Raw genomic sequence first — 144,179 nt, 5'->3', positions numbered from 1 at the left:
AGGCGGAGCTTCCCAGAACCCAATTGAGGACAAAGCCGTTTGTTCTAGAACGCACACCAACTTTTAATAAAACTAAAACGAGAATAAATAGTCATGAAGTAAACAGTCAAAATGACATTACGGCAACAAACACACTTATGGCTAGTATGGCGTTAATCGCAGAAAAGCTCGGGCAGGAAGCGGGTGTGTGGGCGCGCAACAGTCTCGACGTGGAGAAGCGGAGACGAGACGGTCAAGAAGCGGCGTCGATCTCACCAATGGTCGGGGTGTCTGATCGTTGACCGGGTGACCAGAGCGTGGCAGCTCTGGCTTGGACGGTGAAGGCAGGCAGCTTAGTGGCACGGGCAGACGGCGGCGGCGTTCTGGCCGGGCAGCTGGTTGTGAAATTCGGGCCCGTAGCCCGACAGCTCACGTTCTGCCCACGGGCGCAGACGCTCGCCGGACTTGGGCAGCAGTTGATGGGGCAGAGTGGTGATGCCCAGGAACGGGTTGGCATGAGGCCCCGGTCGGGTGAAGTTCTGGTGGCTCGGGTCTGGAACCCAACGGCCCATCTTCAATTCCCGGTACGATGGCCGACCTTCTTCTGGTGCCGCTTCCTGAAACCCTCCCCCTCTTCTGCCAGCGCGGCTCTCTTTTCTGCCGCTCTGGTCGATCTGTCGCTTGCTCATTGGTCGCTCGAAGCTCCGTGTTTTCTTGGGCTTGGATGATTTTCCTTTTATTTTCTCTTCTTGCGCCGCGCGTTCACGTGCAGGACGCTCTTCGACGTTGTCGCCTTTTAACCAGCACGGAATTCGCCTCGGCACGCGCACTCCTTGTCGTCTGCTTCTTGTTGCCTCATCCACCGCACTGTGTCGCGCCCTTCACACACCACAAAGCCCCTTTTTGGTAAAAGTTTTGCCAGAGGAAAAACTTCCGGTCAGTGCACGGCACATTTCACGCTTTGATCACTGTTTCTCCACCCCCTATCCTTGGTCCAACACACACACAGTGAGTTGGTATCATTACACTGATAGTCAGAAATAAAGTTCAGTGAAACCACAAATCGCAACAATCATGAGCTAACAGGTTCAAGCAAGGGTACCATACTCGCAAAAGAGACCAATTCAACATAAAGTACAAAACACTTGATGGCATTCAATGAACAACACTCAAATTTCGATAACCCATACTCAAACAAAAGTACAATACAATTAAAAGAATTATATTTAGTTCAGGGTCACGTATCCACAAAATCCAAACGGGGATCTATCATCCCCTCAGGTTACCCTCACCCATATAAGGCGAACATCACGTCTCTTTCGTTTTTGAAACGACGGATGTGGTGCCAGTTCCACTGCGTAGTGATTTCGCGACTGCGAACGTCTGTTCTTTTGGACGACTTGATTCATACGCTTTGCTGGCTCACTGGCCTCGATCTGGTCATTGTTACCAGCTGAACGGTCTTAAAGAATACCGAAAGTAGCCCTGACTTTCCCTTGAAATGAGGTCTCCAATTGGTCCTCAAGCAAGACCGGGACACCTGTTCCCGCTATAGATCTATCTGAAGACCTGGCTACTGTTCCGCAGTTCTCATGGTCTCCAAAGACGTCTATGCGACCATTTATTGCTCCTGCACAGGACTCTGGAAAGCTATGATCCCCTCTTTGCAGAGATTGGTTTGCCTCCCAGAGGCTCGAACACCCACTTTATGTTCTCTAGAACTTATCGGTTCTATTATCCCTGAGCTGGACAATGTCCCACTCTTCCACTCTTGATTTGAACCATCTGTGTGGTCCTCAAACTTGATGAGGCCACTTGTTAACCTTTGACCTATTGGGTCTTCATGGACGCAGGCAGACAAGCTCACCTTCCCTGAGGTGAGTCATTTGGGTGGTCTTCGCACCTGACGAGGCTACTTGTCACCATTGCAAGTGGTACACCGGAAGGCTGGGGGAGCATTTCATTGCTCGCCTCGCACTCTTCGAGATCATTGGCTATACGAACCTTTTCCCAGTCCGTCGGGCTTTCTAGAGGCCTTTGTGCCTCTTCATTTGATGTGCTTTTTTCTGCACCGGTTCCCATGCGTACGTTCTTGCTGGTAGTGTCATCTTCGACGTCACTGTCAATGAGCACCGTTGCCCAATCCTTTGGGCATCCTGAAGGCATCTGAGACTCTTTCTCTAATGTGCTTTTACTAGCACCGGTGCGCATGCGTGCCTCACTTTCATTAGCAATTGCCTGCTGCCTGCTCCCCGAGCTATATTCGCTATCCTTGGCCGCCTTGAGGTTAATCTCAGGACCTATGCTGGCCCGTTTTCCTGCCCATTTCTCTGCTGCCCTCTGGTTGCGTGCCTATTTCTAACCAAGGACCGTGACGGCGTTCGGGGCAATCACTAGACAAAGATTTGAAACTGCCGAGTCTGTCAAACGCTGGCTCAATAGAGCTTGTATGCGACTCCAGCTCGCGAATCTTTACCTGTGAATTTCCTTTCCGCCTCTGCGACCTTGAGACGCAAATGCAAAACTCGTGCCTCGCGCTCAAGCTGATCTCTTTTTGCTTCTCGTTCTGCAGCCCGCTCTTTTCGCTCCGCAGCCCGTTCTTCTCGAGCTCGCGCCTGCGGCTATTCTAACCACGCCTTTACTCCGCTCCCTGCAGCCCCAAGCGCTCACCCTACGTAACAAACTCTGCCAAGCTCATATTCATTTTCCGTTAAAGCAACTGTGAACAACAGGCTTTGTCCTGTCGCGGGGACGCCAATTTGTCATGCCAGGTTCTTTTATTTAATGGTTTAGACGGTTCCCAGAACCCAATTGAGGACAAAGCCGTTTGTTGTAGAACGCACACACACTTTTAATAAAACTAAAAACAAGAATAAAGAGCCATAAAGCAAACAGTCAAAAAGACATTACGGCAACAAACACACTTAGGGCTAGTATGGCGTTAATAACAGTAAAGTTCGGGCAGGAAGCGGGCGTGTGGACGCACAACAGTCTCGACGCGGAGAAGCGGAGACGACACGGTTCAAGAAGCGGCGTCGATCTCACCAATGGTCGGGGGGTCTGATCGTTGATCGGGCGACCAGAGCGTGCAGCTCTGGCTTGGAGGGAGAAGGCAGGTGGTTTGGTGGCACGGGCAGACGGCGGCGGCGTTCTGGCCGGGCAGCTGGTTGTGAAACTCGGCCCCGTAGCCCGACAGCTCACGTTCTCCCAACGGGCGCAGACGCTCGCCGGCCTCGGGCAGCAGTTGACGATGGAGCAGAGTGGTGATGCCCAGGAACGGGTTGGCATGAGGCCCCGATTGGGTGAAGTCCTGGTGGCTCGGGTCCGGAACCCAACGGCCCGTCTTCAACACCCGGTCCGGTGGCCGACCTTCTCCTGATGTCACTTCCTGGAACCCTCCCCTTCTCCTGCCAGCGCGGCTGTCTTTTCTGCCGCTCTGGCCGATTCATCGTGTGCTCATTGGCCGCTCGAAGCTCCGTGTTTTCTTGCGATTGGATGATTTTCCTTTTATTTTCTCTTTTATTTTCTCTTGATGTTCACGTGCCGGACGCTCTTCGACGCTGTCGTCTTTCAACCAGCACGGAATTCGCCTCGGCGCGCGCACTTCTCGTCGTCTGCTTCTTGTTGCCTCCATCCACCGCACTGTGTCGCGCACTTCACACACCACAGAGAGTATGTCTTCAATACCCCAGAGTGGCTGCATTGTGGTTCATCCTGTAAAGTGGCACAGACGTCGGAGCGCAGGTGTTTGGGAATAACACGCAACCACTTGCGGCCGCTGCAGTTGTAGTTGCGGCGGTACAGCAGGTTATCCCGAATGATAAAGTGCGTGGCTTGGCGACATAGCGTCCGAGAGATCGGAGCTAGCGACCGGCTAGACAGGAAGTCTAGAAGCGAACAGGTCCATGGGTCCTTGCGCTGCTCTGATGGCATGTCGGAAATGTTGAGGGCGAAGGCACCGCAGGCGGAAATAGACGAGCCGACAGGATCAGGTGACAGGGGTGACCGGGAAAGAGCGTCTGCGTCAGAATGCTTTCAGCCTGAGTGATAAACAACACGGATGTCGTATTCTTGTAGGCGTAATGCCCAGCGAGCGAGCCGACCAGTAGGATGTTTGAGTGAAGACAACCAGCATAGTGCATGATGGTCGGTCACGATGTAAATGGGCGCGCGTACACGTAAGGAGGAAATTTTCCGATAGCTCAAATAATGACCAAACATTCCTTTTCAGTAACGGAGTAGTTGGCCTCAGCTTTGGTAAGGGTGCGACTGGCATACGCTACGACGTACTCGTCGAAGCAACTCTTGCGCTGTGCAGGAACAGCGCCTAGCCCGACACCCCTATCGTCCGTGTGAATCTCAGTTGGAGCAGAGGGATCGAAGTGGCGTGGAACTGGTGGCGAAGTGAGAAGGCGGCGCAGTTCTTGAAATGCGTCGTCACACGCCGGAGACCAGTCCGGTAGGTCAGAAAGGCCGGTAAGAAGCTCGGCCAATAGGGCGATTATGGAGGCAAAATTACGGACGAAGCGTTGGAAATACGAGCATAAGTGATGAAGCTGCGAAGCTCTTTCTTGGTAGTTGGTTTGGGGGATGCTGAAAAGGCACTAAGTTTCGTAGGGTCCGGGAGGATACCGTTTTTTGAGACCACATGACCGATAATAGTAAGCTTGCGGGCGCCGAAGTGGCATTTCTTCAAATTTAGTTGCAGTCCTGCAGCGGTAAGGCACGCAAGGACTTGCTCGAGGCGGCTGACGTGGGATGCAAAGTTGGTAGAAAAAACTACAATGTCATCTAAGTAACAAAGGCACGTGTTCCACTTCAGACCTCGAAGAATGGCGCCCATCATTCGTTCAAAAGTGGCAGGTGCGTTGCAGAGGCCGAAGGGCATTACGGTGAATTCATACAGGCCATCAGGTGTTACAAGGGTTGTCTTTTGGCGATCGGCCTCCGCTATCGGCACTTGCCAGTACCCGGAGCGCAGATCGAGCGAGGAAAACAATTCCGCGCACTGTAGGGTGTGCAAGGCATGGTCGATGCGCGGCAGAGGATAGACAGCTTTGCGCGTTATGCGGTTAAGGCGGCTATAGTCGACGCAGAACCTTATAGAGCTGTCTTTCTTTTTAAAGACAACAATCGGAGATGCCCAGGGACTGTTAAAGGGCTGGATGATGCCGCGTTGCAGCATGTCATGAATCTGCTGTTCGATTATCCGACGTTCAGCCGCCGAAACACGATGCGGACGCTGGCGCAAAGAGTATTGTTGACTGGTGTCGATATACATATATATACACAATGTAACTGTAGGTGGTATGCCCCGGGCTATCGTCACTTGCACTTCACTCCTCAACGAGGCGTAACCGTAATGCTTTTTCGCTCATTTACCGCTAAATCGACGCTCATTTTCCCCTTGGCCAGCTCACCTTTAGCACTGACAAATTTTCATGCTAGAGTACTCTTGCTTTTATCTATTCAATTTCTGGGTATATTCACGCAAAAAACAATATATTTGTGCCGACAAATTAATCAGTGTCTGGGTATGTGAAGAATGGCCACAGCACGCAAAAAACAACAAAAAAAGCAATTTATTCATGCTGACAAATTGAGACAGTATCTGCCATCCATCCCGGAGAGCAGTAAATTATTAAAAAGCTACACTGGAATTACTGCTCTCTGCGCAACCCATTTAAACGAGTGTAATAAAAAAATGTAAATTCCCCAACAACGTCAGATGCTGTAGCTTGCATTGAGATCCACTCGGCCACATATTGGTTAAAAGGCGGTCCCAGCGCAGCGTCTACCCGCAGTAACGTGTCGGACACTCGGTCGGTGCGCAGACAAAACTAATAAGGCTATGACTCGGATTCTGCAGCCGTTAATGGGCTTCCTGTGGATTCTATCTCTGCATTGCTGCGGGTTCGTCCTGCTGCTGCCACTGATTTTTTCTACTCGCATGCGTGAGCTGTACTTCGTGTGTTTTTTTCGTCTAGCTACCATCGTCTGGGCTGACGCATTCGCCAAGACTCGACGGGCAGCATTGAAACCGCTCGAATCACTCGTGTCACACGACCCAGTGCTCAAGAAGCGGGGCGCTCTGAGAGTGCTCGAGATTGGAGCTGGACTCGGGGGCAACTTGCAGTACGTAAGGCGCGATATCGTCTACACGAACGTGGACCCAAACCAAGAATTTGGACCTATCTTCTTGGAGGAAGTCAAGAAAAACCCCAAGGTAGGAAACCAACTGTACCTTCAAATGTAATCTGGAGAAAAAAAGAAAACTCTCGGGCTGAAGCAGAATTTGACCTACAAAAAGTTCTTGGATGGCACTTTATTTCTCCATAACTACGCGACCAGCGTACTTCTGTTGTACAAGTATTGTTGTTACGCTCTAGCAAATTGCATGTTTGGGCTAGTTAATTCCACATTCAGTGGTAGAACAAAACGGAGCACAACATGAATGAACTCTACGCGTAAGGCTACAATACCAGCACAGTAAATATGATAACCCTGCGTACGTTATGAAGCACCTACATTCGAAGTTGACAAATTTCAATTTTTTGGAACAATCAAAGGTGCGCTGACGCATTTGTTGTCGCAACATGTCAGCTCATACGCTTTTAAGATTTCTCATGCTGTTCCATTTATGAGCTTAGTCTTATGTCGCTGGCAGTTCCTTCGTGCGTTGAGCATAGAGCAAGACAGTGCTCTTTATGGCACTTTTGTCAACCTTCATTTGAGCATCTTCGCCGAGGAAGAAAAGCGAATGTTTCGGTTCATGTGCACTGTTTAAAAGATCATTTCTAATCGCATGTTCTGTATGTACTCTCAATTTGAAAGTGTCCAGTTTATATGCGCATGCGGTTAATTATCATAAAAAGGGCGACTCGTTCTGTATCGCACATACTACGCACAGTTACCGGCCATTCCTGAGCGTCACAACCTTTTTCCGTCAAGTGATACGGAAAAGTGATACGGGAAAGTGAAAGCCTATTCATGGTAATGAAACTTAAGTGTCCGGAGATTCTGTGAGTAATGTTTAGCTACAATATTTATTCGAGTTACCTGACATCTTGTGATTTTTAGATGAAGATCCGCCAGCATGTTTTTACGGCCGCTAATTATTCAATCAACTAACCATCGTTCAATACCAAAATATTACGTATAAATAACTTTTTTACTTTTAGCTACCAGCACTGCAAAGAAATAAAATATTAATGTTCTGCGATAAGTGTGTATTTACCTGTGCCCAACCTTTTTTTTTGGTGTTATTTTCCAATAAGAATTTTAATATGGCACAACCATTCCTAACTACCGTCTTGCTATGACAACGGCATTATTTTTAATTACTTTCTTCGTGTTAATATTACACATACTTCCCTTCCAACATTCGCAGTGTCGCCCAAATCGAGAAGCACTGATAGCGATAACAAAGAGTTAGACAATACACGAAGTAGGGTTCGCAGTTTTATCGGTGGTATTATTTGCAATAGACATTCGCATACTAATTAAATAACAAGCTTGGTGCCACTCTCGCACTGGAAACATGAACTTAGGAGGTATTCTGTATGTGTCCACCTAGTGGACAATTACAAGACACAGCGCTTTGCGTTGCCTCTCGCTCCAGCACTTGTCTAAACCTTACACGACTTCCAACATTAGGCGCACAGGAAGACAGCACACAAGAATCCACCATCCACTTCGCCTCCTAACCGTTGCAGCTGCCACTTATTACCTCCAAAATGCGGCTATTACCACCATGTATACGTTGAGTCGCGCAGACACACATCTGCAGCCACGACCGGGCTAGAGAAGAGAGGCGCGTTTTTATGGCCTTGAGTTCGTTTGATCACGTGATCCCCAACATTCACCAACCTTCTCGGCTCACCCTCGCACTCTTTCCCTCCCACCCGCAGCATACGGCACGTGTGGTGTGATCTTAGCACACTTAGACTTTATGTAAAATATCAGGGGGGCGGTGGCGGCCATGATGACCTAAATTTACCTGAAGATCCAATGTAACTGCATCGCAATAAAACTATATTATTTAACTCATGTAATGCTTAGTAAAATCGGTTGCTACTGGCTGTGAATTCGGCTTCGTTCTCTTTCGTTCTCTCAGTACGTCGTTGCGTTGAAATGGCCTAACTTTTAAAATGTTGCACTTTCGTCCTTAATGCGAAGTAGTGACGCGAGAGTGGGCGAAATATAACACGTTGTAAGTATCTCAGTGCTTCGTGCGTGATCCGTTGCAGTAAACATTCGCAGGTGCGCGTGAGCAAGCTGCATTCGAGAATAAAGCTGGGTTCAATGTCGAAGATGGTCCATGTTGCCTTCGTTAGGGCCACTGACGCCCCAAGGCGAAGAATAAGTGATACAGAGCTGCTTCCTTCTGCTTTCCATCCTGCTTATTGCTGTCTATCGCTTGTATTATTCAAAACTATCTTATCTTAGAGCTGTTCGATATACGAAGAGCAGGGCGTGCCGTTAGCCATTGTTAGCGCGTCAGCCAAACATGGCCACCCAAACACATTATTCCATTCTGCGGTGGCATCGATAAACGCGCCATATTATGTGCAGTAAATTTTGCCCTGATCACTGCGATTTTTTAAGTAAATATCTGCAGGTGCGCGTGGAGCAGTCTCTTGCCGAGATGGGGGCGAAATTTTTATTTGTTCCGCAGGTGGCGCTCCCTGGTGTTAAACTGCAGATACACAACTATTTGTTTTTCCTCTTTCCTGTACTGCTTCAGGCATGTTGCCGCTTACATTATTTAGGTTCTTTCACGTACGTTTTGGTTCACATAGGTAAGGTGCAGTGCGCTTTGTCAGCCAATCATGGCATCTATCGGTGTGAGCGCGCTCTCCAGGCACAGCTTTCTGTGCTGCATGATCAGTGCAATGGCTGGAAGGAACTTGTATTATTTCGAGCACAAGGTGGACATAGCCAACGACAACACATTCATCAGTACAAAGCGACCCTCCATCATTCAAAAAAATCAAGAACAGTCCGGAACAACAGTCCCCAATTCAAAAGAGGACGCTCATTCGTCTGTTGATCATTAATTTCTGTAAAATGGAAAGTGATCTAGCTTAAATGCACTTTTTTTTAAGAATCAAGGGTCTAATTCCCAAAGTTTATCGTTCGCAAGTCGTCTCTGCTTTTGGCAGGCCATCTTCGCTAATAATGTGCCCAGCAGCAGGATTGGCGTAAATTTTATCTTGCGAACAATCCTAGCGTAAGACATTTTTACGAACACGCGATCAGATACTTTAGTGAGGCGAGTACTTAAATGCCATAGGACTAAGCGCGATACCCACTGCTACGGTGGCTAGATGGGTAGGTGTGCCGGCCGAGCGTAGTTCACCACTTCTCCGCATCATGACGCAGAAGTGGCGCTGCGGACAGTATAACGGCTGAGCTGCGCTCAACGTCGGCTGCGCTGTGTAGACGAGCCGCGTGTTTGATAGGATTGCTGCCTCTCCTCTAGCTTTGAAGTACGCGCTATACAATGCCGTTTTGAGCAGTGTAGGCAAAGCCAGAATGGGGCATTTGTTACTGTCGTTTAGTCAGAAGACACATACGCTGAAGTCATTTTATAGCTTGGCGATTAGTCACATTTTTTGGTATAGACGCGGCGCTCCAGCCCATTGCATTAAATACGTAGATGCATTTTTTCCATGCATAAAGCAATACTGCAGTGGTTTTCTACGGTACATGGAAACGTGTTTACGTGATATTTAGTGAGTTCTAATGTTTCACTTTCGAGAAATCCAGCTATTGTGTTTATTGCTGCCTCAGTTACAGTATTTAAATTGTTACGAGGCGAATTGTGTTGGTAAGTGCACATGGTTCACTGTTTCGTTGCAATAAAATAAAGCAATACGTCTTGGCCTAGATTCATGAATATATTTAAAATACAAAAAGCGCTCTCATAACTTGAGTCAGCAGACGCACCAACATAAATAGCCTAGCACCAGCAAGGTGGATCGCAACGTTGGTCCACCACATCATAACATTATTCACAGCACACGCCTCAGCTTCAGGTGATTCCTCTTCTCCCCGTTGCTTTCGCGCGCCATGTTCTTGCCCTTGACAAGAAAGTAAAGGCGTGTAATTGAATAGAACTTCACAGCATCGTTTGTGAGCTCTTTCTTGTGCCGCTCACAGCCGATCAAATTCGGTGGATTTAGCTGCAGAAAGGATGAAAGGTCGGTGATACTGTTCCTTCGTAACTCATTTAAACTGAAGCACAGCTTGAAGGCATCTTCGAGAGATGCTACCAGTTTCTTAGTGCTTCAGAAGGGAACAGCAGCCCTGACCTACTCATTCTAGCTGTTGAATTCAGTAATGACCCTGAGCAATCGCAGCACTTGGTTCTTTGCAGGAACTTTCTTGCTACATAGCCTGCTATATAATGAACGAGAAGAACGGGAACCGAGGGGCCCGATTTTTATTAATCATAAGAAGCCAACAAACAATGACACCAAGGACAACATAGGGGAAATTACTTGTACTGACTAATTAAATTTAAGAAATTATAAATTAATGGAAATGAAAACGGATGAAAAAACAACTGTCCGCCGGCGGGGAACGAACCCACGTCTACGCATTACGTGTGGAATACTCTCACCATTGAGCTACCACGGAGCTGTTTTCCCATCCGCTTTCTCGGGTATTTATGTTTTCGCAACTAAACTAACCCTGGGAGTGTTAGCCAGCGCCACCACTCACAAACCTTTTGGCGGATGTGGAACATCCTTTCTGCCGCAGGCGTCAGGCGCACGTGATCTTTTTTGGGTGATGGCAACTGGTCAATAAACTCACCTATGCTACTAGAAGGCATCAATGTTTCCGGGTTCGAGCCTTCGTTATGTAAGGAACGAGAGTGAGTGATGAATAGTGCAGTGTTGTCTTGTCCCAGAGCAGAAGGAACGCAAGAATACGCCGGCTGCCCAAGAAACCTGGATACATAAAAAAAAAAAAAGGATACGGACTGGTCGCCGCGGGCGAGCGCTCAACGCGCGCGCAGCCGCCCTCGCTCGCTTCGCGGGAGTGTCTGGCGGATGACGCATGCATCTGGCGCGCCATTGGCCTGTCGCTAGGCAAGGCAAGAAAAATAAGTCGCAAAGTTTAAGTTCATTTACACGCAAAACATTTTAGTTTTCGCGTCAAAGAATTAAAGAAATAAATCAATGTCTGTTAATTTCACTTTTTTTTCGATGCTCGCGGTAGCTAACGTTCGGCATCAATACTGACACGTATACATGTTTATCTTTCCCCGGTGGCCGCTTTCCACCGGCTAACAAATGTTAAACGTTATCGCTCGGTGCAGGACGCGCCTGTATCGGAAGTTTCTAGAACGTTATCGATGCTTCTTTCCGTTGCCTGTTTTCACCGACGCTTATGTTATCTGATTGTAATACCGACGCGAATTGTCGAGAACTTTCTGGAAGACACTGCGGGTACCAGGCTAACATTCGATGACTCATGTATAAAAGCCGGCGCGTTTCACCGCAGATCAGATTTCGACGATCGCCGACTGTGTTCGTCGCTTTCGTTGTGCTTCGAGTGCAGCTTGCTTTTGTGGGCACAGGTTCGCCCAATAAAGAATCAGTTTCGTCATACACAGCGTCGCTACTACGTGCAATACTATAGCGTGACGTATGGTGACGTGTTTCCTGTTGCCAGTTTTTGCGGAGTGTCCACTCTTGTCGAATTTCTTTCTCTATGCCAGCGCCGCGAAGTGTTGTGCGCTGTTATCGCGGTATGTTTGTGGCGGCTGACGATAGCTGTAGCGCAGCTCGATTTGACTGTTCGACTTGTCTTTCGCTTGGGTCTGACCGGCGGGGAGAGTGCGCTCACTCGACAGGTCCGTTTCGCCACGTTTAGTTCGTGGCTGAGGTCTCGAACGCGCCCAGGAACAGGTTGTCTTGCGCTCTGCGCAAGACGTCTAGTGTTATCATCCACCGCTCGCGGCCGGCTGATCCCGTTGATAACGTGAGCGGACCGTCGCTCTGACTACGGACCAATCGCGAAAAGCGCGAAAAGGCATCGCTACAATATACCGGCCCTTGCCGAACCTTGTAAAATCAGATTGCATGCACCAATTTTGTACTGGATTCAGGAAACCACGCGTGCACCAGCGATAACACTGGAACCTTCGACGAGTGATGTATAAAAGCCGACGCGCTTGACCCGCTGATCAGATTTTCGACGATCGCTGACCGTGTTCGCCACTGTCGTCGTGCTTTGAGCGTAGCCTATTTTTGTGGGCACCGGCAGCACAGGTCCGCCCTATCAAAACTTAGGCCCGGATTCAGAAATGCTCCTAACCTTAGACCATTTCCCTACCTTACGCAAGGAGTCCTTCATGCTACCTAAACGTTAGGCGCCCTCAGAAGGCCATCGCGAATTCTGAAAGCTTCCTTTTACCTTCCCTGCTGAAGGAGCGCCTCACTAAAGTCCATAGATATTTTTTTTTTGCTTAAAATCTAGGGACTTTACGCCTCACCAAAGGAAGTGGAACGTTACACGCTTCTGGTTTTGAGATTACTTACGAAAATATGCAAAATATTTCTAATGAATTGCCAAAGTAAACTTCCGGCGCTGTTAGAATTGAATTTCTACTTCTATATAAGGGCATAAATACCATTTCTTTCGTCAATGACGTAAAAATAGCTGAAAAATGATGCACATGCCAGGAAAGCAAGCTCAGCCTAGCAACTTTGGCAGCATCTGACAGTTCGGTTGGTCAGGCGTCGCTTTCTTTTTCTTTTTGGCCTGCATTTTGTTTCGTGCGTGTGTGTGTGTGTGTATTTGCCATGCCGGGCAAAACTTATTTCATGCAGGAAGAAAAATTGGCTGTGGCTTAACTCAGTTATGCCTGGGTGTGCGTAGCTAGAGGTACGGTTAATCTTATTGTTTAGCTTGGTTCTCTCTATGGTTACGTCTTTTTCATTTAGCTTCATACGTCTGAATGTTTAGGTTTGGTTGTTACCTCTCGTTAAGTTATGGTTATATTAAAGACTAGACATTATTGAATGGTAACGTATTTATTGTGAAAGTCTTCATCTTGTTGTTTCTCAATTGCCACAAAGACGGCCCGATGGTCGGTGAGGCGGGATGATAAGAGGTTGTCGTCCAGTGACTTGAACACGTTTCGGGTGCTATCCTCATCTGAATCCACTCGCCTAGAGCACTTCACGGGCCGATTTTTGCGTTTTCACATTGGGCGGCCCGCCCGAGCCCGATCAAAACTTTTATGGCGAGACCCGGGCCCGGCCCGGGCCCGGAAATAATCTACGTTACCCGCCCGGGCCGGCCCGCCACCCCTTTACCTTAAGCCCGAGCCCGGCCCGAGCCCGACTCGAAACCGGCCCGAACCCGGCCCGAGACCGAAAAATACATGTTTTTCAGAGTTGAGAAGCCCGAGAACAACTCGCAGAAAGCCCGAACCCGGCCCGGGCCCAGGTCAAAAAGCACACGCCGTGCCCGAGCCCGGCCCGAGCCCGTGAAAAAACTCCTCTACCCGGCCCGGCCCGGCCCGGCCCACGGGCCGGGCCGGGCCCGGGCTTTCGGGTAAGCCCGAGCCCGTGCAGTGCTCTACACTCGCCTGGCCACTTCGTACTTACGACGCTTCTCGAGGCGTGCGGCTCGTTCTTCCTCCGTCTCTTCTGCGTCGTCTACACCGGGGCTTTTAATGGGTATATAAGTACAATCTATGCACCCAGTAACCCCGGGGAATCCTCCAATGGCATAGAACCTAGTCATGACTGGCCTCGCTTCACTGGCGTTTGGCAGCCGAACGTACTTGGGATACAGGCGTAGGCATATCAGCTGTGTCTTATCTCAAATGCATCGGCATATAGAGGGTTGGGATACACACACAAGGTCCCCTACAACAGTTTGCCTGGCACCCGTTCCGTAAAAACGCAGTGCGATGAACAGAGCAGGTAGCGGGGCTCCTCTGTTGTCAGTGTTACAAAGCAGTTGCAGCTCTGTCAGTATAGTTGCAACAGCTCGCTTGGAAAAACGATACCGGGCTAGAAACTCCACTTCGTTGTAGTGTTCCAGTGGATAATGCCTGTCAATCACATGCCAGACTGGAGTCAACGGCGGAGGCTTGTACACAGTCCCGTAAAGAAGTTCACTTGCACGCCGAAGAAACCTTGCATAGCTTTTGAAGCTATCGTCTTCGGATAAATATCGCAAGGCCGTCATTCTCGCCGCTCGCTTTTCACAGAAAAACGGAACCACAAAAGAAATGGCACAAAGCGCAGTTTGCGGAGCCAAACCGGACGTCAATACACGGCGGCTGGCTGCCGCGGCGTTGGCTGCGCACGGCACCTATCCAAGCCGAGCGTACCGCGTGCAAAGTCCTGCGGAGAAGCATACGTTCAGGTAGAGGAGCGCGGTTAGGAAGCATGAAGGTAGCATGCCGGCTTCCTAAGCGTGAGGAAGCACCAAGGAGGCCCTAACTTAGTGTCCCTTAGTAAGGGACGCTCCAGAATTGACGCCAGGTCGTGTAAGACGCGTGTAAGACGTCCTTAGTAAGGAAAGGAGCGTTTCAGAATCCGGGCCTTAGTTTTCTCGTTCACAGTTTCGTTACTGTGTTCTTCACCGTCACTACTACGGGACAAGGTGGATGCACAGTGTAGTCTACGCAGCGACGGCACGAGGACAAAGACGATGTAGGACAGTGGTCAAGGGAAGAACGGCGACGACAGGTTCTTACGCATTCGTGTGTGTGTGACAAAAGTTTGCACATAGAAGCGATACAGATGTCTAGCAATTCAACGATTCTGTACTCCCGTGCCACAGTGACGCACACACATTTGAGAGGATTGGCCAGGATGGGTACTCACCCTATCGCATAATATATCCAGTGACAGTCAAACAATGAATACATAAACGAATCCGTTGTATACTCGTATACAGAGCTATTCCATTAGGAGGTCGGTATGTTTTTGAGATATCTATGAGCCGACTTTTGTGGTCTGTTATTATACAGCAATTCTTTTTAACAGCGGAACTATTGTCGGTAGAGGCTGCGCCGTCCGTCCGCCGGTGTCACGCAGGTCACGTGACCAGGAGAGGATCACAGCCGCGCCGGGGGAGGGCAGGTGACGTGACCAGCAGATGAGGAGAGGCGATGGGTGTTTCTGTGCGGCGCGCCCTTTCGGATACAGCATGTTTCACATGCAAGCGAAAACGCTCGCGATTCCTGCCGCCGAGGCACAGAAACATGTTTCGAGCGGCGGCGGCAGCGGCACTAGCGGCTGAGCGGCGAGGTTCGGGACAGTTGCAATTTCATCGCGCGGCCAGGGCTGGCAGCGTGGCAGCACCGTTTCCGAACCAATGACGGCCCGCCTCACCAGGTGACCAGTGGAGGACTAGTGCGGGAAAGTCTGCGCATAGGATGACATTCAAAGCGGTGGAGAATGCATGTGAAACGAAATCTAGCGAAAAGCTTTGCAGTGCCACGCCGCTGTTCGCTCCAGTCGCTCAATCGCTTGCATGTGGCTTAACGGGCATTGTGAAGAGCTGATGCCGTCCGCGTTTGCGCCGAACCCGCGTTGTGTCCGTGACTGCAGCGAATGCATTTGGCGGCGGCTCGGCAGGTTTCACCAGAAAATTGGACACTCGTCGAGGAGCGTCGGCGGTCGCTTTTTTTGTCGCGTCGTAACTGTCGCAACGTTTCAATATAATATAAATTCGTGTTATAGATCTGTGTTTACTTGTGTTTTCGCAATTGTATCACGTGCAACACATGCACATGAACACTCGTAACACTCGGTGTAACTAACACAGCTTCGCTCTTCGAGCGTCTTCGCGGAGTGGAAGGGAGGTATAATTTTTATTACGCAGAACACAGGTGCCCTTACTGGCGCTATATTGTCGGTGAACAGAGGGTATACAGGTGCATGCACATAGTATATACAGATAGTGTTTTTCTGTTTTTTTTAAACATCATACGCGATTTTTAAGATTACCTGTTACAGATAGCGTAATTGTAGCCCTTGAGCATGAATACTCGAAACTGCGTCATTACTCGTTCTTCTTTCTGGTGTCTTAAGTGTCAAAACTTCTGATTATGAGGCACGCCGTAGTGGAGGGCTCCCGATTAATTTTGACCACCTGGGGTTCTTTAACAACGCAAGCACACGGGCGTTTTTGCATTTCGCCGACATCAAAATGCGGCCGGCGGGGCCGGGATTCGATCCCGCGACCTCGCGCTCACAGCGCAACGCCTTAGCTAACTGAGCCACCGCCGCGGGTGCATCATTACTCGTACTAAAAATTGAAAGTCATAATAAATGAATTACTAGAAATTCACCAATAACTCCTTATTTAATTATTTTCCGGCACTTATGGCAATATACAAACTGTAGCCCATGAGTTTGCAATGCATATCCACTTAGAATGACTTCTATGGCTCGCGCTGTTTTCGAGATATGTTCCGTGAGATTTATAAAATAGTTATATTCCACCTTTTTACCAACCTCTATTTTATCCATTGAAATACAAGAATTGCTGGAGCACCCATGTATTTCGTCACACACTTTGGGGATGCATATCTCGAAACTTGTGTCATCCTGAAAGATCGTACCAGGTCAATGAGCCTTGCAAACTCACCGGCAACAATTCGTAAATTGCAATATGTTGCATAAAATAATTAACCATTTGTAGGACAATGGGACCGAAAGGTCAGTCTTTGTGATATACGCGGAAACACTTCGCAGTAGCAAAGCACGCATTTATCTTATGTGTTTGATGGTGCCTTATAACTAGGTTTCAACACTTCCTGGCACAATAGTATTGAGAATAGGAATATGGCGACAAGCGTGCAGAAGCTATAAAAATTGTTTTACTTGTTGGAGCGCTAGAAGAAGTTGGCTCAAATTTGTTTGCGAAAAAAACGATCCCAAGATGCCCGATACCTTTATCCTCTTACCTGCATTGATATTTAAACAATGTAGCTCGCCGTCAGCGCCCATATTATGATCTTGAGACGATAGCAGTGCACCAAACTTATCCCTGTGAATCAGTGGGGTGGCTCACATCGCAGCGCGCCTTTCTCTTTATGGAATTTGTCGATGGATCAAATGCATGAATAATCACTGCAGTGCCACTGCCAATGCCATTGTATTGTTACGCGAAGGACCAGTCAGTAAGACTACCAACTATTTACAGATTGTATTTACAACAGCGGTCGCAGCGCTGACCGGTTAGACTCACAGCGCGAGCCCAGCTCCTTCTTCCTCTTCTTTTCTCGAGTGATGGCGCCAGCGCGCATCGTTCAAACAACCAAATACCACACGCGTGTAGCATAATCCCCCGGCGGCAGAAGCGACGTCCCGGAGCGACTAAATGTCATCACTGGGAGGGTGATCCTGCTTCTGTCGTGTAACATGCACGATATCACTGGACTGGGAAGCAGTTGGGGCGTCAGGGGCGATCTCGTAGGTGACGGGAGTCACGGCACGAAGCACTCGGTAGGGGCCTGTGTAACGAGACAGCAGTTTTGCTGACAGGCCGACCTGACGCGACGGAGACCAGAGAAGCACCAAAGAACCAGGCGGGAAGTGCACGTCTCGGTGTCACTGGTCGTACAAACGCCTTTGACTCGCTTGGGAGTGCAGAAGGCGGTCACGGGCAATTTCCCTTGCGTAGGCAGCGCGGGCGACGGCATCAAGTGCATATTCCCTGGTGGGCGCTGCGTGAACAGGGAGGGTTGTGTCGAGGGGCAGTGCTGGTTCTGGGCCGAACAGAAGGAAAAATGGAGAATAACCGGCTGTGTCGTGGCGCGAGGTATTACACGCAAAGATGACAAACGGTAGAGCGAGGTCCCAGCCAGTGTGGTCGGAAGAGACATCGCGAGCATGTCTGTGAGAGTGCGATTAAGACGCTCCGTGAGGCCATTTGTTTGCGGATGGTATGACGTCGATAGCGTGTGCCTCGTGGCACAGGACTGCAGGATGTCCGCGATAACTTTTGATAGGAATGTCCGGCCACGGTCTGTGAGAAGCTGTCGCGGAGCTCCATGTGTAATGAAGCAGAGGCGCCCCTGGGTATTTGCCGACTGAGGAGGAAGACGAAGGACCGTGCCGTGATCGCGAGAGAACCCCGTGCTACAAACAGCCCTTGCAGTGCCCACCACTACCTAGCGTTCTTACAACGTTATCGACGACAATAAACCTCGTCGCATTTGGTGGAGGTTGCTGAGATCCTTCGCCTCGTCCTGGAGCTCCGCACTCGAACCCTGCCAACACCAACACGATCGCCCTGCACTATGCCTGATCCAGCCACTTCGTTGCCTGCACCACCGGCTGCCACTGTTGTCTGCGCCGGCGTCCCTCTTCATCACGATCCACCCATTTTCAGTGGGACCGCCGAACACGACGTGGAAGCCTGGCTCTCATCTTACGAACGTGTAAGTGCCCATAACAAATGGGACGACCAGTCTAAGCTGTCCTATGTGTCTTTCTACCTCGCCGACGTAGCCAAACTGGTTCTTCAACCACGAATCCGATTTTTCAAGCTCGTCAGCATTTAAGACCCTTTTTGCCGAAGTGTTTGATCGCCCCGCTGTGCGTAAGCTACGCGCTGAAGAGCGTCTGCGCCAGCGCGCACAGCAGCCTGGAGAGACATTCACCAGCTACATCGAGGATGTTCTCGATTTGTGCAAGCGGGTAAATCCCACCATGTCAGAGGATGACAAGATTAAGCATATCCTCAAGGGCATAGAGGACGGCGCATTCCAGATGCTGCTGGCGAAAAGCCCAACGAGCGTTTCAATCCTTACTAACCTATGTCAGAGCTTTGACGAGCTGCGCCGCCAACGTTCCATCGCTCGCCAAAACATTCAGCTCGTCGATTCCGTCTCGAGCATTGCGGTTTCTGCCGACCTTCTGCCCAACTCAACCCTATCGCAACATATAAAAGATTTTATTCGTGAAGAGGTGGCCAGGCAGCTATCGCTGCTGCCTCACAGCGACTCACCTTCGGCAGCTTTGACTCCAACGCTACAGCAAGCCATCCGGAATCAGATATCGGAAGCGCTTCCTGCAGCTCCTACAACCTAGCCACCTATGAGTGTGCCGCTGCCATATTCCGACTTTCCGACTCACCCTACGTCGTTGCCGCTCAGTTACGCAGCCGTGGTTGCACGGCCTCCTCCGCCGCCAGCTTCCTTTTCATCGCCCATGCATCCGGCTTCATTTCCAGTTGCCCGACTGTCGCCGCAGTTTTTTCGTCCTACCTCGACGTGGCGCACTAAAGACAACCGGCCTATCTGCTGCGGCACTGCTGGCCATCTGGCGCGCTTCTGTCGCCGCCGCGCCCCAACAACGCCTACCACCTTTGCAACGCCCACCTACGCACCACAATACGCCGCCGCGTCTCCATTTTCACCGAGACGTCTTGAAACTGATCGCCGATCAGAAACTCGTCGTTCCCCTTCCCCTCGTCGGCGTTCGATTTCGCCGCTGCGTCGTCGAGCTCCCACTGAAGCGGGAAACTGACTGGTGCAGTTCCTCAGGCAAGAACTGCTAATACGTCGACGTTCTCAAGACCTCCATCTTCGCCGCAAAATGTTATTACCGTTTTTGTAGAGGGAGTACCCGCAGTTGCGCTAGTCGATACCGGAGCCGCCGTTTCGGTCATTCACGAGAACCTTCGTCGCAAACTCCGAAAAGTGACTACAGCTCCCTCTGGCCTTGTGCTCGCCACTGCCAGCGCGCAGCGAATTCACCCATCAGCTGTATGCACGGCCCGTGTTGTCATCAACGAAGTTCTGTACATAATCGAGTGTTTCGTGCTACCATCGTGCTCTCACGACCTCATCCTTGGTTGGGATTTTCTGTCACGTCATCATGCTGTCATTGACTGTTCGCGTGCAGAAGTTTCGATTTTACCACTATGTGAATCACTGCTGACCGGCTCTCCTCGCGTTGCCGATAAACTCATTGTTGATGCCGACACAACCATACCCCCTGAGTCGTCGCTGGCTGTTGTCCTGTCGTCTGCTGCCGACTCTGACGCCACTGTAGTGTTCACGCCGTCTGATGTGTTTGCTCAGCCCAAGGGCATCGTTCTTCCGTTTGCCGTGCTCACTGGGTCAACTGTTATGCTGGTCACCAACTACTACCCGTACCCGATCAGCCTACTGCGTGGAGAGACCCTAGGATACTTGCAGGCGGTCGACTACGTTGACGATCTCGATGTTCCTACCGACTCCCACCGTTGTTACGTTGACGCCATCGCTTCTGTCTCAGACTCATCGTCTTTAGTGTGTTTTGACAACGCCATCGACCCTGCTCTTTCCCAATCTCATCGCCGCCAACTTCTCGCTCTCCTTCACAAGTTTCTTTCTTCTTTCGACTGCCATCAGACGTCATTGGGCCGTGCCACCGGTGTTTCTCACACCATCGACACCGGTTCCCACTCCTCCTTGCGACAGCGCCCGTATCGTGCATCTAGCCAAAGAGCGACGAGTCATCACAGAGAAAGTGAACGACATGCTCAAACGGGAAGTCATCCGTCCTTCTCAAAGTCCTTGGTCTTCACCTGTCGTGTTGGTAAGAAAAAAAGATGGCTCCATTCGTTTTTGTGTCGACTACAGACGCCTAAACAAGATAACAAGAAAAGACGTTTATCCACTGCCTCGAATCGATGACGCTCTCGACTACTTGCAAGGCGCAGAATATTTCACTTCCTTGGATCTGCGCTCCGGGTACTGGCACGTTCCAGTGGCCGAACCAGACCGTCCGAAAACCGCATTCGTTACACCCGATGGCCTCTACGAGTTTAACGTCATGCCCTTCGGGTTGTGCGCCTGCTACTTTTGAGCGTGTGATCAAAACCATCCTTCGCGGCCACAAATGGAAGACATGTCTATGTTACCTCGACGACATCATCGTCTTCTCAACCGATTCTCCGACACACCTCGCTCGCCTGCATGACATTCTGACCTGTCTCGCCTCTGCCGGCCTACAGCTCAACCTCAAAAAGTGCCGTTTTGCTGCAAGCAAGTTAACCATATTGGGTCACGTAGTCTCAAAGGACGGCGTCCTCCCGGACCCAGACAAGCTCCGTGCCATTGCAGACTTCCCTACGCCCACGTCTATCAAAACCTTCAGAAGGTTTATTTGCTTATGTTCGTATTTTCATCGCTTCGTACGCAACTTCGCATCCATCATGGCGCCCTTGACAAGTTTACTTTCCTACAGTAACGGCATAGCGAGACTCAAGAACGTCAAACGACACGACATGACAATACTCATCAACCACCACCCAGCTTTGCTCCCGGTTCACTTGTTTGGCTTTGGATACCAGCCCATTTTCCTGGCCTCTCTTCCAAACTCCTGGCGCGTTATCACGGTCCGTACCGTATCATCAATGCCACTTCACTGGTCAACTACATCGTTGAACCACTCACAGTGTCACCAGACCTGCGTCGTCGTGGACGAGAGACAGTACATGTCAACCGCCTGAAACCGTATTACGACCCACTCATCTTCTCTGCGCCCTGAGTCGCCAGGGTGGCTAGGCTTCGCTCCCGGGGCATTGTAATGAAGCAGAGGCGCCCCTGGGTATGTGCCGACTGAGGAGGAAGACGAAGGACCGTGCCGTGATCGCGAGAGAACCCCGTCCTACAAACAGCCCTTGCAGTGCCTACCACTACCTAGCGTTCTTACAACGTTATCGACGACAATAAACCTCCTCGCATTTGGTGGAGGTTGCTGAGATCCTTCGCCTCGTCCTGGAGCTCCGCACTCGAACCCTGCCAAAACCAACACGATCGCCCTGCACTATGCCTGATCCAGCCACTTCGTTGCCTGCACCACCGGCTGCCACTGTTGTCTGCGCCGGCGTCCCTCTTCATCACGATCCACCCATTTTCAGTGGGACCAGGCGGGAAGTGCACGTCTCGGTGTCACTGGTCGTACAAACGCCTTTGACTCGCTTGGGAGTGCAGAAGGCGGTCACGGGCAATTTCCCTTGCGTAGGCAGCGCGGGCGACGGCATCAAGTGCATATTCCCTGGTGGGCGCTGCGTGTCGAGGGGCAGTGCTGGTTCTGGGCCGAACAGAAGGAAAAATGGAGAATAACCGGCTGTGTCGTGGCGCGAGGTATTATACGCAAAGATGACAAACGGTAGAGCGAGGTCCCAGCCAGTGTGGTTGGAAGAGACATCGCGAGCATGTCTGTGAGAGTGCGATTAAGACGCTCCGTGAGGCCATTTGTTTGCGGATGGTATGACGTCGATAGCGTGTGCCTCGTGGCACAAGACTGCAGGATGTCCGCGATAACTTTAGATAGGAATGTCCGGCCACGGTCTGTGAGAAGCTGTCGCGGAGCTCCATGTGTAATGAAGCAGAGGCGCCCCTGGGTATGTGCCGACTGAGTAGGAAGACGAAGGACCGTGCCGTGATCGCGAGAGAACCCCGTGCTAAAAACAGCCCTTGCAGTGCCTACCAGTACCAAGCGTTCTTACAACGTTATCGACGACAATAAACCTCGTCGCACATGTAATAAATCACGTCGTGTAGAAGAAAATCGGCAACATCTGTGGCACAGCTTGTAGGGAGTGCTCGGGTGATGGCGTAGCACGTGGCGTAATCTGTGGCCACAGCGACCCACCTGTTCCCAGAGGTGGAAAGAGGAAAAGGACCAAGAAAATCTAAACCAACCCGAAAGAATAGTTCCGAGGGAATGTCAATTGGTTGAAGGTACCCAGCAGGGAGCATCGACGGTGTCTTGCGTCGCTGGCATTTATCACACGCAGCTACGTATCTTCGAACGGAGCGAGCAAGCGCAGGCCAAAAGAAGCGTCGGCGGATCCGGTCGTAGGTACGTGAAACACCGAGGTGACCGGCAGTGGGGAGGTCGTGAAGTTCGTGGAGAACAGCCGAGCGAAGGTGTTTAGGGATCACAAGGCGTAATGCTGGGCCGTCGGGGTGAACGCTGTGGCGGTAGAGTACGCCATCTTGAAGTGTGAATAAGCGAAGGGAGCTGTCGGCAAGTGACGATTCCAGGCGGTCAATGATGATACGCAGGGATGGGTCACGGCGCTGCTTGTCGGCGACATGTACCAGTGGAAAAACAGAGAGAACGCAGGCGTCGGTGTCAGGCTCAGACGTAGAGGTCGGGTCTTCGACTGGGTAGCGAGAGAGGCAATCTGCGTCCTGGTGTTGGCGTCCCGACTTGTACGTCACTGTGTACGGATATTCTTGTAGTCGGAGAGCCAAACGACCGAGCCTGCCAGTAGGATCCTTGAGCGACGAAAGCCAACACAGCGCATGATGGTCTGTGATTACGGAGAAGGGCTTGCCATATAAATATGGGCGGAAATTTGAAACAGCCCAGACGAGAGCAAGACATTCGCGCTCGGTAATGGAATAGTTGCGCTCTGCAGTGGTCAGGAGCCGGCTAGCGTAGGCTATAACGCGGTCGTGTCCGTGTTGCCGTTGCGCTAAGACTGCGCCCATCCCATAACCACTGACATCGGTTCGGACCTCTGTAGGTGCGGACGGGTCAAAGGGGGCTAAGATCGGTGGATGGGTCAGAATCGTGATAAGGCGTGAAAATGCGGCAGCCTGAGGGGAACCCCATCTAAAAGGCACGTCTTTCTTCAGAAGTTCAGTGAGTGGCCGAGCGATTGCTGCGAAATCTTTCACGAACAGTCTGAAATAAGAGCAGAACCCCACAAAACTCCGGACGTCTTTGACAGACTGAGGTACAGGAAAAGCTGTTACTGCTCGAACCTTCTCCGGGTCGGGTGGTACTCCGGAAGCATCGACGAGATGGCCGAGCACTGTTATCTGTCGGCGCCCGAAGTGGCACTTCGATGAGTTTAATTGGAGCCCAGACTTGCGGAAGATGTCAAGGATAGCTGCGACGCGCTCAAGGTGCGTCTCAAACGTAGGAGAAAACACAAGGACGTCGTTGAGGTAACAAAGGCAAGTTGACCATTTGAAACCTTGAAGCAGAGAGTCCATCATCCGTTCGAACGTGGCTGGGGCATTGCATAATCCAAACGGCATAAACTTAAATTGGTAGAGGCCATCTGGAGTGACGAAAGCGGTCTTTTCCTGGTCTCGCTCATCGACGGAAATCTGCCAATAACCAGATCGAAGGTCTATCGATGAAAAGTGTTTGGCACCATGAAGACAATCAAGAGCGTCGTCAATTCGTGGTAGCGGGTAAACGTCCTTTTTAGTGATTCGGTTTAGGTGGCGGTAATCAACGCAGAAACGCCACGTGCCATCTTTCTTTTTGACGAGCACGACCAGCGACGCCCAAGGGCTTAACGAGGGCTCAACAATGCCTTTGGCGAGCATCTTGTTGACTTCCTGCTGAAAAACTTGCCGCTCTGCCGTGGACACGCGATAAGGTCGGCGATGAATGGGAACAGCATCACCAGTGTTTATCCGATGCTTAACAAGGGACGTCTGACCAAGTGGGCGATTGTCAGTGTCAAATATGTCGCGATAGGAGAGCAAAAGGCGATACAGGGCGGCTGCTTGGCCAGGGGCGAGGTCCGGAGCGACCACGGGACGCAATGGGCCGTCGAGGTTCAAGGCATCCTGCGGGTAATCAGGAGGATCTGCAGATGCGTCGGCTGCAAAAGCAGTGACGTGGTCGTCTGTCACTGACTGGAGCGTGGCCACCGCTATGCCTTCAGGTAACACTTGCTTCGCCAATTCAAAATTGACAACGGGGAGACACATCCGATTAGCGGTAAGGGTAACGACGGAGTGTGGTACAGAGATGTCGCGCGCCAGGAGGACATCACGAATAGGGGCGACGACATAGTCGCCATCAGGCACGGTCGCCGTTGAGGCCATTTCGACGAACGTTAGGGCTTTTGGAAGTAACCGAACAAACGCTGTAGTGCATAGGGTGTTCGGTTGTGCGGGGCGAACGGCGGAAAGAAGAGGAAGCTCGAGGCACAGCGTACAGGTGGAACAGTCGATGAGGGCAGAATGCGTCGTCAGAAAGTCGAGCCCGAAGATTAGATCATGAGGGCAACTGGTCAGCACGGAGAACAGAACAGGAACTTGGCGGCCAGCAATTCCGACACGAGCAGTGCACATACCACAGACGGCAACAGTGGCGCCATTGGCGACGCGTATGGCTCGAGCGACGGCAGGCGTGAGAACTTTTTTGAGGCGAGGACATAGGGTAGCGCTAATTATGGACACTTGGGCTCCAGTATCAATCAATGCCGTCAACGGGACACCATCTACGTCTACTTCAATTAGGTTCGTGTTCGTGAGGAGCGTCAACGGAGGATTTGGACAGGACGAACGGGATGCAGCACTACCTCCAAGAGCTGCATGGCCTAGTTTTCCTCTGGCGGTTTGGCGAGGAAAAGCGGCGAGGTTGGGGTGACGGGGAGCGACGGCGTTGAGGCGACGGCGATCGCCCGGAGGAGCGGCTGTCAGGATCATCAGAAGTAGGGTACGGATGGCGAGGTGAGTAACGGCGAGCGTCGGCGTATGGGCGAGGAGCAAGGAATGAGCTCCAGTACGGTGGCATCCAGGTGGTGCGGCAGTGGCGGGATACGTGACCAACTCGGTGGCAGCGGAAGCAGATCGGTTTGTCGTCAGGTGTTCGCCATTCAGCAGGATTGCGTGGTCTGGGAGCGAAATACTGGCCATTAAAGGTCGAGGACATAGGAATGGTTGCCGAATCAGGTCGGGAGACAGAGCAGGTGGTAGAGATGCCAAGGTTGGCAATTTCTTGCCGCACAACTGCTTCTATAACGGAAATAGCAGAGGCCGCTGGGTCAAAGGTACCGTCGAGTTGTCGAGCATGAAGGGGGGCCGGACTCGCCGCTTCAATCTCACGGCGAACGATACGCTTGACGTTCTCTTGAAATAGTCGTGTGGGAGGAACAGTGGAGCAAGAGGACGTGGCAGGGGTGTTTGGGAGCCGGGAAAACTGTGGGACGACGCGGCGGCTTTTGGCTACCTCGAAGCGGCGGCATTCTTTGGCGATGGCTTCGACAGTAGAAACGTCGTTATAGACGAGCAAATTGAAGGCGTCGTCCGCGATGCCTTTTAGGATATGGCCCACCTTGTCAACCTCGGTCATGTGCTCGTCGACTTTCCGGCAAAGCGCGAGCACTTCCTGTATGCAGGAGACATACGATTCTGTCGACGACTGGACACGGGAAGCAAGCTCTTGTCGCGCAGCGTGTTGGCGACCTGACGGGTTGCCAAATAGGTCGCGAAGCCTCTCTTTGAAAGTGTCCCAGCTGAATATGTCAACCTCATGGGTGCGAAACCAGACACGCGGTGTCCCGTCCAGATAAAATAGCACATTGGCAAGCTTGATGGTAGGGTCCCAGTGGTGGCTTCGGCTAACACGCTCATACATGCTGAGCCAGTCGTCGACATCAACGCCATTTTGAGCGGAGAATAGGAACCGTAACGTACGTGGTGGTTGGCGCCGCAGGTGTAGGTGGCGACGATGTGTTACCATCGGAAGCCATGGCTGCGAAGACGACGGTGCGGCCGCTTCGGAGCTCCGTGGCGAGGACGGGGAACGTTCCACCTCCACCAGAATGTTACGCGAAGGACCAGTCAGTAAGACTACCAACTATTTACAGTATTAGTATTAGTATTTACAACAGCGGTCGCAGCGCTGACCGGTTAGACTCACAGCGCGAGCCCAGCTCCTTCTTCCTCTTCTTTTCTCGAGTGATGGCGCCCGCGCGCATCGTTCAAACAACATAATACCACACGCGTGTAGCAGTATATTACATGCTGCGAACGAATTATGGAGCGCTACGCACTGTCAAGCAAAATATGTATTTTTTCATAAAATAACATATTCGTATGTCCCAAAAAATGTGGCAAAAATAACTGATATTATTGCTTCCGCGTTTCTTTTTTTGTCTATTTAACAAGTAAAGAAAATATCGCACGAACTTTACAACTACATCAGTTCAAGACGGTGGCGCACCGACGGGGGGGGGGGGGGTTGTAATTGGATTCGGAGGTTGTAACCCCCCCCCCCCCCTGAGGGCGACTTTACCCCCCTCCCCCCCCTTTTGTTTAACCCCTTTTCTTTCCTTACGCATTTGCGTACTGCAACTAAGATGTAAGACGCGCAATCGTCTGCACACTCGCAAAAAGCGCGTTTTTTTGCCAATTTCCAGTGAAGAAATAGGAATTAGTGCTGTTTAGGTGGTATTGGCAAACTTTCCACCCCCCCCCCCCCTGGCATAGATTCTGGGTGCGCTACTAGTTCAAGACCACCAAAGCAGTGCATGCAGCTGACTTGAAAAACGTAAAGGCCTTGAAGTGAACAAGTTGAGGACGAATATTTTGATTCATCTTTGTCATTCAAGAACCTTGTTTACATTTTTGACCATATGCAACGGCCAGGAAAAAAACTCAATGACGCTGTCCTTTGTTGCAAAATATTGCGCAGAACTAGCTGTTACCGGTCATGTATTGAAATTACACCGAGATTATAGTTGCAACAGTGAGTACATATAAAAAGCAGGAGTTCCGCAAGATGTACATTAGAAATGCGAAGATGGAATGGAATATACAAATGCGAAGATAGAGCTTGATAAAGGGCAAACAAGTGTCGCTGGAAACAAAGTTTACTGCTTGTATACAGAAAACCTCGCAACAAGATATTTAAATATACGTATAAGTCTGCAATAAATCTATGTATTTAAGCAAACGTCACTGTATATATAATGCGCCAAAAAAGACAAATAAACACGTTACGCAGTCACAGAAAGGAAACTTTACGCACAGAAAGACAATCCAGACAAGTACAAAACTATAATCGCAGAAGTAGTGATATGTGTTTGGGCCATGCGGTGGTCGCGACAGCACCATATGGGTAGAATAATAGAGGAATAATGCACAAATCAGTACGAAAATGTGTAATTTAACTGCCTGCAGAGCGGAAACAAATATTCTGCATCCAAAATTAAGGAAGGGTATTACATAGGCTCAAAATAGAAGTAAAAGCAGGTAGCTAAGAATTAAAGAAAAGGCCAAACGAAAGCCACAGATGATGCGGCAAGTTGAACTACCCAATATCCGAGTGTGTTTGTTAGGAAACGCCGCGTGGGCTGGGCTTTCCATGAGCAAGGTCGGTTAAAACTGGTTATTGATGTCCTCGTAATTTTCGTATTCGCATGATAATTTTGATCATGATGCTAACTGCTAGAATAAACAGCGAAAATATATGCGGTTTTTTAAAAGCTAATAAACAGTCATACGTTATCAAAATTAAGAGCTTATCGACCTGAAGGAACAGAGTTTTTACTTGCATTGATTTTTGCTGCTTCGCTATCTAAAGAGAGAGAAGGGAAACTTTAATGGAGAAAGGCAAAAAAAAGAAGAAAAATGTGGGTGGAGCCCCTAGTCCAGGGCCCCACTGGCTTGAGCGGCTCGCTGGGCTTGGTCCAGGAGAGCCAGCTGACTGTCCTGTTCCTCCTCCGCAAGCCATGGCTCCCACTGCCTTATAAAGTGTTGTTTAGTAAATTTGTGTGTGTTCGCTTGTGGAGGTCTTCTGGCGCATATGAGTGTGATGTGTGCCAATGTAGGCTTTTCGCCACACCACGGACATTTCTCTGCGTACGCTTCGCCATGTATTTGTCTTAGCTGGTGTAGATTAGGATAAGTGTTCGTTTGGAGTCGGCGCCAGTCCGTCGCTTGCCGTCTGGTCAATTTTGGATGGCTCCTGCCCAACTCCCGTCTTTGCTCTCTTTGTTGTTCCAAGATATCTCTCGCAGTCGTTGGAAAGTCCCTACGTGGCTGGTCCGCCGCTCGAATATTTAGTACTCGAGCTATTCGGTCCATCCTCGTATTTCCCTCCATGCCTTTGTGTCCCGGGCACCACGTGAGGCTGTGAAAATTAGATAGCTCATTGCCTATGATCCTAATCACCGCCCGGGGTACCGCCCCTGACAGGAAGAGGTGACACGCCGCCTGTGAGTCGGTGATGACAGCCCCGGATGTCCCTCTGCATTCGGCATCCTTCAAAGCTAAAGCTACCGTGGTCGCCTCAGCCGTTGCCGTGCATGCGGTTTTTACTGATGCCCCTGCTACCCGTTCCTGATACGTGGCGACTGCGATGTGTATGCCACATCCAGAGTAACTTGCGTCCGTGTAGTAGTCGTCCGGCTTGCCTTCGAAACTCCTTCGCAATGCTCGCACTCGAGCCTCTCGTCTTCCCCCGGGGTACTTCGGGCTCATATTTTTTCGGATTGGTGCTACGCATATACGTGCCCGAATTTCCCTATCGAGAAGTGATGTATCGTCTGCACTATAAAACGGACGAGGTGCATACCCCAGTCTGTTTAGAACAGTTCTCCCTTGTTTGGTTTTGCCTAACCTCTCTCTCTGAGACAGGAAAACGGCCGCTGCATGCTCTTCGAAGGTGTTGTACACCTCTAGCTTCTTCATTCGTTCAATACTGGTGCTCTGAGGGAGCCCAAGAGCAGCCTTATATGCTCGTCGTATTATAATGTCCAACTGTTTAATCTCTTGTGCGGAACGAACTTCCCTCGGCGGGGAAGTTCAGCGAAGCGGTCAATTACTTCGGACACGTTGATGCCGACGTCTCTGTGGGCGTATAGAAACGCCAGCCCAACCATGCGTCCCTCAGGCATTATAGAGCGCAAGTAGTTTTTTTAGAAAACTCTTGTTAAAAAATATTCTCTCTGCGCTGGCAGTGGTCACTGGAAGAGTGACTAGAAGCTGCAGTAGTTTGTACACATTTACATAGAACCTGCAGTCGCAATGAGAGAGGGCATCTATTCCGGTGCTAAAACCTAAATACACTCCTTCGATGTCGTTGGCATCCTTGTTCAGGTACCTTGCACATACAGTAGGCTGTTTGATTCCAGCAATATCCGTCGTTTCGTCAGCAAGTATGGAAAAGCAGCCTGCATTTGCATCTAGGCTTTTATTGATTTCACCACAAGTTTCTATAATTTGGTTTTGTACATCTGGGCTTAAATACGAAGCATTAGTGGGGCAACTTTCCAAATGGTTCTTCAGATATGTGTCTCCACAATCAGCTCGCATGCGGAGAAGCCCTCTCAAAATACCAGTATTTTCAGCGGGGGCTATGGTTAAATCAATAGGACCACTGTCCCTGTGGTACTGGAGAGCCAGGCCTTGTCGCCCGCAACAAAGAACTGCCTCAATATTAGGCCGTTAATTTTCTTTTATCTTCTCTTTCTTTACTTTACCTGCCCTGGCCCAGCTAATCGATTACATTAGGTGCGCTTCCTGAAAATGTTGGGAGAAAATTATCATCTGCCAGCTTAGAGTCACGGTGATATTTAGTATTTTCGTGTGTGTGGAATATTGCGAGGAAGATTGCATTTTTGCAACGTTCTTGGACACGAGCCCCCCAGTGCACGCATGTTGGCCCAAGTTTCTAAGAACATTAAACCCATAAAGTTCCAGAATTGAAAATCTAAAGCACACCTTTGAGAATTTTAGTGCACCTTCTCGCGTCAGAAGGTTATGATAAATTTCTACCCATAAAGTTTCGGAATTGAAATCCATGCGCTCCGTAGTTCCGCGGCCGCTGCGAGATGCCACAACGCGCGCACTCGCTATCGAAAGCCCTTGAAAGTTGGTGCGCGGATGGGGCTCCTCGCGTTATATGACTCCAGGTGCAAGGGCGTTGCCGCGAAATCCAGCCCGAGTTCGCAACGTTCGTGCTGAAATGTGTTTTCGAGTGTGAAAAAGACATTGTAGGCCAAATCCAGAATTATTCCCGGCGCCGGTCGTTGTTTTGGTCGGTGGTGCGCGCCAGCACGAAAAAATTTCGGGGGGGGGGGAGGGGCTGAAGCCCCATCAGTCCCCCACCCCCCTGGCTACGCCCCTGCTGTGAATGCGAGTGCAAGAGAATGCACGCCGACAAGGCGCTAATATCAATGATGTTCGAGACCCTGACCAGAAAAAAAAACACACACACACAAGCTTATCGGGTGTGACCTGCTTGGTGCCACTTTGTCCGTGGTGCTTCGGTGCGTTTTGTGAGGGAAATGGTTACCCATATTTTTTCACAGAAACCCTCGAAGGCCATTTGACAAATGAGTCCTAGTACACTTCGAACCTCGCTTTAACGAAACCGGATATAACGAAATGGACATAATGAAGTCCCCTTGAAATCGCCATAGCGATAAATGTATAAAAACCTCGTTTTAACGAAGGGAAATTGTCCTGCCCATACAAATACAGAACAAGATTCGTCTCCGAAACCAAGAAACACCCTGCAGGTGTACGCCGAATACTTCGCTTTACGCGGGGTTCAGCACTCGGCAGCCTGCCGAGCCAAGTTCGCTTGCTTCCTCGATCACACAGCGGAGCGCTGTGTTGTTGGCTACGTGCTCATCGACCGTGCCGAGCCAAGTGGAAAGCGGACGCGCAAGGCCGCCACAACAGAACAGGAGGCAGCCATCTAAATTCAGCCGCGTCAGGGGCTAAGTAGTCACGTGTTGCACACGCAAAAATTCTTTCGTGTTTTTTTTTTCAAATTTCATCGCATGCATGGCCGGGTAGCGCTTCCGCGGGCCGCAATGCCGCCTTATTGCGTGTTTACAATTGTGCTCCCCATTGGTCATATATTGCAGTAAATGCCAATAATTGGCAATAATGTATATAACGAACTAACACATGTAACGAAGTAATGTCGGCGGTCCCTTATACTTGATTATAACGAGGTTCGAGTGTATTCTAAAAAGGCTTTCACTGTCACAGGGGCACACAGGTCCCATTAAAAAATAATAATGAACCGCTCGCTGCGGAGAATTCAAATTTGCTCTACACTACTTCTAAGTGCCGCTTTTACTCATACCAGGGCGCAAATCTCAAGAGTTTCACAAAAAAATAAAAGCCACCCAATAAACGTTGAATAAAAATCCTTTAGTGAATTTTCATTAATCAAACAATTATGCATCAGAATTGTTCATCCAAGTAACTCCACCTCTTTCACTAATCCAGCTCTATGACAAGAATTAAGCTATATCGACCATGGCGATTTTTTTAAAATCATGTATGTTTAAAAAAAACACCCGGTATCAATTTGTTTGCAGGGGCGAATTTCGGGCGCACATTTAGGGTGCTTTTCTGGATATACGTGTTTTATAATATAGCCGTGATTGTAGCGGACCTGGTGATCTTGTAGTATGGCCATTACAGGCCCTTGCTCATTAAAACACCACATATCATCATCTTGTAGTATGGTTCTTAGGTAAGCCAGACATACTTTGTAGCTAATAATGTGAGTCTGAAAAGATTACAATTGGCAATTTTTTTGAATAATTTTCAGTAGTGCCTTGGGGGCAGTTCTTGAAATGGCAACTTTAGAGGCAGTAATATTTTAATGCATGCCCGGTTGATAAAGTTAAAAATTGAAAGATCTCATTTGATTTGAGATAGCCAATATCAAATTACAATGCCCCATCCATGCAATCAATGCGAGTGCGTCCCGCTGCTCGACAGGGTGGAGTACGTGACGGGTGCACGAAATGAATGGGGGTGCATGAAATAAAGTGTGTGAAGAAGTTTGCATGATAAGTTCCCTCAAATACTGATACGGCATGAAATGTATGAAAATGATACGGTAACCGACACGCTTGCCTTGGCAGCAGCATGGAAGATTCTTTTGCAACGTTCCTTGAATGTACTTGCTGCTGAGGACCCGTTCGGCATTGACAGTTCAAACGTAGTGATCGAAGCCTTGAGATTGCGTGTGCTCACAACAAACACGGTCTTTTCCGTGGATATTGAAGTACTGTATTAATCTATCCCACATGAAGAGCTTCTTGCAGCCGTGCCGGAAGCTATTGAATGCCAAGGGGGAGACTTCAACGTAGTTGCTGCCTCTCGACAGAATTTTATGGAAATTTCATCTTTTTACTTGTCGGCAACCTTTGTTAAATTCAATGGCAAGGTGTTTTTACAAAAGAATAGTATATGTATAGGATCCAGGGTTGCACCGGTACTGTGCGGTATTTTCTTAGCGATATTTGACAAGTCTCTTTCTGACGCCATCGATGATTACCGTGTCACCCGTGTTTTTAAGTATGTAGATGATTTCCTTGTTCTCTTAAATATAGGAAGAAGTGATTGTATCACTGACATCATTCGCACTGTCTTTTCCGTTAATCAGGTTTGCTCTCGAGATCTTCGTTTCACCCACGAAGCGCCACAAAGAAATTCCATCTGGTTTTAACTGCGAGGTTGTTTAAACCAGCCGTAATTTGTGCGTGTGCGCAAAGTTATCATCATCAGCATTGGCTCGAGCGTCGTCGTCTTCTTCCACAGTTTAAGCCAGCCATAATTTGTGCGTTACTCTTAAGTAACGCACAAACGTTAAGAGACAGGAAGAGAGCGGTGTGGATCAGAGAACGGGGATGCCGATGTTCTAGTTGACATTAAGCGGAAGAAATGGAGCTGGGCAGGCCATGTAATGCGTAGGATGGATAACCGGTGGACCATTAGGGTTACGTAATGGATACCAAGAGAAGGGAAGCGCAGTCGAGGATGGCAGAAAACCAGGTGGGATGATGAAGTTAGGAAATTCGCAGGCGCAAGTTGGAATACGCTAGCGCAAGACAGGGGTAAGTGGATATCGCAGGGAGAGGCCTTCGTCCTGCAGTGGACATAAATATAGGCTGATGATGATGAATTTGCGTGTGTGGAATGAAACTGCCGCGCCGTAGCCATGGCAACCAGGTGACGCCACACAGACACGGCTCCGCCGACCTCCCACCAGTTGCGCGCTACTGCGCATGCGCCGTGACATCATCCTGGTGTGGCTGCGCTCGCCGCCCGAGAGAAATAAATAAATAAAATTAAACGAACGTCCTTGACAAGGCAGGATTCAAACCCGGGTACCCACGGTCTGAAGGCGAGCGTCATAACCACAGCGCTATACACCCGCGTTTGCAGAACGTGCATTTATGGGAACCATATGGTTTCATTGCACTGACGATTGCAATACAATTTCCTTTAGGAGAGTGAAAGAGAAAATGAGAGCGAGAGAGAGAGAGAAAGAGTCAAGAATGTCGTTAGCTCTTCCGAGTCCTTACTGAGTCGCACTGGTGGAAGCCCGAGTTAGTGTTTAGTCTTGAAAACCAGTTTGCGCCCGACCGTTGGTAACGTAAAATGCTCTCGACTTACGCACTTGTTCAATTTGGTGAGGTCTACACATAATCTGAGGTATCCTGATGGCTGCACGACTGTAACTATACCAGCGCACCATTCAGTGGGGTTATCCGCCTTTCTAATTATGCCCATACGCTCCATTCTCTCTATTTCGCATTTCAGTGGCTCCCTGAGGGGAATTGGTATACTCTGCGTGGAGCGCTTATGGCATGTGAGATAGCACCGGGTTGTAGCTTGATTGTATACTGGCCGGGCATTGTTCCCAGACTACGAAACATGTCTGCATGTTTCCTGGCGAGAATGCATCAGCAAATTTAACGATTCCCACGAGTTCTAGTGCTGGCAATCCTAGAAGGACGTCGCGCAGAGGATTGACGACGTAAAATGTTTGACAGGACGTTTTTCCTTTAAGATCCATCTCGGCTGCAAATCAGCCTAGCACGTTCAGTTTACTGCCTCCGGCACCCTGCAATACTACATCCGCTTTCGCTCGTCGGGTTGGTAATTCCGGAAACGTTGAAGGTAATTAATACTGACATTTCTGCGCTTGAGTCTACCATAACAAGAATGGGCACAGAATATATGCGTACACAAGAACTGGCGAGTGTTTAATAAATGTGTTCTGCTATAAGGGATCACATTTTCTCTTGAACTTCCCTTTATTAAAAATACCTGCCAAAATTTTCAACCATAGCAAAATCTTGGTTTAGGTTATACAGGGGTCCGACATTTTATTCCGGTGTTGGGGCTCGAACAAACGAAGGTGAAGAACAGCTATAAGTACTGAAGCTACAGCCAAACAGAGTTAGCAAAACGTCACTCAGAATTACTCACAATTAGTAGTTTTTCTTTTCTGCTTTTTTACTGCGATCACAAGCCTCTGATAGATAATCAAGTACAAAAATTCATGTGAGAGTGCCACACCTGTCAGTAAACTAACAAGAGAGCAGCCTTATTCAAGTATGTATGCGTGCAGCATATTCTGCATTTAGAACATATTGTCACGAGCCTCGAGAAGTAGCCCTGAAGGTTTAATAAACGTAGAGCAGCTGGCTCTTGGAAGACGCGACCGTCGGGGCTGGCTCGAGCAGAGAAGGAGCGCGCGGTCTTCTTTCTTCTCTTGGGCTCGACCCACTCTTGCCCTCGACCCACTACTTACAGGTGGCAATATCTCCCCTTCCGAACAAAAGCATCGCCTCGATGCTAAAAAAAAAAAAAATAGGCGTAGAAGACAAAGAAGAGGAAGGCAGGCAAAGCGAAAGTACAAAAAAAAATGTAGCCGTCACGCCGGCACAGTCAATGAACGGAGAAGCAAGCTCCCAAAGATAAATGAAAAGTAGAAACAAAGAAGGGAATGAGAGAAAAAAATGAAAACAAAAAAAATTACGGACGCGCAATGTACGGCTTCATGCGCACAACATGAACTATGTCTGAGGTCGGTTGTCTTTGTGTCCTACTCCGTGTCTGCGATGTTGTGTCCGGAACAACTTCGTAGTTTACGCCACTGACGCGGCGGAGCACTTTATACGGACCGAAATACCGGCTCAGAAGCTTTTCGCAGAGGCCACGACGGCGAACGGGGGTCTACACCCAAACTTGGTCTCCGGGGTTGTAGGACACGTCCCTGTGGCGGATGTTGTAGCGCCGTGCGTCTGCCTGCTGCTGCTGGCCGATATGCATCCGCGCGAGCTGCCGAGCTTCCTCAGCACGCTCTGCAAATTCCTCGGCGTCAGTTGTCAATTGGTCAGCGTCTTGACACGGCAGCATAGCGTCCAGCATCGTCTGGACTTCGCGACCGTAGAGAAGGCGAAAGGGCGTGAAGCGCGTCGTCTCTTGCACGGCGGTGTTATACGCGAAGGTCACGTAAGGCAAGATCCGATCCCATGTTTTGTGTTGAACGTCGATGTACATTGCGAGCATGTCTGTGACAGTCTTATTCAGTCGCTCGGTAAGTCCGTTGGTCTGCGGATGGTACGCGGTCGTCTTGCGATGCCTGGTGTTGCTCAATTCAAAAACTTCCTCCATAAGCTGCGCTGTGAAAGCTGTCCCTCTGTCGGTTATTACAGTGGAGGGAGCACCGTGACGCAAGACGATGTGGCGCATGAAGAACTGTGCTACCTCTGAGGCCGTGGCTCTTGGGATCGCCTGCGTCTCAGCATAGCGTGTTAAATAATCAGTCGCGACGATCACCCATTTGTTACCGTCGGCCGAGAGAGGAAACGGTCCGAGAATGTCCATGCCGACTTGGTCGAAAGGCGTGTGAGGTGCTTCAATTGGCTGAAGTAAGCCAGCCGGTTTAACGGATGGTGTCTTGCGGCGCTGGCATTCACGGCAGCCTTTAACGTACTGTTTGACGCTTGCTGAAAGCCCGGGCCAATAGTACATTTCGCTTACTCTGGCGAGTGTTCGTGAAAAGCCTAAATGACCAGATGTCGGTTCGTCATGGCAAGCGAAGAGGATGTCGTCGCGCATGTCCCTTGGAACCACCAGGAGGTAAGCACGGCTGGTCGAACGAGCATTCTTCTTATAAAGCACGTTGTCTCGCAGACAGAAGGACGTCAGCGAGCGGGACAGATGGCGTGGTATGGTTGTGTCGCGGCCCTCTAAATGATCGATGATCGGTCTAATCTCAGCGTCGTCACGCTGCCGTCTGCTCAAGTCCGACGAACTAATGGCGCCCAGGAAGCCGTCATCATCCTCTGTTTCCTGACTGGCAGGATCAATGGGTGCGCGGGACAGCGTGTCAGCGTCTTCATGCTTACGGCCAGACTTATAAACGATGGTGATGTCAAATTCCTGTAGCCGCAAGCTCCACCGTGCCAGTCGTCCTGAAGGGTGGGGCATGCTTGCCAACCAACAGAGGGCATGGTGGTCCGTCACTACTTTGAAGGGACGACCATACAGATAGGGGCGAAACTTGATGATCGCCCACACGACCGCGAGGCACTCTTTCTCCGTAGTCGAATAATTCGCCTCGGCACGGGACAGGGAGCGGCTGGCATACGCTATAACTCTTTCCACTCCATCTTGAAGCTGGACGAGCACTGCGCCAAGGCCAATGCTGCTGGCGTCGGTATGCACCTCAGTATCAGCATCATCGTCAAAATGTGCAAGAACGGGTGCTGACTGCAGGCGCTGTCGTAATTCAGCAAAAACCGCCTGTTGCTCATTATGCCACACAAATGGCGTATCGTCCCTCGTAAGGTGTGTCAGGGGTTCCGCTATCTTCGAAAAGCCTTTAATAAACCGGCGATAGTAGGCGCACAAACCCAGGAAGCGCCGGACGGCCTTCTTATCGGCAGGAGCTGGAAACGCGGCCACAGCGGCAAGCTTGTCGGGATCGGGTCGGACCCCTTTGGCGCTTACTACATGCCCGAGGAACTTGAGCTCTTCGTAACCAAAGTGACACTTTTCGGGCTTAAGTGTGAGGTCTGCCGATCGGATGGCTTCTAGAACACTCCGTAGGCGGTGAAGATGCTGCTCGAACGTTTCAGAGAAGATGACCACATCATCCAGGTACACAAGACAGGTCTGCCACTTCAGTGCAGTAAGGACAGTGTCCATCATTCGCTGGAAAGTAGCCGGGGCTGAACACAAGCCAAAAGGAAGCACTCGAAATTCATAGAGCCCATCTGGAGTCACAAAGGCTGTTTTCTCGCGGTCGCGTTCGTCTACCTCGATTTGCCAGTACCCGCTTTTTAAATCGAGAGAAGAAAAATAGTGGGCACGCCGTAGTCTATCTAACGAGTCGTCGATACGCGGCAGCGGGTACACGTCCTTTTTAGTCACGTTGTTGAGCTTGCGGTAGTCGACACAGAAGCGTAGCGGTCCGTCTTTCTTTTTGACAAGAACGACCGGAGACGACCACGGGCTGTTAGAAGGTTCGATGACGCCATCGTCAAGCATCTCGCGGACTTGCCTACGTATGGCTTCGCGTTCTTTTGCCGACACGCGGTAAGGCTGCTGGTGTATCGGGCGTGCGTCTTCGTACGTGATGATCCTGTATTTAGTGATCGAAGTCTGGCGTACCTTGGAAGAATGTGCGAAGCAGGTCCTGAATTCAAGCAAGAGCTTGCGCAGTGCTGTCTGGCTATCGGTGGACAGTTCAGAATGGATGTCGAGATGGCCCAGAGACGTGTCTGCTGTCTCCACTACTTCTGACGTGAAGCAGTTGTTAACGTTTGCTACTGCGTCAGCAAACGCCAACGAAGTGCCGCGGAACAGGTGTCGGTGCTCGTAGCTAAAGTTGGTAACAAGCAATTGCGAATGACCAGCACGAATCTGGATAACACTTCGAGGCACACAAACACCTTGCTTCAGTAGGTGTTCCAAGTTACTTTCGGCCACCGCTTCGCCATCGCGTAAGCCACAGCATGTAACGTCGACGAGGACACTGGCTCGTGGAGGAAGCGTGACACTGTCTGCCGAAACACGAAGTACGTCGTCGCGCCGTTGGCCGTCTTGCACGTCGATTGCTCGTGCGGCAGAGAAAGTGATACGACGCTCTTGCAGATCGATAATCGCGCCGTACTCCTGCAGGAAGTCAACCCCAAGAATAACGTCGCGGGAGCATTCGCGTAAGACAAGGCAGCTCGCAACGAATGTAGATCCTTGAATCTCAACTCTAGTCGTGCAGGCGCCCAGCGGAGTAACGACGTGGCCGCCAGCCGTCCGAATCTGCGAGTTATGCCAGGGCGTGATCACTTTCTTCAGCTGCGTTGCTATTTTCCTGTTTAGTATGGTGTAGTCTGCGCCGGTGTCCACTAAAGCACTCACGGCATAACCGTCAATGGTCACTGGTATATCGAGCGAAAGCCGGTCGTCTCGTTCAGCTGCAGGTGATGGCGAATCGGTATGTTTCCGTAACTGCGTCCGTCGGAGGTCTTCAGCGCTTCGACCATCAGCGACCTCGCCCCCAAAGATCACCTCAGTTAGTTTTCCCGGCGGGGACTGGTCGACCGCTCGGGAGAATAGCGCTGGGGCGGAGGTGAAAATCGTCTGGGAGACGGCGATCGCGACTGCCGCCTGGCAGGCGGTGGCAAGCGCTGCTGAGAGAGGTGGTCCTCAATGTCCCGGGGTCGCTGGCCGTATCGGGGTGGCGGCGAGTATGCGGAAAAGCCGCGAATCCCAAGGCGCCGGTATGGGCACTGGCGGGACAGGTGGTCAGCTTCACCGCAGTGGAAGCACAGAGGCCCATGATCGGGTGTGCGCCAAACATCCGACTTCCGAGGGGGCGGGCGCCTGTCGTCGACGTAGCGAACAGCTTGCTCCGAATGGTGGGCAAATGGAGCGGCATGAACAACCGGCGGCGGTGTATACCCAGCGTCGTAGTACGACATCGGCTGCGCCGACTGAATTGACACCGTAGGAGGTGCACGAACGAACCGCGGTGGAGAGGGAGAAGGGCGCTTCAGGGCTTCCGCGTAGGTCGCACGCGGATATTCAACAGGTACTGCCGCAGCGTTAGCAGGAGGCGAGGTGTCACGGAGCGCCTGGTGCACTTCGTCCTTGATAATGCTCGCTATGGAGCTTACCGTAGGGTGCGGTGTTACGGCGGCCTTTTGCAACTCTTCACGCACGACAGAGCGGATGAGTTCTCGCAGACAGTCACCGTTGCTTCCTATGGCCATGAAAATGTCAGCAGCAGACATGCTGTTCGCTTGCCGCTTGTAAAACAAAGGAGTCTTCGCAGTAGAAGGGCGGGAAGGGGAAGTTTATTGCTCGAAGAACCGTAATAGCGCGTCCATACTGGCCGTTCGAGTCAGTCCAGAAGCGCCAGATCACGAGCGAGCCGCTCGCGCCGAGTGCGCTAGCAGCCGTCGTCGTCCTCTTCCTCTAATATTTAACACACTCCGGGGCCTGAGGTGGCGAGTTCTAAAGGGTACAATTTCTGCACAGGTCGGATCATCTGTGAGCCACTGGGTATTTTAACTTTACACGCACGGACGTTGCCATCTTTACTTCGGATGCAGTCACTTACTACCCCAGTCTTCCAGAACATTCTGGGAGCCTTGTCTTCGTGAATAATCACAACATCACCTTTACTGATGCTATAAGGTTTTGATGCTTTCATCAAGTGAACGCTTCGAAGTGTCAGTAGATATTCACGAAGCCATCGCTTCCACAGTTGTTCCATTATTAGCTGCCTGTGGACCCACAAACTGAGCAGCTCAGTCTTTCTTTCTCCCTGTTCATCAGACGTTTTAGGATTAGACAAGAGACGGCTGCCTAACAAAAAATGAGACGGGGTTAGAATGTCTGGCTCTTTAGGAGAAGAGTAAATGAAAGTTATGGGTCTGGAATTCACAACGGCTTCTGTTTCAGTCAGCAAAGTGCTCAGTTGTTGTAGGTCAACAGACGCCCTTCCCAATGACTTGCGAAGGCACATCTTCACAATCCTAACTAACCGCTCCCAAAACCCACCCCACCAAGGAGCTCTCTCTGCAATAAATTTCCAAGTTATGCCGTGGGTAGAGCAATACTGGCTGACTTCCTCTTTCCTCAACAACTGGTGCATGCTAGCTAGCACACGTGCAGCTTTCTTGAATGTAGTAGCGTTGTCTGAGTAAACTATTCGCGGTGTTCCACGTCTTGCACAAAATCTTTTGAAAGCCATGAGAAAATCGTTAGTAGTAAGTCCAACCACATGCTCAAGGTGAATTGCTCTAACTGCTGCACACGTGCATAGCACTATGTACACTTTAACGCCATTGCAATCTTTCACAAAAACTGGCCCTGCAAAGTCAACTCCCGTAACCTCAAAGGGGCGCGAATTGCACACACGATCACTGGGAAGAGGGGCTGCCGGTGCACTCGCAGCCTTGAGTCGGAAACGAGCACAAATCACACATTTTCGTAGCACTCTCTTCACTGCTTGTCGCACTCTGGGCACCCAGAACCGGGCGCGAAGTTCATTTAATGTGTCACCGACACCGCCGTGGAGCACAGTTTTGTGAGCTTGCAAAATGACGAGTCGCGTGACAGGGTGGTTGGACGGTAGCAGCACAGGCGTCTTTTCGTTGTATGTGACATCGGCGTTCTGAAGGCGAGTTCTAATCCTCATGACGCTTGTCATGTGTAGAATAAGCTTGTCAGCAGCTGTGTCCCATAGCAAACCAAGAACTTTCGTAGGAGCCATTGCTGAGACAGAGTCCAATCTATCAGTGATGTACTTTCTTAACTCATCATCATTGGTGGACCATTTTTGCAGCTTCATGCCCGCTATGCTGAGGATGAGATTTGCTTCGTTATAAAGACAGAAAGCTTCTTTTGAAGAAGGAACTCCTGTGACAAGATCGTCAACGTAGAAATTCTCGGCAAGTTGCACGGCAGATGATCTCAACGCAGGATCGATGTGCTTGAAATGATGCTGGAGCGTCGCTGTTAAGAGGAATGGACTTGCTGTAGTTCCAAATGGCACTCGTGTCATCCTATACTCCACTATTTTCGGCACATGTTCACTTGACGTTGGCGCGCTGTCAAACCATAAAAAACGCAAGGCGTCGCGATCAGGCTCTTGAATGCCGATTTGAAGAAACGCCTTTTGTACATCTGCAGTGATTCCAATCTGGTGTAGCCTGAAATTCACAAGCATTTTAACCATGTTGTTGTTGATATTGGGTCCTTTTTTTAATAATTCGTTCAGAGACGCTGCTCCATGCGCGTGTGACGAGGCATCGAAGACCACCCTCAGCCGTGTCGTCGAGGATGATTCTCTGATAACAGCATGGTGCGGCATGTAGTAACATCTCTCTGCCGAGTCTTTTCCGTTGACTCTTTCCGCGTGATCATCCAGTTCATACTGCCTGACTGCCTTGTCGTACTGCTGAAGAAGCTCCTGGTTACTACCAAATCGCCGCAATAAACTGAGTAGGCGTCGAACCGCAACACTTCGGTTGTCTGCTAGGTATGTGTTGACGGATTTCCACGGTAGCGCTACTTCGTACCTCCCGTTCTTGAATGCTATGTTCTCCGTGAATTGCCGGACCACTTCATTTCCATGCTCGTCGTGGGTAGAAGGGTCAGAAATGCCTATGCTGTCTAGCTCCCAGAAGTGCTGTAAGGTTTCAGACACGTCAGTCTCTGTGCAACTCGTGCGAAGGACACAAACGTGCGCGCGGACTTCTTTGAAAATGCGACCGTCGCATGGTACAGGCCCTTGAAATGTCCAGCCAAGCTTGGTGTTGATCGCAGCAAGTCCTGTCACTTCGTCGTGCGACCAAACATCGTTTAGCACGAGCTTCCACATTTGATCGGCTCCAATGAGCAAGCTTATGCCGACTTCTGTTTTTAGGCCAGGAAGCGATACAAAGTCAGCAATAGACTTCTTTTCATTAGCCAGCTTCTGCACAAATTACTGTGACTGTGGAGGTTCAAGCAAGTGATCACAGATAAAGGGAACCTCCAAAGCCTCGATTTCGTGTTTGGAGCTGTCAAATTGGCTCATCAAAGTCACCTTAACCAAGTTGAGCTGCTCTTTTGGCGCACCGCTCGAACCACCGAACGCTTTCACTTCAACATCTACCTTCTTCAGTGTTGGCAGGCTTAGTTTTCTGGATATATCTTCTCTGATAAACGTTCTCTGGCTTCCGTTGTCCAGGACCCCTCTTATATAGCAAGAATTGCAGTCGCTTAGAGCCCATACTCGGAACGTCTGCAGTAATACGTCATTTTCAAATAAATTGCTTGTAGGTGCTTGTGCGGCAGCATGCAAGCTCGGGGTTTGTCGGTCACTCGGTTTCTTCTTGCTAGCGTAGTTGGGGTCACAAACAGCTGTTGCGTGCTTGCCTTTACAGGTAGCGCAACAGATATTGCGTCGGCAATCTTTCGAGCGGTGGCCTGATATCGTGCACTTGAAACATCTGCCCGACTTAGCCAAAAGGCTCTTCTTCTCCTGCAGGCTTATTGTAGAAGTGCACGTTTCCGTAACGTGGGTGGGTGAAAGGCAGAAAAAACAATTACCTTTCGTCTTGCTGGATTCGTTGTGTAACACGGAGGCGGTAGGCGTGGCACAGGTCTTCCTGTCACGCCTTCCATCGTGCGTGTCGCGAACGCAGGAATCCTGGTGACCACTTTTTTCACGAGCTTCGACCTCCAGTCGGAGAAAATCCAATAGCTGGCGCAGCTCCGTCTCTGACGACTGGATTTCATCGGGCTTTTGCAGTAAGCTCTGTCGCTTGTAGTGTTCCACCACGATGTCATTGGGGATCGCTTTCGTTAGAATCTCGACGAGCATCGCAGCGTATGAAAGCTCCGATCGTCCAAGAGCCTTGAGACCTCTCACGTTAATGTGTACGGTATCCAGGAGATTCCTCATAGCGGTCACGTCAGTAGAAAACCTCACTGGTCTCAGCATTCGAAGATTCTCCAAGTACTTCTGCTCGATGATCCTCACGTTGCCGAAGCGGTTGGTTAGAATTTCGATGGCATCTGCATATGATGCGTCCGTCACTTGAATTCCCTCGATCGCTTTGGCCGCTGGTCCAGCCAAAAGGGTTTTCAAGTAGTGAAAGCGGTCGATGTTCGTTAAACTGGCATTTTCGTGGACGGCATGCTTGAACATGTCCCAGAAGGGCTGCAACTGTTGCACTGTTCCATTGAAGTGAACCAAGTCGAGCTTCGGAAGTCGAGAAGCACCGACAACTGGTGTTGAGGTATCACAGAGGGCACGATGTCCCGAGATCGTACCTGAAGCTGAGGCGTCGTTAGCTGTCGGTAGGCCTCGATCCGCGGTTGTTTGAGACTGAAGTTGTTCGATGTGGTGACAGAGAAGGGACAAGGTTGCTGCCGCGTTGTCTTCATAATCCGCGACCGAGATGTAGTCTTCGGATGCTTTCTCGTCCGTGAGGTAACCCTCCAACTGTTCGTTGAGCACCCGTAGTCCGTCGTTGCAGTTCTTCAGTCTGTCATGCAGCACTCGAAGCGCCGGAGCGCTAAAATGACTCGATTCCATGAGTTGGCTTGCCTCGTTTCGGAGACGCGTGTGCAAAGCTCGTTGGGTTGCTCGCTTGCCCTTGATCCGCTCCATCTTCGTTGCCGGCGAAGTCCTTTCGTTGTCGGGTCGCTTGGATCACAGAGTCCCGGGTTTCGGCACCAAAAAATGTAAAACAAAGGAGTCTTCGCAGTAGAAGGGCGGGAAGGGGAAGTTTATTGCTCGAAGAACCGTAATAGCGCGTCCATACTGGCCGTTCGAGTCAGTCCAGAAGCGCCAGATCACGAGCGAGCCGCTCGCGCCGAGTGCGCTAGTAGCCGTCGTCGTCCTCTTCCTCTAATATTTAACACCGCTCATACATGTTCGAGCGATGCAGAAGCATCTTTTCCATAGTCACGGCCTCGGACAAGAACTCCGCGACCGTCTGCGGAGGGCTCCGTACGAGGCCAGCGAAGAGTTGCTCCTTGACCCCGCGCATCAGATGACGTAACTTCTTCTCCTCCGTCATTCTTGGATCGGCCCGTCGGAAGAGGCGCGTCATGTCTTCGACGTAAGTGGTCACAGTTTCGTTTGGCAACTGGACGCGGGCCTGAATCGCACGTTCCGCTCGTTCGTGGCGATCAGGACTGGTGTATGTCTCCAAAAGCTGACGACAAAACTCACGCCACGACGTCAGTTGCCCCTCGCGGTTCTGAAACCACGTACGCGCGCCATCCTCCAGGTAGAAGTAGACGTGTCGGAGTTTCTCCGTGTCGTTCCATTCGTTCACGGAGGCCACGCGCTCGTATTCGACCATCCAGTCTTCGACGTCTTCGAACACTGTGCCATGAAACGTCTTCGGGATCCGTGGGCTCTCAAGTGTGTAACGGTTCGACATCGTGCTTCCCGTACCGGTTGGGGCGGTTTGAAGAGAAGCGCTGGTCATACCGGTTGATGTGGTGGGAACTGTAGCGTTGACGACTTCTGGAGACAGTCCCCTGATCTTGCGGCTGGCCCGATGCACGGGAGTGTCGACAGGCACTGGATTCGTAGCGCGGATCCTTGGAGGGGTCTGCAACATCCGTGAAGACGCTTACCCCGCACCTCCACCAGTTTGTCACGAGCCTCGAGAAGTAGCCCTGAAGGTTTAATAAACGTAGAGCAGCTGGCTCTTGGAAGACGCGACCGTCGGGGCTGGCTCGAGCAGAGAAGGAGCGCGTGGTCTTCTTTCTTCTCTTGGGCTCGACCCACTCTTGCCCTCGACCCACTACTTACAGGTGGCAATATATTCACGCCCATTTAGATCTGCACTAATGCTTCCAAGCAGTAGGACTGCTACCTATACGTATACCGAGCAGTACACTGGCGTCAATAATCTAAGCCTGTGTTTCAGTTGTCTACTTTTATAGGATAGAGCGCATTCTAGCGGCAAACAAGCTATCAAGAAAAAAAGGATTCGCAGAAGGCACAAACTTTATTTATTTGTGTAATTATTTGTTTGTTCGATTAGTTGAAGTCATGGCTGCAAGCATAATATAGTAACGTCATGGAGAAAATTGGGTGCTGCGGCAGCGACACTCTGTCAGATGCACAGTTCACGTATCTTCGAGACAGGAGACAACAATCATATTATGCGATTTAACATACTGTACAGCAAAACACTAGCTTTGAGACACGCCGTAGTGTCGAGGTTTCTGGTTCATTTCTACCTTCTGGCGTTACTTAATGCAACTAAATCTAAGAACATGAGCATTTTCTTGAACCGCCACTGAGCATCGGAGTCGTTTTCTTATTTATAGTGAGCGCAGTGGCCGGTCAGAAGCGTGTATACAGATGAAAGCGGTGGACTTCACACACAGCGCTCAGGTTATATTTGTATAAGTATTAGGTTAGAACAATGCTTCATTTCATTAAGCATGAAGAAATATGTGTACAGCTACGTGTAGACAGGGTACCCGTGGCAAATAACCAAAACTAAGTACACATCACGCGGTTAAGAAATTGCGACTGCTTGATGTATAGTTACAACGTATTTGTGACTACTTTCACTTCTGCCATGGCACTCAGTTTCCGTGGCTTCGGCGTTAACAAACTCAGGTTCAGTATTCAAAAAGTGAAATAAATTGCAAGACCGTAGAGGCTTGGGCTAGTCGGTACATACTCGAGAGGGAAACAGCGCGAAAAAATACGACAAGAAGACAAGAAGGGAGACATACACCAGCGCTGACTGACGACTGAATTATTTATTCAGAAAGGAACACATATATATCAAAAGAAAAAGAAAACAAGAAAGAAAAGAAGGGTATATCACAGCGCATGGGCAAAAAATAGACACTTATTAGATTTGGATTTCCCGCGAATTATGACGGTTCCGGAGATATGTTAGTTCTGCCTCAGACAAGGCCACAGACGGAGGCTGTGGCCTTGTCTGAGGAGACGGAGGAACCGAAGGCTGTCATTCTAAGGATACTCCTTAGTGTGACCTCAAGTGTGACCTAGACCTCAGTGTGACCTAGACCTTAAGCTAACGTGCAAGCTGGATCACGTTTGTTGGGAGTATGCTCCTCGCTCTCCCGTTCAGCTCGGCCCACAGCAAGCTCATCAAGAGAGGTGTTGCATCAGCCACGCTGGGAAAGGCTCTCCAGCGCTCCTGCTATCACCAGGTGCACACCAGTTTCTGTTCCCAAGTGGAGCGGCTGCTCAGTGGAGGATACCCGCGTCCACTCCTCACCGGCGTCGCGGAAAAACTTCTTGAAAAGTGTGCAAAACGGTCGCCCGTTAAGCAGCCAGACGGCGGCAGAAGCAGGTATGCCATCATACCCTACATTCATGGCGTCTCCCACAGCATAAAGAGAATCGCGCAGCGGGCAGGTGTTCGTGTAGCTTTGTCCGCGCCTAACAAGCTAGGTCGACGTTGCCGCCAGGTCAACAAGGAGAAACCGAGACAACCTGCGTGTAAAAAGAACCATGGCACACCATTCGTCCAGTGCAAAGCAGGCGTGGTGTACGAGGTGCCTCTCCCCTGTGGTCGCTCCAACATTGGACAGTCTGGTCATTGCCTAAACGATCGCTTGAGAGAGCATGCCTACAGTCTTCGCTCCGGTACTGGCAGCAACGTGGCCTTGCACTACAGTGTTTGTGATCTGTGCCGTAATCCGGGCTTGACTTTTCGCAGTGCATTATCCGCAGACGCTACCATGACGCGTGTGCCCGAGAAATCTTTGAGGCTGCTACCATTGCAAGGAATGGTGCGTCTTGCGTCAGCACTCCGTCTGTGGCCTTGTCTGAGGCAGAACTAACATATCTCCGGAACCGTCATAATTCGCGGGAAATCCAAATCTAATAAGTGTCTATTTTTTGCCCATGCGCAGTTATATACCCTTCTTTTCTTTATTTTTTCGTTTTCTTTTGGTATATATGTCTTCCTTTCTGAATAAATAATTCAGTCGTCAGTCAGCGCTGGTGTGTGTCTCCCTTTTTGTCTTGTCGTGTTTTTTCGCGCTGTTTTCCTCTCGAGTGAAATAAATTGCCTTCTGTTTTCAAGACATCGCGAGTAAATATTACTAAAATATTACTAAATGCTGCTATAAAGCGTATATTCAGAGCTTTGGTTAATGGTTTTTCTATATATCAGTGTAGTTTTCTACGCATATTCTTCCAGGTGGAACTGGAGAGATGGGTCCAAGGATATGGCGAGAACATGAACGACCTTTCCAGTGATTATTTTGACGTTGTGATGTTCACATATCTGCTGTGCTCCGTCAAAAATGGCCGAGATGTTCTGGATGAAGTCAAGAGAGTACTAGTCAAAGTAAGTTCACTTTTTTTACTTAAGGGCGAGGCACAGGATTGCCAGCACAGTTACTGTAACGCATATAACCTAACCTATTTCTCATGAAATGATTACAAGCGTTTCTGCGGTAACAAGCATAATTCTGCTCTGGTAATTCCTAATTTCTCCAAGGAAATGACATGGCACAGTGCACATTGATCTAAAACTGTACTGAAGCAGTGCCTCCGTGGTTTACTGTGCGTGCGCTCACTATTCGGGAGTATGAGTAGTACACGTTATGTGAACAGTTATGAACATACCATTCAAATTTCGATCTTAGATTCCTCAAGTATGCCTGTAGCACTTTCGCCAGCAGAAGTATTTATAAGCTGATTATATTTCACCGTATGTTTCCATTAAGTGCACGCAATTTAAAAAAATGTGTCGTGCAGCTCACGCCGACAAATTGTTTATCGTTCAGGATTCCAGGTTGACAAACTTTGAACAGGCAATAATTTATAATATTGGATAGAAATAAATAATATTAATAGCATTAGAAGTTCTGATGCTATTGGTTCATGTTTTGCGTTAGTATGCCCCCAAATCTTAAGGTTAAAATTCATTTAATATCACTACCCAGGCTACCTCTTCCATGTTCATCTATCATCATTTGGTCTATTCGTAAACTGTTTCCGAGACTAATGTGCATTGCCACGTTATCTGTTCACGACACTTATTAAGGCAAAAAGCTTAGATGGTCCATGGGTGAAAGAATCAAATCTACGGCGTTACGGCACCAAACTTCAAAGGGAGTCCAACCCTCGACCTTTGGTGTTAATTAGGGTCAATTTGGGCCACCATAAGAAAGTGTCAAGCCTAGGCGAAGAGGACCTGTGGTGTTGAGGCACAGTTAATTTAGATATTGTCAATGCACTCGAATCCACGATCTTTGGTGGGAGTCGAACACACTTGTAGATATGAGCGAACCGGCCCCTTCCACCAAGTTGATGTTCAATTGACATCGTGAAGGTCGAGAGTTGAACCCCCGGCCTTTGGTGGGAGTCCAACCCTCGACCTTAAGCGGCAGTTGAACTCGCGACCTTTGCTGTTAATTAAACCAATTTCATGGAGGCACAGTTAATTAAGGCACTCGAACCCACGACATTTCGTGGGAGAAAACAAGTAGTAGGAGGTAACAACGCAATTGATTGAAAATGTGAAGTAATGTAATGAATGTGTCGGGAGCGTGCAGGCTTTCGCCTTCACCATCTTGAGCGTATGCTAAGTGACTGTCTACTTTTTATTCCTGTTAACTACTATAAGGTTTGGTTCATACCACAGGTTCAGCACCACCATAGTCATCATTATATCCGTCTGAATGGTCCATGTGCACATTCATATCTTCTACTAATACCACCTGTCCCGATTTCCTTAAGTAGTTAATATCGCTACTGAAATGAGTTCTTTAATTTCATCTTACCTACCCATGGGTAAGACAGTCCCACACGTCTTCTTTCTTTACCATGTGCAGCTAATCAACCAATGCTTCTTACAGGACACTTTTACCCTTTGCCACTTCATACCTCACCTAATTAGCATGTCTACGTTTTCGCGTTTCCTTGGCACATTCATTCTGTTGCACCCTTCCCATACGATATTGTCAGTAACAGGCAGCTGTTCCAAATCTCGTAGATGTATTTCGGTCACGACGAACACACTAATAGCTTCGTCATTCAGCTGTGTTTAAATTTCCAGCCGCTTTTTCTGCTTGTGACCGCCCTGCATTTTACCGTCTCTATACTTATTCTTTGTGTGACTTTTCTTTACTCTTTGTGGTCTAATTGTGCTCCTTGCTTGTGTGTCACGGCATCCAATACTTAATCTTCTTTCCTGATTGCCTGAGGCCCACTTGAAGAAGCTACGTCTCGTGCCGCGAATCGACGTCCAGCCGGTGTTGCTACGCTATCGCTAAAATTTATCTCGTTTCGCACAAAAGCGCCTTCATCGCCTGCTCCGTGCACTTCTCTGTTATTGTCAATGACTGTATAATCAATTACCTTAGTTAGCCTCCCAATTTTTCTCTTTACTGGAAGCACTGCCCTTTCAATAGCATAACCCTGATATTTGCACTTCCTTTGAAACATGCCGCAGGTCGGTAACCCGTTTTGGTGTTTTCTTGGCGATCCCTGTGCCCGTCCCTGCCGTACGTCAATCACTCCGCCCATTTTGACCACAAGGTGCCTCTCCTCCGCTGTGTCCCACAATCGGTGTGTCCCGCAATCCCATGGTATGTCCCACGGTATGTCCCACCATCGCTAATACAATCTATATGTGTTCCTTTCAATGAGCGCCTTAATTCGCCAACGGTTTAGCGAACTGCGCCATGAATTCACTGGCTATGTGCCGCTAGCGAACCTCTCGCCAGCTTGGGTATCTTAGTATGTGCCACTCAGCGCCAAGCAAGGGCACAATTCTCGGCGTTGGCAGGCACCAGCGTTCCACGCTTCTCGCCTCAGAGGCGATTCGTCGACTGCTCAGCAGTGTCACTAGATGGTGCAGCCTGGTGATCTGGATAAGCAAGATACTTTTAGAGCATTGGTGGAAAAAAAGCAGGGAAGAGATTGGTACTCCGGATTCGTTACAGGCACGTGGAGGACTGGTTTACGTCGTATGAACGGGTGAGCGGGCATAACAAGTGGGACGACGTCGAGAAGTTGACCAACGTAATATTTTATCTTACTAGTGTTGCCCAACTCTGGTTTCATAATCACGAAGTCGACATCCCGACATGGTCAACTTTCAAGACGTCTTTCCCTCAAGTGTTTGGTCGACGTGCTGTGCGCAAACTACGCGCTGAACAGCGCTTGCGAGCCCGTGCACAGCAGACTGGTGAAAATTTCACTAGTTACATTGAAGACGTCGTCGACCTTTGTAAACGTGTCAACGCCGCAATGCCCGAAGCTGATAAAGTTCAGCACATCCTCAAAGGCATCGATGACGGCGCATTCCAGATGCTTTGGCCAGGAAACCGCGCACCGTTTCTGAAGTAGTCACGTTATGCCAGAGCTACGAAGAGCTGAAGAAGCAACGCTCCCTGACTCGGCAGCCTCTGTCTACCGCCGACTCGCTAGCGAGTCTGGTTGCCGTTTCCGACCACTCTCCACTGCTTCAGCAGATTCAGGATTTCGTGCGCGAGGAGGTTGCCCGTCAACTTTCCTTGGTCCCCTTCACTCAGGAGCCGTCCTGTCGTCTGCCTTCGACGCTCCGTTCTGTCATTGCCGAAGAGGTCGCACAAGCTGTTCCTGTCGCTCACCACCAGCCACCTGTAGCCGCGCCTCTTCCCTATACACAGACAGTGCCGCCTGTTGCCGCGCCTCTTACGTATGCGCAGGCAGTGCAGCCTGTTGCCGTGCCTCCTACCTATGCGCAGGTAGTGAGTAGGCCTCCCCAGCCGCCTTTCTCGATGCTGCAACAGTCTGCACCACCCGCCGCTCCTACTGCTTCTTGGGCCGGGCCGATAGACCGCAATCCATGGCGGACGCCTGACAATGGTCCCATCTGTTACGCCTGCTGCATGCCTGGACACGTCGCTCGATATTGCCGTCGGCGGCTTCCAACTCGCGACGCCGCTGCCCGGCCGTTCCAGTATGGCAGTCAGCCCATGCGCCAATCAGCCCCGGGTCCCTCCCAGCGCTATATTTCTTCTGACCTCCCTGAATTTACGTCGCGCCGATCCCCATCTCCTCGTCGACGATCGCTCTCCCCAATGCGTCGCTGACCCGCACCCTCCGACCAGGAAAGCTAAGCGCCGCAGTTCGCGAGGCAGGAACTGCGCCATCTTCGAACTGCCCAAGTCCTCGCTCTTCTCCTGCTAACATGGTCGCGATATCTGTCGAAGGTATTTCGACTTTTGCACTTGTGGACACCGGCGCCGCCGTTTCTGTTATAGCTGCCAAACTCTGCCGTTCGCTGCGCAAGGTGACCACGCCGCTGTCTGGACTGTCGCTACACACGGCAAGCGCACAGCACGTAACACCTCTCGCAGCCTGTACTGCAGTGTTGCCAGGTCCGACGAGGCGGCGTAGCCAAAAGCTAGAGATGTTATAGCCCAAATGTAGCCAAACACAAAAAAGTACAAAATATTTCCTGGCAAACTATAGCCATTTTTATTTGCAGTTTTATTTGTATATACATTTTCACATTCGACTATGGCAATCCTTTTTTGCACAACCCGTCATAACAAAATTTCCGTGCCGCCATGATGGTCGGCCCTTGACACCAACAACAGCGACATCATCTTTGCACAAAACACATTTTGGTTGGCCCCAGAAGCTCTTAAGTTCCAGCGAATCACTGCAGAAGGCGAAATCAGTGCTTTTATTTTATGACAGATAGTACTTTAGTTATTTACAGTAATATTATGAGAGTGGCTTGTTGGGCTAGTTGGTACATGGTTATACTTGGAATGCCAGCAAACTTGGAAGTAGAAAAATCGAGAAGAAGACATAGACAAAGTGACAGGAAGGTGGCTGGACTAACAACTGAACTTCACACATGAAAACGACGTCCCCCAAGTCCGCACTGAACATGCGCAAGGCACAATATAACATAAATACGGTCATCATCTAATCTATACACGTCTACACTGATCAAGAAATAAAATCTCTTTCTTGGTAAGGAACACAGATGGCGCGCTTACACACTTCTCGGGCCCTAGTTTATAGATTTGATAGGCTTCAATCAGCTCTCTTTCCTGCTGAGTCTTAGCCTTCCCCAAGATTGATACTTCACTGAAGATGGGATTACAACCGCACTCCTTACAATGTAGTGGAAGATTACCTCCTGTGCCTGTAGGTATCAGATTCGCATGCTCACGCATCCGATCATTCACACAGCGACCGGTTTGTCCTATGTAATATCTACCACATTTCAAGGGAATACTGTACACTACACATGTGTCGCACGTGCGGTGCTTCGCGACATGCTTGGTATTGCACGAACTCTTTCGCGAACTGTGCTGCGAGACCTTCATGCACAGTTTTGAAAGCTTACAAGGCGCGGAGCAAACCAATCTGACGTCGTTCCTTGCCGCAACCTTTTTCAATCTGTGTGAAATGCCATGTATATACGGCATAATCACCAAGTTCTTTTTTATTTTGTCTCGTACTTCGCGATCCCCTCTGTTTTTCATTTTCAAACGCTTGTGCACAGATTCAGCCACTGCAGTGATCAAAGTCCTTGGATAGCCTGCCACTAACAGTCTCCTCTCTTGCTGGGAGGCACTGTCTTGCATTAAATGCGTACAACTCTTTTCCACCGCATTCGACAAGCACAAAAAGGCTATGCCACGCTTGATCAGTTTCGAGTGAGCGGATTGATACGGTAGCAACGTCTTTTTAGTTCTAGGACTATAAGCCCAGCAAATGTGACCTTGAGAATGAAAGGTTAGAGTCAAATCTAAAAACCTGATGGAATTTTCTTGTGGTGCTTCGTGGGTGAAGCTAAGATGTCGAGAGCAATGCTGAAAAACTGATAGGATGCTGCAAATGATGTCAGTGAGACAATCACTTCGTCCGATATTTAAGAGAACAAGGAAATCATCAACATATCTAAAAATACGAGCAACACGGTAATCGGTAATGGCGTCAGAAAGAGACTTGTCAAATTTCGCTAAGAAAATACCGCACAGTACCGGCGCAACACTTGACCCAATACATATGCCATTCTTCTGTAAAAACACCTTGCCATCGAATTTAACAAAAGTTGCTGACAAGTAAAAAGATAAAAGTTCCATAAAACTCTCAGTCGAGAGGCCGCAACTACCTTGAAAAGAAGTCTCCCCTTGGCATTCAATAGCTTCCCGCACTGCCACAAAAAGTTCTTCATGTGGAATAGAATAATAGAGTTCTTCAATGTCCACAGAAAAGGCCGTGTTCGCTGTTAGCACTCCCGATTTCAAGGCGTCGATCACTACGTTTGAACTGTCAATGCCGAAAGGGTCCTCAGTAGCAAGTGTATTCAAGGAACGTTGCAAGAACCTTCCAACAGGTTTCTGCCACGAGCCTTCTTCTGTCACTATGGTTCGCATAGGGCAGTCAGGTTTGTGCGTTTTCACTGTGAAAAATGCGGAAAGCACATCAGCGTTGCTCTTCTTAACAGTCTTTTCTAACAACTCCAGGTTAAGCCTCTTAAGAAGCTCCAAAGCCCTTTTTTTCACTTTTTCTGGTTTTACGCAAACTACCTTGAAGTTTTTGTTCAAAGCTTCTTTGGCTTTCTTACTGTACGAGGTATTCGGGAGGACAACAAACCCGCCTTCCTTATCAGACTGTAGAATTGCAAGGTCATTATCAACGCAGAAACGTACAACAGGCCGCATGAGCTTTTCCGAGGGACCACGAGAAGTTCCTGGATTCTGAAGTTGTTCAATACCTTCTGATAGGCACCTTTCCTTCTCCTCGGAAGGCGCTTTTCGTGATATCTCCCGGACAGTGGCTAGAAGCTGGTGACCACGCAAACTCGGTGCCAAGGCGAACTTGGGTCCCTTGACCAGCAGGTCGTGCACTCCAGCTGGAACCGATGCGTCGTCGAGGTAGACCACCCGTCCGGTATCCGGGCTTACCTTGCTCCGCTTCGGAACATGACGAACCACGTCACGCCAAAAAGCTTCAACCAATAATCCAGCTCGGTGGGTGTGTTGACGCAATAGAGCTGGTCCCAAACTGCAATCGTGACCTTGAAGGCACGTCAACCTGAGCCAATCTTGCCAGTGCCTGACTTGTCTCCATGTCTCCGAAATTAGAATCTTCGAAATCCTCTTCCAATGTCCCTCCGAAGGCGGAAGTGTCCTGAATAGCGCGATAACATCACCAGGGGGAACACCGTTCTTGATGCACTTGGAAAGGTACCGTGCCTTGATCGTGTAGTAAACTATGCCGTCCACACACACGTTAGTACGGACTGTAGAAGGAAGCCGATCTAGGAAAGAGCCCAAGGAACAAGAAAATGCGTTCATGAGAGTGGCTTGTTGGGCTAGTTGGTACATGGTTATACTTGGAATGCCAGCAAACTTGGAAGTAGAAAAATCGAGAAGAAGACATAGACAAAGTGACAGGAAGGTGGCTGGACTAACAACTGAACTTCACACATGAAAACGACGTCCCCCAAGTCCGCACTGAACATGCGCAAGGCACAATATAACATAAATACGGTCATCATCTAATCTATACACGTCTACACTGATCAAGAAATAAAATCTCTTTCTTGGTAAGGAACACAGATGGCGCGCTTACACACTTCTCGGGCCCTAGTTTATAGATTTGATAGGCTTCAATCAGCTCTCTTTCCTGCTGAGTCTTAGCCTTCCCCAAGATTGATACTTCACTGAAGATGGGATTACAACCGCACTCCTTACAATGTAGTGGAAGATTACCTCCTGTGCCTGTAGGTATCAGATTCGCATGCTCACGCATCCGATCATTCACACAGCGACCGGTTTGTCCTATGTAATATCTACCACATTTCAAGGGAATACTGTACACTACACATGTGTCGCACGTGCGGTGCTTCGCGACATGCTTGGTATTGCACGAACTCTTTCGCGAACTGTGCTGCGAGACCTTCATGCACAGTTTTGAAAGCTTACAAGGCGCGGAGCAAACCAATCTGACGTCGTTCCTTGCCGCAACCTTTTTCAATCTGTGTGAAATGCCATGTATATACGGCATAATCACCAAGTTCTTTTTTATTTTGTCTCGTACTTCGCGATCCCCTCTGTTTTTCATTTTCAAACGCTTGTGCACAGATTCAGCCACTGCAGTGATCAAAGTCCTTGGATAGCCTGCCACTAACAGTCTCCTCTCTTGCTGGGAGGCACTGTCTTGCATTAAATGCGTACAACTCTTTTCCACCGCATTCGACAAGCACAAAAAGGCTATGCCACGCTTGATCAGTTTCGAGTGAGCGGATTGATACGGTAGCAACGTCTTTTTAGTTCTAGGACTATAAGCCCAGCAAATGTGACCCTGAGAATGAAAGGTTAGAGTCAAATCTAAAAACCTGATGGAATTTTCTTGTGGTGCTTCGTGGGTGAAGCTAAGATGTCGAGAGCAATGCTGAAAAACTGATAGGATGCTGCAAATGATGTCAGTGAGACAATCACTTCGTCCGATATTTAAGAGAACAAGGAAATCATCAACATATCTAAAAATACGAGCAACACGGTAATCGGTAATGGCGTCAGAAAGAGACATTGTCTATGTCTTCTTCTCGATTTTTCTACTTCCAAGTTTGCTGGCATTCCAAGTATAACAGTAATATTAACTACGAACTCTGCTTTTTAGCGGTCCTGAACGCAAAATAATGTATAGCATCATCGATCTCACGTCATCTCTGCCTACGGCGTAGAGTTCAGCTGTCCAGCGATCTGGGACGGCGACGTGCTCACCGCTTCTTTTTTTATTAGCTAAAACAACTATTTCGTGCTTTGATATCTCGTGTTATTTGTGAAGTAACAGACGCCGAAACAGGAATGAACGCAGGTTTTTGAGTTAGTCGTTTAAGTAGTCAACTGTGGCGTGACGTCATGTCACTCAGGCATTCACGCATGCGCTCGTGGCATTCGCTGATACTACAATTCCTTCCCCTTAAGGGGAGCTCTAGAAACAGTCTGGCGCCTTGCGACGCCGGTTTGATCTGCGCACTGGAATTGCCAAAGGCCCAGCATTGGCAGTATCCGCGTCATGCTCTTCCGGGACTCCAGTGTTTGCAGCTCCTGTTTCGTGCTCTTCAATTGCCGAGGGAACGGGGCTGGTGTCCGAAAAGTCTGTCAGAGAGTCTGCATTTTCGTTTGTCGGGGCCAACACTTCTTTTCCTTTGGCACCTTCCTCGTCCAACGATGTTGGTAGGTGACCATCCGAGCGGTGCCTTAGCTGATCTTGATGACGCTCACATAGTTCACCATCTTCCGTCTTGACCGTGCTCATGCGGGATCCCCTGGTACTCTGTATCGCTGCGCGTCTCCAGCTGGCGCCTGCCCCATAGTTCTTCCACCATACGGGTTCTCCGGGCGAACGTCTGCGGGGAAGTGCACCTGCGGCAGAAAAAGGTCGTGACACCACATTATCCAACAGCGAACGTGGCTCAAAACCGAGAAGCATGAAGCCTGGTGTCTTTCCGTTTCGGAGTGGGGTGCTCCGGTAACGCAGTAGCCATCGGGCCAGGCGTCTTTCGAGGGTACCGTGCACGTTTTTGCGCAGCCCTTCTTTAACAGTGCGCACTGCCCTCTCAGCCAGCTCGTTGGATTGCGGATGATGTGGATGGGATTGTAGGTGTAGGATGCCATTATCTTCTATGAATTGGCGGAACTGTCTACTTGTAAACTGGGGCCCATTGTCGGACACAACTGTTCGTGGCAACCCAAATCTGCTGAAAATGCCCCGCAAGGCTTCGACGGTGTTATTTGCGCTGGTTATTTTCAGTGGAACAACCTTGATCCATTTGGTATGTGAATCCACTACGATCATCAACATCCGCCCTTCGACTGGCCCTGCGAAATCAACGGGGATTCTTGACCATCGCTCAAATGTGTCCGGCCGCGGCACCGGCTCTTGAACGCGTGGCATGCTGCAGTTTTGCTGACACACTGCACACGCGTGCACAATATTCTGGATATCCTTGTCAAGTCCGGGATACCAGAAAAGTGCCCGAGCCAGATTTTTCATCGCAGTCATGCCTTGATGGGTATCGTGCAGCAGCTGCAGCATTGATTTCTGAGCAGCGGCGGGTATCACGGCCCGATGGCCCCAATAAAGGATACCGTGGCTGCACGTCAGCTCGTCTTCTGGAACAAAGGCCGCAATGCTTCTTGTGCTGCCGACAATTTTCTTGGCCAGCCTTCCTGAACATAACGCATGACCGGCCTGAGCATGCCATCACGTGCCGTCATTTCGGCCAAATTGTGCGCCGACACAAGTCCGGAGTCCAGGTGGTCTGCCAGCAGCACATACTCTCGTTCGCCTTTCAGCATCGACTTCACTGTCTTGTCATCATGTGGCACTTGCGCGGAAAGACGGCTCAAAGCGTCGGCCACAATTATGTCCTTTCCCGGTTTGTACTGAATCGAGTACTTGTAACCACCGAGTAAAAGAGCCCAACGCTGTATCCTTGCTGCTGCCAAGGGTGGTATTGGTTTATCGGGACTAAAAAGGCGCATCAGCGGCTTATGATCCGTGGCCAACGTAAAATTGTTTCCCAGCAAATACTCGCGGAACTTCGTCACGCCGAATACCACCGCTAAGGCTTCGCGCTCCACCTGAGCGTAATTTCGCTCGGCTGAAGAGAGGATGCGAGATCGAAACCGGATTGGTTGGTTTACGCCGTCCACTCTGTGGTACAAGACTGCCCCGATGCCGCATGAGGATACGTCCGTTTCCAAGATGAGTGGTTTGGTTGGGTCATAGTGGGTCAAAACCTTCACCTCCTTTATCAACCGCTTCACGGCCTCGTATGCCTCCTCTTGCTTAGCTTCCCATTGCCAAGGCACGTCTTTTCTTAACAACTCGTATAGCGGCGCAAGTACTGTAGCCAAGTTCCCCAAGAATGCGTTGTAATACGTAACCAGACCAAGTAGTGCGCGTAGTTCTGTCACACCCGTAGGTCGAGGCATTCGTAAGAGCGCGTCGATGTTTTCGGACTTTGGCCTCAGGCCTTTTGCGCTAATGCGATGACCAAAGAATTCTAACTCCGGCTGGCGAAATCTGCATTTGAGCGGATGCAGTTTAACACCGGCTTCCCTGAACCGCTGGAACACCTTGCGCAACGTGTCACAATTTCCTCTTTTCTCGGCGACCACCACATCGTCCAGGTATACTTGTACACCCGGTAGACCTTGCAATATAATTTACATTCGCTTCTGAAAAACCACTGGTGCCGACGCAATCCCGAACGGTAGCCGGTTGAAGCAATGCAACCCTTTTGGCGTGTTTACCACAAGCAGCTTCTTTGTCGCGTCATCTATCGGTAGCTGGTTGTATGCATCCTTCAAATCTATTGTACTGAATACTTCCCCTCCGTTGAGCTTCGCAAATATATCCCTTATCTTTCGCAGCGGATATTGTTCCGTGTGGCATGCTGTATTGACGGTCGTTCTAAAATCGCCACACAAGCGGATGGAACCGTCCTTCTTGACGACGGGAACGAGTGGCGCCGCCCACTCGGCACTGGCGACCTGTGTCAATATGCCCGTGTCAACCAGCCTTCCGATTTCTTCATTTACCGGTTCTCGAAGCGCGTACGGTACAGAACGGGACTTAGAGAATCGCCGTATGGTTCCTTCGCGCAACTGTGAATGAACCGGAGGCCCCTTGATTAATCCTAGCCCTGGAGAAAACAGATCGGCATATTCTGCCCTCAGCGTGGCAGCAATAGAATTTTCGTCAGCAGCGGGCGGCTTACCGTCGTTGACGTCCATGTTGAGCACTGGGCCTCCAGTCAGCTGGAATGCTTGAATTATGTCTCGCCCACAGAGGTTTGGACCTGAGCAGCCGAGCACCACTAGCGTCGCGTTGACGGTTTTTCCAGCGTAGGTGACAGGAACTTCCAACTGTCCTTTCACGGGTAGTCTACCGAGGAAGCAACTCAGTTGAAACGACGACTTGTCGAGCATGGGCCAACGGTGACGGTGCTGGGCGTAAGTTGGCGATGTCACTATTGACACGGGTGATCCGGTGTCCACTTGCATCTTCACGGGCACCCCTTTCCACTGTAGCGTTCGCCATACAGGCCCGACCAGTCCTCTCGACGACTCACGGAGGTGTAACAGGAACTGTCCGTAGTCCTCGCTGTCGGAGACGGACTCCTCACAATGAGCTACATTTTCTTGGCGTGGCTTCGATTTGCACATTGCAGCCAGGTGTCCCCTCCGCCGACAAGAGAAACACTCAGCGCGGCGGTACCTGCATTTGGCGGTCTTGTGGGAGTCGCTACCACAGCAAGGGCAGCCGGTCTGGTGCTCGTTGCTGGACTCAGCCATCCGACTTGGCTGCGGCCTTCTGACGAACTTCTGCCGCTCTTGCTTTGTTCGTACTGCGTGGACGCCCTCTGTGATTGGTCCATCTCCCCATCTGCTGTACGTTGCGTGCCGCCATCTCAGGAGCTATCGCCGCATCCTCTGCTTCCTGCAGCGTGAGCGTGCGCCTTGCTAGCAGATTACGACGCACTCCAGCATCCCGTATACCGCAAACAAGCTTGTCCCGCAGCATCCTATCTACCGCCTGGCCAAAATTGCACCTATTAGCCATCTTCCGTAGCTCGACAATGAAATCGCTTGTCTACTCGTCGGCTTATTGATTCCTTGTGAAAAAACGAAAAGACTTCGCTATCTCGTTGCCTTTCGGTGCAAAGTGCTCAGCCAGTTTTTGAACTGCTGCTTCGTACGTCAGATCCTGAATCCTGTCAGGCGCACAACGCCCTGCCAAGAGGTCTATCGTCTTGGTACTAAGGGCGGCAACGAGTAAGGCCCGACGCTTCTTCGGATCGACAATCTCATGGGCTTCGAAGAAAGCTTCTAATCGCACCTGATATGCTTCCCACTTGTCGTCCCCTTCGTCAAAAATAGGAGGCCCGGCATGCGTTGCCACGCTTTACCCTGGCCGTGGGGGTTAATCACCTCGTCGCCACTGAAGTAACAGACGCCGAAACAGGAATGAACGCAGGTTTATTGAGTTAGTCGTTTAAGTAGTCAACTGTGGCGTGACGTCATGTCACTCAGGGATTCACGCATGCGCTCGTGGCATTCGCTGATACTACAATTTGTCTCATCGTCCTATCTTTTTTCTCGTTTTTTTTCAAGTAGCTTGGCCCGGCTTAGCTGGTACATGCTCTATATATTGTCCATTTACATCAACCAGGCCGCCATCTTAGGTCTCTAGCATGGAAAGAACATGCGTTAAATAAAGTGACAGACAACTGATGCCACTCACTGTCTTAATCGGTGTAAGCGAAGCTTTAAAAGATTACTGCGCAAAACGGCACACCAGTGTAAAAAGCGCGCAGTCGTTTTCGGCGACGAGCACGTCTCGAACGTAGCTCAATCGAAATGGTAAAAGCCGCGAAGGCGCATAAAGAACAAAGGTAAACAACCAATTGATAACAGTGGTTATGATGTGAAAACCGGTTACTGTCAAAAAACAAACCATGTTGATGTGCTAATAAAGTTTTAGTATAGGGGGCCCCAAATTGCTTTTCGGGTGTTAGCGTTGGGGCATGCAGGAGTGAAGAGTTTTCTAATAGGCGTTTTGCGTTTGTGGATAGCGTGTTGTGTTTGCAGCGTCACTATGGCATCAAAGAAAAGCTGTTATAAATATTAAAATAAAATATACCATTTTATGATAAGAATAGTAATTTAGATTTTCGGGTTTTCACATTTAATTACAATTTAGAACTTATTCTATTAGCAGCAAGCAACTTGTTGCGCTTAGTTTAAAGTAACCAACTTTACGTACCTTCAGCCAGCCAAGTGAATCCGTGTTAGGCCTACGAGCCATGAAATCGACGATTGAATTCGGAATCAGCGGCGTTAATGAATCAATCTCCATTACACATGTTAGTTGACAGAAAGCGATAACCGTAATCACTTCTCCGACATTACGAACTTCACACGTTACCACGAATCGAACCCAGTTTGGCGCTGGGTTAGAGCCGTTGCTTCGATGGGCGCCGCCATGTTTGTTGACGAAAGCTTATGGGGCAGCTATTGGGGCTCCCGCTAAATCGACGAAATAGCGTGCCCGACGTAAAACCGAAACACAGTTTGCGCCTTGCGCATGCGCAGTGGCTTTGACGCTATTTCTCTTTGGGGACCCTATTCTAAAACTATATGATTGGGAGCGATAACGCAGTGGGGGACTCCGGATTAATTTTGGCCACCTCGGGTTGTTTAACGTACACCTAAATCTAAGTACACGGGTGTTTCTGCTTTTCGACTTGATTGAAATGCGGCCGCCTTGGCCGGGAATCAAACCCGCGACCTCGAGCCAGCAGTGCGACACCTCACAAGCTAAGCTAACACGGTGGGTGAAGTTCATGTGACGTGGTGCACTGATGTCATCGTGGCAAAAATGTTTCGATATTAGCAGAATGAGTATCTGCATCCGTTACGTTACGGGTAAACCATCTAGGAGTTAACGCACCAGAACCCACCTTTGGCTCGGGGTCTTGCTCCCATTCTTTTTTATACGTTCTCGCATACTTGGCCCACTGCCCCATGCTTGGATTCTCCTCTCTGAGGAGGATCCGATCTTACGTAAAACCTATCGAAATTAATCTCGAATGTAAGCACGAACAAAAATTTATCTAGCGGGAGAAGAAAAATGGCAGTAAAGCTTCGCGCGAGAAACGTGGCGTAGGTCGAAAGCTGTGCATGGCGCGATAATTCACCCAGAAGACATGGCCATGAACACACGAGAGCGTGTCATCCACCCGTGCTTCCCTTGTTTCATGTCGGCGCCACGATCGCCCGACCACCCCGACCCTAAATTATTGCTCTCCCTTCCTGAGCATACCCATGTCAGTACAGTGTACTGTGAACAACCCACTACTCCCAGGTTCATCCCGCTGCCCGCGGATCGGGTGCATAACGGTCAAGCGGGGTGTTAGTTGAAGTGCATCAAAAATCAAAGCCACCGGCTCAGACAACGGCGCAGAGAGGGAAAGAAAGGGGAGGGGGGGGGGTCATTTCACGCACGCACACACGCACAGCAACGCGGCCGGCTCAGTCAGCTAAAACATAGCCTTCGAGATTTTTTCTACCCAATCAGAGCCACCTCTGGAGCGTGAATTGGGCTCCACTTATAGCCCAAACAAAGCCAAGTCGCAGATTTTCAGTAGCCCAAATATAGCCACATAGCCAACTCGTCCACTTCGACGCCAAAATTTTTTTCCTGTAGCCCAATTTGGCTATAAATAGCCAAACCTGGCAACACTGCTGTACTGCCCGTGTGCTTTTACAAGCCGTTTTGTACATTGTCGAGTTTAGTGTTCTTCCTGCCTGCTCACATGACGTCATCCTGGGGTGGGACTTCTTGTCCCGTCATAATGCCGTCATCGACTGCGCACGAGCTGAAGTTGAAATTTCGCCGCTGTGTGACGCACCATCCCACGACGCTCTTGATCAGCCGCCTAAACTGGTCGTGCGTGACGACACCGACATTCCACCTGGCTCTTTTGCCCTTGTCCCAGTCGTCTGCGATGCCGTCACCGATGCGACGTTCTTCTTTACGCCATCTGATATCTTTATGAGTCGCAAAGCCGTTCCAATGCCTTTTGCAACGCTTGACATGCCGCCGGCATGGGCAATATTTTTGTGTATAATCCGCTTTCTGCGTCGGTTACGTTGCTTGTCGGCGAATGTATCGGCCGCGTGGAACAGCTTGACTCTTCGTTCTTGGTTACCGTGCCAGACGACTCTTTCCATCTTGACTCGCACGAACTCCTCCCCCTTTCAGCGCATGATGAGTCGTCGAGTGATATGTTTTCCGGTTCCAACGCTACTACACTAACTCCTGACGAACGCTCCGAGCTTCTTCAGCTTTTACACCAATTCAGAGATTCCTTCGATGTGTCTCAGCCGCAATTGGGCCGAACGTCGGAAGTGCAGCAATACATTGACACCGGCTTGCACCAGCCGTTGCGTCAACGACCGTACCGCGTCTCCGCCGACGAGCGTCGCGTCATCAACGACCAAGTCGACGATATGCTACGCCGTGGCGTTATCCAGCCATCTCACAGTCCCTGGGCATCTCCTGTCTTTCTCGTTCACAAGAAGGACGGGTCTATCCGCTTTTGCTTTGACTACCGTTGATTGAATAAGGTCACGCGCAAGGACGTCTATCCTTTGCCGCACATCGACGACGCCCTTGATAGCCTTCAGGGCGCGGAATTCTTTTCGTCTCTAGACTTGCGTTCTGGCTACTGGCAGGTTCCAATGGTTGAAGCCGATCGCCAGAAAACGGCGTTTATTACACCTGACGGCCTATACGAGTTCAACGTGATGCCCTTTGGACTTTGCAACGCGCCTGCCACGTTTGAACGACTCATGGACAATACGCTACGTGGCCTCGAGTGGTCTATCTGTCTTTGTTACCCAGACGATGTCGTGGTTTTCTTGCCTGACTTTCCGACCCACCTACTTCGCTTTCGCCATGTTTTGACATGTCTCACCAACGCTGGCCTGCAACTGAACCTCAAGAAGTGCCGCTTCGCCGCGCGGGAGCTGACCATCCTGCCCACACTGTGTCCAAGCAAGGCGTTCTACCAGACCCCTCGAAAATTCGTGCAGTCGCTCAGTTCCCGAAGCCTACTAACGTCAAAGAACTACGCACTTTTGTGGGCCTGTGCTCATATTTCCGGTGCTTTGTTCGCAATTTCGCATCGATCATGTCGCCCTTGACGCAGCTCCTACGCGGTGGCGCAGACCTCTCCTCCTGGTCTCCTGCATGCGACACCACGTTTGCTACACTGCGGCGTCTTCTTACCTCTCCACATATTATTCGCCATTTAGACCCGACAGCTGCAACTGAGGTGCATACAGACGCCAGCCGGGTCGGTCTTTGCGCCGTCCTCGCGGAACGCAAGCCCGGCTATACCGAATACGTGGTCGCCTATGCGAGTCGTACGCTGACAAAAGCAGAGGCCAATTACAGCGTAACTGAAAAAGAGTGCTTGGCTCTGGTATGGGCGCTTGACAAGTCCCGCCCATACTTATACGGCCGCCCATTTGATCTGGTAACAGATCACCACGCGTTTTGTCGGCTCGCCACGTTGAAATATCTATCTGGCCGCTTAGCACGCTGGGCACTCCGAATCCAGGAGTACGATATTCGCGTCATCTACCGCTGTGGCCGCAAGCACACTGACGCAGATGCCCTGTCCCGTTCACCTCTACCTCCCGCCTCGGCCTGCGGAACCACCTGCGCTCACCCCCTGTCATCTCTTGACCTAGACTCCATTGACACCGAACGCCGTGACCCGTGGATCGATTCTCTTTTCGCCTATCTTTCCGGATCATCGACGACTCCTGTATCCCGATTCCTCCGATGCCAAGCTGTTCATTTCGCCATTCATGATCAGCTGCTTCACCGACGCAACTACGCTCCCGAAGGCCGTAGATGGCTACTGGTCATTCCCCGCAGCGTAAGATCCCAAATCTGTGCCTCTTTTCACGACGATCCGCAACGTCGCCACGCCGGAGTGTTTAAGACTTACAAACGTATAAGCCATCGCTACTACTGGCGGGGAATATACACTTTTGTACGAAAGTTTGTTCAGTGCTGCCCTGACTGTCAACGTCGCAAGTTCCCACCTTTACGTGCGCCTGGCGCCTTGCAGCCGCTTCCGTGCCCTGCCAAACCCTTCTATCGCGTAGGCATTGACCTCTACGGCCCGCTTCCCATGACACCGGATGGCAATCGGTGGATCATAGTTGCTGTGGACCATTTGACACTCTACGCCGAAACTGCTGCTCTACCGAATGCTACAGCGCGGGATATAGCCTCTTTCGTCCAGCATCGCTTCGTCCTTCGACATGGCGCTCCTCGAGAACTTCTCCGTGATAGAGGTCGCGCCTTCCTCTCCGAGGTCGTCGGAGCTCTGCTTTCGGAATGCCACATTATTCATCGCACGAGCACTGCTTACCATCCGCAAACTAACGGGATCACGGAACGGTTTAACGGCACTCTCGGTGATATGCTCGCGATGTACGTGGCATCTGATCATGGTAACTGGGACCGCGTACTTCCTTCCATACCATCCTGACGCTTCCGAGTGCCCACCTGTGTATGAAGCTGCCCGACAAGCCGAAGAGTCCCGCCAGCTCGCGCGCATCTTTGCGTCGCAAGAACAGCGCCAGAAGGAAGGACGCGCCGACTCACTGCCCAGTCCCACGTATTCCCCAGGGTCTCTTATATGGCTGGCTGTTCCTTGCCAAACTCCGGGCCTTTCCTCAAAAGTCGTTCCAAAGTACGAAGGACCTTACCGCGTCTTGGAGCGAACGTCCCTGGTGAATTTTCTCATCGAGCCACTTTCTCCATCTGACGACATGCGCCGGCATGGACGTGACCTCGTCCACGTGGCGCGTCTCAAGCCCTACCACGACCCTCTGCCAACAACAACTTAGGTCGCCAGGATGGCTCTTTTTCTGCGGGGGTGATTGTGAAGAAGAAGACGGCCTCCGTCCAGCGGCATTGCCAACGCTCGGCCCGCTCTGCTCGCGCTGTTGGTCGCTGGTGTTTTTGGAGACGGTGCTCCACGCTGCCTCGCCGTTCTTGGAACTCGTAGCGTCCTTGACGGACACCGCCAATAAACCTCTTCTCAAGTGGTACAATGTAGATAGAGAAGTTTTGAGGAAGCGAACAAAGATTAAAGAGATATATACAAAAATGCTTGATTGAAAAGCATGCATAGCATACCTGAGTAACTCAAGCAGGCTAGGTGACTCTTTGTCCCCGCCCCGTTGCAAAGGGCATGTCAATAAATCCTCATCATTATCATCATCACCTCATGTATTGCTTGGGTTTCGCTATCATTTGCTTAGTCGGTTTCCCCGGAAGCGTTCTAATCTGGACTGCATATACCGCCTCTGTTATCAGCGGTTCTACGTTTACGCATATGTAAATCCTCAGCAAAGATAACTCGATGGTTTTCCTCCTCGTTTTCGCTGAAAGCTGCACTTGAGGCCACGATGCTCTCCCCCCAGTGCCGTCCTCACCCTTCACTCTATTGTGTTCATCCGTGGCCGGCATGTCAGAGGTAGCCGCTTCGTCCATCACTAACGTTTCCACCACTGATTCCACGTGTGGTGGTTTCGGCTACCTTAGCTGTTCTCGCTTGGAATCCAACGGCGTACGCGGTGCTCGCATCGAAGCGTTCAGCATTGCTTTGCGGAATGGTGGCCCTCAGCTTATCTCCTATCACTTTCCTCTGCTTCTGTTCGCTATGGAGTTAATTTTGTAGCTTCCCAACCTATTCAGCTAGCTTATCCTTCTCCTGCTCTACAGAGTCTAGTCGCAACCCTAGGACACACATTCTACAAATAAAAAAACGGGCAAGTTTGCACTCGGCCGTGCAAAGCTTAAGCCCAGACCACACGTGCGCTTGCGGACGCGCGCAAGCTCGCGTCTGCGCGCCCTCGCATGCGCAGATGGTGCGGCACGGCTCGTACGCGTCGAAACGCGGCGCCATCTCGGTCATCAGCTCCTCTCTGATATTGTGCACTTGGGCTGCCTCGCGTCAGCGCGCCTGGCTACGCAGCGACGGCGCGCTACATTCAACTTTCAGTTAAGCAGATTTATACGATGCAAGAAAGTGCTTCTTCATCACTTTTTGTGCTGATTTAACAACTCTAAAAATATAACAAATTCGTTTATAGATATCGAAGCATTCTGAAACACTGTCAACAACGAAGTACGAAATGGCGTCTGCCAAAGCGTCAACGAGTGATGCCAGGCGTGAGGCCAGTGAGCGCGTGCTGTCGCGCGTATTTGTGGATACAATCCGCCATTCCTCGCTGGGCGCGGCAGTCGCAAGGCGCGTAGACGCGAGCTTGCGCGCGTCCTCAAGCGTACGTGTGGTCTGGCTTTAGGCACAGCGAAACTGTCGATCGTCAAGCCTTACTGGCTGCTACTGCTAGGTATTAACTTGGCTGCAGCGAGGTCTCAACTGGGTTTAACTTAACTACGCATGTAGGAAGGTATTCTCGAGCGATCATTTTCGAAGGTACCTTTCTTTTCGCGACATTTCGCGTGACTAGCGCTGGACGCGTCGGCTACTACCAGCGACAGCGTTCCTGGCATGCCACAAACGCAGGCAGGGTAACCAGGGTTGGCACAGTGCCAACAACGCTGTTGCTTGCTGATGCCGAACGCGTTAGCGACATTCCGCGTGACTAGCGCTAGACTACGAGCGACAGCGTTCCTGGCATGCCACAAACGCAGGTAGGCTAACCAAGGTTGACACAGTGCTAAGAACGCTGTTGCTTGCCGATGCCGAACGCGTTGGAGGCTAGCCACTCCAGCTTTTTTTTCTTGCTCAGCGCGCGGAGACAAGAGAGGCGGGAGTTGGGAAGAGAGGAAGCTGGCGAGGAGGAGATGGCATGCGCGCGCACATGGTCTCCTCCTTCATCTCCTGGTTGCCATGGCTACGACGCGGCAGTTTCTTGATACGAACTAGAAATTACGGCTGGCTTAAACAGCTTCGCTGTTAAAAACTGCCCCATTTACATTGCGTACTGAATCAAACCGCGTTTCTTCCAACGCGTAGGAACGCTAGCACTCAGAACAACGCACGCCTAGGTTCCTCCTAGTACCGACCATTATCTTGTACTAACAAGGCGTCGTACAAAAGTAACCCTACTTATAGAAAATAAAATGGAATCACTCGTTACCTACTTATATCTAACCAAAAATACCAAGAAACTGAAAAGCACGAAAAATAATACTTATGAATTACTTGTTTAACCTAACACTTCTAACAACCAAATGAGCGAATCAACAAATAAGAAACTTATAGCTTTAACGGTGTGCTCCTGCTGCGCTGAGAAGGCACTTTCAAGAAAGTAAGCGGCACTGCCACACTTATACAGAAGCGGATGCTGCGCTTCATTGAAAATCCACGGCAATTCTTGGAAAGAGTAGCGTAATCTTCAGTCAAGGGGCGACGCTGTGGTCAACTCGGAGAAGCGGAGGAAAAGCTTCCGGTCGAGGATCGTTTTAGAATACGGGAATACGCCTTCTATCGGAGCCGGTTGTTTCCCCTTCAAAAAGCCCAGTGGCAGTGTTTGCGTTCACGTGCCCACAAAATAACTCGGAACGCCTGACCGGTGGCTGCTCGTCTTCGGAGCACACCTGCGGAAAAATGCAGCATTGGTCTGCGCGTGCGCGGCATGCCTGGCAAGCAAGCCTCGCTCCCTAGTGCACCTAGTTAGGCGTTGCCTTGCGTCAAAAAACTTGCGGTTTCTCCCTATTAGCGCTGCGACAATACATCTGGGGGGCGGGGGTGCCTGAACGCTACAGCGTGCTCGTGCGCTATGCAGCGTAATCGCTAAACGCACACGTAATCATTGTGGCGTATTCTCGTCGGAATCTGCATTCATTCTAAAAGATAGTCATGCTTTCTGGATAGCTTGCAGGGATGAAAACCTTGAGCGTTTTTAACTGAGTGGGGACTAGTGAGTTCATCAAGCTCTACTTTTAATTATATTTAATGTCTTGCATATCTGAGTCAATTATTTCGCCTAAAGAAATCATTAATTCATAGCTTATCTTTCATGTGGGCGAGCGCCACGGCTCGCCTATAATAGCACTGTATAGCGCACTTTTCAACCCGATTATCGTGCTCCGCGATGTATTTTAGTCCGTGTACAATTATATTCCGAGCCGCATTTAATACTTGGGAATAAGAACAGAACTTTGACTGTAACACCACCGCTCCTTCGACAAGGATGACTGCGTGCAGTAATAAAGGTTTTCAAAACGACATCAGACGGCGTATTCCAACACGCCAATTTCGTGCACAGGAAATAATTTTATGCATGCGGCACAATAATAAAGGTATCTTCAATGCTTCGCAATCACAAATAAGATCGCGTATATACGAGTATAGTGCGCTATTTATTTAGGAAATCTGGCCGCTTCGCTGCAGTTTTAGTAGGGAGTACTCTAACATTTAAACGCGTGTCTGCGTTGGCTGGCGCGAACATTCAAAATGTCGTTCAGTGTGGTGATAAGTTGCTAATCAAGGGGGTGTTCAGCTTTGTGAGTTAAATGCGTAATAAAAAAACGTTCAGTGGGGTCCCATATCGATTGCTAAGATGTCTTTGACGGCGAAAGCTTTAATGGTTGACGTCTTTTTATTTGCGATTATTTGCTTATGTAGATTAATAAAGAAATAACTTATAATTGGTCGTAATTCAGTTGAATTGTTTTCCTACTTGCTGTTATGGAGTCTTTAATTGATCCTAATTAGTCTGTACTGCTCTTTGGAAGTGTTGTTTAGTCTTAATTTGGTGTGACCAGTCTTAACATGGAGTGTCGAATTGATATTAAGTTGTCTGTATTACTGTTCGCAACCATTAATTATTTTTCATTAATCGTAAATATTCTTGGTTACATAGTAATTCATTTTAGCACATTTTAGTAAAGGTGCCGTATGATGTCCGTGTTTTGGTCTTGTTATTTACCCTAATTATTTTTAATTCGTCTTTGGGACTCATGCATTACCCTTAATTACTTCTAGCTGCTTGGTGCTTCATTCACTTTTACATGCTTTATTGAATGGTACAGGTGTAGTATGCCGCTTTCTGATTTTTGCTACCACTAGTGTTGTCCTCGATGGTCACATTCCGGGACTAATGAGCCAGTTAAGCCTTTCGCTTAAAAAGGCGCCGATGCCCACTAACGCGCACGCACGAGCGCTTATGCTCCATCGCGTGCACACGCGCGCACACAGCGTTTCAGAGACCGCATCTGCACCAGCAAGAACGCTAAAAGGCACCCAACGCTATTCTCTTGGAGCAAGGCAACACCTATTTAGATGCACTGGGGAGCGAGGCGAGCGAGGCAAGCGCAGACCCTGGCACTACTTTTTCACCAGTGCACTCCACCGGCGAAAGGCCATTGGTCCGTCGTTCTGAGTTATTTTGTGGGCGCACAGGCAAGTTAACAGGCCGCCAATAGCGCCACCTGGAACTTTACCCTAAAAATGAAATATAACCTAAAGGGTCACTAAAGAAAACAAAAAGATTTTTTTCTGTATTCATTCTGTATTTTTTCTGAATTGTAGACCTTATACAATATCAAAAACACCACTCTTAACATGCTGAAATGCTTGGTAAGCCAGAAAAAGTGCGATAACAAATGGCGGGCAGCGATGCCTCCTAGAGGTTCCCGCACTATCTCGCTGTGACGTCATGGATTTTGACAGCGACTTCTAGGGCCCAGTTAATTCTTTAGCGGTAAAGATAGACTACATTGTGCTCTAAAGTAGCTATAGATTCAACATGGAGAGTTTCGAGGACTTTTGCTGAGCCAGCACGGCCTAAATACGAAAACATACTTTGAAACCATGACGTCACAGTGGCGTACCGGTGTTGAGGTTTCGGCGCGAAATTCAAGAACTGAAACTTTGACGTTCATTTTTTCTTCTAATGTTCAACCCATCATTTCGAAATTTACGACAACAGTGTTTTAAAAGAACGCTTTACCCGTCTAACCTGATTTCGTGTTTTGCTTTAGTGTCCGTTTAAGAAACTAACAGTGTCATATTTTAAGGCGATTAGCATTAATGTGAAACTTTGCTCTCTTTGCGGTATGTATGTTTCTATGAATCTGCATATCGCCTACGGCCGTATCTAGCCTCTTTGACGCGGCTGTTTAATGAAAACAAATCTTTAAAATTTCTGCAGTGCTAGCGGAATTGAATCCGCGTCACATACGTATCTCAAGCGAAGCAGCCCGGTGCTCTAGAACTGAGTCACGAAGGTGCGCTGGTAGCGTTCGCCAGCGCTCCACTGATCTTGGAGGCCACGCACGGCCTTCGTGGTGACGCCGATAGCGCAGCCTGTCTAGAAAAACGTGCCACAGAAGGCTCCGGCTGCACTACACGCCTCATACATGATGTAGCGTTCGCATCCACTGGTGCCCGACGCATCTCGAAGGCTATGCGCAGACTCGCGGCGGTGCCGCTAGATAAAGCGGCGTGTCCAGAGGGAAGTACGAGAGAGAAGTCCGGCTGCATTACACAACTCGTATATGCTGCTTTTCGACAGTGGCAATATGGTGTGCCTCTACATGCCTTTGCTAATTGCATTAATGCCGGTATTTCTCTTGAGAAGAGTCCTGCAGGAATTTTGTTTGTCTTTTGTTACTCTGAAGGCACTTTACGAGCATTAAATACATAATGAAGGTGGGAATGCATGTTTGGACAATACACTAAATACTTCGCACCTCTACCAGATGTAACGTTGTGGTGACGTGAATTGAACTGTTTTAAATATTTACCTGTTTATTGGGCGACAGAGTGTCCAAAAAGAAAAGTGACATTTTAAGCACAATGATAGCGGCGAGCAATGTCGTTGGTCGTCAGAATCTCGTCTACAGGTCAAGTCATTGGGCCAATTAACAAAGCTTATCAGAACATTCCAGTCACGCGTAATTGCTGGTGCTCGTGCACATTCCAGAATAAACACTTTTATTCGAGTCGCGTGAGCAGTCTGGCTTAGCAGATTCTTTAACTCTAGATGACAAGATTCAAGAAAGCTCCATTACATGAAGCCACTCCTACGCCAAGCAAACGCCAAATTTGTAACAGTGGTTATCCGAAAAAAGAATATGGTCTATGAAACAATGTACGCTTCTCAAAGTTGAAAGGTCACAAAAGCTCTTGTATAAAGAAAATCATTAGAAGTTGTGTTGTGCAGACAGACGGTGGAATTCATTCACATACAGGGATGAAGACTGCGAATAAAATAAGAATCGCCAAGAAAGTAGCACAAGAACTTCTCCAGCCGAAACACATCCTGAGACAGCGATAAGACGTCGGCTTGATCAGACGATGAAGGGACACCGAAGGGCGCAGTCGGGTCGGCTGTGAGGTAAGGGCACGCTCGAAGACAGGGGACTCATCACTTACGTGAATGTGTTACAACATTTACCAGAGTATTGTAGAAGTATTCCTCACGTATTAGTGATGTATTTCAGAGTCATATAGAAAACAACATTTTCGTTCGTCTTAGATGTGCTATTAGATGCAGTTTCCATAATTCTGATAGCGTTTTTAATTTTTAAGATACTGAGTCTAAATTTTGTAATTTTCTTTCTCTCAAAGTGTAAGTTCTCAGACTTCATAAATCTCAGTTTTGCCTAAAACAGTCGCTTGAACTTAACCTTTTCTTTAAAATGCAGCAAACCTAACCGAATTTCGTGCAGTGCAAAACCAGAAAACGATTTTTCCGTTCAGATGTATTCAGACCAGAGCCCCCAAGATCCACCTCTTAAGTTTCTCTCTGGCAGGTTTTATTAGTAGGGCACCTGGGGAATGCGAAATAGAGCAACGGAAGGGCGCAAGAAAGAAGACAAACACCGACCATGCGTCCTACGCCGCCATGCACATTGACCCGGCACGCAGCCTGAAGAACGGCGAGGTGTAGGGCGCAGCAACTGGGCCGGCGAGCCCACGGCAACAGTCCTTACCCGACAGAGCCCCAGAGAAGAGTTGAATTTCACCTATACCAGTGCAACCTAGATCAAATTACCCCAGCTAATTGTCAGTTTCTTCCAGGCTTCTATAAAGAATTCCGTGCACTTCGGTACGTGGTGGCTAAAATAGCACGATTAAAATAAATAGAAGAAAAAAGCCGGCAGATCCCACGCCCTGTGGGAATCGATGTTATGCGAAGCAGAGTGCGGGGAGCCTACCAAGTTAACGAAACGAACATGAGAGCACCAAGACGTAGGCGGCTCTTTCATAACTTACATGACGCGCATGTAATTATATTCATGTCATGAGTCCTCAGGAGTCCTTTTAGCTACCCCTAAGAGACCTTAGTCACGCTCATGACTATGACTTTGACCATCAACCTTTAGCCTTTTCCTTCACTTAGTACCACATCCGAACCCATTCCATTAGTTTCAGAGTGTTAATCTTTTTTCGCTGAGTCGTTGTCGTTTTTGCTGAGTCATGGTATGGCTATGACTTCTACCAGCATCCTTTAGTGTTTCCTTCACTCAGTGCCCACGTCCGAACCCATTTCAGTGATTTTTGAGAGTTAAACTTTTTTGGTGTGTCATTGTCATGACCTACATGACACGCATGTCATGACCTATCACTTATGTTCGTCATACACTCCTGTCATACTATGCCAATTTTCGTACCTACCATGTTAACGAAACTACCATGAGAGCCCCGATACGTAGGCGGCTGTTTCAATCCCTACATGACACGCATCTCATGACATTCATGTCATGACATATCATTTATGTTCGTCATATACTCTTGTCATAGTATGCCAATTTTGGTACATACCAAGTTAACGAAACGACCATGAGAGCACAAAGACGTAGGCGCCTAGATAGATAGATAGATAGATAGATAGATAGATAGATAGATAGATAGATAGATAGATAGATAGATAGATAGATAGATATGTGGCGACGAGCGACCACGTAGACCGGTAGAGTCTCGGGCTCTCGCGGGAGAACAAAAGCCGACATTCGATCTCTTAGCGTAGCATTTTTATAATCTCTTTCGGAACGCTAGTTTGCCGGTACGTGCCAGCCGCTCGTGCCTCGCGTAGACGCGAGCGTCTACGTAATTTTCAAGCGACGCCGATGCTGCTGCTGCTACAGAGGGCTACCCCCATGGAGGAAGGAAAATAGAGGAGGGAGTATACCGCAACGCGATTGTCGCCGACTGTGGTGGCCCAACACGTGATGAAAAGGTCAGAGCACGGAGGAATCGTAAGAGCGCGCGGTATATTTTAGTACTCCCGGTTGAATTTTTTTTTCAATACCCAGTCCAAACCATTTGAAACTCTTAAAATAAACACAAACAAAAAATCACATTGTCTCACCCTACGGGCAACCATGGTGGGATGCGAAAGCATGGTGGGGGGTGCGCATCGAGTTTCCGTTTCGTTTCACTTGGCAACACAACCCAATGAAAGTTACAGTGAGAGAATGTATTGAGAAGAGAGGAGACGTTTGTACGAGGTTGTTGCGTCTTTATTTAGATATCTTACGTGATTCCTTGCGTCGGTGCGCTAGGAACACGGAGTGAGATAAGACAGGAGCGCTGACTCTGCTCCTCTGGAAGGGACACATTCTGAAACGCCAGCTCCTGCTTCACTGCGTGTGCGCCAGACGGCGCTACGAATGATGAAAAACTCTGCAGCGGAAGGGCGGGCCCGACAAACCGAAGGAGCAAAGGCGCGGTGGCTCTCTCGCGGCACCTACTTGTCAGCTGCTCCGCGCAAGCCTGACGCATGTAGCGCGCATAGATCTTGCCGTTCACGGAGTGACGTTAGCAGGAGAAACAAGTCATGTATCACTTTACTTAATCTATTTTATACAGGCCAAATGCAGGGCATTTGTCAGGTGGCCTACATGGAACTTTACAAGGCACAGGAACAAAAAATAAACGAAGACGGAAAGAAAAACTATAGCAAATGGTAAGGCGATATAGTGGCAGTTCAGGTGGTCTCAAGCAACGACAGACGGCAGCGAAAAGAAGTTTTTATGCAAAAGCTGACGTTTGTCACTCTTTTTTTATCTGAGCACGCATCAAGTGCTAAGATGCTTCACTTGCTTCTTTGTTTTTCGCGGTGCTATTCATGTCGCCCGGTTCTCTTACGAGCAGAATCGCCACATTCTCATTAAACATAATAATTACTAATTCCTGCCAGTGTTTTCTGCTCATTATTTCACAAGAGAAGCTCTGATTATGTGTCTGCATAACTGGGGGAATCATCTCGAAGGCAAGGCTGAGAATTTAAGGGTAGCCAGCCGGTATTTACACTGGCTAACCTCCTTGTCTTTCTTTCCCTTTCTCTACATTACGGCATATCTCTGGACAAGAAAAGGCACCTGCACAGTGCGTATTTGTAGACAAACTTAAATTGAGCTCCTCCCGTCCTTTAGCATTGGCGTCTTCTGGTTCCTCCTGGCATTCAGCATCATGGAGCTACGCCAGGCTTCCCTAAACAAATTGAAGGAACTGCTCCGCTTCGAAGTCGAGGCACTTTCTTTAGATCTAGTAGGACATCGACTTTGTCTTTGCTGAAGTAACTACCAAAAAGGTTGCAGTGGCTTAGCTCGGCTATGCCAGGATATACGTAGCGTTAGCAAAAGTTCAGCTGATTATTCTTAGCTTTCCTGGTTGTCTCCTACGCTCAACCGCTTAGGGATCCGATGAGTCAAGCTTCTCCGTTCTGCGCTGTTGAGCAGCATTTGCGCTCTCCTCCATGGCTATACCACACTGGCAAACGCCAGTCAGAAGCGCAGCGGCTCCAGCGCAGTGTCAGACGGCGACTGCACAGCGAGCGCGCGCCGGCGCCAGTGCGTCTACCACGGCTACGACGTCACTCCTCTGGAATGCGCAGACCGGCGGCGGTGAGTCGCGCGCGGCGGCGGCGCAGTGCGCGAGAGGTGCCGGCTCCGGTGGCTCCGGTGCGCAAGCCGTGTGACATCACTGATCCTTTCGCATGCGCAGCACGGCTCTTGATGTGCCGCGCGAAACGGGCTTGGCTAGGCCAGTGTAGCTAACGCTACAAAATAAGCTGCTTCTCGAAGTGTCGCGCACATATTTTCTCCATTGCTTTAAGCGCTAGCTTACTTTCAGGAATTTTTTGACGCCACTGGTGCAGTAGTAAATATCAGATGGCGAAGCGAAGAGCGAAAACTTCTTGCGTCCTTTGCCATACACAAATGTACAGCCGGGAACAAAACGCTGTCCTGTTGCTCAGTCTCTTCACACACAAGTATCAAGATACCTTGTTCCGTGAGGCATGAATAAAAATACTGCAGACATGGTAAACAAAGCGAGGAAGACGAAAATTTCGCATCCGCGCAGACGTAGAGGAGTGAAAAACAAGTACTTCTGTTGTCTTTTTGTACAGCAACATTTATTCTCTGTTTCCTCTAAAGATATCTAAAAATGTTTCGTATGCGTGCATAAAAGCGCTAACACGTGTTTATTTGCGCTTTTATTATTTGTGCGCATATATTTTTTGTGTTGCATTGCTGTCAAATTGAGACTGCCGAGGGCCCACGTTTGTAGCAGACGACATGCTCTGCGGGTGCCGCGCTGCCCGTTCTGCGCCGCCGTCGCCGCCGGTCTGCGCTACTCAACGCATGCGCACATGGAAACAAGCTGTTGAGTGTTTCCACGTGCCTCGATAGATGGCGCTACGCGATGTATAACTTTAGGGTGCCTCGATGCCCAGCGCCGCCGTCCAGGGTGGAGGCAACCCCGCTGGCGCCGCCATATTGAGTCACACGAGCTGAGACTCAGCTACGCTTACGTTCATAAATAGTGTTACTCGCGGCGCACTTCCAAGTGCTTTGCCTTGATGAGGATTTTTTATCGGTATCGCATCTGCACATCTTTATAACCAATAGCCGTTAACTCGTCGAAGGTCCAAGACGTAAATGTATGGCGCCGGGAACATGCCCCAAGTTGCCTAATTCAATTTACATTTAATATGCCGTGTGTATGTTTGAAATACGCACTATTTTTTTGCGCTTCGATGCTTGGTGTAGAAGGTTTGCAACCCCCTGTGTGTGGAAGTTTTTCTTTTTCGCTGTTGTATTTTGGTTTCACGTCACGCCTCCTTTACCGTAGCCAGCCACTCGGCCACGGCGGTTTGTTTCCCTTGCGTTGCGCGTGCTCTTCGCGTTCGTTGCAATTATTTGATGATATCTACGGGCAATTTTGCTTTTTTTGCCCACAAAACTGTGTGCTGACCGGATTAAGCTGGTGTAAAAATAACTGCGCTGTGAAAATAAGGTTTAGTTAGTGCTGTAGAGAAACATGTAACGTAACTTGTCTGTGTCAATCTTGCGTAGTACACAAGAAACCAAACGATGCACAAAATCCATTTACTTATAATGTCTAGTACAATCAATCATGAAAGAGATATATGTACATGAAAAATTATACGTACTGTGTGCCGCCTGAAGGTTATGTTGAAAGACGAGATAAAAAAATCGCAAGGTAGGCTCGACACACAATTCGGGATAGTGAAAGTTTTTTTTTTAATTTATTCATTACATGGGGGGGGGGGGTTCAAGTGAGTACATCAACCTTATTACACACAATATAAATCGAAAACGAGAATGCAAACAAGAAAAAGCAACCACGGGCAATATTAATCAAGATATCCAGCAGAATACATGAGCTACCATCGAATACGTCGCATCAGCCAAACACATCGATGGCGAGTACAGAACATTTTATAAATAACCATTAGAACACATAACTACATTGAAAAAATAAACAACACTGCATACATATCATGTACAAAAACCGTAAATGAAACTAAGACAGTCAAATACAGATTAGCAATGATTTTCACTTCGAAAATATAGTCCATGATGATGTAGGGCTGTTGACTAACAGACGGCGCCCATCCTGTCGATTTCCCTCCTACTGGTCCTCTTCGAAGTGTTTCTAAGTACAAGTAAAACAACAAAAGTGATTATTGATATGAAAAGTTGCCTTGTAAGTACAGAGAACCCATTACAGTGCTTAAAAATAAATTTTCGCAGAAGTAAGGCTGTATTACCTCGCTTCACACGTTTCGAAGAAATGCACAGGCTACAACAGACACCATGCCAGAAAGCACCGAAACATTTTGGTCCCATGATGCCCCTTAACTCTACTACACCTGGGCATACCGTGCACAGGCATTTAAAGACCGTCACAGTACCCACTACGATCGGGAATGAGCACGAATGACCATCGGCTTACGAGCACCACGCTACAAATATATTCGTCTGAAAAATCAGCTATATAACGTAACAACCTGAGATCCGCAAGATATCTGCTGAGAATAGAGAAAATCACAATGCTTCGCTTGCCACGTACACAACAGCCGCTCTCCCCAGAAGAAGCACGGCGTTATTTAGTCCCATATAACGAGTATCGAAAAAAGAAACTGAGGGGAAAAAAAGAGACACGCGATGTGTGCTTCCCGTGAAAAAGTAAAATAGGTGGTTTACATGATGATTTGTAGCTAATGTAAGGCTATTTCGCGGCGAAGCATTTTCGTCAGTTCTTAAAATAAGGGTACTACTTGCATAGACTGCGCCGATCAAAACGGTAAAAGCCTATGCGACGCGCGCTCGCAAACCATGTGCGTCTTGCGCTGGAGATTGAGGTATAGTAGCGGCGCCTGGTGGCGGCGAAAAACGTCATCTGGGTAGTACCAGCTTGGATAGTATTGAGCCCTGGCTTTGGCGAAGCACGTTTCTAGCCCGCGTTTTGCGTCGATTCGCACTTTTTTCTGCCCTGTTTCGAATGCGAAAAGGCTCGTCACTTCTCACAGACCATGGCGACCAGGCTGCGAGCTGGCCGCAGCCTATAGTTTTACGAAAACGGACTCTCCGTGTGCCGTGGGACGTAATGCTGGAAGCAGAAGACATCGGCGACGCCGATCCGGAGAGACCTTGCTGAGCCTCGAAAAAGCGTCTCCGTCGTTACTGCTGCGTCGTGGGCTGCCATGAACAAGAAAGCCTGAATCCCAACATCTGATTCTACCGTTTTCCTTCATGGCCTCACGCTGCGGAGCGTTGGGCGCGCTGGATAACTGCAGTTCGTCGCGCTGGGTAAGCGAAATGGAAGACCGACATAGCAGCAGGCATGGCTGGTGATTCACGATTCGAGACCCGGCCACAGCGACAATTAACAATTCGACCGGTGCGAAGTGGTGAAGTGACCACGTGTATGCAAATGACCACAAATGGTTGGGCTGATTCGGTGACAATTCACTACCCCACTACCAGCAGCACAGGTTAGAGAGGTGAATGTGCTCATCCTTGACCTCAAGCCAGCACGTTGAGGCAGCACAGCAAGGTAGTATTGATTACAGCACATCGATGTTCGATCGCTGTCATTAAAAGCTACATCAAGCGAGCAGTGCACGAGCGCGCGCTGCAGCACGATTGGCACGTACGTACGTAACTGCGAGCTTATTTATCAATTGCTAGACAGATGGCCGCTACTACAGCGCAGGCATAACTACTTGTCTAGCGGCATGCAGTCAACAAAGATTGCAGGAGGACCCGCCGTTTCGCGGCATATCGAAAGACCGCTGCCATCGCGGCGCGTACGATCGTGCGCGCGAGCAGTTCGTACACCGCGGCATGCTGAAAGACCGCTGCCGTCGCGGCGCGTACCGTCGTGCGCTCGAGCAGTTCCGTACACATGTCTGCTTATCGCTGCTGTGAATTCATTTATAGAAAGCATTTCCTCGCGTTTGTATGCCTGAATCTAGCAGCGTGCAAACCTTACCTGAAGTTCAACTTCGCACGTGCGTGACTCGCTTCACTTGCGATTGACACCGCACGAAAACTGCACCGCTTATTTCTTGAACGGCGTACACGTATTCGGCGTTGCATAACTTCTTGCCTTTACGCAGCATGCCACCCATGGAAAAATCTTCGGTGCCCGATATTCGCTGCAAGCCGTGGTACAACACAACCGAAAGTGGCGGGTCCGTATTGTAAACGTGCTTCCCGAAGCAGACGACCGAGCTTGGTACTACCCAGTTTCGGATTGAGGGCGCTTTTTTGCACCATTTTTGCAGCGCCTCCTGGGCAACGCAAGAGCCCCATAGGCTACTCAGCATCGGTGCAGTGCTTAGTTCGTGAGCGAACGTAGGTACGTGAGCGAGGATCAGAGAATACTTCCTTATTTAAATGAAAAACACGATGCGATAGTCTAAACTTTATTGACACTTACCTCGCAAATGTAGGAGCTATCCGTTGCCTTCCAGTGATACCGCTTTACTTGGGCTTCCCATCTCTTCCTTCGCTCTGGGTCCCGGGGGAAGCGTAAACAACGACAACAGCCCGTCATGTCGACTGGATGCACTTGACAAGCTTGTCATTCATGCGGCTGAACACTGTCCAGCAAGTAGACGCGTCAGCGAAGCATCCGCGCGCACGGTGTCTCGAACTAAGCACCGGCACCAAGCACTCGCAACCGCTCGCTGTGACTCAAGATGGCGTCGCAGCGAGAAAGCGGCGGCACGGGTGCGGTCAAAGGATGGCACCACCCTGAACGGCGGCGCTGGCATCGAGGAACCCTATATAATTTGCGTTGCACGGTTTGTCTCGAGCAAATGCGTTGCGCGGCGGCGGAGTCGGCGCTCCTGATTATCTTACTCCGTGGCTAGGAATCGGTGACGGAAGCACAGGGAACGTGCACATTATACTGCGCCGCGACACTTGCGCCACCTACCGGCGTACCCTTACAGAGAGAGGGAGAGAGTTAGAGAGAGAGTTATATGCAATGATTTGCTGCGCCGCACCTGTGGCGGAGAGGGGGAGAGGGGAGGAGGAGAGCGCGCACCTGCGTAGGAGAGGAGAATGAGGGAGAGTTGCGCATGCGCATACAGTATGGGTGCGGACGCCGCAGAACGGACACTGCTCCGAGCATAAGATGCTCTCGCATCTAAAACAAGGCGAAAAAACAAAACAAGGGGAAGAAACAAAACAAGGAACAATCTTTTGCCTTCCTACATGTGAGCAGCTGCCGGCCGAGCGCGCACCGATTAAAAACCACGACCCACTGAAACTCCAGACCTGCACAGATATCCGGCTTCTATGGGAGCCGCTTGCGCCCATTTTCGTTCAACCGGTGGCCATAGGTGGCGCCTTTACAACCTGTTCGTCTGCTACTCGACGGGCGGCGTTCGAATGTGAGCGCCTGCTCTTCTGTAGCGGACTGCTAGCATATGTGACAATTTCTTGTGAAGACAACTGCTAGTATGTCAAAGTTGTTTAAGTGTACTCATTGTAGTGCTATGTAATAACGCGTAAAATAGTACACGAATTCTTTCCAAGTTTGCCATTATGCGGAAATTTCGCGCCGCTCCACACAAGAAACAAAAAACAAAAAACTAATTGATCGAGTGATTGTTGTATTTGTTCAGCCCGTCAAATATGCATCGCAAAGCTTTTATGAAACTGTGAAAACTGATGCTAGAGTCCTTGCTTTGTTCTGATTTACATGATGGCACACAGCAGTATACGATAATGTGATCGTTCACGTTATTCCATCTGTAATTAACTCAAGCAAACGGCATGTAGCCAAGGCTGAAGTTACATGCCTTCTGCAGCGTGTGCTGATTCACGCAGTTCGTGTGTGGTCTGCGTATACATATCGTCTGCGTGATTCTTTTAAATTTCCTTGCTCATATCAATATATCAAGTTCTTTATTATTGTATTTCATTATTACTCCGTTGTACTATGTTTTATCCCACGAATATTCTGGTAATCGGATTTTTTCCCCCTACTGCGAAGGCAACGGGAGGAAATGTTACCGTCTGCCGGCTGTACTCGTTGTTTCCTTTCGTGTACCGCTCATCCTACTGTATCTCGTGATTGAAATGAGAAGCAATCATTCGCAAATTTTGTTTTCTTTATTTATTTTCGTGAATTTATGCGTTTACAAACAATGTAAACGATCTGTGGCTGCCGAAATAGCGGCACGAGCGCTGGAACAGATCGCAGAAGCAGACGACAGCCAACAGGTTATAACTAGCGCCACTCTGCTCCTACGTTCTATCCCTAGCGCAAAAGGGGTGAACTAGACCAGGCGTGCTGGAGCAGGGAGATCTGTGCAGGTCTGGAGTTCAGTAGGTTGTGATAAAAACTACCAGTAACCAAACGTCTCGGCAAATCTCGATTCTCCGTGATCTCGACACAAAAGGTCACGTGTTGGGCCACCACTGCTGGCTACAAGAAGCGTTCGCTTGCCAAGGCTGGCTGCGTGATGTAATGCTCCCTCCTATATTTTTATTCCCTCCCCCCCCCCCCCCTTAGAGAGTAGGAAAGTTCGACGAACGATGAAATGTCCACGTGACGCGGCGGATCTTGGCGTTGGTCTTGGGTGTCACGGACGGAGGTGGCGTCGATGGATGCAGCAGGGTTGCGTCGCACAATGGTGTGGCCGATGGCGCGGGTGCTTCAATGTAGGAGGGTTTGAGACGTTCCGGAGCAATTGTATCTGATCGGCCGTTGACATTCACGACAAAAGTCGTCGGACGACGCTCGAGAACACAATATGGCCGGGAGTAGTGTGGCTGCAAAGGGTGCGCACGGCAGAGTTACGAACGAAAACCAGGGTAGCAGAGTTGAGTGCGGAAGAAACGTATGGAGACCTTGCTTCTTGTAAACGTGTAGGCACGGGGCGTATCTTACTGAAGAAATATTGCAGTTCGGCAACGTAGTCAGCAGGTGATGGCATAGGTGTTTTGCTGGTGGCGACAAAGAAATCGCATAGAAGGCGTAGGTGAGTGCTGTAGACTAGCTCAGCACAGGAGCAACCTAGGTCGCTCTTGAGTGCGGCTCTGATACCAAATAAGACGAGAGGCAAATGTAGAACCCACTTCTCCGGCGATTCATGCGCCATAAGGGAGGCCTTGAGATGCCTGTGAAAACGTTTGACAAGTCCATTGGACTGCGGGCGGTAAGCAGTCGTGCGAAAACGTGTCGTTCCGAGTACTTTGAGTAGCTCGTTGAAGAGTGCTGAGTAAACTACCGACCGCGATCGGTGATTATTGTGCATGGGCAGCCGAACCTTGCAATCCATGTATACACGAAAGCTGCTGTAGCAGTGGGCGCTGAGGTGTCGGATATAGGTGTAGCTTCTGGCCACCGTGTATAGCGGTCGATGCATGTCAGCAGGTAGCAGTAACCTTTCGAAGGTGCGAGAAAACGGACGAGGTCGAGGTGTACGGTGTCAAAACGAGCAGCCGTGGAACAAAAGGCAGGCGGAATGGGATGACCCGGGGTCTTAGAGCAATGACACGAGAAAAAGCTGCGAACCCAATGAAGAACTTGCGCGTTTAGGCGAGGCCAAACGAAACGACTGGAAAGGAGCTTCTGTGTCGCGCGTATGCCAGGATGCGGCAGGTTGTGCACGGTTCCGAATAGACGTCTGCGAAGGGATGCCAGAATGTAGGGTCTAGGTGTGTCGGTAGAAGTATCGCAGACGACGGACGTAGCACCTGGAGTGACAACGACGTCCTCCAATTTCAGGGATGTTGACGAATTCCGGAGTGTATGAAGTTCGGTATCGTCACGATGTTGACTGCCGAGTAAGTTGACATCGATGATGAAAGGCTCCGACGTCAACGTGGAAACCGCATTGACGCGACTCAGAACGTCTGCTGGAACGTTTTCGGCGCCCTTGATGTGGCGGAACGTTGTTGTAAACTTGGAGATGTAGGAAAGGTGTCGAATCTCGCGGGGCGAGTAACAGGACGCCGAACGATTCATTGCGTGCACAAGGGGCTTGTGATCTGTCAAAACAGTAAATGCACGGCCTTCTAGGAAATGGCGAAAATGTCTGATAGCTAGGTAAACGGCGAGTAATTCACGGCCGAACACACTGTAGCGGGACTGCGCAGGCTTCAGTTTCTAGGAGAAAAAAGCGAATGGATGCCACGCATTGTCAATGACTTGCTGCAGAACGGCACCAACGGCAATGTTTGAAGCGTTGGTCATGATGGCAGTGGGCGCGTCTGGCTTTGGGTGTCTATAGCAGCGTGGCGTCGGCGAGGGCAGACTTGACTCGCCAATGTTCGCCAAGAAATGCTTGGCATTTAAAAGCCACGAAATCAAATTCGTTATCAGAAAGAAAATTTCACCCAGACAACGCTGTATTTAAAGGGACACGAAAGAGAAACAGGACGTTCAGCTGGAATAAAAGAGGGACCTTCAGGGATGCATGCAGATTTTGTTAGCTGCAAAAAAAAATGAGTTATTAGCGGAGAAATTCGTAAACAAAGACAATATATATATCTTACTCAATTTCTCTCAACCCAGATTCGGCGCTGAAGCAGTGTCGTCACGGTTTTCATTGCTCTCAGCGAATCAGAGGGCGGCATGATACACCACCGCTTACGTAAACGGCCGAGGCGCTCGCTCCATCATAGGCTACATGGCCGCTGCGTTTGCGTTCGCTGCGACTTTTGCTAAGGTGTTCTGTGGCCGCGATGGATATCGTTGCTGACGCTTAACCTTGGAACGAAGAGCTCGCCAGGGAAGCAGGACTGCATTTGAGCGAGTTCAGTGAAACGGAGCACGAAATGATCCTCCGTGCTCAAGCGGTAGGTGTTTCCGCATACGATGGCGGTGAGCAGCCGGCCACGCCGACGGGAAACGAAGCCTCGTTATCGTCGACGGAAGGCGAGGTGGCCAGTCCGCCAGTCGACGATGTTTCCGACAGAACAAGCGTAGAAAGTTGCGCGCGTATTCGGTACGGTTTTTCTGTGTCTTTTTTTCGTTTTTTTCTGTTTTTCTTTTTCGTGTAGTGTCTCGCCGCCAGTTTGCTGCTGCAGGGGCATCAGTAGGGGATTTGATGAAGGCGACATTGATGGGACGGCTGCTCGAGAAAGGACTGGCCTGTAGGGCACGCCAAGATACATTCCGACGGCAGGATTATAGACATAATCCGAGGGCGAGAAATGCAGAGAGCACACCATCGGTTTCTCTGGCTCTTTTGCCGTTTTATCATCACAGAGCACTGAGCCATTGCGAACGCCGGGGCTCATCTCGCGGCACCACATGAAAGGACACAGTCGCGTCAACACTGCCGCTGCCCCTGAGCAAGCACCTTGCGCCGTTGATACAGCCCTCAACACTACATACACGAGGCATTTTCTGGCTGTTTCCCACGAAGTCAACGTTTTTCGAGCCACGCAACACGCAACCAAACACTGCAACACTGTAGAGCGGAAAAGGCACGCGCGATGATGCATGGAGCACAAACGGAAATACAAAACTATCATGACCTCATGTAGCGCCACGCCATTTCTTCTCATTACTTGTGTAATTTTGCGCTAAACTTGTACGTCCTCGCTTGAAACGGCTTAAAAAGTTGGCAAATGCTGTTTGTGTACGTTTAAGGTGTATTTCATTTTTCGTTTTATTACCAGCAATAAATCGCTCTCGACCAATCGCGGCCGGGCTGCGTTTGTGATCTCCAACGTCACGAACGTGTAGTGCGGGAAATTCGAAGGCGCGACAGCACCTATCCTTCAGTTTTTCGCTATTTTCTCGCCTATTAAACCTCTGTTCTCAGTAAGAATGGTATGTTTGTGATCGTGATAGGATAATCTACCAGTAAAGCTGAACTTCCGCTCTCTCTTTAGTGTCCTTTTAAAGATATGTTGATATGAAGACACGTATTAAGAAACATAATCTTCAGTTAGAAAACAGTTATTTGTGAGTCGTTAGAAAAAGTCCTGGTCGATCAAATTGTTTATACGACGGATTTCCGTAAGCAATAAGCCTTCGCAAGTCTCGCTTGAAGGCATTCGTTTGAAGTCTCGCTTGAAGGCACAATACTTGGCGCTCCGCCTCTGCGGCCTGCCCCGCTCGACATGCAGCTACCTTTTCTTGCCATTTGCGCCGCTTTACCTCAGCTTTTGTACGTCGTAATTCGGCATCTGCATAACGCTTAGCCCGGTTCGCCTCGGCTGGTGCCTCACGCTTACCAGGGTACACCTGACGCTTAGCCCGTTTCACTTCAGCCTCCCCTGCTTAACGACATTGGCGTTCCTGCAGCGCGCTTTCGTCGCATCGCTTCAGCTGCTTCAGCAACGACCCTTACGGACTTCATCAGAAATGACCTGGTTTCGCCGTCGCACTGCCTCGATCATCCTTCGGCGACGTTTCTCAGCATGGCTTCCCATACCGGCACTACATGCGTTTTAAATTTTACTCATAGACATGCACCTCCACAACACGTGTCTCTACCTGTCAAACGCCACAAGCAATCTACCTATTCCGCCGCAGCATGCCATACTGCAATTACTTCCTCACCCCTTGTAGTTTGCCAGCTGGGTGTGCCGAAGCCCGACGTCCCGCTCCATGTGTATTCCTATTGGCTCCTAAGCTGTGACGTCACATCACCGTCACCCTCCTTCACACTACATCTCTCACCTACTAGTCAAGCAACCTACTCGTACGACGTCTTCAAGTGCAACTATCCTATATTTATTATTAACTTCTCACCCGTCAATGGTGCAATCAGTGTCACTTTTGCCAGGTGTAAGTGATTATGCTGCCATACAGTTCGATTTATTGAATACTTCACCAAGTCAGCAAAAAGATGTAAAATCTATCAGAGATTATGCGAGAGGAAACTTCAGCTCGATAAATACTGAGCTAGAAATATTTCTGCATGAGTTCGTATCATTCTTTCCAGATAGGTCTGTACACGAGAACTGGCTTCTTTACAAATCAAAAGTATTCGAGCTTACTAACTGCTACATACCGCTTCGCAGTATCAAGGTAAACAATTCCGCACCGTGGTTCACACCATCGCTGAAACCTTTGCGCAATAAGAAGCAGCATCTCTTCAGAAAAGCCAGGTTATCAGCTGCGTCCGCACGCTGGACAGCACATCATGCGATAGAGAGCGAGTATACGCATGCTCTATCACATGCCAAGCTTAACTTTTTTCAAACAACGCTTCCGTCTTTGTTAATATCAAATCCACGAAAATTCTGGCAAGTGGTAAACAGTGATGGCCTAACAAACAGTCGAATTAACCACTGCCAGCGATGTTGCTGTCTCCAGGGATGAGTGTTGCTCTGTACTTAACGCTGTATTCTCGATGTCATTTGTTGATACTGAACCAATTTCATTTCCTGGAATTACTATACATAATTTTTTTCCTATGGACTCTCGCATTATAGATTTTAATGGAATAAGCCCCCTAATCCATAACATAAAACTTTCTGCACCTGGTGCAGACAGTATAAACCCAAAGTATCTCAGGAATACTGAAACCTACTCATACATCATACTATCTATGATTTTTTGCAGTCCCTCGAACATGGTGTGCTCCCGAACGACTGGAAAGTTGGGAAGGTGGTCCGCTTGCACAAAACCGGTAGCAAACATGATCCTGATAATTGTAGACCCATTTCATTGACAAGTATACCTTGCAAACTCATGGAGCATGTCATTTATTGTCATCTCGTAGAAGTCTTGGAAACAAACTCTTTCTTCACTGCACAGCAACACGGGTTTAGGAAAAATTATTCCTGCGAGACACAACTGTTGTCTTTCACTAACGACTTATTCTCCGCTCTGGATCGTTCCTCTTTCATAGACTGCATCTTCATAGATTTTGCGACAGCATTCGATTCGGTATGTCATAAATTGCTACTATTTAAACTACGCGCGCTGAATTTAGACCCTAACGTACTTAAATGGATAGAGTGTTTCTTGTCAGGACGCACGCAATTTGTTACAGTTAATTACCATAACCCTGCGCCTTGTGCTGTGACATCCGGAGTACCACAGGGGTCAGTACTGGGACCCTTGCTCTTCCTTGTATGACTTAATGACCAGCCTAACAAGGTTTGTTCGTCCATAAAGCTGTTCGCGGATTATTGTGTTATTTATCCTAAAATATTAACTGTTTCCGACTATCTAACACTTCAATCGGACCTCAGTAATATAGATGCACGGTGTGAGAGCTGGTTAATCAAACTGAATACTAATAAATGTTAGGCAATGAGAGTTACTCGACGTACTTCTCACGACACATCATGTACATATTCTCTTAATAGCGTTCCCCTAACTCAGATTTCCACTTACAAATACCTTGGCATTTATATTTCTGAGAACCTTTCCTGGCAAACTCATCTGAACAATATAACAAGTAATTCTGGCCGTACTCTTGGTTATATAAAACGTAATTTTAGTCTAGCTGCCACCAACTTAAAGCTTTTGTTTTTTTAAAACATTAGTTAGGCCCAAGCTTGAATATGCATCTTCCATTTGGGATCCCCATGTCAGTTCACTTTATCTCAGCATAGAAGCGATTCCGAACCGGGCAGCACGTTTTATTTTATGTAACTACTCACGTACAGCAAGTGTCACTTCAATGAAATACAATTTCGATTTGCCTAAACTATCCCTTCGTCGTAAAATCGCGCGTCTATGTCTATTTCATAAAATCTATCATTGTAATCCTACTTTAAGAGACGTTCTTTTGTCACCACCATTGTACATTTCTTCCAAAAACGATCATCAGTTCAAAGTAGACGTGCCTTGTTGACGCACGAACACCCACTTCAATTCATTCATTCCCACAACAAGCAGCGACTGGAACCGCCTTCCGGTTTCCATTGTTTCACTCGTAAATATGCACGATTTCAAACAAGCACTTGGTAACCACTTTTTGTAACCTTATTACGCTGCTAAAATGTGTTTCTTTTTTATTTTGATACCACCCATTCCTCTCTGTAATGCCTTGGCCTTGACAGAAAATAAATGAAACTAAATGAAATGAAACCTCCTCTTTTTGTTTCTCCTCTCCACTATTGACATCCCACTCCTATCCTACTCCCCACTCTTCCTCTCCCACGCCACGACGTAAACGATGGACGCAGCCTTGTTTTCGGCCACATGACCGTTTTAAATGCTGACGCATTAAAAACTTTATACATCTCCGACGCACATCTTCGAATCTATGTGAAGTAAAGCTTTCGTGAAGCGGGTATTTAAATGCTATAAATTTGCCCATTTTATGCTTGCGCCTGTGGCGTAAATGAAACTGGCGCGCGTGCAAGTGCTCTCACGCATCCGTGCTGTGCAATATGACTCGAATGGCGGTAATCTCAAAGAGCTAGACTATTGGCTTTGGCACGCTAGAATGTGTCCGATTGCGGCCTAGTCTTTGAAACATTGTTCTGCTGTGCAAGGCGATCAAGGTTTGATCGCAATGCATCGGGACACGCAATGCAAATGCTTTTTCTTATTTTTCAATGTTTTCTTTATTTCTTCTTTTTTAGTCCGAGCTATTCAGAAACAGCAGCAGCATGTCACAGTCACTGTCAAGAAAGCTGGGAGGGCTTTCAATGAAAGCTTAAAATTAAAAACAATATTTAATTCCCTAAATATTTGTAGACGCTTGTAGTATCAGTTATTGACTTCACAAGGTGAAATCATTCATTCATAGACAAATGAAGAAACGAAACTGGATAACATCACTACGTTATAAAGGCTTTTCAACCGCGGTCAATGCGTAGAAATATTATTACTGGTTTTACCAAACCTGCAGTGTAAGTACTATACCTGTGATAGCGGTTTTCCAATTACGTAATTTCACGTATATCTTCCGTCTCATTTCTAATGATTCAAGCCCAAGGTTACGTTTTCTTAGCCGCGGCTGTAATGATATGAAGCGTAGGTTCATTAATTGCTTATTGGTCTTATTTAAGGAATATATTACACTATAGCACGCCAGTGAACTTTACCATACACTTGCTGTTGCACACAAACGCAGACATTGGAAGTTTCCGCACCCTACTGACACCGCCAAGGGCGAGATTGTACCATCAATCCTCCCGTACCCGGTTCCTATGGCTTCGTTTGCACTTACAGTGAGATATGTACACGCGTACGACGCAGCTGCCAGAAGAACGCTATTCACACGCTTTCAAAATAATACGTTAAACAAGAACTAAAAATGTCTAACTAAATGGAACAGGAAACACACGATGCGTCGCTAGTTTATGAATGTTACCCAGCATCAACAGCGTCACATGCTAGGAATGATTCACTGCACAGCTCCCATTAGTTACATACACAACCAATCCGACTTGTTTAGTGCGACGAACATGGCAACCCATGTTGTAGCGTATAATGCTTCGTATTTGTATTTTGCTCTGTGGATATGTATAGAGTTCTGCTTTCCAGGGCGGCCACCTGATTTTCCTGGAACACATCGCCTTCCCTCGTGGCACCTGGCAAAGGGCGCTCCAGAATTTGATGACGCCACTCTGGATGTTTTTCTGCTGCAACTGTCACCTGAACAGAGACTCTGCAGAGCTCATTGAAGCTGCGGGCTTCTCGCATGTCTCAGCCAGCTATGTCAACGTCGAAATGGGGCTTGTGTTGAATAATCAGGCGTACGGTTTTGCTATTGCCTGAATGAGTTACAATCGCAGTTCACTTGGCTTTCAATAGAGTGTTGAAGTAATGCTAAACGCAACATGATGCTTCAATGTTAATACATCTGGAATAATAAAAATGGTACGAAGTGGACACAATCCTTCTTTCTTTCTTTCTCCCCCCCCCCCCCCCTCCGGTGTACTTGTGCTCCAAGCCACCACAGATACAATAACTGCGTTTATGTTGCCCTGTCAAAACTCATGCTGAGTTGCTCCTTAGATGTTGAATACGCGCTTCGCGTTTGTGCCGGTACAATTTGGCTTCGCTGGCATTATTGTCAATAACGAGTGCACAGTGATCAAAGAGATGAAAATAGATGGAAAAGAAGCTGGGTTGTCATCAAGATCGGGTCACAATCTAGACGCCTGATGCAACGACAAGGCGATAATACGTACACCCATGAGCAAAAAGTGTACGGACCAGGGAATGCGCGATAAAATTAACTTTTTCCACTGCCTGTGAGTGTAACTTGAATTTTAAGACTGCAGTCCAAACTTGGCATTGCGAATTTGCTAGTGCATTCGTCAGTTTCCGTTTAGGCGTGTTAATTACGAAGAAATTCTGTTTTTGCGGCGACCCCGTGGTCCGTATACTTTTGCTCACGGGTGTACCTTCATTGGCTTTCGCGAAGATACGTTTCACACCTCGCAAATTTCATATCAATAGTGCCTGTAAGGTGTTACTAATTGATTCGTTAATTAGGCGGGGAGGGGCGTTTTATTTAGGTTCGATAGTTTGAAGGAACAGGGTAGACTACATATCTGCCACGTATTAGGCACCCTTGTTTCCCCCTTTTTTAAGTAACTGTAGGCGTTAGGATAATTATAATGGCATCATTGCGTTCAGAATTATTTCTTCCTTTTACTGTAGTAGAATGTTAATTGTTATAATCACGCTTGCTTTCGCCAAAGTTGTCCTCGTTCTACCAAATTTTAAAGCATTCATCATCATAAGCCTATTTTTATGGCCACTGGAGGACGGAGGCCTCTCCCAGCATTCTCCAATTACAGCTGCGCTAGCTTATTTCAAATTGCGCCTGCAATTTGGGATGATCAAGCGCAAGTTTTAGGCATAATTAGGCATTAAATGTTGTGTGAAATAATAATCCTTTATTCAACGGCATTAATTATACACTAGCATGTTGACTTCCAAGTCTGCGTACTGAGTACTCAGAAAAAAATTTCCTTCGTAGCTTTAGGTGTTATTGACATAGAGGGACAAATAGTGAAAAGACTTGTTTTGAGGTAAGTGTTTCTAAACTGTAAAAATTACTTTATTGCGCACGTACAATGTAAGAAAACCAACTTGATTGACTCATTGAGTAAGCACCAGCCAGGTACTCATCGCCCTAATCACGTTTTTCTTTTCTTGGTTTGGTGTCCTGCTTACGGGCTTCTTTTGGGTCCTGCTAAATAGCCCTATCGCCAAGGCAAAATCAATTATTGTCATTGCTGCATAACCCCCCTGCGTTTATAATTTCCTGGTGAATTTTTGTACAACGCATTGGTAAATTGCACCGATGCGGCCCTTATTAAATGTGACAGCAACATCCAGCGTGTTTATTTTCTATGTATGAAGTGCAGCCGACGCCTGAGCCCAATATAGTGTTTTGTAACAGCTGAGCCTTCCCATCACACATTGCACACAGAGCTTTCGGTGACGAGAGCACATAAAAGGTAAATATAGAGTAAAGCGGAACTAACATATGTAAGTGTAATCATCTCCCCATCCATGCACGCTGCTAATTACGCGAGCTTGGGTACCGCGGCTGCGAAGATTCGTCACCACGGTGGGTCAACGGATACCGATTGCCGCAGAAGCAACTCTTATGAAAACGTTCTTTCATTTGATCAGCCCATCAGGTTTAAAATTGAAATCTGCGAACAAGAAACAAAGGACTCTGCATCACTCCGTGACGCCGAACTATAGCGCACATGGAAACAACCTGCTCGCGGCAGTGTTTGGGCTTGACTTGGCTCATGCAAGGTTTTTTTTATCGGTTGTTGTTGGACGGACGGTGACATACCTTTTACACTTGTAGCAACTGCGCGTTGCTATTTTGGAGGATTATAGAGTTTTATTGTGTCTGGTATTCGGGTAAACGCAGGCGGACTGTGCGTTTTACCCGAGGGGCGCAGGCGTAAACGCGAGCGGCTTGCATGGTGCAGCCACCTGGTGGCGCAGAGCTCAGTCAGACAAACAAAGCTAATATTGCAGTAATCAAGTGTGTATCGCTGCTAGTGTAAATTTTCAGCAGTAACACGATTACACCACTGCCGAAAATTTACACCAGCAGCAAAGTAGAACACATTTGGTTACTGCAATATTATCTCTGTGTTTGTATGACTGAGCTCTGCGCCAGGTGGCTGCATCATGCAGGCCGCTCGCGTTTACGCCTGCGCCCCTCCGGTAAAACGCCCAGTCCGCCTGCGTTTACCCGAATACCGGACACGATAAAACTCTCCATTTTTAGCTGTCCGTTGCCACATACTGAAGAAAGGTAAGAAGGAGGGCGTGACAGGCAGCTACTTAGGTTTAGGTAAAAAGTCATTTTTTACGAAAAAAGTATCTCGCCCTCGCAAATGAATGATTAATTCTTGTTCAAAAAAGACCAGGTATTTGAAATCATGGGATATTGAACAAAGAAAATATTGTTGTTTCAAAATGTTGCCTTGAGTTAAAAAGGGAAAATGTTTGCCAAACTTTCCCTGGCATTTCATTTTAAGCGAGACATGTCAGCTTAATTTGCCAACATGCTGCAAAGCAAAATAAGCTCAGGTGTGTTGCAAGGAATCTTATATTATAGAAGCATTCTGTATTTCTTATATTAGACAGTTCGGGATTTTTTTTTACTGATGCATAAAAATTACCCTGTGCTTGCAACTTTCGCAACACATTGATGTTCGGAAAAGAATGCAGGGAGAATATGCGTTATTTGTCAATGCTATTTTATGGCAAAATTACTATCGCAACGGGCGACGCGTCCTGCCTTTACGACCCAAAGGCACCCATCAAACATCCATTCCCCATCACTGTGAAAAACTCGTAGCTGTTTGATATTGATTGCCTCTCAATGTTTACGGGCATGGAGCTAGTTTAGTGGCTGGTGTGTTGCTTCCCTGAATATTTCACACTAATGCAATGACGCACCATGATCCTTGCGCGTAATAAGTACTAAAACCTAGAAATAATTGGTAAAAATATCGCAGTGGAGCTTTCATTAACCATTATATTGATACATGCATATTGCGTGTTTTTCTGGACGATGCGCGCGGGCACCCCGACGAAGAAGACGAACTGCTCCTTGCTCTCGAGCTGTCACCTGAACTGGCCAGCGCTGCAGCTATCCTTTGTTAGTTAATTCTGGTTTAATGGCGCAAAAGCGACAAAGGCCATGCTGCGCCAGTCACAAGACAATAAAAAACCAATGTTAGGGCAGTAAACGCTGTGTTACTTTATAGTTGATGTAAATAACCAGTTTCATCTAAAAAGTTGAACAACTCGGTGAATTGCACTAGCATATATGCTTTTTAAGCAGTCTTCAGTACTTAATCCTTCGTTCGCGTAGTATAATACTAGTTACCCTTCATATAAAGAAGGTGATAAATACCGAAATGATTGCGATCTTTCAGGTTAATCAACTAGTCTCTTATGAAAAGGAAATGTGGCTTTGTAAAGGCGTACAAAACTACGCATAGAAGTGTAACTTAGTTAACGTACAAAACAGAGTGAAATTGCAATCTCATCCTGATGCAGAAACACACGCAGAAGCATGCGTTTTCTCGATAGTAAACGTGGCTTCGTCATCCCAAAAGCTTCGTACACCGTATTGATATGTCGCTCACTGCTACAACAACCTCTAAAACACGAAACACTGAGACCTGCCGGTAATTTCTACATATTACAGAGACATTCCCAGGTGAGCGAAGCGTCGTTTTCTACACAGAGCCATATCATACATTTTTTTTCGCATGCCCTATTCCGTGTCACGTGATAAATGGAGTTGCACTTAGGTAAGCAGCGATAAAGTTTTGCAAGCTTGAAACGTGTGGACTCGTCCAATCAAACGTCGCTCCTTCCAGGATGAAGCACGCAGTAAGACCAGCAGATAAGAAACATTGTGGTGGTCACGTGCACAATACTGTCTCTTCGAAACGCTATAATTGCGATAGCGTTTATTGGGGCGATGTAAACTGCAAATATTATGGTCATTTTCCGAGATCGGTACCATCACTCTGTGAGTTTGAGAGGCGGCCGCGTAGCCTAAGTAGAGCAGTTGTAGTACGTATGCACTATTGGCAATTATGTGCTGTTTCTCTTCAACCACTTAATTCCGCCAGATGTCACATGCGAGTTTGTGAACTTATAAATATTATGCCATCACGAAAACAATCACATTTTATTGTTCCCCTGAATATGCTGCTCATTCACAAAGTGAAGCAAGCGCTCTTTAAATACGCCAAACGCAATAACGTTAGTACGAGCTGCTTGGCGTTCCCTTTTTTTTAATATGCAAGATGGCGTTAAAATCGCAGAACAGTAATTTTTGGGATGCTGTTGCCTTTTATCAAGCACTTGGACGTAGTGAGCTGTGTGAGAGCTGTATACAAAGCTGTTGAAATCAATTGCTGAAAACATCGCACGCACGTTTCGGAGGCAGGCTAGCACAAAAAAAAATTGTTTGCGTGCACAGTGCTCTTTATTTATTTTCGTATGCATCTATCAAAGTAAATAAAGAGCACTCAGCAAACGTATTTGCGTGCTTTTTATTGGAACAAAAAAAAACAGTACTCGTATTTGTTTCACAAATTGCTAGGTAAGGTGGTTTGTGTGTTACATTGAATTGGGCTATGTATACATCAAGCTCGATGCTGCAGAAGTTTTGCCTGACGTGCGAAATACTTTACATTTGTTTTCCCATCTTCGGTCACATTTTGCTCGCGTCCGTAGATGAGAGGCGCAGCATAAACTCGTAGTTGTGTTCCTGCCGCGAAAAAAAATGTATTCTACGTCGGACAGCTTCAGGGAAACCGCATATGCGTTTTCACATTGCCTTTTTCCGTTCAGTCCACGCACTGGCGTTAAAGGTCTACGAATAACTAGAGCGAACAGGCTGCGGCAGCCATCTCTTGATGGAGCTCCGCCTGGCCGAGGTTGTCGAGTCTATATATCGCAGACCGCGTGTCCATCCCGTGATGGGGCTGTTCTTACGAAGTAGTATTTAGCCAACCTAGTAGGTTTGATGCCAGCACACCGAAGAAGGAAATAGGAGCATAAAGCGGATAGAAAGACAAAATGCTTAATAATGAAGAACAATAATTATTTATATAAAAGGCCACCCCTGCGGTGTTTCCATCGAGGTACCTAGATCAGGGGAATTGTTTCACTTTTCAAGTGTTGTCTAAAAGGAGAGGCGGGTAGCACTCCCCTTGATTCGCTGTTCAAAAAGTAGAGCAGCAAGCTCTCGCATATCGCATTACGGTGGGCAGGGGTGCTCATTGGAAGGATCCAGTCGTTTTACTGCGATAGCTGTTATATGGACACTCCAGGCGCGTTTCTGCAGTCGCCGTCGCCGTGATTTCTCGTATAAAGTCCAAGGGCGATACATCGATCGCCGCCGCGCGCCGTATGTTTGCATGTGCGTGCGCGTGAAAGCGTGCACGGGTTAGCCGACGATGGCGGCGCAATCTCGCGCGTGCGAGGGAAGAAAGCTGGGAGGACGCGCGCCGTCTTCTGTCGTGTGCAAGACACCGGGGGGGAGGAAAGGATGGGCGGGTGGCGTTCTACTCCTGCTGCTGCTGGGTATACCCAGACCATGTGTTTTCGCCTGTTCGCGTTGAAGCTATAGGCAGCACGAAGGTTAATTCGCTCGGTGGTGCTGCCGCGCTTCGTCACTGCGGCGTTCTGACAGCTTGTTTCCGTGGTCATCGAGTGAGATGTGTTGGCGTGTTCACCATTATTGTTTAGTTAGTAAGCGTATGTTTACAAATTTACACGGCCGAAAAACTACTATCCTTAATCCGTATAGTTGCCTACTAATTTTCTATCGCAATCAATACTTCGCCTTTAGGGAGAAACTGCGATCTAACGACTAAGCTCTGTGCCTGTCAAGGCAGATTCTTCGCTTTGAGCATGGGCAAGGACATGTCGATAGCACATGGTGTGCTGTGGCTGGCTCATCCGTGTTGAAAGCTTCACACTTTGGGTCCAGCGACTTGTCTAGGGCTGTGAACACAGACGTGCCGGTGCGGTTCCGGTGCGTAGACGGGGGAGGGACGTACGCTCCCGGTGTGGAAGCCCAGGAAGGAGGGGGTCATGGCGGAGAGCCCAGGCTGGGACCTCCATTGATATTTAGTTCGGAGTGCAGGAAATTAAAGTGTGGAATGCACTCAGCAAGATAAATGCACTCGCAGAAATACGGCAAGCGTTCTCAATGACTGCTCTGCTATCCCAATGACCTTCTCCACCTGATTATTTGTCAAGACGTCTGCTGTGTATCTATATGCGGCGTTGCGTCTCAAAACATCATGTGCATTCTCGGAGTGCTTCCCACGAAGCAACCACTTCACTAGCGCCCGCCTAGATGACGACAAAGTCCGGCGTAGACTACTGACGGGCAAACAAAGAAGCTCTCTTCAACGTAAGCAGCCATCAAGACAAGGCTCCTCAAATGGCTACAAGCTGACCGTCACGAGGAACCAACGTCGACAACTTGCGTAGGAACAGTGTTGACCCCTGATTCCCGACTGCTTCGTTATTGTATCATATGTGGGAACGATTGCGCAACATCAGGCGCGGAGTCCAGCAAGCTTGTACGACATCATTGGCGGAGTGCTTCGAACACTTCGACCCATCTGATTGGCCTGGAGTCACTAGACGAGGGAATCAAATTCCCTCGTCTAGTGACCTAGTGAAAACGACTGCTTAAAAAGCGGATCATGGGTGCTGTGCGTAGTGTGTGCTCAGGGTTGTAGTGTGCTCAGACATGTAAAGTACTCCGGCATGGAGTGTGCTCATGTATTGGAGCCAGTTGCTAGTTGTAAACATGCAAAAATAACCAATGTGTAGTGGGGAAGAGAGTCCGCAGCCATTGAGAGAGGATGACGAAGCCCAGCCGCCCGGAGAGTGCGAGACAGTGACCGACTCTCTTGGGCCAAGGCTGTTGTTACGTAGCCCCCTGCTTGTAATTAAACCCCCTTACAGTTTGGTGGAAAGGTGCTGGGTATCTCCTAGTCTCCCAACCTGGAACTACGTAGCTGTATCCTGCCTCCAGCGCCAGCGATAGCTGAAGAAACCACCACCCAGGCTCCTTCTCAGACTCAACCCACCGTCTGTCCCGGCGTGCTGCCTCAGCGTCACCCGCCGATATTCAACGGGACTGACGACCAAGACGTCGAGGACTGGTTGGCAACTTACCAGAGGGTGAGCGCAATCAACAAATGGGACGATGCGACTAGGCTGACCAATGTCATATTTTACTTGACTGGCGTCGCCAGTCTCTGGTTCCGCAATCACGAAGCGGAGATTCATAACTGGGCCTCATTCAAGACCACTTTTTTCGGAAATCTTCGGCCGGACCCCGCAGTACGCAAGCTCCGCGCAGAACAGCGACTTCGTGAACGCGCTCAACAACCCGGTGAGAACTTCACCAGTTATATTGAAGACGTCGTCGACTTGTGTAAGCGTATCAACCCGTCGATGCACGAGTCCGATAAGATCAAGCAAATCCTGAAAGGAATAGCCGATGACGCGTTTCAAATGTTATTCGCCAAAGACCCCCAAACCGTCGCAGATATCAGCTTGTGCCAGAGTTTCGACGAATTGCGCAAGCAACGCGCCCAAACTCGACGCCTTCTGGAACAGAACGACTCGATCGCGGCTTTGACTCTGGGGGATCAGAATGTACTGTTGATTCAGATAAAGCAGTTCGTGCGTGAGGAGGTCGCCAGACAACTCTCTATTTTATCGAGCACGCCCGAGCCAGCACAGGCACATCTGGCCCCAGTCATACGCCAAGCTATCCAGGAAGAGGTCACTGACGCTTTGCCTTTCGCTCGTCCGCCACCTCCGGAGCCTGCGCCCTTGTCGTATGCACAACTCGTCACTGCCGGGCCGCCTCGTCAACCGACCTATTCTTCCGCGTCGGCACCCGTTCGGCCCCCACCAGTTCCGTTCAGCCGACCAGTCCCCACAAATCCATGGCGCACTGCGGACAATCGCCCTATCTGTTATTCTTGCGGCTATGCAGGACATGTGGCGCGCTTCTGTCACCGTCGCCGTCCTGTTCCAATAGATGTCATGCGACCGTCTGCTTACGATCCTGGGCGCTTTGACGACACAGCGCGGCTACAACAATCCTCTTCGCCGGAGCGCATGCCCTCAACTACCCGCCGATCTCCATCCCCCCGACGTCGATCTCTATCACCTATGCGCCGTCGACCCTGCCCTTCTGACGCGGAAAACTAAACGTCGCAGTTCCCGAGGCACGAACTGCGTCGTCGTCGAAAAATTCAAGTCCTCGAATTTCTCCAGCGAACCTCATTGACGTTACTGTGGATGGTTTTCGTACCCTTGCGCTTGTAGACACTGGTGCTGCCGTTTCAGTGAATGATGTAAAACTTTGCCGCTTGCTTCGGAAGGTTACGACGACGTCAACGGGATTATCCCTCCGTACCGCCACCGCACACCATATTCAGCCGTTAGCCGCCTGCACAGCCCGCGTCATAATTCAAGATGTTGTTTATCCCATTGAGTTTGTTGTGCTACCAGCCTGTTCGCATGATGTCATCCTTGGTTGGGATTTTCTTTCTCGCCATCATGCTGTTATTGACTGTGCTCGTGCCGAGGTGGCGTTCTCTGCGTTGTGTTGCGCGTCGTCTGCACCTGCAATGGAAAGTTGTTTGTCGCTGAGGATACGAACATACCACCCAGTAGTACAGTCCTTGTCCCCGTGTCCTGTGCCGCTGTTCGTGAGTCTGCAGTTCTCTTTTCACCCTCCGAGACCGTTCAACACCGCAGGAATCTCATGTTGCCCATTGCCGTTCTCGACATGACCAACGATGCCGCATCCTTATTTGTTATGAATCCGTTGCCGGTTCCCTCATCCTTACTCCGTGGAGAGTGTATCGGCACATTTCAGGCGTTCGACGTGTCCTATATCTTCTGCCTTGACGACGTGGACAACTTCTACCTTAGTGCCTTGACACCTTCTGCTAGTACGCCTGATCGACCGCCTTTAAGTATGTTCGGCTCCGCCATCGATGACGAACTGGCTGAGGTGCACCGTGAGGAACTTCTTGCACTCCTCAACCAGTTTCGAGGCTCGTTTGATTGCTAGAAGACGTCATTAGGCCGCACGCATACTGTTCTCCATCCGATTGACACCGGCTCACAAGCGCCTCTGCGCCAGCGCTCTTACCGCGTATCCCCTGCGGAGCGTCATGTGATCGCCGAACAAGTCGACGACATGCTTCAGCGCGGCATCATTCAGCCGTCCTGCAGCCCCTGGTCGTCGCCTGTTGTTCTTGTGAAGAAAAAAGATGGCTCAATCTTATTCTGCGTCGACTACCGCCGATTGAACAAAGTTACGCGAAAAGATGTGTATCCCCTGCCACGCATCGATAATGCCCTCGACTGCTTGCAAGGAGCCGAATTCTTTTCATCACTAGACTTACGGTCCGGTTATTGGCAGGTCCCTATGGCACCATCAGATCGCCCGAAAACTGCCTTCGTAACTCCCGATGGACTGTACGAATTCAATGTTATGCCCTTCGGCCTATGTAATGCCCCAGCTACATTCGAAAGGATGATGGACCGTGTCTTGCGTGGGTTGAAATGGAAGACGTGCCTGTGCTACCTGGATGACGTCGTCGTTTTCTCCCCTGATTTCGACAGTCACCTCCGTCGACTTCACGAGGTACTGAGCTGTTTGACGCGCGCAGGCCTTCAGCTTAAGATCAAGAAGTGCCGATTCGGAGCTCGCAAACTCACCATACTGGCCACGTAGTCTCTAACGACGGCGTCCTTCCCGATCCGCAGAAACTTCGTGCTGTTGCTGAATTTCCGAAGCCTTCCACCGTGAAAGCGCTTCGCAGCTTCCTTGGTCTATGCTCATACTTTCGCCGCTTTGTGCAGAACTTCGCTTCTATAATAGCACCACTGACGAAGCTGCTCACCGGCGATAGCTATCTGTCTGGTTGGTCACCGGCGTGTGATGAGGCTTTCGCAACATTACGCCGTCTCTTGACTTCACCGCCCATCCTACGTCACTTCGACCCTGCCGCTCCGACCGAGGTACACACGGATGCTAGTGGGATCGGCCTTGGCGCTGTCCTTGCCCAACGTAAGCCGGGCTTCTCTGAGTACGTTGTTGCCTATGCGAGTCGTGCCCTTACCAAGGCAGAGCGCAAGTACTCGGTTACCGAGAAGGAATGTTTGGCAATTGTTTGGGCGTTGCAGAAATTTCGCCCTTACTTGTATGGCAATTCGTTTGATGTCGTCGCCGATCATCATTCGCTCTGTTGGCTGGCTTCACTGAAGGATCCGTCGGGTCGACTTGGACGCTAGGCGCTTCGTTTGCAAGAATTCGATATTCGCGTTCTTTCCCGCTCCGGACGCAAGCATGCCGACGCCGACGCACTTTCCCGCTCGCCGGTGTCTTCTGACGTTGCGCCTGTTTCCCTTTCCGCAACTTCCTTCGCCAGCATCAATATCACTGACATGCCTTCCGAACAGCGCAAGGATCCCTGGATCGCCTCGCTGATCGACGTTCTCTCTATGCCTTCGACGGCACCAGCCCCACAGCTCTCTCGTGCACTTCGTCGCCAAGTACCTCATTATGCGCTCCGGGACGACATGTTGTACCACCGCAACTACCAGCCCGATGGTCGAAAGTGGCTTCTTGTTATACCTCGCCATTTGCGCTCCGATCTGTGCACGGACTTTCACGCAGACCCACAAAACGCGCATGCTGGCGTTTTGAAAACGTATGATAGACTTCGCCAGCGATTATACTGGCATGGAATGTACACATACGTCCGCAAGTACATTCGTTCCTGCATTGAGTGTCAACGCCGGAAAACAACTTGTCACACACCTGGCCCATTACAACCTTTGCCGTGTCCCGCTCGCCCGTTTGATAGAATCGGCATAGACCTGTACGGACCCCTTCCTTCCACCCCTGCGGGCAATCGGTGGAAACTAAGTTCCTGGCGCCACCGCCGCTTTCTCGCAAATGAGCGGCCCGCGCCCCGGCAGGACGCTTGCAGCGGCGGAGACCCTACCGCAGCTGCATGGAGCTTTGACAGGCGGATACTCGGTGGCGGCAACACTGATATCATTCCCCATTGATCTATTGTAAATAAAGTAGAAAAAGAGCTGCGGAAAGAATGCAAGCGACGCAACAACGACGGTACGCGTCGAGCAGACGACAGCTACTCAGCCCGTGAGCTCGCCTCAGCCAATGGGCGCTGCCGTAAAAGCCGGAGCCAACGTTTATTGGCTGGAGCTTCAGAATAAGACGATGGCTGCGCCGCAACAATTTCGACGTTTTTTGCTTTACCCTTGGCGCTTGCCAATGCGTCCGCTAGACCCACTCCCCCATTTTACTGTACTCTAGTTTCACCTCCTGTTATTCTTTCTCCGTGGTATGGGGGACCACAACACAAACAAACATGAATAAAATAATTACATTAAAAAAGGCGCTCCTCTGGCACATGGCGAATACCTATCCACGATTGAAGACAAAAACTATGTCACATAAATGCCAACTTATATGGGTAGATCGAGAGTACGAATATCGTGTTTTACTGGTATTTTATTTTACAAAAGAAGGGTTAAGAAATTGGCTTACATCGATAGCGACCCTTCCGTGCAATGAAATACCAGGACACCTCAGAAACCCTGATCTTTGGTCTCTACCGCGCGTTAGCACTGAATACAAATTGCAATTCATTAAATACAACTAGCCAAAAATCTTTACTAATTATGTTCACACCACCGGGAATTGAAGAGGTATTTTGTTCGCATATATTCATGTATAAGGATGCTAACTGTATGACCACCTTTGACTTTTCTTTATCGTACGAGATATGCTTGAATGTTGTATGTTTCGGTATTACATGTAAATTTTCCTGTCAAGAGGCTCATATAGAAAAACGTTAAAATTTATCCCGTTTAACATTGGTCTTTGTTTTAGTACGTTTTCAACTGTTTAATTTGTTTATAGTTAATTATGTACATTACAAACTACCACCTGGACAACGCCTCCTGGGTCCAATGAAGCTGCTTGTGGCAGCTTTTAGGCCAGGAGGGCATTTCAAGTGCATAGTAATATTGTTAAAGTTGAAGAAGTCGAAGTTGAAGCTTGCAGAGAGATTGCTGCAGTTTCTGCACGGTGCAGAGTTCGAAGATTTTATTTGAGTTTATTTTATCCCCCCATGTCCCTAGCGGCAAAGCCTAAGGACATAAAATATAAGTTTACACCAACAATAAATAAACAATCGAGATAAGTTTTGTTTCGGTATACTCCATTCACCATACTGTAAAATGACCGCATAAGAATAATTTTGAACTCTGAGATTTTGTGAGTACTACAAATAAAACCTAAAATTCAACCAACTTTTGTTAACAGGTGTACGCCGTAGTACTTCTTCCTGCCCGGCACCGCTAGTACACCACTGTTTTTTGTAAGACTACACTAAAAAATCATGCAACAAAGTCTGCCCGATATAATACGAATTGGAAAAAACGATAGAAAGCGAAAAACGCGCTGCTGTCTACGAACTCGCTGTTTAACACAACCGTCAGTGAATGCGTTATAATTTTCCCAAATATAAGCGTAACGTGTCAGCATTGTTTTTCTACTTGCGTTTGGCTGCCTGGCCACAAACACTCAGCTGAGGTTGAAAGCATAAAGCACTGCATTGCCAAAGCGGAATATCAGCTGGCTTTGTGCTGCACCGAGCTTGACATTTTCGTGCATACCAAAACAAGAGTTATGCTTTGGAATGCCAACTATTTGGCAAAGGGCAAAATCATAATCGCGGGCAGCCTGACAGCTAAAAGCTCGCTTGTACTGCTGCATGCCAATCTCTGTAATGTTGCGTCCCGAATCGGCCGGGCGCATTCTCTGATTGTTTCCCATGGAGGCAGGCCCTTTCATCAGCGTCGCCCAGACGGCGACTGTGCCCGACACCTACGTTGACGGGCAAACAAACGCCCCAAATAGGCAGGGCGCATCGTTTGTGTGTTCTCCCCGATGCCACCCCCTTGACCAGCGGCCGCCTACCGGGCGACGCGGCGCGACAGCGGCTGGGACGTGATGACAAAGAAGCTCACGAAGCGACCACAACCGCCACCTTTCGTGGAAGCGGCGACTAGACTAGGGAAGACCAATGTTTTATAAGGAGACACCTTGGGTGCAGTGGTTTGGCCTGACGTGCTCTGATATGTGCTCAGACATGTAGTGAGCTGAGACTTTCAAAGTGCTCCCCCATGGGATGGGCTTCGATATTCGGAGCCACTGCAAATATGTAAAACAAAACTTTTTCTCTGGCTTTACTCCCGAACGTACTCATCCCTCTGGCTGAAGGATCACCGGCCTAAATGCTACCCGAGTCCCAACAACTGGTAGAAGCGGCGGGATAAATCCTAACTCCGAGCCGGGAGCAACTGGAGGGCGGCGGTGAGCTCGACCCTTCAGCCAACGATAGGCGCCGACTTCTGCTTCGCGATCAACTGAATCGCGGTGGTGAGATGGACCCAGCAGCCAACGCCAGTCACCAACAACTGATTCACGAGCGACTGGATGACCGCGGCAAGATGGAACCTGTTGCCAACGCTAATCGCCAACTGGTTCGCGAGTGGCTGGATGAACGCAGTGCATCATGACTGCACGGTACAGGGTTAGTGCTTGGCTTTGCGCTAGAGTCATCGGATCCTTTAGCCTAGATTTTATAAAACCAATGGAGCGTGTACAACGGCCCATTTTGATACTGTGGTGGTTGCGCATCTGAGCATAAAGCAGCTTTCAGCATAAATCTGAACCAGCTACTAAAGCGAGACCTCATACTTGTGTGGGAGTAATTGGGACGTAGAGACCTACCGGAATTTACATCTTCTTGCAATTGATTCGATGCGGTGGAGGAGAACTTGGGGACTTGGTGCTACTTCTGTGTATAGCCGTATGGTTTCTGCTATATTTTCCAGGCTTCAAATTCTCTTGGGAAAACAGAATTGAACCACTGGTAGTTCTTTACTTCTATTGCAATTTGTGCGGGTATTGCAGCAAGTGTTGCGGACTAGCTGAGCCAAAGCCTAAAGTAGTGACCATGGACCTCAAGAGTTTCACGAGAGCTAGCATGTTGCGGTTGTGTGAAGAGCTCGACGTAGAGGTAGAGGAGAACATATCAGAAGCCGGAATTAGAGCAAGTTTAGAAAGCAACAGGGATCAGGAACACCTTGAATATTTCGGCCACTTAATTCTAAAAGAACAGGAACAGGAAGCATTTGAGCATGAAAGGGAGTTGAAAAGGCAGGACTGGATTAGGCAACAATACGAAGAGATAGAAGCTCTCAATCAAAAGATTGAAAGATTAGAAAAGAGTTTTGAAGTGGAACAGCATAAATGTCAGGCACCCGTAGAAGTAGCGCACGGAAGGTGTGAAGCATTAGCACGCACGGTTCTACCGATGGTAGAAAGAAAAGCTGATCCCTGTGAGCCTAATTGTACGTTCACAGGTGATGCCAGATCCATAGACCGTGGCGTAGTTGTTGAGGAGTCCGTTGATGGGGACCGGATTGAGCGCGACGAGAAACAGTGTCAATGGAATACTAGAGAAGCAGCTAGGCCAGCTGTGGATGATTTGGCACAGCTATCCAGGGAGTACGTCGCGAAGGTAGCTCTTGCAGAAGTCCGAAGTGACACCGATTTATTAGACAAGAGCATCAGTGTAGAGTCGAATACGTCAGAAAAGTGCGCTAAAGAACAATGTAAGCAGGGAAGTGCAGTTGTGGTCAGCTCCCAGATAGACGAGCTATGTTGCGCAAATGAAAATAGCTGCATTGTCACTAAGTATTTGAAGCTCTCCGCCAGTCGAGGTAGCATTGAGAGGAATGATTTGTCCGCAAATCAATCAGACTGTGCGGTTGAGATGGAAATCATGACCTACGATATAAGTGCCGGTCAGCGCGAGATGCGAGCGGTAGGCTCGAAAATGAGCACTAGAAAACGTGCTAGGATGACGCGGCCTCGCAAAGTCAAGAATGCGGCAGACAGGGCAACGCGGCCGAATAAAGGCGCTAAATCCAGTGGGTAGCGCAGACAGAGTTCGAACGGCGCGTTTGTTCCTTGGAAGGTTTCTAGACAAGGTGCGTCCGAACCGCTGGACCACAAAGAAAAGAAAGGCCCGATCGGCGCGAAGGTGGACAACAGCGAAGGTGGCGCGAAGGGGGCAATTATGTTCCCCCTCGTTCGGTTCTTTTCGAGGTGTGTTAGGCATGACACTGGACAGCGAGCCGGTAAGCGACGCGAAATGGTCAGGCGCGGCAGTGAAATCGCAGTGCGATGCCGAAAAGGCATGCTGCCCGTTTGTAAAGTGTCGGGGTTGGGCAACGAGGAGAATGACCTACGTGCCCTTTATATGCATTCGTTAACAAGAAGAGCCCTCAGACCGCGCCCGTCTCGATTACGGCTTAAAGATATGGCGCCACCATAGGCTACTCTGAATGAAAAGCGACATTACAGGTTTTGTGGAAACATCATTTTGTTTGTTTGTTTTCGTTTTTTGTTTTTAGTTAAATGTTTTGAGATCTCCGGACTGGAGATCATTTCGATATGCACGTTTCCAGCTTTGTTTGAAGTGTTTGTTTTAGAAGCTCATCGGTATTCTGAAAGAGATGGTTTGGCGCGTTAAAACTTATGAAACTTTTTTCGATGTGTCGTTCTTTTTTTTTAAGCAGATAGTCAGTCTTCTTTTTTTTGTATGTGAGATACAATTCCAGTGTCAGGTCCAGGCTATTTGTTCGAAGTCTGTAGTGGCACGCCTGATTATCAGTTCACTTTTTGGAAGTGTTCGCGAGATTTATTCTTTGAAAGTAAAACGCGTTAGTTGGGGGAGCCGTTGTGTAACTTTACCTTTCTAGTAAGTGTTTGTAGCCTTCCTTTAAAGCGTGTCTTGCGCGGACGTAATGTAGCAAAGCGTTAGTGCGTGTCTCACCCGTGTACTCGTATTTAGAAAAAGGCAGCGTTTTTAAGTTTCCTTTAGCGCGTGCGTGGAAGTGCTTATAAATAGGTGCGAATCTTATGGTGTTATCGCGTAATTTACGCAAGATTTTTTTGTTTCTTTAGTGTGTGTCCTTTGTGGACAAGAGAGAAATTGTTAGTGCGTGAGTCGCACGTATTACATGTGAGTTTTGTCCGCAAAGTTAAAGCGACTCTGACAGTACATCCGTGATGCCAATGTGGCTCTCAATGGCACTATTAAGTGCGATACTAGCGGATGTAAGACTGTTCATGGCGTTTGTGCTGCGTATGATATTTCATTTATCATTTATTTAGAGCATTTTCAAGTATTCTACATTTCCTCTCTGCAGCACAACGATCTGGTTTTGTTGAACTCAGAGGTACATGTGAGCTCACTTTGGCGGCACAAAATTTTTGGTCCAAATTATTATGTTAAGCGAGGCCTGGTGGATTTAAAAAGATTTCGGGCGCTTGCACACCACGAGGTGCTTGGTCACTGGGAATGACTCTTCCGTATCGGAGGTTGGGATAAAGTTGTGAATACTGATTTAATTTCAAAATTTTGGGCTTCAGCGAAGGTTTAGGGATTTGATGGCTGCTTTGGTGCTATTATTAGATAACGGCCGGTGCGTTGATTTGTTCGCTAGACCCGATGGCTCTCGGTGCGAGCAAGGCGCTTTCATGTGCCCTGTGGTCGTGTGTGTGCTTGTCTATTCCCAGGGAGAAGGCCACAACGAGGTTAATGCTCATACCGTATTGGTGAAGCAATGCACTGACTAGGACAAAGTGGAGAGACACAAGAATACACGACACTCGATGCACTCGCAACTATTTTATTTTAGAACGAACACTTCATCTTTATATACCTGCGCACCGTCCAACGTCAAATATGTGCAAGGTCATATTAACAGCACTTTTACACAACATATATCCGCGCACACTCGGGCGTCACAGATAGGCAACATATCTTACACGCTGTACAATCCTATCCTAATCGTTGTACCCCTAACACATTCATTTTTACATATTTAATCTAGTGACCTTCCAAAAAGGCGACCTCACTATGGCTCAGGAGAACAGATGGTTGACTTATACAACCCTCTTTTCTTTTGTAAATGTGAAAGGCTTGCACTAATTCCCTGGTCAGCTGATCCTTATGGTGCCAAAGAATTGTAGTGTTATCGTACAGCAGTGAGCACCCATGCTCTGCACAATGCCCTTTAATGTGGGAATGAATGTTGCCCCTCATTGGCCTTAAGTGTTCCATAAGTCTTGTGTTCACACCGTCCCGTTTGGCCGATATACACTTTTCCACAAGATATGGGTAAACAATACACAAGGACGATCTGCAGTTGACAAATTTCTTTGTATGATTAATCGTGCACCTATATCTATTTCCTTTTATATTTGTTGAAACTTTAGGATCCAGTCCGGCACAAATTTTACCTAGTTTGTTAGGAGCTGAAAAAAAAAACTACTTGTACACCATACCTGCTACCTACGTTTTTTAGCTGATGTGCAATCTTGTGCGCATATGGAATTGACATAAGTTTTCTGCTGTCATTCACTTTTCTACTGGGCTCCTCCTGAAAGCCATTGCGTACATAACGAGTCAACTTATAGGCTGATCTACAAAGCACATGTTTTTCGTAACCTACGTTCTTTAGCCTGATAACTTGTTGGCCGAAACTTTCCTTTATTTTTTCCGGGCATGACTTGGTTAGGCCGATCGCAGACAAGAAAAAGCTATGCCGCTTTGAACTACTTTTGAGTGACCCGAATTGTAGCTAAGTAAGGGCTTTTCTGATCGCTGATTGTATGACCAGCAAACGTGGTCTGACGTTGTAGTTAATGACATGTCCAAAAATTGTAGCTTGCCATTTTTGGCAACTCGACAGTGAAATCCAGTGCTTGGCTGCTGTCCTTGAACACTTTCAATACTTCTTCCACTCTTTTGTCTAAAGCACCATGTTCAACTATAGCCAAAAAATCATCCACAAAATGGCAAACCCTTAATGCAAGGCCGTTAAGCTTTGAATCAATTGCCTTGTCTATATTTCCTAGAAAAATTGTGCTGAGTACCGGAGCAACTTTTGAGCCTATACATAACCCAGACTTCTGTAGGTACATATCATTATTCCACAGCACAAAAGTGGACTTGTGATAACAGTGACGTGATTGAATTCGCTATCTTGTGCGCATGTCTGCCTTGTTGAAACCCATCGCACGTGTGCTGATAAGCGATGCACCGTACCTTCATAAACCCTTGTTTTCTGTGCAATAAAGCAATCTTGCAAAAGCTGCTACTGCGTCCACATCGGTTGTTACAGGACTCAAGGTAAAAGGTTAATAGCTAAAGAAAGGAACTAACGGACCCGCCACATTTGTTGACAAATTTCATCTCGTCGTTGTCTTCCGTTATACATTGCCTTACACTCGCTAACAAAGGACCACGCGGAATGTTATAATACAAATCTTGTACATCTACGCTGAAAAAATTGCACCTTCCTGGGTTAGACGTGCTTAAGTACGATACTAATGCCTAAGAGTTTGGTACAACAAACCAATCAGACACCTTCAAGCCCTTAAGCTGGTTTTGTAGATACGATGAAACAACCAACTGCCACGAGTCCCTTTCTGATACTATGGCTCAGAACAGAACACCAATCTTGTGTGTCTTGGCTGCAAAAAACAATTCGAGGTGCAGGTTGCACGCACGCTTAACTGTTGAAGCGAGTCGCTCAATATTGTTGCTCGCCAGTAAAGTGACTGCTTTATCCCTACGCTTAGCGTCGATCCCTTAACGTCGACCCGGACGAAATTCTTTTCTATCGCTGTCAACGCCTTTTATTGGAAGAGACCTTCAGGTACTACTACAAAACAACCTTTCTTATCAGAGGTAAGAAACCTTAAATTGTTCCTCATGCCATAGTTCACCAAATTCCTTACGTGTCGCTCTTTTCTGTCGGAGGTTATTGTCCTGGAAAGCACACCTACGCACTCTGTGATAAAGCGTGGCTACTCGACGCGCTACTGGACGGGCCATGGATTTTGCCGGAGCTACTTTTTCCGGTGCTGTGAAGGCCAGTTCGAAGCAAAACTTCGGACCGAGTGCAAGAATCTTTTTGTAGTCCTTGGGAACTGCAGTGTCTCCTAAGATGACCAGTCTGCCATCTGATGGTTGTTGCTTCTTTGGTATAGGCAAGTGTGGTCTCGTGTTGTCCCACAACCCGTCTGTCAATCTGTCGGATGTCCTACACCACTCCCTGAAGTGTCTGTTGTGCTCCCGGGCATGAAGCAGGGCGCACGTTACTCTCAAGAAATCCTTGAAATGTCGTGCCTGTCTCCACAATTCGGCTTTAAAAATCCGACAAATCCGTTTTGAGTGTGTCGAAGATGGACGGAGGAAACCGCACATGGCCTTGAGTTCCTTGGGGCACACGTTGGACCTCGCATGCTACTCTTGCCTTGCGTACGCAATCAACCAGATTAATGCTGGGATGACCTCATGCTTTAGTGTGTCATCGGCCATCATTTCAAGAAGAAACCCCGTGTTCACGACTGAACACCGATGCTTCGGGCAACCTGACAGCTGTGTCACCCTCAGGTCGGAACTTCCGGCGGGGGAGGAGTCTGTTGCGTCCCGAATAGGCCGGGCGCATTCTCTGATTGTTTCCCATCGACGCAGCCCCTTTCATCAGCGTCGGCCAGACGGCGACAGTGCCCGACACCGACGTTGACGGGCAAACAAGCGCCCCAAACCGGCAGGGCGCATCGTTTGTGTGTTCTCCCCGATGCCACCTTCTTGATCAGCGGCCGCCTACCCGGCGACGCGGCGCGACACGCGATGGCAAAGAAGCTCACGAAGCGACCACAACCGCCACCTTTCGTGGAAGCGGCGACCAGCGCGAAGCTCACTCTCCCGACCCTGGCAAGACGAACGTCACTGAGAGAGAGAAACTAAGGAGACGACTTTGGTAGGAGTGTGAATCCCCTGTTCCCAGATTGCCTCGTCCTTGCTTCGAAAGTGCAACATTAGAGGTGGGGTTCTGTAAACAATACGACCCCTCTGATTGGCCGCACCAAGGTCATCAGATTCCCTAGTCGGGTCAACTAGGGAAGACCAATGTTTTATAAGGAGACACCTTGGGTGCAGTGGTGTGGCCTGACGTTTTCTGATATGTGCTCAGACTTGTAGTGAGCTGAGACTTTCAAAGTGCTCCCCCATGGAGTGGGCTTCGATATTTGGAGGCACTGAACTTTTCCTCTCGCTTTACTCCAGGACGTACTCATCCCTCTCGCTGAAGGATCACCGGCCTAAACGCTACCCGAGTCCCAACAGTATGCTAAAGCACTGACGCTCTCGCCTAAACTAAATTTTATGATTTTTCAAAAGGAAATTGTGCTGCCTGCCTTTTGAACATACAAAAACAAAGTGACTCATGGCATGCAGAACACCTTACATTCCGCACAAAATGGCATCCCACTACCAAAATATTTAAAGAGACTTTTAGGCCGAAAGCCTCGTGGGTCGAAAAATCCACCGATCGTCCGGTGTTATGGCGCCAAAATTCAAGTGATCTCTCAGGTGACGTCTCAGACAGATTAACGAAACTGTTATCACAAGTAGAAGCAAGTTAGTAATGACTATGGAAGCTCCGAACATAGCCACATTTGGTGATGCATGCGGCAGTAAGCCATCAACTTCGTTATCAATAAAAGTGCTGGATTACCTCTGTTCGAGTTGAACGGACACCCTTCTAAATAATCAGTGTGGCCAAAAATGTGTCTGCGTGTTGTTTTCCCGGTTACCCGTCGCGGTTGCTTAATGGCTAGGGTGTTGGGCTGCTAAGCACAAGTTCGCGGGATCAAATCCCGGCCATGGCGGCTGCATTTCGATGGGGGTGAAATGCGAAAACACCCGTGTACTTCGGTTTAGATGCACGTTAAGGAACCCCAGGTGGTCCAAATTATACCGGAGTCCTCCACTACAGCATACCTCATAATTAAGTTGTGGTTTTGGCACGTCATCATCATCAGCCTATATTTATGTCCACTGCAGGACGAAGGCCTCTCCCTGCGATCTCCAATAACCCCTGTCTTGCGCTAGGGTATTCCAACTTAAAACCCCAGAATATAATTAAGTTTCCCCGTTTTGTTCAGACTTGCCGAGTAATATACACGTGTCTTATGACGTTCTGAGGAGTATAATGAATGAATTAAAAACTTTATCCCTCTTGCAAGGGAAGGGGCCAATGGGATAGAGCGGGGGAGGGGGGCGGGATGAACTACTTGAAGTAGGCCTCCTCTACCATCTCAGCACACTCCAGGATGGCCTCCTGAAGGTCGGGCCTCGAGCTGCGCAAGGCGGCTTCCCACTGCTCCTCACTAGATATCAATTGTTTGAGGAAAGAGGGAAGGGGGCGCTTAGGACACGCCCACATGATGTGGTTTAAGTCTACTCTAGGAGAGATGCAGATTTTACAAGAGGGAGAAAGGTAAATGGAGGGATGAATGCGGTGGAGGAGTTAAGGGGAGGGAAAGGTGCGAGTCTGCAGCTCTCAGCTGTCGCCACAGAACTTCACATCTGCGCCGGGATTTGCGTATGAGTGGCGGAAAGCTTAAACGCTCTAATCGGTAGTGTGTGCAGATGTCGTGGTAGGTAATAAGCCGATCCCAAGCTGTAAACAGCGCCTCCTCCTTAGCGAGGTCCGACACATGTGATGCTTGCGCCCGGACCGTAAATCCTCGGGCACTGGCATGAGCCGCCACGTTTCCGGCAAGGCCCGCATGCGCGGGAGTCCAGATTGATGCTACAGTTTGATGGAAAGGATGGGCCAAAAGAAGCTAAAGGGCTGGCTTAGAGACCCGTCTGCGCTACCTTATCAGGGCAGCACTGATATCACACGTGCGTTTGCCTATATAACAGCGTGCGAATAAACCCTCGATTGCTTCTTGTTCCTGCCATCGTGTAGTTGCCTCGATCTTTACCAGACACACGTCGCGCACGTTACATGGTGTCAGAAGTGGGATCAGAAGCACAACTGTTCAGCTTACTTGATTAAAGGCCGTGTCGTAACCAAGCCGCTATGGTGCTTACTGGTGGACAGCAGACGAGAGTGATGATGATGACTGCGGTTCGTCCGAGAGCATGTCCGTTGACTCTAGTGCAAGTACCTCCGTTGATGTTACACCGTGCCAGCCTACACATCCGCATCCCCAAGCGTCGTCCGCCGATGGCCCGACACCAACTGCAGCGCACCACGTGCCATCTCCTCCTAGGCCGACGCTAGTCCCAAGAAGATCGTGTCGCACCAGTAAGCCACCGCAGCGTCTTGGTTACGACACGGCCTTTAATCAAGTAACCTGAACTGTTGTGCTTCTTCGTTACCCCTCAGAGGATGTATCGGACATGCGCTGTCTGCGCTACCTTATCAGGGCAGCACTGATATCACACGTGCGTTTGCCTATATAACAGCGTGCCAATAAACCCTCGATTGCTTCTTGTTCCTGCCATCGTGTAGTTGCCTCGATCTTTACCAGACACACGTCGCGCACGTTACATGGTGTCAGAAGTGGGATCAGAAGCACAACTGTTCAGGTTACTTGATTAAAGGCCGTGTCGTAACCAAGCCGCTATGGTGCTTACTGGTAGACAGCAGACGAGAGTGATGATGACCCTGCCCGCTCCGAAGTTATGTATGGCTGTTTTGAGTCGCTAACGATGTTTTTGAGTCGCTCACGATAACTAATGACTTTGGAATTGTGAGGGCCAGGGCTATGGCCGCCTCCTCCGAGGAAGAGCCAGGAATAGAGTCGGCGGCAGCGACCTGGCCGTGAGAGTTGATGACTGATATTCCATACTGATTCCTGTTCCCATAATCGGCGGCATCAACATAGAGAACATCTTTTGAGCAGGAGAATTGTTTTTCGCAAACAGCGCAGGAGGCAGCGAGCCTTCGCTCGCTGCCTCCTGCGCTGTTTGTGGTGCACAGGGTGCATGTTTTTAGGAAGTGGAGGGATGTAGAGGTTCTTGTGTATGTGATGTGGAATGATATATGTAGTCTTGGTGCCGGGTGCCTGATTGTGGCTTTGTAGGGTTTGTAGAATGGTTTGTGGATTGTGTCGGCCTGTCACAGTGTTAGAAAGTCTCCTATACTGGGATGTGAGATGGGCTGCTGTGAGTTCAGTAAGTGTGTTGAAGGTGCCAGTAAGCATGAGCCTTTCAGTGGAGGTCCGTATGGGCACCCCCAGAGCGAATTTATATATCTTGCATAAAAGAGTGTCGATCTGATCTGATTATGATTTAAGAAAATGTAGATAGGGTGTTGGGAATGTAATCTTACTGATAACAAAGGCCTGGACAAAGCAAAGAAGTTCGGCCTCCTTTAGTCCGCCATGTTTATTGGAGACTCGCCCTATAAGGCGCAGGGTGTTATCAACTGTGGTTCAGAGTGTACGTAGGCTGTATGTGTTGATCCGGTTGCTTCGAATGTGTAAACCAAGCACCCTGAGCTTGTCCACTCTAGTAACAGGGGTGTGGTTATGGATGACCTGTATGTTAGATATGTGTATTTCGGCTACCCGGTGGGATGGCAGGAGAAGTAGCTCTGATTTTTGTGGAGAGCATGTGAGATTCATAGCCCCTGTATGAGCCACGACCGTGTTGACTGGGGCCTACCGAGTGTCTTGAATTTCTCCATCAGAGATGCCAGTCGTCCAAAGAGTGATGTCGTCAGCGTAGAACGAAAACTTGAAATCAGGAATAGATCTCGATGCTCGCGCCAACGGCATCATAGAGAGATTAAAAAGAAAAGGGGAGAGCACTGAGCCTTGGGGTGTTCCGTAGCTTCCCAAAGTGCACGAGGAGGATTGCTCTGTGCCTATGTGTATGGTTGCAGTACGGTCCGCCAAGAAGGTACCTATGTAGTCATAAGTCTTTCCGCGAACCCCAATGAGATTAAGGTCTGGGAGGATGGTGGAATGTGAAACGTTATTGAATGCTCCGCGGAGGTCCAGACGCAGAAATGCTTGGGTATCTAGACTGTTATGGATATAACGATGTCATGCTTCTATCGAAGCATGACATCATGGCATGAGAGAGATTTTCGAAAACCCACCATTTCTGATAGATAAAGGCGGTTGAGGATGATGTGTCCAAGTGTTTTACTAAGACAAAAGTTTAGTGATATAGGCCTGAGGTTAGATGTGTTCAATAGAACCTTGTTTAAAATCCCGTTACGAAATACAAGAGCTGCTACTAATCAGTGTTTTAATCTGTCTTCATGTCATAATCTGTACGGGAAAAGGCTCGTGGAATTTAACGGCGCACTAATTTGGAATTCTCTGCCAATACATATAAAAGAAGCCCATAACTTCAGGTATGCTGTAAGAAAATATTTTTTGAATAATACTGTCGATAAAAGTACACTTCTTTTTATTTACATTCCTGCCTAATTTGTGCATGTCAATTGCTTAAGTTGTGCATGTCAATTTCAGTGTTATTTATTATGTCTGTTTTGTTTGGTCACGTGCGTGAAGGATAAAAGAACACTGAACTTATATTTATCTTCGCGTATTAGTTACGTGTGGTAATATTACTATTATGTATTATGTCTGCTGTTTCAGTTTGCTCGCCTGCTGCGTTTTATAGTCTAAATTGACTATGGACCCGGGACTAGCCAATGGTTATGAGTCCAGCAATGCTTTTTTTATTTTGTAAAATATGTTGTAAATACAGAATGAACGAATGAATGAATGGTTTGTTTGGCTTTGGGATGAAAATTACCCTGGCATCTTTCCACGACCTAGGGAGGGTGCCAGTGTCAAAGCAGTGATTGAAGTATGCCGTAAAGGTTGTGACCGAGTTGTCGTCTAGATTGCGGAGTAGCTTGTTGTTGATAAGGTCGGGGCCTGGTTCTGAAATTGTGCGCACGGTGGATATAGGGCATGGCGAACCTCGGTTTCCGTGATAGCAGCGCTTAGTCGCTCGATGGGTTCGCAGTAAACTTTGGCATGTCTTACGTTGACTGGGAGGTAGATGTTTATGGCAGAGGTCGTCTAAGAGTCCGTTGATATCGTTTGTGCGTGCATTTAATAGTTTCTTTATGCTGTGCTTGTGGTGTGCGCTCGATGTGGAAGGGTGTAATAAGTGTCGCAAGAGTTGCCATGTGCGCTTGTTGTCAAAGTTACCATGCATGCTTTCACATACCTGGCCACACCGCTGACTGGCGTACTCCTGGAACTAGAGGTCTAATTTGGCAATTCTTAGCCTTAGCCTTCGATTATGCCATCACCTCTTCCATTGCTTGAGAAGAGACTGCTTGGCTTCCCACATATGTAGAAGCTTGGCATCAACCGTAGTGAGGGCGGTTTCGGGAGGCAGAGTGGTAGTGTGCGTCTGGGCTTCTGAGTGAAGTTGCTGAACCCATGCCGAGATGTCTTGGATGTTTGTGGGAGCAGATATCTGGCGGTACTCTCAAAATTTGTCCCAGTTGGTAAGGCTCTGGGCTTTGGGTGCAAAGGGTCTGTGTTTGAAATGTAGTGTGGTGGTAATATCGTAGTGGCCGCTATGAAGGTTAACGTCTGAGTTATGCCATGTGACGTGTTGAATTCAGCGTGTAAAGGTAAGATCGAGGGAGGTGTCCTTGGCTACGCTGTTGCCTAGCCTGGTTGGTGCATCGATGTCGTTATGCAATGTGAGTCCGTGGTCTTCTACATATGTGGATCCCTAGGGCTCTGCCTTTAGGAGTAGAAACGGAGTGACCCCACAACTGGTTGGGTGCATTGAAATCACCAAGAATTAAGAGGGGATGGCGGGTGGCAGCGGCAATGGCTTGTGCAAATAAGGAGTCAAAGTGGTGATGTTTGTCTCGTGGACGACTATAGATATTGAGAATGTAAGGACAAGATGCGTTATTATTGCGAGGAATAATTTCTAGGAAATAATGCTCTATATCAATGCTGTCAAATTGACAGTGATTGGTGGTGAGGTGATTTTGCGTAAGAATTGCCGTGTTGGGCCGGAAGGCCTTATTGCTATGATAGACATTGTAACCTGGGAAGCTAACTGGTCCATGAGTTTCCTGAAGGAAAATGACAGCTGGAAGATCGGAACAGGAGGTAAGAAACTGTTGGAGGTGTGCTTTCTTTTTTCGGAACCCCCTACAGTTCCATTGCCACACTTCATATTCGGAGCGAGTCGGTTTATCGGCCATTGTTAAGTGGAGAGGTGGATGGAGCAGGTGCAGATATGTTAAGATGATTCGCAGTGACTCCAGCTATCCAACTTGTAGGTTGTTCGATATGCGCTTGTATGATATTAGTAAATTTGTCTAGCTTTTCATTCTTGGGTGTGTAATCTGCATTGATTTTTTCGACTTCGGAGTGTATATTATAGCGTTTAGTCTCCAAAGCGGTTAGCCTGTCGTTATATTTTAAGATTGTCTCGTCCATGGCCTCCTCTGATCGCGGAGTGCTCCGAGTTTACGTTTGCTGGGGAAAGGGTGAAGCGGTTCGCGTTCAGCGGAGGGGCTAGTGTCCATACTGAGGCGAGTCGGAGATTATCCCACCGCTGCCACCAATTTGTTGCGAGTCGGAGATTATTCGCCGCTGCTGCCAGTTTGTTGAGACTCGGGTAGCGTTTAGGCCGGTGATCCTTCAGCCAAAGGGATGAGTACGTCCGGGAGTAAGACCGAGAGAAAAAAGGGTTTATTCTACATATTTTGCAGTGGCTCCAAATATGGAAGCCCACTCCATGGGGGAGCACTTTTAGAGTCTCAGCTCACTACATGTCTGAGCACATATCAGAACCGGTCAGGACACACCACTGCACGCAAGGTGTCTCCTTATAAAACATCGGTCTGCCCTAGTTGACACGACTAGGGAATCAGATGACCTTGATGCGGCCAATCAGACGGGCCGTCTTGTTCGCTGAACTCCGCCTCTAATGTTGCACCTTCGAAGCAAGGGCGAGGCAATCCGGAAACAGGGGGTTGACAATCCTTCCACGAAAGTCGGTGACCTGTTTCTTGCCCTCCGACGGTCATCTTGCCAGGGTCGGGAGAATGTCCTTTGCACTAATTCCCGCGTATAACGAAGGGTGGCGGTTGTGGTCGGTCGCTTCTAAGTGAGCTTCTTTGTCATGGCGTCACTGCCGCTTTCGGGCACTGTCGCCGTCTGGACGACGCTGATGAAAGGGGTGGCTTCGGGGGAAGCACCCAATGAATGGGCACTGCCGAGTTGGGGCGCTTGTTTGCCCGTGTCGTCGGTGTCTGGCACTGTCGCCAGGTGGGCGACGCTCATGCAAGGGCCTGCCTCGATGGGAAACAATCAAAGAATGCGCCCGGCCGATTCGGGACGCAACAGACTCCTCCCCCGCCGGAAGATTCGACCTGAGGGTGACCAGCTGTCAGGTTGCCCGAAGCGTCGGTGGTCGGTCGAGAGCTCGGGGTTTCTTCTTGAAATGATGGCCGGTGACACACTCGAGCATGAGGTCCCAGCATTAACCTCATTGTGGCCTTCTCCCTTGGAATACGCAAGCACACACAGGAACCACAGGGCACAGGAACGCACCGTGCTCGCACCGAGAGCCATCGGGTCTAGCGAGCCAATCAACACACCTGCCCTTATCTAATAATACCACCAAGGCAGCCATCAAATTACTAAACCTTCGCTGAAGCCCACAATTTTGAATTTAGATCAGGATTGTGCAACCTTCTCGCAATATCCGATACGGAAGAGTCATTCCCAGTGACCAAGTGCCGCACGGTGTGCAAGCGCCCGAAATCCATTTAAATCCACCAGGCCTCGCATGTCCCAATAATTTGGACCCAAAATGTTGTGGCGCCAAAGCGAGCTCTCATGAACCTCTGAGTTCCTCAAAACCAGATCGTCATGCTGCAGAGAGCAAAAGTATAATACTCGAAAATGCTCTAAATAAATGATAATGAAATATCATACGCAGCGCAAACGCCATGAACAGCCTTACATCCGCTAGTATCGCACGTACTAGTGCCACTGAGAGCCACATTTGCGTCATGGATGTACTGTCAGAGTCCCTTCAACTTTGCGGAAAACTCGCATGTAAAACGTGCGACTCACGCACTAACAATTTCTTTCTGCTGTTCACAAAGGAGAAACACTAAAAAAACAACAAAGAATATTGCGTAAAGTTGGCACGCTTGATTATCAGTTTACCGAAAAGTAAACTGATAATCAAGCGTGCCACTAAGGCTTCAAACGGCTAGCCTGGACCTGACACTGCAAGCGTATCTCTTACAAAAAGAAGTCTATCTGCTTAAAAAAGAAGACACGTCGAAAAAACAAAGTTTCAAACATACATCAGTGAGCTTCTAAAACACAATTTAAACAAAGCTCGAAACTTGCATATCGAGATGATCTCTAATCTCAGGGATCTAAAAACATTTAACCAAACACACAAAAAAACAAACAAACGAACAAAATTATGTTTCCGCAAAACCTGCGTCGCTTTTCAGTCCGAGTAGCCTATGGTGGCGCCATATCTTTAAGCCGTACTCGAGGCGGGCGCGGTCTCAAACTTGTCTTGTTAATGAGGGAATACAAAGGGCACGTAGGTTAATCTCCTCACTGCCCACCCTCGACACTGTACAAGCAGGCATCATGCCTTCTGAGCGCCGTGCGACGACTTCGCTGCCGCGCGTGACCGATTCGCGTCGCCATACCGCCTCGCTCTCCTGTGTCAAGCCTAACACACTTCGAAAAGAACCGAACGAGGGGGAACATAATTGCCCCCTTCGCGCCGCCTTCGCTTTTGTCAACTTTCGCGCCGAACTTCCCTTTCCCTTCTTCGTCCTTCGGCGGTTCGGACGTGATCTCTCTGAAAACATTCCAAGAAACAAACGCGCCGCTCGAACTCTTTGACTGCGCTCCCCACTGGGTTTAGCGCCTTTGTTCGGCCGCGTTGCCCTGTCTGCCGCATTCCCGACTTTGTGACGCCGTTTCATCCTAGCACACTTTGTAGTGCTAATTTTCAAGCCAGCCGCTTGAATCTCATGCTGACCGGCACTTATTTCATCGGTCACTATTTCCGTCTCAACAGCACAGTCTGAATGATTTGCGGGTAAATCATTATTTTCAATGCTACCTCGACTGGCGGAGAGCTTCAAACACTCAGGGACAATGCAGCTATTTTCATTTGTGCAAAGTAGCTCGCATACTTGGGAGCTGACCACAACTGCATTGCCCCGCCTACATTGTGTTTTCGAGCACTTTTCTGACGACCGATTGGACTCTGCACTGGTGCTCTTGTCTGAAGACTCGGGGCCACTTCGGGCTTCTGCAAGAGCAACCTTCGCGACGTACTCCTTGGATAACTGTGCCAAATCGTCCACAGCTGGCCTAGCTGCTTCTCTAGTATTCCATTGGCACAGTATCTCGTCGCGCTCAATACGGTCCCCATTAACGGGCTTCTCAAGACCTACGTCACGGTCTACGAATCTGGCCTCACCTGTGAACGTACCATTTGGCTCACGGGGATCAGCCTCTCTTTCCACGATCGGTAGAACCGTGCGTGCTACTTGTTTGCACTTTCCGTGCTCTACTTCTACGGGTGCCTGACATTTCTGTTCCTCCACTTCAAAACCCTGTTCCAATCTTTCAACCTCTTGACTGAGAGCTTCTATCTCTTCGTGTAGTTGCCTAATCCAATCCTGTCTTTTCAACTCCTCCTCATTCTCAATTGCTTCCTGTTCCTGCTCTTTTAGAATTGAGTTGCCGAAGTATTCAAAGTATTCCTGATCACTGTTGCTTTCTAAAATTGCTCTAATTTCGGCTTCTGATTTATCATCCTCTATTTCTACGTCGAGCTCTTCACACAACCGCAACAAGCTAGCTCTCGTCAAACTCATGAGGTCCATGGTCACTACTTTAGGCTTTGGCTCAGCTATTCCACAATACTTGCTGCAAAACCCGCACAAATCACAATGCAAGTAAAAAAACTACCAGCGGTTCAATTCTGTTTTCCTAAGCGAATTTGAAGCCTGGAAAATATAGCAAAACCCAAACGCCTACACACAGAACTAGCACCAAGTCCCCAAGTTCTCCTCCACCGCATCGAATCAATTGCAAGAAGACGTAAATCCTGGGTCGCCTTTTAACTGATTACAATTCCGGTAGGTCTCTACGTCCCAATTACTCCTACAAAAGTATGAGGTCTGGCTTTAGTAGCTGGTTCAGATCTATGCTGAAAGCTGCTTTCTGCTTGGATGCGCAACAACCACAGTATCAAATGGGCAGTTGTACACGCTTCATCGGTTTTTAGAAAGTCTAGGCTAAAAGATCCGATGACTCAAGCGCAAAGCCAGGCACTCACCCTGTACCGTGCAATCATGATGCGCTGCATTCATCCAGCCGCTCGCGAACCAGTTGGCGATTGGCGTTGGCTGCAGGCTCCATCTTGCCGCTGTCATCCAGTCGCTCGTGAATCAGTTGCCGGCGGCTGGCGTTCGCTGCAGGGTACATCTCACTGCGGCCATCCAGTCGGTCGCGAACAAGATGCCGGCGACTGGAGTTGGCTGAAGGGTAGAGCTCACCGCCGCCCTCCAGTTGCTCTCGGCTCGGGGTTAGGATTCATCCCATAGCTGCCATCCAATTTGTGGCGAGTCGGAGATTATCCCACCGCTGCCACCAATTTGTTGCGAGTCGGAGATTATGCCGCCGCTGCTGCCAGTTTGTTGAGACTCGGGTAGCGTTTAGACCGGTGATCCTTCAGCCAAAGGGATGAGTACGTGCGGGAGTAAGAGCGAGAGAAAAAAGGGTTTATTCTACATATTTACAGTGGCTCCAAATATGGAAGCCCACTCCATGGAGGAGCACTTTCAGAGTCTCAGCTCACTACATGTATGAGCCCATATCAGAACCAGTCAGGACACACCACTGCACCCAAGGTGTCTGCTTATAAAACATCGGTCTTCCCTAGTTGACCCGACTAGGGAATCAGATGGCCTTGATGCGGCCAATCAGACGGGCCGTCTTGTTCGCTGAACTCCGCCTCTAATGTTGCACCTTCGAAGCAAGGACGAGGCAATCCGGAAACAGGGGGTTGACCCTCCTTCCACGAAAGTCGGTGACCTGTTTCTTGCCCTCCTACGGTCATCTTGCCAGGGTCGGGAGAATGGCCTTTGCACTAATTCCCGCGTCTAACGAAGGGTGGCGGTTGTGGTCGGTCGCTTCTAAGTGAGCTTCTTTGTCATGGCGTCACAGCTGCTTTCGGGCAGTGTCGCCGTCTGGACGACGCTGATGAAAGGGGTGGCTTCGGGGGAAGCACCCAAAGAATGGGCACTGCCGAGTTGGGGCGCTTGTTTGCCCGTCTCGTCGGTGTCTGGCACTCTCGCCAGCTGAGCGACGCTCATGCAAGGGCCTGCCTCGATGGGAAACAATCAAAGAATGCGCCCGGCTGTTTCGGGACGCAACAATAGGACGATGTGAAGAGGGTTGAGGTAGGGCGGATGGTTGATTTATCGAAGGGGTGGATTTAGAGGAGGGGTTTGAGTGGTTGAAAGGCAGGGGTGACGAGATTGGAGTTCCAGTTTAAGTATTTGAATTTCGGCTTTTAGAATTGCATTTTCTTCAAGGGATTCAGTGTTAGCCGTTTCTTTTGAGGAGCAGCTGGAAGAGGCTACCTTAGCCCAGCTTACCTGCGGTGGGTTGCGCGAGGAGTTGGCGAGAGGATGGCTTGGTGATAGGGCTGGCCAGGCGACATCTTGGGTTGCGGAGCGAGGCTCGCGTTCCTTGATTTTGCTGCGACTTCTTCGCGGATTTTAGTCGTGAGTAGGGTTTTCACTTGGGCTTGTTGGTTTTCCATTAGGACCGTGTAACATTGCGCGCAAAACGACATGGACGACATGGAGTGCGGTCGAGACTGGGAGTTCGGTTGGTGGCAGAAGTGTCTTGTTTGTGCCTGGGATGTGTAGGGCGCGGCTTGAATCTTTGTTTGCACAGCGAGGAGCTGGCTGGATGGTTTCCGTTGCACACAACACAGATGGGGTCACATTCGTGATCCATGGATGCGTCTTTCATTCCGCACTTGGGGCTGAGTGCGTCGGTGTCATTGGTGCAGACGTCCTGGCGATGGGCAATATCGCGGCATCAGGTGCAGGCTTCTACCTTCTGCCTGAAGGGGTGGCCTCGAAGTGCACAACCGTCGTAGTTGACGTAGAAAGGGATTCTTTTGCCTTGGAATATGACCAGGATGGTTTCAGTATTGCCCAGGCGCCATGCATCCCCAGTAGTCAGTGTTGGGTTGCATCTGCGGAGGGTTGAGGCGATGCCGTCTTCTGATTAATCTGGGGACAAGCGAATGCTTCCTCTGTAGGTATCGACGGGATCGGCGACATGGGTAGCGACTTTGTAAGGGGTACCATTGAATTGCCGAGGCGGGATGTTCTGGTAGAGATCGGCACGACCCATGTCTGGTGTGATGATTAGAAAGGTAAGGTTGACGGAGTTGACATGAATTTGGTCAGAACTGGCGCGGTCGTAGATAAGGAGTCCCGCAGCCTTCAGGATGATTTGTCTGAGAATGCATGGAGGGTTCGCAGTGCAGTTGAGGTTGATTTTATAATCGCTGCGCGGCAGCGGCGGCGGCTTCGGTTCTGCTCTTGATTGCGTCTTCTGAGCCAGTGCAGGGTTTGCTACTGCCGAAGGATATTGACGTTGTCTTGAGAGGTTATCGTGGATGTCGCGCCAGCCTATAAGTACGCCTGCGAGAACTGGAAATAAATCTATTGTTTAAAGTTAGCGCTGTGCGCTTGTCTAATTCGCCTTTCCATGTCCCTCTCATTCTGCCTGCAATACATAAATTGAGTCACTTTAGCATACGCCAAAGAGGGTGAAGGCGCAAGCCAGCGCGCTCAAGAAACATTCAATAAATTACTTGACATTCTCATTCGAATGCATTGTTACTTCTTGTTACTTGTTTTTTTTACCAAAGGTTGCGGGTTCGAGTGCTTTAGTTAACTAGTTTCGTACCTTATTTAACTGTGCCTTAATTAACCTCGCCGTTATTAACACCAAAGCTCATGTGTTCGACTCCCACCAAAGGTCGAGGTTGCGACTACCACAAAATGTAGTGGTTTCGAATGCTTTAATTAACTCTATATTAACTGTACCTTGATTAACTTCTCCTCAACGCCAAGGTGGTGGGTTCGACTCCGACATACGCTCGACGGTTCGACTTCCACCGAAGGTTGTGGGTTGGAGTGCTTGTATTAACTCTATCTTAATTAACACGATGACGACGGAGACCCGCACACCATCAAAATTATTCCGAGAGCGTTGCCTGCTTTACCAGCGCACCATAGGAATTCTTGCGTGAGCATCAGGTAAGACTTGTATCTAGGTAAGACACGATGCCGGGGTGGTGTAGTAAGTGAATTGCTGCACCGAGTCGCCTTCGCGCACGATTTCACTTCGACGACACGGTATTCGCTCAAGGACGTTGAAGGTCCACTGAACAATGAGACATGTATTGTTAACGTACACGAACGAAAAATAAAAAGTCACGACCGCTTTAACGTGTTCTTAACCACGAAGAACCAGTGGCGATGTCTAGGCGACCGAAAAAGATAACAAGTGAAGAGAAAAACATGTAAAGAGAAAACCAGTAATAGGAAGTAACAACGCATTCAAATGAGAATGTTAAATTTAATGAGGATAGGCTTTCACAATCATCCTCTTTAGCGCATGCTAAAGTGACTGCCGACGTATTATTTCCCACTTGCTTGGTGATGACAGAGTGACTAACGAGTTAGCACCATTAGCGACGTTCTCGTACACAAAACGGCTAGATAAGAAATTCCAATAATTATTTTCTTTGGTGCTGTTGTTGTTTATATTTGTTTTTAGTGTTTGGATAATTCTGTCTTTATTGTTTTATGTTGGGGTTTGGTCCCGAGTACCAGACCCGTACATTCACGAAATATACACAAGGCGAGTCCTTCATTTCACTAGTAACTACGAGAGAACCTACTACAAACCTAGTAGAACATGCGAAAATGGACCGAAAATAAGCGTTCAGGGGTTATTTTTAAAACTCATAATCAAGACAGAAATATTAAAGTTTCGTCGCACAACAGACTTCCATGCCAAGGTTTTTCCCTACGGGTTAAATCTATCTGACGTTCTCTCAGAACACCAAGAAACATACCAGATACCAGCCGTATGACGGTTTTGAGCCCTATTGAAGTAATTTTCTGCAAAGGCTGCAATTTACCTACACACGGTTAACTTGGCATGCGCGTCATACCATAATGCACCACACATTTTCTCCAAATTCGATATAACTGCCCTTTTCGTTTTCTCAGAACAGCGGTCTAAATTCTCAGGTGTTCGTAAAACACGCTCACAACACTGGATCGTTTTCATCAGTAATCTACCGGAAAGGCCGTAATTAACCGAGACACTTATAGTTTAGATCACTCATAACGTTTTTTTTTCTTCATATTTTGACGAGATACAAACAAGCTGCCAAGTATATTTTAGCTAGGGCACTGTCGAAATATGCGATCAGCCTCGCATAACAAGATAGGTAGAAAACGAATATACAGTAATTATTCATAACGACCATAGTTAGTTCAGAAACGTTAAACTTTATGTCTTTATAAGAGACATATTTCCAACGTATGTCCACTCCGTGTCATGCACAGTTCTCCTATAAGACTCGGTGAAACATTGCGGACAGCGCCTTTCTAATGCTTTCAGGATATGTTTAAGGACGTTCTCACAAAGCCGACATTTATCGCATGCTTGTAATGCACTCGTAATGTTCTAGAATTCTTGAATAACTCATTTACTGCAATTTGTACTTTACCTATCACGTTCAAATGTTCTGAAATGCTTGCCCGTAATGTTTCATTCCAAATAGAAAATTGGTGCCTCCACTGGTTCTTCCCGGGCATGGACAAACGTGTTAGGCATTTCACAAAGCGCCTCTAAACAGAAAGAAAATGTGGGCTTAAGAATTTTTACTTATCTCCTAATTACCCACACTTCAAAATCTGCTTGGATATCCCAAGTAGGTTTCGCTGCTCTTCGTGTACGTGTAAACTGCGTGATAAAGTAGCTTTTCGTATTCAGGAAACCATGAAAACCGCATATAATGGTTTCGAGCGCTTTTATGCGCTCGAAACGTTAAACGCTACGATGACCTGCACGATGCTGAAATGCTACGATGACCTGCACTATGCTGAAATGCCATGCATACAGACATAAACGGTCAATGCCATCGCCTGCTCTGGACACCGAGTGCCTTGCGAACTTCAAATGACTCGACTAAAGTGATCACATGTTTTTGTGCGTATTTCTTCGCTGATTTATGTATTGACTCAGAGACATTTGTTCTTGTAAATGTCAAATTGTACGTATACGTGGAACGAAGAGAGCGGATAATTTATTATATATGCCAACTTATTGCGCACGTGCACGCTTCCATGCCCGAAGCATTCGTCTGTAAAACATATTAATAACCGAAAGCGGAGCTTGCACCTTTGGCAGTGCTGTGCGGCAGTTTAGTCGACACCGCTTAGCTGTTGAGTGGGATCGATATCTCTTCGCGAGAGCGGCATCTAGTCAAATAGACGATAGCCTTCCTGTGCACAATGCAACGAATTTCTACTTTCACCCTTGGCTATGCCTTTGCACTAGGAACGCTTGTACTTGCCAATATTTCTATACCCAAGAGCAAGATGGACGGATGGACGGTGAGTGGAAATTATGTTGCAAGACCGTAGAGGCTTGGACTAGTCGGTACATACTCGATAAGGGAACAGCGAGAAAACAAGAAGGGAGACAAACACCAGCGCTGACATATATGCAGTTCAGTCGTCAGTCTTCCTTCTTGTCTTCTTGTGTTTTCTTGCGCTGTTTCCTTATTGGGAAATTAGGTTTCTAAAATATCACGATTGATCTCCTTGATTCTTTCTCTGAAAACTACAAACCTAACTTCTAGCTATTTCATAGGGAGCATTTTCTGGTCTTCTGTTACATAAAAAAAAGTCGCAGTCTCGCCCGAAAGGCGAATCATTGATTGCGATAACAAATTAGTAGACAGCTATGCCAAATAAGGATGTTAGTTTTATCAGCCGTATAAAGTTGTAAATATTCGCTTACTAACTAAATAAACAAGCACGGTGCCACGCGCGCGCAGGTAAACATGAACACATCTCGCTCGATGACCACGGGAGGTCGTTAAAACGCTGGAGTGAGACAGCGCGCCTGTGGCAGCGAGCAAATTGACCTTCGAGATGACTCTCGCTTCCAAGCGAACTAAACGTCGAAAGCGCAGCGCATACGAAGCTACCGGCACTCGGCGAATGCACTTTGGCACATCGCAGATCCCTTTGAAGATGAGGCTCAGGCGGGCGCACACTTCGGCCGCGTCGCAGATCGCTTTCAAGATAGCTCCGTGAGCAGCAGCCACGATAGCAGAACGCGCCCTCTCCCCCCCCCCCCCCCCCCCCCCCGTCCCGTCTCCGTCGCCTCCTCCCCGTGTTCCGCGCGTAGGTGGATTCACACGACCGGACGGAGGAGGAATTTTCGCAGCGGATGGCGTATCACGTGACGCGCACGTCATCAAAACGTGCCGCCCTCGCCTAGTCCGGGCTCCTCCGCTCGCTGTCCGGATTGAAAATGCTCGCCGGTATTTCCATCCGTCCGTTTGGCGGTCGTCTGACCTCAATTTAGCGTAGTCAGCGTCAAATCTGATAACATCGGACGCATTGGCGTGGCTACGATGGCGTGTTATCGGCTTGGAGCCACGTGTGATTTCGTTGTGCAGCAGTGACCGCCTGTCTTTTGTTGTGATGCAGCGGGAAAGGCGAGTCGTGGTTGCGCGCGCAGTTCTTTTTACTCAAACCGCTCAGCCTGCGTGACTTCAACATGAGTGAGGTGCACAAAAAAAAAAAAAAAAAAAAAACGCTTAGTGACGAGGCAACCGTCACTCTTTTGGTTCTTGTTGAGGGATTCATAGCACTATTGCATATAGGGCACGCCGAGTATGCAAACGCGCAGCTGCTAATAAACGTTGGAGTCGAGAGTAAGCACGCGGATTCCGCAAAAGACGGTCCGGCTGTGCGAATGCGACCTAACTCGGCTGCGCCGGATTCAAGTGCTGACGTCATTGTTTGTCCGCGGAGCAGGCGGGATTTTGCCCTCGCGTGTGTATCCACCTTTAAGGTGGATTCACACGACCGGACGGAGGAGGAATTTAAGGTGGATTCACACGACCGGACGGAGGAGGAATTTTCTCAGCGGATGGCGTATCCCGTGACGCGCGCGTCATCAAAACGTGCCGCCCTCGCCTAGTCCGTCCTCCTCCGCTCGCTGTCCGGATTGAAAATGCTCGCCGGTATTTCCATCCTTCCGTTTGGCGGTCGTCTGACGTCAATTTAGCGTATTCAGCGTCAAATCTGTCCACATTGGACAGATTGGCGTGGCTACGATGGCGGGTTGTCGGCTTGGAGCCACGTGTGTTGTTGTTGTGCAGCAGTGACCGCACGTGTTTTTGCGGTGGTGCAGCGAGAAAGGCGAGTCATGGTTGCGCGCGCCTTTCTGTTTACTGAGACCACGCAGCCTGCCTGACCTCAACATGAGTGAGGTGCACACGAAAATGCTAAGTGACGAGGCAACCGTCACTCTTTTGGTTCTTGCTGGGGGATTCATAGCACTATGGCATATAGGGCACGCCGAGTATGCAAACGCGCAGCTGCTAATAAACGTTGGAGTCGAGAGTAAGCACGCGGATTCCGCAAACGGCGGTCCGGCTGTGCGAATGCGACCTAACTCGGCTGTGCCGGATTCAAGTGCTGACGTCACTGTTTGTCCGCGGAGCAGGCGGGATTTTGCCCACGCGTGTGTATCCACCTTAAAGGTGCATTCACACGACCGGACTGAGGAGGAATTTTCGAAGCGGATGGCGTATCACGTGACGCGCGCGTCATCAAAACGTGCCGCCCTCACCTAGTCCGGCCTCCTCCGCTGACTGTCCGGATTGAAAATGCTCGCCGTTATTTCGATCCTTCCGTTTGGCGGTCGTCTGACGTCAATTTAGCGTATTCAGCGTCAAATCTGTCCACATTGGACAGATTGGCGTGGCTACGATGGCGGGTTGTCGGCTTGGAGCCACGTGTGTTGTTGTTGTGCAGCAGTGACCGCACGTGTTTTTGCGGTGGTGCAGCGAGAAAGGCGAGTCATGGTTGCGCGCGCATTTCCGTTTACTCAGACCATGCAGCCTGCGTGACCTCAACATGAGTGAGGTGCACACGAAAATGCTAAGTGACGAGGCAACCGTCACTCTTTTGGTTCTTGCTGGGGGATTCATAGCACTATGGCATATAGGGCACGCCGGGTATACAAACGCGCAGCTGCTAATAAACGTTGGAGTCGAGAGTAAGCACGCGGATTCCGCAAACGGTGGTCCGGCTGTGCGAATGCGACCTAACTCGGCTGCGCCGGATTCAAGTGCTGTCGTCACTGTTTGTCCGCGGAGCAGGCGGGATTTTGCCCTCGCGTGTGTATCCACCTTTATCAGCAGCTGCGCGTTTGCATGCTCGGCGTGCTCTATATGCCATAGTGCTGTGAATCCCTCAATGAGAGCCAAAAGAGTGACGGTTGCCTCGTCACTTAGCGTTTTCTTGTGCACCTCATTCATGTCAAGGTCACGCAGGCTGCACGGTCTGAGTAAATAGAAATGCGCGCGCAACCATGACTCGCCTTTCTTGCTGCACCACAGCAAAAGCACGTGTGGTCACTGATGCACAGCAACAACACACGTGGCTTCAAGCCGACAACACGCCATCGTAGCCACGCCAATATGTTCAATGTTGACAGATATGACGCTGACTACGCTAAATTGATGTCAGACGACCACCAAACGGACGGATGGAAATACCAGCGAGCATTTTCAATCCGGACCGCGAGCGGAGGGGGCCGGACTAGGCGAGGGAGACACGTTTTGATGACGCGCGTGTCACGTGATACGCCATCCGCTGCGAAAATTTCTCCTCCATCCGGTCGTGTGAATGCACCTTAACTCGGCTGCGGCGGATTAAAGTGATCACGTGACTGTTTGGCCCGCGGAGCAGGCGGGATTTTGTCCTCGCGTATGTATCCACCTTAAACGAAGACCGTCCCACTGTAAAGGTGGATACACACGCGAGGGCAAAATTCCGCCTGCTCCACGGACAAACGGTGACGTCATCACTTGAATCCTGCGCAGCCGAGTTAGGTCGCATTCGCACAGCCGGACCGCCGTTTGCGGAATCCGCGCGCTTACTCTCGACTCCAACGCTTATTAGCAGCTGCGCGTTTGCATACTCGGCGTGCTCTATATGCCATAGTGCTATGAATCCCTCAACAAGAACCAAAAGAGTGACGGTTGCCTCGTCACTTAGCATTTTCTTGTGCACCTCACTCATGTCGAGGTCACGCAGGCTGCGCGGTCTGAGTAAATAGAAATGCGCGCGCAACCATGACTCGCCTTTCCCGCTGCACCACAACAAAAGGACATGCGGTCACTGCTGCACAATAAAAACACACGTGGCTTCAAGCCAACGTTTTTAGATTAGGAAAAGTAATCTAAAAACGTTGCTTGAAGCCGACAACACGCCATCGTAGCCACGCCAATTCATTCAATGTTGACAGATTTGACGCTGCCTACGCTGAATTGAGGTCAGACGACCGCCAAACGGACGGATGGAAATACCGGCGAGCATTTTTAATCCGGACCGCGAGCGGAGGAGGCCGGACTAGGCGAGGGTGGCACGTTTTGCTGACGCGTGCATCACGTGATACCCCATCCGCTGCGAAAATTCTTCCTCCATCCGGTCATGTGAATGCACCTTAAGGTGGATACACACGCGAGGGCAAAATCCCGCCTGCTCCGCGGACAAACAGTGACGTCAGCACTTGAATCCGGCGCAGCCGAGTTAGGTCGCATTCGCACAGCCGGACCGCCTTTTGCGGAATCCGCGTGCTTACTCTCGACTCCAACGTTTATTAGCAGCTGCGCGTTTGCATACTCGGCGTGCCCTATATGCCATAGCGCTATGAATCCCTCAACAAGAACCAAAAGAGTGACGGTTGCCTCGTCACTTAGCGTTTTTTTTTTTTTTTGTGCACCTCACTCATGTTGAAGTCACGGAGGCTGCGCGGTTTGAGTAAAAAGAACTGCGCGCGCAACCACGACTCGCCTTTCCCGCTGCATCACAACAAAAGACACGCGGTCACTGCTGCACAACGAAATCACACGTGGCTCCAAGCCGATAACACGCCATCGTAGCCACGCCAATGCGTCCGATGTTATCAGATTTGACGCTGACTACGCTAAATTGAGGTCAGACGACCGCCAAACGGACGGATGGAAATACCGGCGAGCATTTTCAATCCGGACAGCGAGCGGAGGAGCCCGGACTAGGCGAGGGCGGCACGTTTTGATGACGTGCGCGTCACGTGATACGCCATCCGCTGCGAAAATTCCTCCTCCGTCCGGTCGTGTGAATCCACCTTTAAGGGCCTATATACTCGCTCAATCCGCCCGTCCGCGCCACACGCCTCCGCCCTCTTGCGGACCGGACGGAAGGCCAAAAGGCGGATCGTGTCGAAAAAGTCGGTGTACGCTGCATCCGCACGAGCGGATTGCCTGCGCACTCCGATTGGGTGACGTGGTCTGTTGACAGCTGGCAACCATTCGGCGGAGCAAAGTGTTCAAGGTTGGCAACTACCTTTGACCGCAGACGACACTAGCGTATTTTTGCAGATACGACTTCAAGTTTCCGCGTCACGGTGAAAATGTGACTCTAGGCTGTCACATTCTGTTCTGCAGCCGCATCTGTTCCATTGGCGCCGTCATCCTTGTTCGAAACTACCTTTGACCGCACACTACACTGGTATATTTTTGCAGATGCGACTTGAAGTTTCCGCGTCACGGTGAAAATGCGACTCTAGGCTGTCACATTCTGTTCTGCAGCCGCATGTGTTGCATTGGCGTCGTCATCCTTGTTCGAAACTACCTTTGACCGCACACTACACTGGTATATTTTTGCAGATGCGACTTGAAGTTTCCGCGTCACGGTGAAAATGCGACTCTAGGCTGTCACATTCTGTTCTGCAGCCGCATCTGTTGCATTGGCGCCGTTTTCCTTGTTCGAAACTACCTTTGACCGAACACTACACTGGTATATTTTTGCAGATGCGACTTGAAGTTTCCTCGTCACGGTGAAAATGCGACTCTAGGCTGTCACATTCTGTTCTGCAGCCGCATGTGTTGCATTGGCGTCGTCAGCCTTGTTCGAAACTACCTTTGACCGCAGACGACACTGGTATATTTTTGCAGATGCGACTTGAAGTTTCCGCGTCACGGTGAAAATGCGACTCTAGGCTGTCACATTCTGTTCTGCAGCCGCATGTGTTGCATTGGCGTCGTCAGCATGGTTCGAAACTACCTTTGACCGCAGACGACACTGGCGTATTATTGCAGATACGACTTCAAGTTTCCGCGTCACGGTGAAAACGCGACTCTAGGCTGTCACATTCTGTTCTGCAGCCGCATGTGTTGCATTGGCGTCGTCATCCTTGTTCGAAACTACCTTTGACCGCACACTACACTGGTATATTTTTGCAGATGCGACTTGAAGTTTCCGCGTCACGGTGAAAATGCGACTCTAGGCTGTCACATTCTGTTCTGCAGCCGCATGTGTTGCATTGGCGTCGTCAGCCTGGTTCGAAACTACCTTTGACCGCAGACGACACTGGCGTATTATTGCAGATACGACTTCAAGTTTCCGCGTCACGGTGAAAATGCGACTCTAGGCTGTCACATTCTGTTCTGCAGCCGCATGTGTTGCATTGGCGTCGTCATCCTTGTTGGAAACTACCTTTGACCGCACACTACACTGGTATATTTTTGCAGATGCGACTTGAAGTTTCCGCGTCACGGTGAAAATGCGACTCTAGGCTGTCACATTCTGTTCTGCAGCCGCATCTGTTGCATTGGCGCCGTCATCCTTGTTCGAAACTACCTTTGACCGCACACTACACTGGTATATTTTTGCAGATGCGACTTGAAGTTTCCGCGTCACGGTGAAAATGCGACTCTAGGCTGTCAGATTCTGTTCTGCAGCCGCATGTGTTGCATTGGCGTCGTCAGCCTTGTTCGAAACTACCTTTGACCGCAGACGACACTGGTATATTTTTGCAGATGCGACTTGAAGTTTCCGCGTCACGGTGAAAATGCGACTGTAGGCTGTCACATTCTGTTCTGCAGCCGCATGTGTTGCATTGGCGTCGTCAGCCTGGTTCGAAACTACCTTTGACCGCAGACAACACTGGCGTATTTTTGCAGATACGACTTGAAGTTTCCGCGTCACGGTGAAAATGCGACTGTAGGCTGTCACATTCTGTTCTGCAGCCGCATGTGTTGCATTGGCGTCGTCAGCCTGGTTCGAAACTACCTTTGACCGCAGACAACACTGGCGTATTTTTGCAGATACGACTTCAAGTTTCCGCGTCACGGTGAAAATGCGACTCTAGGCTGTCACATTCTGTTCTGCAGCCGCATGTGTTGCATTGGCGTCGTCATCCTTGTTCGAAACTACCTTTGACCGCACACTACACTGGTATATTTTTGCAGATGCGACTTGAAGTTTCCGCGTCACGGTGAAAATGCGACTCTAGGCTGTCACATTCTGTTCTGCAGCCGCATCTGTTGCATTGGCGCCGTCATCCTTGTTCGAAACTACCTTTGACCGCACATTACACTGGTATATTTTTGCAGATGCGACTTGAACTTGCCGCGTCACGGTGAAAATGCGACTCTAGGCTGTCACATTCTGTTCTGCAGCCGCATGCGTTGCATTGGCGTCGTCATCCTTGTTCGGAAACTACCTTTGACCGCAGACTACACTAGGTATATTTTTGCAGATGCGACTTGAAGTTTCCGCGTCACGGTGAAAATGCGACTCTAGGCTGTCACATTCTGTTCTGCAGCCGCATGTGTTGCATTGGCGTCGTCATCCTTGTTCGAAACTACCTTTGACCGCACACTACACTGGTATATTTTTGCAGATGCGACTTGAAGTTTCCGCGTCACGGTGAAAATGCGACTCTAGGCTGTCACATTCTGTTCTGCAGCCGCATCTGTTGCATTGGCGCCGTCATCCTTGTTCGAAACTACCTTTGACCGCACACTACACTGGTATATTTTTGCAGATGCGACTTGAAGTTTCCGCGTCACGGTGAAAACGCGACTCTAGGCTGTCACATTCTGTTCTGCAGCCGCATGTGTTGCATTGGCGTCGTCAGCCTGGTTCGAAACTACCTTTGACCGCAGACGACACTGGTATATTTTTGCAGATGCGACTTGAAGTTTCCGCGTCACGGTGAAAATGCGACTCTAGGCTGTCACATTCTGTTCTGCAGCCGCATGTGTTGCATTGGCGCCGTCATCCTTGTTCGGAACTACCTTTGACCGCACACTACACTGGTATATTTTTGCAGATGCGACTTGAAGTTTCCGCGTCACGGTGAAAATGCGACTCTAGGCTGTCACATTCTGTTCTGCAGCCGCATGTGTTGCATTGGCGTCGTCAGCCTGGTTCGAAACTACCTTTGACCGCAGACGACACTGGCGTATTTTTGCAGATACGACTTCAAGTTTCCGCGTCACGGTGAAAATGCGACTCTAGGCTGTCACATTCTGTTCTGCAGCCGCATGTGTTGCATTGGCGTCGTCAGCCTTGTTCGAAACTACCTTTGACCGCAGACGACACTGGTATATTTTTGCAGATGCGACTTGAAGTTCCCGCGTCACGGTGAAAATGCGACTCTAGGCTGTCACATTCTGTTCTGCAGCCGCATGTGTTGCATTGGCGTCGTCAGCCTGGTTCGAAACTACCTTTGACCGCAGACGACACTGGCGTATTATTGCAGATACGACTTCAAGTTTCCGCGTCACGGTGAAAATGCGACTCTAGGCTGTCACATTCTGTTCTGCAGCCGCATGTGTTGCATTGGCGTCGTCATCCTTGTTCGGAAACTACCTTTGACCGCACACTACACTGGTATATTTTTGCAGATGCGACTTGAAGTTTCCGCGTCACGGTGAAAATGCGACTCTAGGCTGTCACATTCTGTTCTGCAGCCGCATCTGTTGCATTGGCGCCGTCATCCTTGTTCGAAACTACCTTTGACCGCACACTACACTGGTATATTTTTGCAGATGCGACTTGAAGTTTCCGCGTCACGGTGAAAATGCGACTCTAGGCTGTCACATTCTGTTCTGCAGCCGCATGTGTTGCATTGGCGTCGTCAGCCTTGTTCGAAACTACCTTTGACCGCAGACGACACTGGTATATTTTTGCAGATGCGACTTGAAGTTTCCGCGTCACGGTGAAAATGCGACTGTAGGCTGTCACATTCTGTTCTGCAGCCGCATGTGTTGCATTGGCGTCGTCAGCCTGGTTCGAAACTACCTTTGACCGCAGACAACACTGGCGTATTTTTGCAGATACGACTTGAAGTTTCCGCGTCACGGTGAAAATGCGACTGTAGGCTGTCACATTCTGTTCTGCAGCCGCATGTGTTGCATTGGCGTCGTCAGCCTGGTTCGAAACTACCTTTGACCGCAGACGACACTGGCGTATTTTTGCAGATACGACTTCAAGTTTCCGCGTCACGGTGAAAATGCGACTCTAGGCTGTCACATTCTGTTCTGCAGCCGCATGTGTTGCATTGGCGTCGTCATCCTTGTTCGAAACTACCTTTGACCGCACACTACACTGGTATATTTTTGCAGATGCGACTTGAAGTTTCCGCGTCACGGTGAAAATGCGACTCTAGGCTGTCACATTCTGTTCTGCAGCCGCATCTGTTGCATTGGCGCCGTCATCCTTGTTCGAAACTACCTTTGACCGCACATTACACTGGTATATTTTTGCAGATGCGACTTGAACTTGCCGCGTCACGGTGAAAATGCGACTCTAGGCTGTCACATTCTGTTCTGCAGCCGCATGCGTTGCATTGGCGTCGTCATCCTTGTTCGGAACTACCTTTGACCGCACACTACACTAGTATATTTTTGCAGATGCGACTTGAAGTTTCCGCGTCACGGTGAAAATGCGACTCTAGGCTGTCACATTCTGTTCTGCAGCCGCATGTGTTGCATTGGCGTCGTCAGCCTGGTTCGAAACTACCTTTGACCGCAGACGACATTGGCGTATTTTTGCAGATACGACTTCAAGTTTCCGCGTCACGGTGAAAATGCGACTCTAGGCTGTCACATTCTGTTCTGCAGCCGCATCTGTTGCATTGGCGCCGTCATCCTTGTTCGAAACTACCTTTGACCGCAGATGACACTGGTATATTTTTGCAGATGCGACTTGAAATTTCCGCGTCACGGTGAAAATGCGACTCTAGGCTGTCACATTCTGTTCTGCAGCCGCATGTGTTGCATTGGCGTCGTCAGCCTTGTTCGAAACTACCTTTGACCGCAGATGATACTGGTATATTTTTGCAGATGCGACTTGAAGTTTCCGCGTCACGGTGAAAATGCGACTGTAGGCTGTCACATTCTGTTCTGCAGCCGCATGTGTTGCATTGGCGTCGTCAGCCTGGTTCGAAACTACCTTTGACCGCAGACGACACTGGCGTATTTTTGCAGATACGACTTCAAGTTTACGCGTCACGGTGAAAATGCGACTCTCGGCTGTCACATTCTGTTCTGCAGCCGCATGTGTTGCATTGGCGCCGTCATCCTTGTTCGGAACTACCTTTGACCGCAGATGATACTGGTATATTTTTGCAGATGCGACTTGAAGTTTCCGCGTCACGGTGAAAATGCGACTGTAGGCTGTCACATTCAGTTCTGCAGCCGCATGTGTTGCATTGGCGTCGTCAGCCTTGTTCGAAACTACCTTTGACCGCAGACGACACTGGTATATTTTTGCAGATGCGACTTGAAGTTTCCGCGTCACCGTGAAAATGCGACTCTAGGCTGTCACATTCAGTTCTGCAGCCGCATTGTGTTGCATTGGCGTCGTCAGCCTTGTTCGAAACTACCTTTGACCGCAGACGACACTGGTATATTTTTGCAGATGCGACTTGAAGTTTCCGCGTCACCGTGAAAATGCGACTCTAGGCTGTCACATTCTGTTCTGCAGCCGCATGTGTTGCATTGGCGCCGTCATCCTTGTTCGGAACTACCTTTGACCGCACACTACACTGGTATATTTTTGCAGATGCGACTTGAAGTTTCCGCGTCACGGTGAAAATGCGACTCTAGGCTGTCACATTCTGTTCTGCAGCCGCATGTGTTGCATTGGGGTCGTCAGCCTGGTTCGAAACTACCTTTGACCGCAGACGACACTGGCGTATTTTTGCAGATACGACTTCAAGTTTCCGCGTCACGGTGAAAATGCGACTCTAGGCTGTCACATTCTGTTCTGCAGCCGCATGTGTTGCATTGGCGTCGTCATCCTTGTTGGAAACTACCTTTGACCGCACACTACACTGGTATATTTTTGCAGATGCGACTTGAAGTTTCCGCGTCAAAGTGAAAATGCGACTCTAGGCTGTCACATTCTGTTCTGCAGCCGCATCTGTTGCATTGGCGCCGTCATCCTTGTTCGAAACTACCTTTGACCGCACACTACACTGGTATATTTTTGCAGATGCGACTTGAAGTTTCCGCGTCACGGTGAAAATGCGACTCTAGGCTGTCACATTCTGTTCTGCAGCCGCATGTGTTGCATTGGCGTCGTCAGCCTTGTTCGAAACTACCTTTGACCGCAGACGACACTGGTATATTTTTGCAGATGCGACTTGAAGTTTCCGCGTCACGGTGAAAATGCGACTGTAGGCTGTCACATTCTGTTCTGCAGCCGCATGTGTTGCATTGACGTCGTCAGCCTGGTTCGAAACTACCTTTGACCGCAGACACCACTGGCGTATTTTTGCAGATACGACTTCAAGTTTCCGCGTCACGGTGAAAATGCGACTCTAGGCTGTCACATTCTGTTCTGCAGCCGCATGTGTTGCATTGGCGTCGTCAGCCTGGTTCGAAACTACCTTTGACCGCAGACGACACTGGCGTATTATTGCAGATACGACTTCAAGTTTCCGCGTCACGGTGAAAATGCGACTCTAGGCTGTCACATTCTGTTCTGCAGCCGCATGTGTTGCATTGGCGTCGTCATCTTTGTTGGAAACTACCTTTGACCGCACACTACACTGGTATATTTTTGCAGATGCGACTTGAAGTTTCCGCGTCACGGTGAAAATGCGACTGTAGGCTGTCACATTCTGTTCTGCAGCCGCATGTGTTGCATTGGCGTCGTCAGCCTGGTTCGAAACTACCTTTGACCGCAGACGACACTGGCGTATTTTTGCAGATACGACTTCAAGTTTACGCGTCACGGTGAAAATGCGACTCTCGGCTGTCACATTCTGTTCTGCAGCCGCATGTGTTGCATTGGCGCCGTCATCCTTGTTCGGAACTACCTTTGACCGCAGATGATACTGGTATATTTTTGCAGATGCGACTTGAAGTTTCCGCGTCACGGTGAAAATGCGACTGTAGGCTGTCACATTCAGTTCTGCAGCCGCATGTGTTGCATTGGCGTCGTCAGCCTTGTTCGAAACTACCTTTGACCGCAGACGACACTGGTATATTTTTGCAGATGCGACTTGAAGTTTCCGCGTCACCGTGAAAATGCGACTCTAGGCTGTCACATTCAGTTCTGCAGCCGCATGTGTTGCATTGGCGTCGTCAGCCTTGTTCGAAACTACCTTTGACCGCAGACGACACTGGTATATTTTTGCAGATGCGACTTGAAGTTTCCGCGTCACCGTGAAAATGCGACTCTAGGCTGTCACATTCTGTTCTGCAGCCGCATGTGTTGCATTGGCGCCGTCATCCTTGTTCGGAACTACCTTTGACCGCACACTACACTGGTATATTTTTGCAGATGCGACTTGAAGTTTCCGCGTCACGGTGAAAATGCGACTCTAGGCTGTCACATTCTGTTCTGCAGCCGCATGTGTTGCATTGGGGTCGTCAGCCTGGTTCGAAACTACCTTTGACCGCAGACGACACTGGCGTATTTTTGCAGATACGACTTCAAGTTTCCGCGTCACGGTGAAAATGCGACTCTAGGCTGTCACATTCTGTTCTGCAGCCGCATGTGTTGCATTGGCGTCGTCATCCTTGTTGGAAACTACCTTTGACCGCACACTACACTGGTATATTTTTGCAGATGCGACTTGAAGTTTCCGCGTCACGGTGAAAATGCGACTCTAGGCTGTCACATTCTGTTCTGCAGCCGCATCTGTTGCATTGGCGCCGTCATCCTTGTTCGAAACTACCTTTGACCGCACACTACACTGGTATATTTTTGCAGATGCGACTTGAAGTTTCCGCGTCACGGTGAAAATGCGACTCTAGGCTGTCACATTCTGTTCTGCAGCCGCATGTGTTGCATTGGCGTCGTCAGCCTTGTTCGAAACTACCTTTGACCGCAGACGACACTGGTATATTTTTGCAGATGCGACTTGAAGTTTCCGCGTCACGGTGAAAATGCGACTGTAGGCTGTCACATTCTGTTCTGCAGCCGCATGTGTTGCATTGGCGTCGTCAGCCTGGTTCGAAACTACCTTTGACCGCAGACAACACTGGCGTATTTTTGCAGATACGACTTCAAGTTTCCGCGTCACGGTGAAAATGCGACTCTAGGCTGTCACATTCTGTTCTGCAGCCGCATGTGTTGCATTGGCGTCGTCAGCCTGGTTCGAAACTACCTTTGACCGCAGACGACACTGGCGTATTATTGCAGATACGACTTCAAGTTTCCGCGTCACGGTGAAAATGCGACTCTAGGCTGTCACATTCTGTTCTGCAGCCGCATGTGTTGCATTGGCGTCGTCATCCTTGTTGGAAACTACCTTTGACCGCACACTACACTGGTATATTTTTGCAGATGCGACTTGAAGTTTCCGCGTCACGGTGAAAATGCGACTCTAGGCTGTCACATTCTGTTCTGCAGCCGCATCTGTTGCATTGGCGCCGTCATCCTTGTTCGAAACTACCTTTGACCGCACACTACACTGGTATATTTTTGCAGATGCGACTTGAAGTTTCCGCGTCACGGTGAAAATGCGACTGTAGGCTGTCACATTCTGTTCTGCAGCCGCATGTGTTGCATTGGCGTCGTCAGCCTGGTTCGAAACTACCTTTGACCGCAGACGACACTGGCGTATTTTTGCAGATACGACTTCAAGTTTACGCGTCACGGTGAAAATGCGACTCTCGGCTGTCACATTCTGTTCTGCAGCCGCATGTGTTGCATTGGCGCCGTCATCCTTGTTCGGAACTACCTTTGACCGCAGATGATACTGGTATATTTTTGCAGATGCGACTTGAAGTTTCCGCGTCACGGTGAAAATGCGACTGTAGGCTGTCACATTCAGTTCTGCAGCCGCATGTGTTGCATTGGCGTCGTCAGCCTTGTTCGAAACTACCTTTGACCGCAGACGACACTGGTATATTTTTGCAGATGCGACTTGAAGTTTCCGCGTCACCGGTGAAAATGCGACTCTAGGCTGTCACATTCAGTTCTGCAGCCGCATGTGTTGCATTGGCGTCGTCAGCCTTGTTCGAAACTACCTTTGACCGCAGACGACACTGGTATATTTTTGCAGATGCGACTTGAAGTTTCCGCGTCACCGGTGAAAATGCGACTCTAGGCTGTCACATTCTGTTCTGCAGCCGCATGTGTTGCATTGGCGCCGTCATCCTTGTTCGGAACTACCTTTGACCGCACACTACACTGGTATATTTTTGCAGATGCGACTTGAAGTTTCCGCGTCACGGTGAAAATGCGACTCTAGGCTGTCACATTCTGTTCTGCAGCCGCATGTGTTGCATTGGGGTCGTCAGCCTGGTTCGAAACTACCTTTGACCGCAGACGACACTGGCGTATTTTTGCAGATACGACTTCAAGTTTCCGCGTCACGGTGAAAATGCGACTCTAGGCTGTCACATTCTGTTCTGCAGCCGCATGTGTTGCATTGGCGTCGTCATCCTTGTTCGAAACTACCTTTGACCGCACACTACACTGGTATATTTTTGCAGATGCGACTTGAAGTTTCCGCGTCACGGTGAAAATGCGACTCTAGGCTGTCACATTCTGTTCTGCAGCCGCATGTGTTGCATTGGCGTCGTCATCCTTGTTCGAAACTACCTTTGACCGCAGACTACACTGGTATATTTTTGCAGATGCGACTTGAAGTTTCCGCGTCACGGTGAAAATGCGACTCTAGGCTGTCACATTCTGTTCTGCAGCCGCATGTGTTGCATTGGCGTCGTCAGCCTTGTTCGAAACTACCTTTGACCGCAGACGACACTGGCGTATTTTTGCAGATACGACTTCAAGTTTCCGCGTCACGGTGAAAATGCGACTCTAGGCTGTCACATTCTGTTCTGCAGCCGCATGTGTTGCATTGGCGTCGTCAGCCTGGTTCGAAACTACCTTTGACCGCAGACGACACTGGGTATATTTTGCAGATACGACTTGAAGTTTCCGCGTCACGGTGAAAATGCGACTCTAGGCTGTCACATTCTGTTCTGCAGCCGCATGTGTTGCATTGGCGTCGTCAGCCTTGTTCGAAACTACCTTTGACCGCAGACTGACACTGGTATATTTTTGCAGATGCGACTTGAAGTTTCCGCGTCACGGTGAAAATGCGACTCTAGGCTGTCACATTCTGTTCTGCAGCCGCATGTGTTGCATTGGCGCCGTCATCCTTGTTCGAAACTACCTTTGACCGCAGACGACACTGGTATATTTTTGCAGATGCGACTTGAAGTTTCCGCGTCACGGTGAAAATGCGACTCTAGGCTGTCACATTCTGTTCTGCAGCCGCATGTGTTGCATTGGCGCCGTCAGCCTTGTTCGAAACTACCTTTGACCGCAGACGACACTGGTATATTTTTGCAGATGCGACTTGAAGTTTCCGCGTCACGGTGAAAATGCGACTCTAGGCTGTCACATTCTGTTCTGCAGCCGCATGTGTTGCATTGGCGTCGTCAGCCTTGTTCGAAACTACCTTTGACCGCAGACGACACTGGTATATTTTTGCAGATGCGACTTGAAGTTTCCGCGTCACGGTGAAAATGCGACTCTAGGCTGTCACATTCTGTTCTGCAGCCGCATGTGTTGCATTGGCGTCGTCAGCCTGGTTCGAAACTACCTTTGACCGCAGACGACACTGGCGTATTTTTGCAGATACGACTTCAAGTTTCCGCGTCACGGTGAAAATGCGACTCTAGGCTGTCACATTCTGTTCTGCAGCCGCATGTGTTGCATTGGCGTCGTCAGCCTTGTTCGAAACTACCTTTGACCGCAGACGACACTGGTATATTTTGCAGATGCGACTTGAAGTTTCCGCGTCACGGTGAAAATGCGACTCTAGGCTGTCACATTCTGTTCTGCAGCCGCATGTGTTGCATTGGCGTCGTCATCCTTGTTCGGAAACTACCTTTGACCGCACACTACACTGGTATATTTTTGCAGATGCGACTTGAAGTTTCCGCGTCACGGTGAAAATGCGACTCTAGGCTGTCACATTCTGTTCTGCAGCCGCATGTGTTGCATTGGCGTCGTCAGCCTGGTTCGAAACTACCTTTGACCGCAGACGACACTGGCGTATTTTTGCAGATACGACTTCAAGTTTCCGCGTCACGGTGAAAATGCGACTCTAGGCTGTCACATTCTGTTCTGCAGCCGCATGTGTTGCATTGGCGCCGTCATCCTTGTTCGGAAACTACCTTTGACCGCAGACTGACACTGGTATATTTTTGCAGATGCGACTTGAAGTTTCCGCGTCACGGTGAAAATGCGACTCTAGGCTGTCACATTCTGTTCTGCAGCCGCATGTGTTGCATTGGCGTCGTCAGCCTTGTTCGAAACTACCTTTGACCGCAGACGACACTGGTATATTTTTGCAGATGCGACTTGAAGTTTCCGCGTCACGGTGAAAATGCGACTCTAGGCTGTCACATTCTGTTCTGCAGCCGCATGTGTTGCATTGGCGTCGTCAGCCTTGTTCGAAACTACCTTTGACCGCAGACGACACTGGTATATTTTTGCAGATGCGACTTGAAGTTTCCGCGTCACGGTGAAAATGCGACTCTAGGCTGTCACATTCTGTTCTGCAGCCGCATGTGTTGCATTGGCGCCGTCATCCTTGTTCGAAACTACCTTTGACCGCACACTACACTGGTATATTTTTGCAGATGCGACTTGAAGTTTCCGCGTCACGGTGAAAATGCGACTCTAGGCTGTCACATTCTGTTCTGCAGCCGCATGTGTTGCATTGGGGTCGTCAGCCTGGTTCGAAACTACCTTTGACCGCAGACGACACTGGCGTATTTTTGCAGATACGACTTCAAGTTTCCGCGTCACGGTGAAAATGCGACTCTAGGCTGTCACATTCTGTTCTGCAGCCGCATGTGTTGCATTGGCGTCGTCATCCTTGTTGGAAACTACCTTTGACCGCACACTACACTGGTATATTTTTGCAGATGCGACTTGAAGTTTCCGCGTCACGGTGAAAATGCGACTCTAGGCTGTCACATTCTGTTCTGCAGCCGCATCTGTTGCATTGGCGCCGTCATCCTTGTTCGAAACTACCTTTGACCGCACACTACACTGGTATATTTTTGCAGATGCGACTTGAAGTTTCCGCGTCACGGTGAAAATGCGACTCTAGGCTGTCACATTCTGTTCTGCAGCCGCATGTGTTGCATTGGCGTCGTCAGCCTTGTTCGAAACTACCTTTGACCGCAGACGACACTGGTATATTTTTGCAGATGCGACTTGAAGTTTCCGCGTCACGGTGAAAATGCGACTGTAGGCTGTCACATTCTGTTCTGCAGCCGCATGTGTTGCATTGGCGTCGTCAGCCTGGTTCGAAACTACCTTTGACCGCAGACAACACTGGCGTATTTTTGCAGATACGACTTGCAAGTTTCCGCGTCACGGTGAAAATGCGACTCTAGGCTGTCACATTCTGTTCTGCAGCCGCATGTGTTGCATTGGCGTCGTCAGCCTGGTTCGAAACTACCTTTGACCGCAGACGACACTGGCGTATTATTTGCAGATACGACTTCAAGTTTCCGCGTCACGGTGAAAATGCGACTCTAGGCTGTCACATTCTGTTCTGCAGCCGCATGTGTTGCATTGGCGTCGTCATCCTTGTTCGAAACTACCTTTGACCGCACACTACACTGGTATATTTTTGCAGATGCGACTTGAAGTTTCCGCGTCAC

At 49.1% G+C, this 144,179-nt stretch overlaps 2 protein-coding genes and 1 non-coding gene across 3 annotated transcripts in view; all 3 read left to right on the top strand.

Annotated features, from left to right (window-relative positions):
* Window positions 1–47,734: 47,734 nt before the first annotated feature.
* LOC125947458 (putative methyltransferase-like protein 7A) lies at window positions 47,735–90,579 on the top strand. The gene is made up of 2 exons (XM_049672217.1): window positions 47,735–47,868; window positions 90,325–90,579. The coding sequence occupies exons 1-2, from the start codon at window positions 47,758–47,760 to the stop codon at window positions 90,556–90,558; spliced, it is 345 nt and encodes a 114-aa protein (XP_049528174.1). The 5' UTR covers window positions 47,735–47,757; the 3' UTR covers window positions 90,559–90,579.
* Window positions 90,580–95,973: 5,394 nt separating this feature from the next.
* LOC119462945 (U6atac minor spliceosomal RNA) lies at window positions 95,974–96,013 on the top strand. The gene has a single exon (XR_005194302.1). It is a non-coding gene; the product is annotated as a U6atac minor spliceosomal RNA (small nuclear RNA).
* Window positions 96,014–126,288: 30,275 nt separating this feature from the next.
* Window positions 126,289–144,179, top strand: part of LOC125947756 (uncharacterized) — a 353,840-nt gene continuing 335,949 nt past the window's right edge. The window contains exon 1 of the mRNA XM_049673030.1: window positions 126,289–126,561. Coding sequence (XP_049528987.1) covers window positions 126,460–126,561 — 102 coding nt within the window. The 5' untranslated portion in view covers window positions 126,289–126,459. The remainder of the gene's footprint in view (window positions 126,562–144,179) is intronic.

The sequence above is a fragment of the Dermacentor silvarum genome, chromosome 8, assembly GCF_013339745.2.
Source record: "Dermacentor silvarum isolate Dsil-2018 chromosome 8, BIME_Dsil_1.4, whole genome shotgun sequence".
Classification (NCBI taxonomy): Eukaryota; Metazoa; Arthropoda; class Arachnida; order Ixodida; family Ixodidae; genus Dermacentor; species Dermacentor silvarum.
This window is presented reverse-complemented; position numbering and strand designations above follow the sequence as displayed.

Coding starts and splice junctions, on each gene's coding strand:
- LOC125947458 (XM_049672217.1), top strand. CDS start 47,758: ATGAACGACCTTTCCAGTGATTATTTTGACGTTGTGATGTTCACATAT. Junction 47,869..90,324: donor TCAAGAGAGTACTAGTCAAA/GTAAGTTCACTT, acceptor TCTGCTTTCCAG/GGCGGCCACCTGATTTTCCT.